Below are 140,592 nucleotides of genomic sequence, written 5' to 3' on the forward strand. Positions count from 1 at the left end.
GTTACAAAATACAAAAATTAGTTTAAAAAAAAATACATAAAAATAGTACACATCTTACATTATATTACAATTCATAAAGCAATTACACAAAGTACTTTTATATTCTAAACAATTACATTATATTACAATCCATAAAGCAATTACAATATATTCTAAGTGTGCAATTTCAGACTTCTTATGACACGTCAAAGTACAAAACCTATAAGTATGTATTATCAAGTATAACATACTAGTAGAAATCTTTGTATTGAGTTCCTGCAAAAATATTCAATGTTACCCTCAAATCACTATAAAATAAAAATTCTAAAGATGTCAGAAGAAATGAAAGGGGGAAGGCAAGAAGTATGTACATGAAATGTTCATCTAAACTCAAGAAGCATAAAACAATTTTTTTTTTCTTTTTTTTCTTTTTTTTATAAAAGGAGGGCAGAACCACCAGATTTTATTGAGCGCCCTCACTTATGACGTAGGAAAATTGTAGATACTAGAGCATTAAAGTGAAATAACATCACCACTATAAACAAAAACAATAAGTACTTTAAAATCGAAATCTCAAATAAGGAAGAACTAATTATCCGTTTTAAGTAATCCTTTTAAAAGAAAATGAAGATCTGAAAAATTATTTCAAATGCAACTACAACCATTAGCACCCATGTGTGCAAAAAATTCTACTAGAGCATTACCTTGCCTATAAACGTGTGAAATTGTAAAATCTAAACCTGCCAAAATAAAAAGGATTTCCTCCAAAAAATCTTTAAATACCAAACACCACAACGTAAGTCCGTAATCCATTGAACCACAATCATTGAGTCTAGCTCCAAGTCAACGTGCATAAGTCCTAAGTTTGCAATAATGCGTAAGCCATGTAGAAGACTCATTCCTTTAGCCAGGTTATTAGAACCATGCCCCAGATCAATCGTAAAATTAGTAATAAGATCACCATGTACATCCGGAATCACTCCTCCTGCACCAGATTTGCCTGGGTTATTCAATGTACTACCATTAACACGCAATTTTAGTCTCCCCTCCAAAGGTTTATGTCAATGCACTACCTGCACACTTTTTTCTTTTTCTTGGATTAATGAGAATGTTAAGGCTACGTAGAATAATTTCATCACTGCATAACAAAGAAGATCTAGCTTTTTAATCTTCTCACCAACCCGACCAATCCAATATTTGATGGACTACTACATCGAATCAACTGATTCCCTGATATCCTCCATGCGACTTTTACATCTTTGAAGCCACAACCGCCAAGAGATAATCAAAGGAATTAAAGCAAACAATTTACCAATTTGTGATTCTTACTTCTTTTTTTTTTTTTTTTTTTTCCTTTTGAAACCACACATTCTTAATTTTTCTCCAACTATGTCCAGGAAAAAAATTCAATCCCACTTGTAGGGCAGCTCTTTTCTAAATTTCAGTAGCAAACTCTCCCAAGGCCAAAACATGATTTTGGTCTCCATATCCTCCATACTCACAACAATCACATTTAGAGACAATGGGGATACCCACTCTTTTTAATCTATCATAACACTAAGAGCATTATGGAAAACTTTCCAAATCATCACCGAAATATTTTTTGGAAGACAAGGATGTCATACCTAATCAACCCATTGCATCTTAGGTGCTCGAATACAAGGAATATCTCAAACACTCTTAATGGAAAATGAACCATCCGAATTACCTTTCCAAACCAAAATATCATCACCTATTTTGGCTCTCCCAAGAGTACATAAAACCTTTTTTAATTTTTCAATCCCCAATAACCTTTGAATAAGGTCTATATCCCATCCATCATCCAATTTACAATCCTTTACTTTTAGAGTGAGACAATCTGAAACTTGATAGCTATCACATAAAGGACCATTTTCTAACCACGGGTCCCTCCAAAAAGAAATGTCACCATTCTTGATTCTCCACTTGGAATTTTTAAGAATGTCCAACATATAAGAGAGGATCATCTTCCAAAAGCGACTTCCACTTCCTGGCTTAATAAGAGAGATATGATTATTTTTTACATATTTAGCACGAAAAAATTGGACCAAAGAGAAGTACAGTTTATCAATTTCCATGTAAATTTTATATGGAGAGATTTTTGCACACAATGAAGATTCAGCAAACCAAGACCCCCCTCGTGACATGGAATGCTCATATTTGCCCAAGCACACCACTATTTTTTTGGCTTACCATGGGGAAAACCTGTTCATGCATTTGTGGATGGACTTGATCACTGAAATAGGGACTTGGATAATAGATAACAAATGGATCGGCACACTAGCCAGAACATGTATAATCAATAGCAATCAAGCCCCATTAGACAGAAAATGATTTTGCCAACCCCCCATGCGCTTCCTTATTCGATCCACCAAATCTTCTAAATGTATAACTTTCAAACGACCAGAGATAATAGGGGCCCCAAGATATTTAAAAGGCACATTTCCTTCACTAAAACCAGTTATATGAAGAATGCCATGTCTTTGATAGGGAGTGATATTTTTAGAGAAAATAATGGAAGACTTATCTTTGCTCACACTTTGACCCGACCAGGCCCCATAAGTTTCAAGAACTTTAGTAATACCCTGCATAGATCTCTTTCCCTTTGGAAAAAATAACAATATCATCAGTATAAAAAAGATGAGAAATAAGGGGAGTACCTCTAGGATAAAAGAAAGGGTCAATGTTGCCATCTTGAAACGCCTTCTTTAACAAACAGGAAAAATTTTCCTCCACTATAATGAAAAGATATGGAGAAATGGGGTCGCCTTATCTCAATCCACGACCACCTTATAAATCACGTGATAGCATAAAATGTATACATGGAAAAGATTAAAAACTAACAAAAAATCTCATTTACATATAATCCATGCACAAGTGATTTTATTTTCTCAATTTTCTCCTCAAAGTTATACTTCTACAAAGATGATGATCCAAATTTTCCCTCTACATAAATTCACACACAACAAGTAGTTCCTTAACTATGTAGGCAACAAATTGACAAATGAGAGTAGAGAGAAACTAAAATCTCAATGGACACTAGTATTAGTTCCTTGACTATGATGTAGGGTGCTAGTTACGATCATACTAAAATGAATAATATGCACAAGTGACACAACATACAATTTTATACTACATTTTGTAACAATTTCACATCCAAGCAAGATTGAATACAAGACTCACAATTCTATATTATACATAAACAAAAGATATTAGCCCAAAGGTCCCATATATACACACCTACAAGAAGTACAGGACAAACGAACTTGAGCAATTAAATCAGAAATCATAGACAAAAATAGAAATTAGAAGAATATTCATACTAAAAACCTAAAGATAATCGTGAAAATTTTAAACTAACGTGAGAAACTCATGAATAAGCTAAGATAAAATAAATAGCACCAATGGCAAAGAAATCTCTACTGGAGCAATGGCTAATGAAAACCGTGATGACTTGAATAATATTGACGATGATATTACTAATCAAAAACAAATATTGACAATGATATTACTAGATAAGAAAAATTAAGAAAATGAGGTAGTGAAGGAGAAAGGTTTAGGCTTTTTCTATATATTCAAGTATAAACCTTTGTGCTAGGTTACCATCATTGTGCTCATCATTTTCAAACCAGTATATAGAGAAAATGACAAAAAATAGATAGCATGATACCTAAGCATCTGCCAAATAATTTAAAACCATGTATTCAAATTGAAAAGCAATTCTCATTTGCTAAAATTTGTAAGAAATTTCAATAAAATGGCATACGTTCAACAAATCTTTCTTGGTCAATGAAGCCATTGTAGCTGGAAGTGATAAAATCAGTGGGACATAAACCCTGCACTAGAGAAAGAAAACTAAAATGTTAGATTTAGGTAAAAAACCACTCAGTAACTTTCTAGTCAAAGGAAAAAAGTAGACTAGTATGTAAAAGTCCAACACATATTTCAAACCCAATATTTTGTAGCCTAGAAGCTACCAAATCAAAAGTGAAGCGCCACCAAATAGTCTAACGGGAGTTTAGGACAACAAAGCCTACATAATAAGAACATGCTTACTAACATTTATATTTCCAAAAACCCCAGATGCAAATGTTGCCAAGCTTCGAACAGCTGAGGTAGTTGAAAGAAGACCTTGATGCATGTGTGCAGTAACAAGTTTCTCATCAAAATAAAAGGACCATCATCTATAGACAAGTGATCCATTCAATTAAGTGCGTGCACTATTAAATGAACAAACTCTTAGCCATTATCCTAGAGTTTAAGCATGTATTTGTGCATCTAATCAACAATAAATTCCAAAGCATGCTTCAGCAAAAAAATTAACAAGAACACCAATATCGTAATATGAGATTTTTGCAGATATACCACAAGATCTAGTGAATATTTATTTCCCTAAAGAAGAAATCAACAAGATCCATAAGATCTGGATATCGATATGATATTCTTGAGGAATAAATCATTTGTGAGAGAAACAGGCTGACAGAGTGAAAAGAGTGAGAGAGAGAGCTTACTGAAATGGAGACTTGGCAGAGGAGGTGGCAGAATACATTGGGTTCTGGTGGCGTAGGTAGGGCAGACTAATCATGGAGGCAGAGAGAGCGACTATAGTGCATCAGTGAGCATATGGTGTGGGGAAGGGCGAGATAAAATTTAAATGCGAAAAATAGGGTATCTGTTGGAGGGACTAAATAAGGGGGAACGGAAAGCACACTATTATGTATATCAATTTTGAACTTTTGCGACAGTTTAAGGTCGCTACAAAAGACATACTGTAATTAAAATTTTAAAAGATACAAAAGACTTCAAAGTTAGTTTTTTCCGTCCATAGTATTTGTGACGACATATTTTGGTTGCAAAATATTATTTTTAGCGACGAACATTTGCTAGTAAGCAATAGAGTGTTGGAATTGACTTTTTGCGACTAAATTAAAATTGTCGCAAAAGAATTAGCTGCAAAAAAATCATTTTTCTTGTAGTTGTTTTTGTAGCGACAAAAAAACCACAAAACTTAAAATTTCACCGTAATAAAAAAAAATGCTATTGGAATCTCCATATGGCACTATTTGCGATGAAATTTAGTGTCAGGTTTAATTTTGCAGCAAACGATATTTTTTAGCGTCAGTTATTGTGTTGACGAAAATACTTTAGATGCAAAAAGTTGTTATCTTGTAGTATGAATTTGTAGATAACTGAGTTAGCTTTCCAACACCACTAAGATCACTTTAGGTCGATAAGAGGAACAAAAGATATGATTGATTTACTTGAGATAGGTCAATCTCATCAGGTCTTACGAATTTGCAATCTTTGCACTTTTTGCTCCAATTGCAACCTAGACTCTATTCAACATATTCACAACTCAATTGGCAATAATTTTTGTCATAAGAACATAACAAAATATTATTTTTATTCTTGCAATAAACTAAAAATGATTCTAAAATGTTAATCTTATGTTTCTTAGTATGGAAAGAAGAATGTGTCATCATTTGGATGATTTTTTATGCAATCCAATGTTGGATGGCAATGAGGTGTGCTTTATAAGATCATAGATAGTCTCCTAGAGGGATGTGTGAGTGGAAATATTAACAAAGGCTATGAAGGATGGGTGGAGAAAATAGAGGAGCTTGAGAGTAAGGTAGAGGTAGGGAGATAATGATAAGGAAGGAAGGATCATGAGGAAGAAATCTTCCAAGTCTAGTTAAAGCCGGGACAACTAGCTTTCTGGGAGAGAAAAATGACTAAATATTGCAAGAATGTCGTATTTACAAATTTTAAGTATCAAGCAGACGAAAGATTTATGATTTTGTTTTTTATAGTTCTACGCAATTTTGCCCCTGCTGTAAGAGGTAAAGTAAAAAGTTTTATTTAAATAATATGATTTTGGATAAAATATACGATAGCAAGCATCATTATTCAAAAATGGCTGCTAGAGACACAAAGAGATCTCACACACGACGTCTCCCTTCTTTCTTTCTTTTTTTTTTCTTTCTCTCTCTCTCTCTCTCTCTCTCTCTTTCTCTGTCTCTCTCCCCTCTCCCCGTGCCTCTCCCCTCCTCCCCCTTTCCCTATCTCTCTCCCTCCCAAGGTAGTTCTTGACCACCATAGACGGCCAAAGGACGGTGACCGTCAATCATGCACACAGTGTGTGCCCCTTTCCCTCTCTCTTTCTCCCTCCCATGGTGGTTTTCGACCATCACAAACAACCAAAGGATGTGATCGTTGACCACGCAAGACATCAGCTTAGATCCCGGCCACCTCGGCCACCTAGCTATGGCCACGCACACAGTGTGCAAAATATGCACCAACGTGCACGACGAGTTGCTGTGAGCTCCACGCCAGTGGTGTCGCTTGGACCGCCGGTGTCTTTTCCCTCCCTAAGGTGGTCCCCAACCACCATGGCCGACACGGAGAGAGAGCACTAATGTCGGGCAAAAGGAAGGAGGAGAAAGAGAAAAATAAAATAGGGAGATGTGACACACTATCAGTGTGTGAAATCCTTTTGTAAAATTCCTTTGTGTCTATAATATTTTTCTTGTTCAAAACATAATGGATTTTTCATCAATGATCGACGAAAGCAAAAGTTTCGAGCCTTCTGTACATATAAGATGATGACAACATTCAGATAACAAGTTGTGAGAGTCAAAGAGAGACTTACAGCCTCTTTAGCAAACACGATACAACCACTAATATATTTGGTTAACGTTTGACATGATGTCCTACTCCATCTCGAGCTCGTTGTTTCAAAATTCAGAACAGATAAAATGACTAAGCTCCCACAACTTGGTAAAGAAGATAAGCCACTCCAAAGGCTGATGTTACCGCTCCAACTCCAAAGGCTAATGTTAGAAAACAATAATCAACCTCAAGTAAAGAGGTCCGATAGAATCATGAGATCACACTGACCCTCTCCTCTCACATAAACATCATTCATAAAGTACTGTTTATGTGAAAAAGGGTCTGCTTGAACCCTATGAAATTGCTTGTGACCCCCTATCATTTTGGCATCTTTGGGAAGAAAGAAAGGATAATGGGCCAATTGTAGTTGGGTTTGTATTTATATCTCACCAATATTTAACCAAAATCTAAGTCTGGCCCGAAACCTAGGTGGTACTTGTTTCAGCATTGTTCATTTTAATTTTTAATTCTTATGAATGCATTCATAATTTATACATGACATGTTTAAGAAATTTTTACAACTCAATAAAATAAGAAAAATGTATTGCCAATTTCATTTTTTCTCTCATTTTGACACTTCATATATTCTAATTTTTTTTATTTACTTAATAATTAAGGAAGTAACTATTAATATATTGATATTTTTTTTTATATTTTTTACAAATGTTTTAAAATGATTTAAAAAACTGAATAAAAAAATTTAAACTAGTTGTAAGGCTTAGCGGTACAATCTAAACGGCAGAGTAGTACCGTTAATAAAATAATATATATTTTTTTAATAAAAAAATAAAAGCTAAAAACTCAGATATATGATTGGCAGTGGCACACTTTACCCATTCTCGAAGACTTTTGGAATTCATAGTCTCCTTCATCTTTGGTCTTCGCACTAATACTATTACTTACCCATCTTGAATGGTCTTTTGTGCTTTCGGCTCACAATGCAAGCAGAAAAGAAGCAGCAGCGGCCATGGAAATTCTGCGTTCATGCAAAGGCCAAGAAGTTCCGTTTCAAAATCAAAGCAACAAGCATCTTACCCACTTGGGAGTTCCATCAGTGCTCCATTTTTCTGAAGCTTGGGAAATACCTACTCAGATTGAACTCCGAATATGGAACCCCAATTACTCCCAGGAAACAACAAACCAAATCTCTAAAATCCAAATTCCGCAGATTTCTCCAGAAAGCTAGCTTTCGAAGGTCCAAGAACCGAGCCATTGGATTCAAGGAAACGTCAGATCTCTCACACCCAGAAGAAAACACTACGAAATGGTTTGCTTATAAGGTACTGTAAAGTGAAAACAAGCATTTGGTTGGTGATTTGTAACATTTTCTGCATTTTGGAATTCTATTATTTTTTTTTAACATTTTTTTTTTTTATAAATATTTGTAGGAACTAATCTTTATGGGTCATTTGGTCGTTGGGATTCTTGCATTTCTATATCAATACCCAGATCGGAAGGGAATTATCAGTCATAGTTCTGTTATCTCGCTATACTTTGCTTTATGGTTCAAGAATTACATGAGAGGAAGAATCATCAGGAAGTTCTTAGTCCTTGTAGTGCCTGCAACAGTGGTTTGTTCATTAGTATTTGACTTGGTCAATTATTTGAGATATGATTATATTCAGATGGCGTGGAACAACGTTGTTTCCTCCAGGTTGTCCGGTGAATTTCCACGTCTTTTTCAGACATCCTAAAGGATAATTCGCAGGGGTTTAAGAACATAAATTGTCATTTTTTTTCAGGTATGTCGCAAGCTTTTTATCTGTTTTTTTTTTTTTTTTTTTAAAAGGCATATTATTAGAGAAAATCTATATACTATGTTCTAATTTTATAGCATATTTATTATTATTGAATAATCTTTTATTTGATAATATAAGAGTGTATTATATAAGAATGAAAATAATATAAGAGTGTGGTGTATAATATTATTATATATTAAGGTTTAGTTTGTATTCATAATTTATCTCAATTTATCTCAACTCATCTTATTATTATTCATTACTATTCAGCAATTTTAACACATAAATTTTATTATTATTTATAATCTATTTCATTACTATTCACAATCCATCTTAATTTATTTTCAAATCTAAACGACATCTGTAAGAGCCATTAATGGGTCGGACATATTCAAAACAATTTGGGCTTCGAAGCCCATACATTGACGTGGGTCGCGTGATCGGGCTTAAATATATATAATAGCGGTATCTCGAACTAAAAACAAGAAAGTAAAAAAACCGGGTAATGTTGAACAGTATAATTTGAAGGTTTAGATTAAGAAATAGATAAAATCTATTTTTCATTTTAGAGCTCGTTTATTTTAAAAAATGAGATGAGATTAAAATTAAAAAGTTGAATAAAATATTATTAGAATATATTTTTTAGTATTATTTTTATTTTGAGATTTGAAAAAGTTGAATTATTTAATTTATTTTATATAGAGATTTGAAAAAGTTATAATAATGAGATGAGATGAGATGAGATGAGATGTTTTCTGAAAACAAACGAGGCCTTAATTTTTATCTTTTTCTTCTCATTTTAAGATGTGATATTAAATAATAGATTTGTAAATAAAATATAATAAATAATTTTTAATCACTTAATATTATATCATAAAAAAAATAACAGAAATTAAAATGATAAATAATATTATTTTAAAAAAATATTTAAAATAAAATAAAATAAAAAATTTCAAATATAATATAAATTGTAAAGGAGAAATAAACCGGTTGTAAGGTATCATTACCCTAGATAAGGGGCGGAGGGTTGGTGGTGAGGATGGAGTTTCCTTCCACGCGTACAAGGCGCGTGAAAGAAGCTACTAAGACTAAAATACTAGTACAGCTAATTAAAATGACAAAAAAAAAAAATGTTGTTGTCAGTGGGTCCCAGAAGTGCTTGAAGATGGCCGTCGATCTGTCCGCCACGCGCGAATCTGACGGGGCAGGTTGAGAGTCAAAACCATGTCTTGATAGGTCTCTCTGACCACTCCGAAAACTTGATTTGATATGATGTGGCATTGATTAAATAATATTCATTAAAATAAAAAAGTTTGCTAAGTTTGACTGGAGAGGAAGGGGAGGTTGTCACTTTAATCAAGGCGCTCTTTGTTGAAACTCGAGGTGTCCCTTTTAATTTACCATTTTGGCCATTCTTCTCTCTCTTTCTTCTTTATTACTCATTTACTCATTCTCCAAAATGTCCTTGATTTCTCTCTCTCTCTTGAAAAATATACCATAGATTTATTTTATCTTCTTTTTTTTTTAATTTTTTTTTCTTTTCATGAGCTTCGATACTTGTATTTTAATTGGTTCGTTGCGTGTTGACGTTATTGATTACATTCTATTTGCGTTTGAATTTTAAGGGTATATTCACCAACTAATATTTTGGGGCTTTTTTTTTTTTTTTTTTTTTCAAGTTTTAAACTTATCTCTAGGCCACAATTATAGAAAAATCTATTAAGAAAGGTATGCATCGAATTTTCAAGTGATTTCTATCACTATTTTTTTTTTTTTTTGTCAGTAAATTGACGGAAATTTCTAATGTTACTTGCATGTCACGTTACGAAGAATCGTGTGAGAATGCATTCATTACAATAAGAAAAAAAATTAAAAATTAAGGAAAACAACAATTAAAAATAAAATAACAAGCATGCACTATTGAAAGTAAAAATTAAAAAAATGCATTTTAAATGAAAGAAAATAAAACCAAACCAGAAAATTTTAATAACTTGTTTTTTTTTTTAAAAAAAAAAAAAAAAAGAGCCACCCAAATAAATCTAAAATCAAAACGCTTGTATCTCAACATTCAAACATGATCAAATCTTACAAGGATTTAGGTTTTTTTTCTTTAAAAGATAATGATGTTTATGGAAAAGTCCAATACAAAAATAAATGTGTTAAAATTATATATGAAGAGATATTGCTTTAAAAAAAAAAAGAAAGGAAGAGTTCAATCTTTTAGGGTTAGTTTGAGTTGGGATGAAATGATTTTATAGGTACTTAATAAAATATTATTTTTTAATATTATTATTATTTAAAAATTTAAAAAAATAAATTATTTATTATATTTTATATAAAAATTTAAAAATATTATAATGATAATATAAAATAGGATAAGGTAATATAAATTTTTTTATCGAGCGCTTATTATTGACCGAAATTATTAAGGAAAAGGGGTCAAAAGTCAGAGCTGCACTGTTAGAAAATTCAACTTGTACTTCTAGTTGTGGTTACGGATGTCTAAAATTAAGTAGCCAAGGGCATCTCAAGTCATTTTATTGAAAACGAAGAACATAGCACTGGGGATATTGCAGGATAATGTGGAGGGTATTAACGTAAAACAAAACATTTCTGTTGTTTATAGATAATAATTAAAATCTGGGTTTCGGTAGGTTTGAGTTTGACCACTGCTCATTGGGCTCCATCCCGCTTTCGGACTCTTGCGGCTTACCTGTGAAATCTCTCTCACTTCTCGCCCTTTCTCATCTGCTTTCTTTGACTTGTTTGGGGCTTTTTCCTTCATCAAATCAAGACCACAGCTTCCAATTTCCACCATTTTTGGCGTCTCTCAATCTCGTCGGGAGGAACTTTCATTTGCTGCTATTTTCCAGGTTTTCATCTGCTTGTTCTTTTCTCTTCGGATTGGGTTTCTTTCTAAAGTTTTTGGCCTCTCAGATTTTTTTTAGAATTTTCTTTCTGGTACAAGTCTTCCCGAGGGGTTCGTGGCCGTGTTTTTGTTTTTCAATGAGGTTGTTTAAAGTTTATTGTTTGGTTTGCCTTTTGGGTGTAAATGGGTACGTCTAATTGTGACAATCTCAGTTGCAGAAAATTATCCTATAATTTGTCTGGTTTTTATTGGCTGATCGTTTTCTAGTTGTTAAATAATGGGCATATATCCTTTTGCAAAATCAAGGGGCTACCATGGTTCTGGGTTGCTTTTTGGTCAAGTTAAATGGATGCTGATTCATGGGGTTCTTTTTTTTTCTATGAAAGAAGCGTCAATGGATATAAAAAATCTAGCCTTGATCCTTTATTAGCTGCAATCTAATACTGGGTATGGTTCATTGCTAGTGTATTACTACCAAGTTGGTATTTTTTAGATAGAGATTTGGGTGCGGGACTTGGAGGGTGGTCTTTCACTCATTGATTAACATTTTAGTTGCAGAGAGGTTCATTGTATGGAAATGAATTATCAAATTATAGGTGGGATATCACCCAAGCGAATGAGGTAAAGGTGGATCATGACCCACCCAAAAGTTAGGTGTTATCGTTACATGGGGAATTGAGATTGGCACTGCCTACATGCGTTTGCCGAGTTACATCTTTGACAAGAACACTTGTGGAGAAGCATGTATGATTGCATCTGTATGAAATCTTCTATAAAGGAAGTTGGAAAGGCTCAACTATTGTACTATAATCTTACTTGTTCACGGGTCAATTTTTTTGCTTAATTTTTTTTTTTTATTTCTCGGGTTATGTTGATATGTGAACCTAATTGCATGAATTGTTAGGATGTATGACCACTTGAAATTCTTGCCAAAGGTTTCTTTCTGTTTTATCTTTTTGAAATCGATGAAGTTTTAAGACCTTACTGAGTCTTAAGGCTTCAATTGACAGACATTCTTTTCATTCTTTCTCGCAGGAAGATAGACGAACCTTTATCGTTTTCAAATATTTGTATAGTAAAATGGGGTGTTTCACGGTTTTGAAGAGTAAGAAGAAAAAATCAGAGCAGACTGTTTGCATCAACCGTGCTAATCCTAAGGATCATTCACCTACGGTGCTTCCAGAACCCCAAATCCAAACCCGGTCGCTACAGTCTGCACCCCCAAGTTTTAGGACAAGAGTGAAACCCGTTCCCCCAGTCAACAAAGTGACCAACAATAGAATACGGGCCTTATCTGCTCCATCATCTCTTGATGCTGCGGAGCAAGATGCTCTTGAATCAGTTGAATATGACGAGCAGGAAGAGTCAAGATACCAGACTGGATCAATAAAGGAACAACGATCCCCAAATCCACAACCTCTTCCTTTACCATCACCCCAGAGTGCTGCTGCGTTGAAGACTACAGGAAGCTTTAAGTCAGGAACTGGCAGCGGGCCTCTCTGTGCTTCTGGACCATTGCCACTGCCTCCTACAGGAATGTTGTACTTTTCATATGACGAAATTGCTGCTGCTTGCTACAATTTTACTTCAGACCGATGTGTTTCAGAAAGTCTTTCTTCTGTTATATATAAGGCTTCTTTTGGAGATGATGTTTCTAGTTCAAAGAAGTTCGAAGCAACTGTCACTCGCCTTCATCCATCCACTCTGGTAACACATTAATAAAATGATTTCTTTTTTATAACTAAAATTGGCATTTAATGATTATTAGAATGCCCAGGCTATTTTTTTTTATTCTCATTTTCTGGGAATCTCCCTGCCTGATGATCTCTGGCTCCTAAATGTAGATAAGTTCAACCTGTTGACGTTTTGTTTCTTTTAACACTGATGGATTTTTTTTTCACTGACCCCACAAAATTGTGTGCTTTTGTCTCTCATCACCCTTTTTAATTCTCCAGGGTAAGAAGTGAAGAAAAATCTTAATTTTGAACCCACTCTTGGAATTTGACGTTTTATAATTAAGTCTTTGTCTATAAATATAACTGTATATGTTCTTTTGGAAAACATGACTAAGAAGTTGAGAAAAATAGTAGTTTTGAAACCACTCTTGGAATTTGAAGTTTTATAATGAAGTCTTTTGAATTCAGGATATGCTTAAGTCGTCTTTGTAAAGCTATTTGGTGATAGATTCAGTTCAGGTGCGGTAAGTAGAGATTTACCCGTCTGTGAATCCTGCCATTGGATTGGATGGCAGTCAATTCTTTAAGTACACGCACTTCCTGCTCCACTATCCTTCGGTTTTATTATGAAGTGTATGGTACAGATTGTATGATTTTAAACGTGAAACCTACTCATGTGCTAGAAGTGAGGCTGAATGTGTTATGCTAGTTCACAAACTCTATGTGACGAGCGTAATGAGATACAACTTATGGCTTCACTTATGCTGCATACTTTATGAAGTTGATCAATTTGCATTGTAAATATTAGAAATGCTTGATTGCTTTGTAACACAGTCACTGTGTTGGTCTCCTTCCAGGGTTTAAAGGAATTCATAAATGAGGTAAACACAATTGCAAATTTGCATCATCCAAACCTCTGTAAATTGCTTGGTTACCATGCACGTGAAGGTTCAGAGCAAAGAATGTTAATATATGAGCGACTCTTTCATGGAAGTTTGGACCGACTACTGTATGGGAGACCAGATGGGCCTCCCATCGATTGGAATACAAGAATGAAAATTGCTCTGTGTGCTGCACAAGGTCTTACGTTCCTGCATGAAGAAGGGCCTTTCCAGGTGATCAGAACTTGTCTGCACTATCATTTTATAAATTTATTGTCAATGAAGTTGGTTGCTGCTAGGCATGCTTGTGTGTTTGCTATTCCAAAATTTTTTTTTTTTTTTCCTTCAGATAATTTAAGTATAGTCCTTGTGTGTTTACTGGAAGCTCCCCTTGTATTTACAGGCAATGTACAGTGAATTTTCAACTGCAAACATCCAGATTGACAAAGATTTTAGTGCGAAGCTTTCAGGTTACGGCTGTGTTGGCCAAATTCCTGAGATGGAGATCCCTAATAATACAGTAAGTCTTTATGTTTATTGATATTGTTCCTTTTCCAGCTTAGTTGATCTAATTTCTGTTATCTTCAAAGATCAACTTAGTGTGATAACTGATATAATATGTATTATAGAGTACTTATAAAATAAAATATGTACTATAGAGTAAATGCTACATAGTTTCGGAGTATAGACACATGGTATTCTCATCCCATTACACCTATTACAGGATGACATGTCTTTGCAAATTAGTATTTATGTAAGCAAAGTTTAATGGCATGGCATTTTCTGATTGGATGGGAATACAACGCCAATCGTAATCCCAGAGTACTACCTAATAGTTTTCCTCTATAGTCATATTCTTTTAGTTCTTAACAAATCCTCTCTTTCAGTCGTGCTTAATATTCATGGGTTGCTTAATATTCATTTCAGTCGTGCATGCAGGCAGTGGGAAACCTTTCGGTGGAGACACTGGAGAAAGGAATGCTCACTCCCAAAAGCAACGTTTGGAGTTTTGGCATTGTTCTTCTAGAGCTACTTACTGGCCGGAAGAATCTTGATAGTCACCATCCCAAGGAAGAGAGGAATTTAGTTAAATGGAGCCGGCCTTTCCTTGCTGATGACTGTCGACTATCACTGATCATGGATCCTCATTTGAAAGGCCGTTTCCCAGCCAAAGCAGCCAGGACAGTTGCTGACATTGCGCAAAGATGTCTGCAGAAGGACCCCTCAGAAAGACCCACCATGAGAACCGTTGTTAAGCATCTCAAAATCATACAGGACATGAAGTATTCCTGTCGCTTTCCTCTAAGAGAACCGGCAACCATTGCTGGAAAACAGATGTCGAGGTCACCGAGTCTAAATGGAATCATTACCCCAGCTCCGAGGTTAAGTTTCTCACCTTCACCCCCATCAAGAGCCCGACCATCTGTTTCTCCGACTAGACGACCGGCGCTGCCATTGTCTCTTCCTCCACGTGCATGTTCCTCTACACTCAGTTTGGAGGAGTTTGAGCGGATGGAAAGCCGTAAATCATCATCATCATCAACTCTTCGGAGGACCAGCGTTGAAGGTTTTTGATTGTGTATAATGTTAATTGTTAAAAAGAAATTTTGGGTGCTTTTTTTTTTTTTTTTTTCTCTTTCTTCTTTTGGTGATTCAACACAATATATACAAGATAAACATGTGGTTCTTCCACCTTTCCATCCCTTAAAAGATGATGAAAGAGAGGATGTTTTTTTGTAGATAGTGCAAGCCCGATCTGGTTTCAATTAGTTCCGTCTAATCCAGAATGCAATTTATATTTTGAGTTTGTATGTTCCTTCTTCCCCCCAGCCGCCGCAACCCCACCCCCCCCCAAAAAAAACCATTTCCTTGTTTAGTTTTATACTACAAAATCTGTACAATAGAAATGATATTTGATATTTGTAACCTTAGGATACTCAAATCTTTCACATTTTTTTTTTTAAGTATAACGATATCCACACAATATATTGTATAATATATTACATAATAATATTATAAAATAAAAATATTTTTGTAAAATTATGTAATTTTTATAAGATGTTTTATGAAAATATTCATTATTTAAAATATAGTTGTATAAAATATTGTAAAAAATAATGTGTAAATTATTATTTTTTAAATAAGGGAATATGATCCACGAAAAATAATTTTTTTAATAATGAATACTGCATTTTTTTCGAAATGAGTGGAAAAACTTTGTCGGACATTTCTCATTAACGCTTACGTGGGGAGAGACGCATGTTAAATTGAAATTCATCGGTCAAATTAAGACGCATGTTAAAATTTGAAAAGAAAAAAGTAACGTTGAAAAGAGTAATGGATACATTGGATGGGTGCCGACTGCCGACGATCCCTTCTTGTCGCGGTCGGCCTCAGCCAACGAGCAGTCTTTGGTGATCCTTACAAGTGATCGTCCCCCCCTTCGGTTTGGATTAATTTTGAAGGGTCGGTCAGGTTGGTAATGATTAAAAGTTTCAAATTCCAGATTTCCATAAAAGAAATGTGTGAAGAGAAGAAAAGAAAGACAAACAAAAATGAAACCAAAAACACAAAAAAGACAAGTTTTCTTCTTTTTTTTGTCTCGAGAGTCTGAGAATCTTATATCTCGTCAATGCATCTGATCAAAATTTATTTGGAAAGAAATAATGCGCTAATATTACAAATGATATGTTAAACAAAATAATAAATATAGACCCTCTGAGGTGGAAAAGTAAACTTTAATGAAAAGAAAAAATCTAATTATAAGCAGATTTGTACACCAATATATTCACCAATGTTGAGGTGGAAAGATAAACTTTAATGAAACGGTCTCTTTTTTTTTTTCTTTCTTTTTTTTGATTAACATCTAACAAAATATTCCACATCAACATTAATACACAGTTTGGTCCACCAATCCGTTTGTACGAAGAAGAGCTCATGAAATAAAGAAACGTATTGCAAACTGGAGGAGGAAGACTAGTAAATTATGAGTATACAACAGACGAGCACCCAAAAAATTCTTTTCGAAGTCGAAAAAAAAAAAGAGAGGAACTTCAAGAGTGGGAATCATTTTGGCTTTGATCTGCTCCACAGTACTCTTCACTCCCACCTTCTCGCTCTGGAACAGCAGAAACAAGACAGCATTCCTCATTAACTTGTCCCACATTCTCATTGGCGGCTGGCGGCAGGACATGTGATGCTGAACTTGCCTGTTCCTCAGCGATCAAGCTTGTGAGACCATTTTGCTTCAGATATGTCTCCAATGGACGACTTGCTACTTGAAGAAGACTCATCATGCTCACCCGCTTTGATCCCGCTAGCAGCTCCTCTTCTCTCTTGGGATGGCAATTCAAGTCTAATTGTCCCTTCCCAGTTTCAGCCAATTTGCTTTGGCTCTTGGATTCTAGCTCATTTCCTGACCTACCTTCATTCTCTGAAGGATCAAGGTGTGATGATGCATGCCTAGAGTTGCTGTCTACTTCTGCTTCATCCCTACAGATCCATGCCTGTTGATTTCTCTGTGAAATCTCTGCTTCCCGCTCTAATTGACGCTTTTTCTTGCGCATCGTTAGGGTTTTAAAGCGGCGTTTAACTGTCATGCACACAGTGCATGTGCATGTAGGCTTGTGCTTACCCTTCCCGCTAGGTGGCTGGATGCACACAATGCAGGAGCAACCAGGGCGATGTCTGGGGTGCTTAGTTGTGGTAGCAACTGTAGTGCCAGGGTCACCCATGTTGTCTCCTAGAATTGCAGCATTTGCCAACGCATCCAGACCAGAAGATTCATGGCCCCGGTTTGGCCTATGGCTTGTTACAATTCTTCTTTTCTTGAATTCTATGAAACAGCAAGGTATAATAAGTTCAAAGGTATTTTAAAATTTATTGAGATAGAATATGCTCTACACACTGTAATATGAATATATTAACGTAACAACGTTTGAGCAGGTAATGATTATGTACTTTACATGTATGTCCTGACATACATAGATCATCAGATTAAAAGATGAAACCAATGAAAAAATGACTGCACATGCCATGCATGCAAACATCAATGGTAGATATTCCTATCCTCCAAATTCCAAGCCCTAGCACAACCATGCATCTGTATTCAGTACTTGAAAGAGTTTCTCTTTTGAAGTCCAAAAATTGAACCTTGCCCTTTGTGTACTGGCACAAGCATAAATTATACCAAATGAGTGAGCAAGATCCATTCGAGGTTGGGCAAATTTAGGGAATAATGAGGCCATTAACCATTTACGCTCTTTTTTATTTTATGGACCAGATGAAGTGATACGCTGCTAGAATATGTGAGATGATGAACCTTGCAGGAGACGGACACCCTTAGATGAAGTAAAACATTAAATATACAGAAAACCCACTTTTTTCTCAGTGGACAAGTCGGCAGTGATTATCGAAATTTTATAAATATATGAAGGGGCACAGAATCTTGGCATCATACCCTTATTCAGTCTAAGAAGATTTTCCAGTTCCTTGGGGCTCAATTCATCTGGTGCAGAACATGAACACCTGAGGACAGAACATGGCAGAACATAAAATTTATTGATCAAAAGTTGTCTTGATTAAAAAAAGAACCTAGATAGAAAAACAGTACATGCTTTGATCCCATGCATTTTCTGCACATGTCCAGTTAGGAGGAAGAAGTATTTCAACTGGCAATCTTCGCCATTTGAAGCAACTATCACACTGAGCCCATTGCTCTTGTCCCCTGAAGATCAAGCTTATCAATTCAAGATTAGATGGATTTATCCAACCACAGCCCTTAGGAGGAGTTATACGTAGTTTCAAACAAGTTGCAAGGAAAAGGAACAGGTTGCCCTTCATTTCTACACCTCATTGGAAAGCGTAATTGGTAACATAACATTTAGTAATTACGTAACCCTTACCCAGTTGAACGGGCAACAAAAATACTTCTCTTTCCAAAAACCGGAGGTTCCTGTAGGACAGAAATAAATAACATATTAGACATTACTCCCATAGATTAATGACCAGGGTAATAACTAGAACTTCTTGAAGTTCTAGATCATTGTATAGGGCTGAGGTAGATGCTGTGATTTTGCCCTTTTCATCATTTTTTAACCGTGTTGAAGACAGCCAAAATATTAGATTTGTCCAACACATATTGTTATCATTATCTTATTTCTTTTATTATCTATGCTCCTTCTGGCACCCAGGTTCTGAAGAATATATGTTTAAATATATAAAGTGTCCATATCTATGCAAATCAGAGACCAAAGCTGATTCACGAATTTTCTTTTACAAAAACTAGAGATTAAAACTTGAATAAAAAGAAAAGGAGAAATTTTCAATAGAATTAAAAAATGAGGCAAGATTAGCAACAATAATAAATTACAATGTGAAACTACTCACATCATACTCTTCAAATTCGTGGTCCTCAATCATGACAATGCTTGGCTTAAGTGCTGGAGGTGGATAGAGTAAATCCTGTGCCTCTTCCCACGTAAGTTTAAGCTCCAGTGCATCTTGACTATCAATGAGCAACCTCTTACTTTTGGACCCAATATTTCGTGCCCTTTTCCTCTCTGGAGTAACGACTGCAGGCAGCAGCAAGCCTTCATGCTTCTCAGACTTGAGCCAACTTACATCACCAGTAGCTGAACTGAAGTGTTTTGATACAGCATTGAAGTGGGGATCTGTGCTTCCCTTAAGTGACTGAAGAAGGCCAGAGAAACCACTTATTATAGGTAGGTTCTCAAAAACACCCGAAAACGAAGTTTCACTTGAATGAGCGCCATTTGGAATGGCAGATGGATAGGTGTCCTGCTTATTGGCAACTATATTAGTATGATGTTTTTGAGTTTGCTAACTGGAAAACTGAAGGTGGCTCATTACCTGCATTGCAATTGAATTTGAAGCCTTCCGGAACCCCATAATAAGCTTTCCTCCAGGATCCATACGACTAAAAGTTACTGCAGCAAAATGAGATAAAACCGCATAAAATGATACTCAATATGCCTTCACATACCAAAGAATACTAGCAATTAAAAATTAAAATCTACATAGTACAGCAGAGGCAGAGCTACTAAGGGGCTTGGGGGAAGGTCCCCCCCCCCCCCCCCCCCCCAAAAAAAAAAAAAAAAAAAAAAAAACCAGAAAACGCCCCTGTAGTACAAGTAATAAGTTAGCAAGGAGGCAGGTATGAATCAGACTCTAATGCAAAAGCAAATGATTGAATATACTATCAAGCATTGGGAATCAACATTACAATAGTTGTTCCATTGGAGAAAAAGAAATAAGCCAGACTTTAGTTTTACTTGTTTAAGCAAACCAGTACAGAAAGGTGGCAGCTGTCTTAGCTGCCATGGTTTGTGTCCTGTATGCGGAGTGGAGCCGGAAACCTTAAGAGTACCTGTTCCTTAGATGTAATTTTTTGTCAAAGTAATGTGACGAGAGTCTCCATGACCACTGGATATTAAAGAGTTTTCCCAGTTAACTATAACAGAATGGATCAACAAAATATTGCAACCTCATGCTGAGCTGGTGGTAGAATTAGACAACGAACATGATTTCCTTCCATGTGCCATCATCATCATGGATACCGTGTGTAGTATAACAGGAACGAAGGGGTTCATAAAGGAAAAGAACCGAGTACTTTGGAGATGGAAGGTTCAGCAAGAAAGACCCTGTCGGAGAAAAGCTCAGCACGCATGGGAAGAATAGAGAACAACTGAAGCTCAATGTAAACCTCCTCCAATAGGGTTCCGAAAAAAAAAATTGATGCTGCTGTTAAATGTGATTTCTCAGTGGCTGCTGCTATATGCTGCTGCTATATGTGGACACAAAGGATTTGTTCATTACAGTGTTGCAGAAACTAGAGGTGGAAGCCCAGGAAATTCAACTAGAAGGGAACGCCTAAAAGGAAATCAATGCAATTAATGAAGGAAAGTTCCAAGATAACTGGAGAATAGAGGCAGAGGTTGGGGACATAAGAAATATAATTCAGTCAAAGAATGGTTGGAAGGTGAATTGGATCCCGCAGGAAGCAAACGTAAGAGCTCATAACATCGCACAATGGGTGGCTAGGAATCTGTTTTTGGAAGACTCAATGTATCTAATATTCCTAGCCATTTGGTAGGGGAAAAGGTGCTCTTAGATCCCCCATAATATGCAAGGTTCTTCATCAATAAAATAATGTTATCTTATTTAGAAAAAAAAAAAAAAAAAAAGAGTAAGCAATGCCATGAAGAATGGGGGAGGGCTATCCTGTTGGTGCCATGTGCTCAAGGAGCATCCAAAATGGATCCCCCAAATCAAAAGAAGCATGGAGGACCTAGTCAAAATACTAAAGCAGTACCTATTACCTGATAAAGCTTAATTGATACACGTCTTGGAAGCACATATGCAAGTAGCAAGTAGCAAGTAATAGAGGCACGGTAATGATCAATGAATGATAAAGACATACATAGTTTTACCAGATTGCATTGCATGGTTTACTAAATAGTTACATACTCTGATTTAAGTCATGCAGCCATTGAGGATACCTGTATCTCCAGCTTGCAGCTGCATTGACTGTATGCAAGGTGTAACCCCCTCCAAAACATACATTCTGCTGTTATTATTAGGCCAAAATCTGAACTGAAACACCCATTCTTTGCCCTTCACATCTTGAATCCTCAGAGGAAGACCCTCTGGTTGAGAGATAGGAGGAAAATATGCCTGCAACATGGTTGGAAAGAAACCTTTTAAGTAATGATAACTATGGAAACAAGGATCATTAACCATTTACAGGCTAGGATAATTCCCCAGAAAACTTACTTCAGCACATGCTTTTGGGAGAACCAAACGACCAATTCGACCTGCATCACTGGCACTCAGCATCTTTTCAAACAATGGCACGATAGTGGAATTCGAGCTTGAAGATATCATAATTAAGGAAATTGTCATCTGACACTGAATAATCATGAATATTAAAACATACATAGCATTCAGTGTGAGGTTCCAGAGAGGAAAAGAGTAAATACTTTCAAATGTAAAAACGACGGAGTATGGATACTCTCCAGATATTTGCTGTAACTCATGGTCTGTAATCCTTGGCCAATAACGAGGAAGTAACTGGTTCCTTCCCCGTCCTTCAGCAGGTGGCCTTGCAACACGTATTTGAGAAACCAAGCCGGCATTTGCTTCCAAGCCACTGGCAAGATCCGACCTTGGGGGTTTTGGCAAAAGATGGCGAGACCTGGGCCCCTGTAGGAATGGAGAGGATGTCTTGCTATTTTCCCTTTCATCAACAACAGCATTAGGAAGATTTGAATTTCTTGAAGGAGAAGGTGCTCCCAAAGACATGCTCAAGTTTGTCTGTGGCAGTGTGTCACATGCATCTTTTGTTCCTATATTTGCTTTATACATGTCTGGTTTGGTAGTGTTAGACAATCCATTGCATGCCCGACTAAAATTTGAGAAACACGTGCTTCCAATCTCTCCAGAAGAAGGAAAAACTTCCTCCAGTTTCAATTTCCCAAACGATCCATTTGTGTCAGCATTCTGAGATTGAAGCAAGTGCCTAAGCCCATTACACTCTGTATTGTTCCCCAACTGGGTAAGCTTCATTTTGTCAATACCACTTCGATCCAGTTGGTTGTCCACAGAAGTGGAACACATTTGATTGATGTTATCAACTTGAGATATTCCAAATCCATTAGGCTTTTCATTGCTCGAAATCTGCAAATATGTTTCATATAATTAACTCAGAATTACAAAACATTACTCTTTGTTAATCTAATATATGCAAGGACAACTGACTCACAAGTGTCACAAATTCATTCTGTAAAAGCAGTAGCATGTTGACCAGAAAGAATTTACTTCCCTTTACAATTGTTTAGTGATCTATCTAATTATCTGTTTGTCATCACTATAACTGAAGGATGCACTACAGATGGCAGGAACCAATTTACACCCAAGGAAAGGTGGGTCGTAAGTGAAGACTGTCTGAATGAACCCTTTCTTGAATAGGGTATGCCAAACCTCACATATTAATTACATTACATATTGATATTGATGTTTAGAAATGAGCTCTGAAGCATTCATATGAATTTCTACAAAGCCAATAAATTATGCTTTTTAATGCTGAAATTATTATAAGCTACAACTACATATACCAGATCATTATATCAAAAAATGCAATCCTTCATAAAAGTATATGCGGCTATTGTTCTAATAGCAAAGATTAATAAATATGTACGTAAATTGATCTTACAGGGGCGATTCCTGACTTCTTAGCACAGTTTACACAGCTAACACCACCACAATCAAGCAGCTCAAGCAGAGAATTGGAAACAATGCATCCACAGTGGAGAAGCTGCTGAAACCAGGAGTAATTTAATTTGCAAGTAAAACATAGCAGTATATATGGGGCTTAAAGAATACAAATTATTTAAAAACTGTTGGTTTCTGGTTTACCTTTCCACATGAAGCGCACTCCCTCCAACCAGATTCCTTTGAGTGAAACACATCACAAAAAACTGATTGCTCATATGCAGACCTAGAAGTCCATCATTCATTAAGTGGATACTAATTTGTTCAACTATATTCAATATATTCACAAATGAAAATATAAATCCATACATGGGTGTGTGTATTAAATATATAGATAGATAGCATGCAATGAATACAAATGAATGATGTTGTGCACAAATTGTCAAACCCAAGCCCTAGATCTTAGGGCTCGGGCTGAGTTTTGGATTTTGGCCCAAAGGCCCATGCATTTTCTGAGTTTTGTCAAGGGCTGCCAGGCTATTCCCAGCAGCCCAAATATTTTTCTGTCAACCATTAAGCCCAAGAACACTGACTGCAGCCTCATAAAATCCTAGATTCCAAATTGTATTGGACCGTGTTGCCCAGCAGAATAGAAAACCCTCCTGTTCATGATTTTCATAAGCTACCAAAAGGGAGAACCACATCCATTTTAGCTCTACTGTGCCACCACTGCCTCCTGCTGCTGAACAAGGATTCGCCATGTCAAACCAGCAGCAGCAAACCAAAATCCAGACATTGCGACTCTAGGTAATCACAGCCTCAAAAGCACTCTCCTTTCTTCCTCAAGAATATTAGTTTGGCTCCCTACAGCCCCCTATTTCAGGCTGCCTGAGAAGTTGGAAAATACACCACCGCATTCCATAATTAGCCACTGACAACTACTCTAGCATCAAAAGATCCCGGATCCTCTTCCTTGCTAACCAGTGCCTCCCAAGACCTTGAAGGTGAGGAATCGCATAACTTGTAGTAGCACCAAAAATCAAGGTTGCCACCAGCAACTTAGACAGACCTAGAACCCTATTCCCTATCTATTATTGCACGTAAAAGGATTAGAAACTTGCACTTGAGGCCCCTATACATGCTAATGTAGCAGAACACACAAAACACCAGCTGTCATGACCTTGGCAGCATCACAGCAACTCCTGATATGATTATTGGACTTCTTCTGGTACTTTAGTGCAGAAAGGTTTTAATATATATCTCTGTTCAGTTAATTGCTGGTGCACTTCGAAATTAACAGCTTAAGGGGACTCATTTTTCATTCAAGAGGTTTGTCAGCATGCTTTTAAGTTGAGAAGAGGTCCAGATCTTCGCATCTGGATGCACACTTCAGATGGCTGGTTCTCAACCCTTTCTGCCGGGATTTTACAAGGAGAAAGAGGCCCTGTCTCAACCTTGTTTTCCCAACTTTGGAATCCTGTTTTACCCACTAAAGTGGCTGTTTTTCCTCCAGAAATTTTCGCACAACGGAATTGCAGTAGATGAAATGGTACAAAAATGTGGTGTTAACTTGGTGTCTAAATGTAGTTGTCGCACTATTGGTCTCTCAGAAAGTATTAATCATGTGTTTCATGAATGCTCTTTGATTGCAGAGGTCAGGGCATATTTATCTGCTTCATTTAATTTCCCCTATACTTCTCTTAATAGATGGATCGAAAAATCTTCTCTACGGTGGTCTTATTTTACTGGCAATGATTAATTTTGTCAAATTGCTTCAATGGTTTTAGCACTTATCTATTGGGAGATTTGGCTTGCACGAAATCTGTCGAGATTTGAAGGTTTAATCAGGTCTAAGGACTATAGGTTTCTCAGAAAGTATGGATCATGTTTTTCATGTATGCTCTATGATTACAGAGGTCTGGGCATATTTCTCTGCTTTGTTTGGTTTCCCCTATACTTCTCTTAATAGTTGGAAGGAAAAATCTGCTCTATGGTTGTCTTAGTTTACTGGCAATGGTCAATTTTGTCAATTTTCCTGACTGGTTCCATCACTTATCTATTGGGAGATTTGGCTTGCACGAAATTTGTCAAGATTTAAAAGTTTAATCAGGTCTAAGGACTACATCATTAAGAAAGTTGTTAAATTGCAGCAGGAGCTAAAATTCTTACTTTAGCCTCAAAGATTGGTCTCAAGATTGTATGCTGAAATTCCTAATATTCTGTTTCTTCCCATTCTAGCAGTAAAGATTAGAAGGCCTTTTTTGATCAAGCAGCTGCCAGTCCCTGCTGATTCTCTTGAACTAAAGATTGACGGGGCATCTAAAGATAATCTGGGCCCCACTGGTTGTGGAGTAGTCCTGAGGTCTTCATCATGTTTAGTTAAATTGATTTTCATGTTTTTTGAGTGTTGGAACTAACATTCTTGCTGAACTGCTCTAAAGTTTGGTTTGCTTACTTGTTACCAACTCAACATTCTCAAGTTAAATGTGGAAACGTATTCTCTTATCACTGTAAATTGGGTGAAACACGGTACTAGGCCCCCTTGGAGATACTTTAGCCTTTGGGAAGACATCCTACTTCTTTTTTACTCTATGGATGTCACCATCCAGTATGGAGAGGGTAATGGCTTAGCAGATGAATTAGCAAATTATGGTGCAGCTGGTAATGATATTTTCAATCAATTTCTCACTTCCCCAAGCAGCTTATGGGACTCTATACTTTAGACAAAGCTGGAATTCCCAGCTTTTGTCACTAGTTTTTCATTTTATGTCTACATATAGGAGTATAGTTTACGTCTAGGAATATAGTCTTTTACAAGACTTTGGTTTTTGACTTTTTGTAATTGCCAAAGTCTTCTAATTGCACATAGTATTCCTCTGCTGAAAGTAAAGGTTGATTAATAAAATTTGGGGTCTTGTACTGTTTCCAGAAAAAGCATAACAGCAACTCCAGACAACTAGTAAAGCGTGATCTTCTCAAAATAGACACGTCTAGATTTAAGGAACACGCATAAATCACATGTACATCACCCACACACAGCCTGTAGCATCTTTTAAGTATAGTTCCCTGACTCAATAGCCAGATTTTCTCAAAGTCAAAATTTCAATATAATTACACAATAAGCATGAACAAACATATATCAAACCATGATTTTTGCATATTTGACTTTTTGGACTCTATTTAGGTTACTATCATATGGTATTCATAGCAAAAAGAAAACACACAGAGAGAGAGAGAGAGAGAACCATGTGCATACCCAAAACATGGCATGCATAATTCTTTGAAAATTTTGTCAAAATGTGATCAAAGCTTAAAAAGGGGTTACTGTTAACAACCCCAATTGACCCTAGAGGACCATTTTTCATCATGTAGGCACTAAAAGCTCATAAATTTTGTAATGCATAAAAGGACCCCATAATGGCCAAACAGCCACTGTTTTGTGAAATTGCATGCACCTTTTACATGCCAAAGACATGAAAACATGTGCATACATCTATGCATAGCATGTAGTGGAGTCTAGGAATAAAAATGCATGTATAAAGTCAGAATTTCAGCATATGATTGTACAATGCTCAGTGATCTGTTTACGAGTGCATGCATTTACACATTCAAACAGCACGTGAGATGACCCAAAGCATTCACTTACGAATCATGAAAACGTTACGAACTCATCCACAGCTGTGATGCCATGCATGATAAAATAGATGGCATATTGCATAATACAGCTACTGCCATCCACTGAACAGCATCACATTCAATTTAACATGAAATTGTCAAAGCATGTCCTACTCAAAATACCTTGCTGGAAATTCCAGCAAGGGTAACCCTCAAAAGAAACTGTCAAATGGCCTGTTAGAAACAAAGTTATGACCTTACAAACATGCCACCGGCCCACCAGCCTACAACTTTTAGATTAAGGTGTGCTGAGATAGAAATTGGTACTATGATGTATGCGATGTCTTTTTAGATGTTGTTGACGTGACTGTTGTGCTTTATGTACGTAACCATGATCACATTCTTCTTGCCAAACATGTAAAAAGAATGTTCTTTTTCAAAGTTATATGGTATGTACATGCTAATCAAACACATCATGTATAGCCTATTCCTTGTTAACTATGTTACAAGCACCCATATTTATGAGAATTGTGAATGTGAAAGAGCTTTTATGTATGCTTCCATTATACCATGATGTATATATTTTTTATCAGCACTGGGGTCCAAGGACAGTGTCCCGACTAATCCTGAAGTGCACAGGCCCTCGACAAGAAGTTTCTCACAAGTGCATCTCGGGTAATTCAAGGAATCCCCCAGTCCGATGGCCCCTAGAAATTGTTTGCACCCAAGAGGATTCGAACCTTAGACCTGGAGGAAGAATACCACCAAGCAAGGTCTTTACCACTTTAGGCAACCCCTAGGGTACCATGATGTATATATTTTTATTAGCAATTAAAAATGAAAGAAAAGGAAGGAAAAGAAATGATGGGGTAAGGTAAGGTAAGGTAAGGTAAGGAATAAGTTTATGGCACTAGAGGTGAGGTGAGGGGCAGATTTCAACTCCAGGAATGGCTCACTGGTAGTGCACCCAGTGATGTCCATTCCATAGAATGACTAGGTTCTTGCCTGTTAGTTCCAAGAAGAGCCAAAATCACAAAGATCGCTAACCAGTGTAGACGTGGTAAAGATGTGCCCGCCAATGAGGTTTAAAAAGGAAATGTATGAATGAATACATGTATACATGAAATGAAATCTTTATACTATGAATGTGATTTACAAATAAAATGCTATTTTATTATATTGTTCATTGTATGAAGAAGTTGCTTAGTGCGTATTCGATTCAGTTTTATTTTTGTATTTATCATCTCAGGTAATGATCATGAATAAGATCAGGATGAAACTGCAGATAAGACATGACTCAGGAAGAAATGGCTCCGGGAGAAAAGGCGGACACTTAGATCATTTATAGAGATTTCGGTTGATGTTTTATATGTGATCATGTGATTTAGCACAAGATTTAGAAAACTTTTAATAAGTGCTATATATAACTCTTTTTTTTAATAAAGTTTGATTTGTTTTTGCTTATGGGATCCTTATTCCTAGCACTAAAAACGATTTTTAGATATTACTAACGTTCCCGACCTTGGAGGGGTGTTACACAAATTTCTCCGACGAAAGAAGGAAAAAATAAAGCCACATTCCACGCGACACCAAAAATAGAAAGGAAACAAAACTCTGAAAATAGGAAATATATGGATTATCTAAAATCAAAAAGACCTCCTAATCAAGGCAGCGGCCGTACAACTATATACGAGATTGGATATGTAGATTACCCGCACTTATCACAGAGGCTAGCGAATTCGCCGGATCGCAGAGCCCACCCTTTCCCCCATTCGGTCGACGTGGAGGCCCCGCACAGTAAATTCATGCAAGTCTTTGACGCCATTCCCGAAGTCGATTCTGTCAATTCCACGATATCAAACCGAATCGGTAAAAAAGATTTTTTCAAAAAAAATCCCTAAATACTCCCTTTCCAAGATTTAACCAATACATCTGGTAAATTACGAGAAGATAAAAAATATTGAAAAAGAGCTGGCCTTAATTTACTATATATATGTTCATCACCATACCGAAACTACTTCACTCTCATATATGATTTACACAAAGGAAACGGAACGTCTTCTCAATTCTGAAACGAAGTTCTCTCTTCCGCTTAGTCGCCGAGCTATCGAGCTCTGATCAGGATAGTTTGTGGTAATCGAGTCGGAGAAGTCGACAGATCAGGGGGTGGCAGCTTAAGATTCCAGAGAGCGGAGAGTTGAAAGGGCGGTCGAGGAGGGCTTTGAGGGGGAGTAGGAGGAGGCGTGTGCATGCAGAGCAAAGCGCACAAAATGCATGCACGATGATGAGACTTGAAGGCACGGCCAACTCCATCTCTCTCTCTCTCTCTCTCTCCCTCTCTCTCTCAACCCATTTCGCTTTCCCACACTTACCCCTTCCCCTTTTTTTATTTTTTATTTTAAAAAAAAAACCGAGTTCAAATATAATTTGAGAGAACGAGGAAAATAAAATGGAAAGAAAAGAATGACTCGCTGTTGTAGGCATAATTCAAACACTCGCTTTGTATTGGCGTTTAATTACTGAATAATACCGAGATTGACCTTGGAAGCAACACGAAGAGCTAAGCGACAGCGAGTGTTCTTGTTTTGTGTTACAGCGAGGGGAGCGTGGCATATAGGGCGGCAGAACAACAGCGTAAAATGCGCCACCAGACGCTTTTTCGGGTTTTTAATTAATTAATTAATTAAATCCAACCCGATCGGATAAATTTGGAAGTGAGGGAGGCAGGCATGCAATTAAGAATTAAGAGAAACTAGGAGTGTGAATTTACTGAAACGTCCCATCCTCGATTAGATTAGATTTGATTTGGATCGTCCAGAACTTGGAGTGTTGGCGGGCGGATGGTCATCGTCATTCCCGAGTCCACTCCCCGTCCTTCACCGTCCAACCCAATTCTTTCTAAGTGTGTCTGTCGGCCTCTAGTGTGTCAACTACTCTCTCATGTTACCGTTGATTAATCTCTCTCTCTCTCATATATATTTGTACGAAGGTGATGTCATTTATACGTGTGTATATATATATATATGTATATATATGTAAGTAGGTGATGATGTGGCCAAAATTACGTGTGAGTTTAAATAAAAATGTAAAAATGTCAAATTATATATCATAGTTAGATTGAGGTGTATTACGATAAGATTTTTTGTAACATTTCAATATGACATGGATAAAAAAAAAAAATTAAAAACAAGAGCAATATTACATATCATTATAGTTTGTAAACAGTAAAATAAAAATTAAATTATTTATTATATTTTGTATAAAAATTTAAAAAAGCTGTTTTAGAATTTAAAAAAATTAAATTATTTGTTATATTTTATGTATAAATTTAAAAATATTATAATAATGAAATGAGATAAGTTGAGATGAGTTAAAATAAATTTTGAATATAAACGAGATAATCAAAAAATTGTAATATCGTGTTTATATCACTCTAAATTATTAAAATGTTTGGAGAAAAACATCGTAAGAAATTTTAATCGATAATAATATTAGGTGATTGATATAGTATTATTAAGGGTGATAATAGATACTTAAAAAAAAGTGATATATAGATCACTATTATTAAGCTTAACAACGTATATTTAACCCATTTAATTGATTTTGATTTTTATATTTTTGAATAATTCTATGATAAATTCATTATTTGTCTCAATATTAAGAATTTGGATGACATCTGTAGGAAGAGTTGAAAATGTTGCGGTTTGGTGAAAAAAAGATATATTTTACATTCTAAAGACATTATAATTATTTTTAGCACATATGATAATTAATAAGGTGAAGTCATGGCCGGCAAATTTGAGCTACATTGGTCATTTCAATAGCTCCACTTACTTGCACATGCATAGATTACACATCATCCATCGTCTTTATGCATATCATATTTCGGTGGTAATATGTAAGACAATCCGTTAACTTAATATGAATACGATACGATAATAATAGATTTGAATTTAATCTTAACGGTTCGGATAAAAATGGATTGACCCGTTAAGATGTTATTGCTTAACGGGTCAACCCGTTATGACTCGTTAAGAAAGTTAAAATTACATTAATACCCTTATACCTAAAAACTAAAAAAAAAACACCTTAGCACTAAAGACTCATGCCGCACTCTCAGTCACTCGACTCACTCCCTCACATTCATCTTCATTCCTCACTTGCAAAAGGCTACCCTCTTCTTCTCAACCATGTATCGCCGCTCAACTGCTAGCTTCTCTCCAGATCTCCAGCAACAAGGTAAGTTAACATCTCAAAACCCTAACACTTGAATCTCGATCTTTGGTATTGGCATATTGCTTTGATTTAATTTGGTGGATGATGATGATTTGAGATTTATTATCATTATTTATTCTTCAAGCTCTCTCTCTAAAGATTTTCACAGTTTCAGCTCTTCCTTTTCTTGGAGGCAGACGACATCATGGATCTCCTTCTTGATGATCCACATTGCCTTTGATCTCTAACTATTGTGACCCTTTCTTGGTTCTCCTACAATCTCCTGCCGTGGCGACCCATAGAAAGAATCTTTCTTGGTTCTAACATTTCTTGGATTTCCTATCGTGGCGATCCAACATTTTTCTTGATTCTCTTGCTATTTCTTTGATCTTAGATCTCCGTATCTAACGTCTTTCTTGTTTTTCTTTTCCTACCATTTCTTGGATTTTTTACCGAACGAATGCCGATGACTTTTTTTTACCATTATACAAGGTAACTTTATGAAGCATCTACTTCGATAAAGTTTCTTCCATCTTTAAAAATAAAATTCTTACTCAATTTCAAAAAGGTCCAAAAAAGCACAAATTCAAAGAAACATAGGGCCCCATTGTATATAATATTTTAGCATACTTAAGATATCGGCATCTTCTTTCTCTTTTTAACAAAATTATATGGCCTGTGACCATTCATTTTTCTTAATTTGGCTTATTTTCTTCTTTTTGCTCATTAAGCTTTTGGCAAAATGGACCTAGGGCATATAGAAATGCTCCCCTTGAAATTCTTTCATTTTGGAAAGGAAATGAATTTTGTTATTCTGATCTTCTTTGTATGGCTCATGACATTTTGAATATTCATGTTTCTACAGTTGCATCTGAATCAACCTTTGGTGTAGGTGGGTGTATCATCGGTCAATTTAGGAGTGCACTAAAACTAAATATTGTTGAAGTATTAATTTGCACAAGAGATTGGTTATATGGCGAGCAAAGTAACGTTAATTTTGTTTTATTAAATAATGTACTATAATGCTTTTCAATACAATAATTTTATTTACTTACACTGTTTTTTAAAATAGAAATACAATAAATGAAGTTAGAGGAGCTAATTGAAGATGCTATAGAGTTGGATATCAACAAGACCAATGAGGACGCTTCAATTCCTCCTATAAATCAATCAAAAGTTTAATTGTGTTTATTATTATTCGAATTGTAACTTTAATGTTATTACAATATATTTATGGTTGTCTTGTTTATTGTAAGTTTGGACTTATGTTTAATATTTGGTATTGTTGGGATTTTATTTTTGGTATTTGGTATTATTGGGACTTAAGTTTGGACTTTGTTATATTGGTTGGTTGTATTCAATGTATTGTGTCTTTATTAATAGGAACTATATTCAATGGAATAGAGCTTGTTCTACTAGCAGATGGCCTTTTCTTTTTGAAGGATATTGGATTGTTATATTGGTTTTAATTTTATTAGATGTTAACAGATGAATAATAGTAATGATTTTTCTAGTAGTAGTTAGTTTTATGTTTTTGGATGATATTATGATTTTAATTTTAATGTGAAATTATGTGAATTAAGTTAATATAAAACGGGTTGAAACAGGTCATTTCAACCCATTAACATATAACGGATTGAAATGGGTCATGTCGTGTTGATCTATTTTTTATTAATTAATAACGAGTCATAAGGCGTTGTGTCGTGTCAACCCGTTATGTTAATGAGTTGTGTTAGAGTTTGAGATCGTGACACGTTAAGCTTAATGAGTCGTGTTCGTGTTGACCCATATAGTATAATATTTATACTTTGACACAAATATGAACATAACCCGTCAACATAATTTGCCACCCCTAATTCCCATTTCATCCTAATCATTTCCTTCTATCGTAATATGCTACAAAGTACGGATATTCTTAACCAAATTTTATAAAAATAAATTTATAAATTGAGGTGATCTATAAAATATATTTTACATTAAAAAAAATTACAATATGGCATATATACGATTATCACATCAAGTTATATTAGTTTGTAAGATTTTTTATAGAGTTATTATATTTTTAAATCGGTGTATAGAGTATATCATTCACATTACTTAAATAGTAAGATTTGGTTTGTAAGATTTAAATTTAAAAATTTATCTTCTAAGTCAAATTATATTAAATAAATACTTTTCTAAGTGCACTCTACACACCGACTGGATAAAAGAATTTTTATTTTTTGTATACCAAACATTTATCATTAATGTATACCTTCGAAAAATTCATTGTCCAATTTAAGTATACTCCAACCGAAAATTATTATGACTTTGATTTGAATATTCACATGCAAATGGAGGATATGTCTAGTTCGTATCATGTCTTGTGGATATGAAGGACCATTTTTTTCTTTATATGTTATTCCCAATAGATCATTTGAAATAATAAAAAAGAATTGTAGATCGAATATACATTAATCTTTATTTTATTTTAAATAAAAATGTAACTCACGAAAATTAATTATCGTGCTGTCGTGGGTAAATACTATTATTTTCTTTTTTGTAGGGCACTTATAATTTACGCCAAAATGGCAATCGTCATCAACAAATGCCATGTGGCGCTAATTATTTTAACAAATAATAATGCTATGTGGTCCATGGGAATATATAAGTTTGGTCCATTTTTCACTTTTCAGTAATGTGCTGATCGATTGATGTAATTTAAAGTCCATGCTATGAAGCAAATCACTCGAAAGGATTGTGTGAAGTATTGCCACGTTGGTAAAAACTAAAAATAAAAATAAAAATTAAATAGTGTTAATGTCGAAAAAACGCACAATAGGCCGGAATGAGAGAAAGAGTCATTTTCAGCCTGCTATGAAGATTCGGGCCTTGATTGGTGTGGTGTGCAGTCCCCGGTGATGGTCTGGTGCAGCTTTACAGTGTATGTGCATACATTCTTGCAGTGAATGGAAATAAATGTAGGAAAAATAAAAGATACGGAGATACATAGATTTACGTGGTTCGGCATAATGTCTACGTCCATGGATCATTTGGAGGAAGAATCCACTATAATATGATTATTTTATAGTCTCACATGGTCTTCCATCCACGTTGTATAATGAAAATCGAAGATCTATCTTTTGGTAGAGATCTTCTCTCTAGAGCTCTTGTCGCTAGGTTGAAGAAGCTGAAAGATGAGTCGAAATAGCCGTCCAGAAGAAGTCTCAATCCCCCCTCTGAAGTCATTTGATCATTCCCTTTATCCTTTGCTCCTTTCCTTTTTTACATCACATTTTCTCTCATTTATGTCTCATCTCCTTTTTTTTTTTTTTTTCCCTTGACACCCTTTTACTTCCTCGGCCTTTTGTTTCCTCCTTTCATCTCTCTTTCTTTCTCATGACGAGACCCCCAACCTTGGGTTGGACTTGAAAAACTACTTTGGGCTTGAGATATTTTATCACCTCCAAACAAAAAATAAGATCTTTTAGAAAAGAAAAAATTTTGATAGAGACAACCATTTAATCATTCACATGAACAGCTAAATTCACATGAACAATATTTTAATGGTTCATGTGAAAGCTCCATGTAGACGACTCAGCATTTTTAATATTTTTTTAAAGAAAATTGATATTTACAGTTATACAGTACGCAAGCGTCGTATACTCTTTTTTAAAAAAATAAATAAATATAGGACCCACATGAAGAAAAAAAAATTAATTTTTTTATTTGTAAACTATACTTTTTTTTAAAATAAGTGTACGATAATTGCACAATCAATAATTATATATAGTATTACTCATTTTTACAATAGAATTAATTTGACTTGAGTGATGATCTTTTTAGTTCGAAAATATTGTTTGCATGTCAAAGTGAAGAATCAATTCCTAAGCCTGAATTTATCTAGGGAGATTCAAGTTTGTACCTACTTGGTGATTGATGGAGGCACTCGAGACCTATGAAGTTCAATGTCCACAAATTAAGTAGATTAAGTTCTTTTATAATTTTATAATTCAAATATACTCAAAATTTTAGATAAACAGAAATATAAATGGCGATGTTAAATATTGCCGGTTGGATCCCAACATTAAATACGTTGCTATATATCTCTCTCTAAATTATGGCTAGATAACTAAAGAAGTTATGGAGATTATTTTAAAAACTTAAGTAGTATCCACTCTCACTAGAGTCTCTCTTCACTAGACAGTGAATATCCACTTCACTATGAAGTTTTCCCTCAGTTTTTCTCTTTGAAATCTCAACAAAGATACTAAACATTAGCATGTAGGAAATTTATTAGAATCAAAGTTGAAATTGATATCACAAACCCATTGAAACAAGGTTTTACATTATCAAGAGTTTTCAACTTTGACACATGGGTCTCTTTCAAATACGAGAGGCTATCAGATTCTTGCTATGCATGTGGAAGACTAGGGCATTCATAGATTTTCTGCACCTACCTCAAGTTTCCTCCCACTGACCTCCCTTTCAGACCCTGGTTACGAGCGGAATACATAAATCCAGCCCTCTCTCAAATAATACCTCAAGCAACACATAGTCAACAAATCCAAATAATCAACACCACTCCACACTTCCAACTAACGGAGACCCAATCGCAAAGTTCAAAAGGGAAAGAACTAATGGTTGATAACAGACAAGAGAAGTGGACTATAAATTTCTCCGTGCCAAATACAAAGGAACTCACCAGCGGGGAAAACACGAGTTGTACCGAAATGATTATCAGGAATTTTTCCTTAGTCTGGCAATCAGAATCCTCTCACTTTTCCCTTGCTCTAGTAGCTTTCTCGGTGTTCTGCAAGCAAAATCCCCTGTTCCACTACAGTTCCTCAGCCATATTCAACTCAGCAGCACATATCGCACTAACTTAGATCCGTCCTGAAATAAATTACTTCATCTACTGGAGCTCAATATGCATGACCCGATAAGACTGAAACGGCGCAACAATTGGAATTTATATCTCAAAACTCAGTATGGAAATCTTCCCCTGGAGATCATAGTGGCGGCAAATGCAGTTTGTTGTGCTTGGTTACAAAGCTCAACATGAAAAACATAAAGCCTCGCAGAACAAGGCCCTTCTTGGTGAGCCCAACTCTATGCTCCCTAATCTCATTAGGCATGGTTCTTTTTTTTACTAACAAACAAGTCCAACTTACTTCCACCCCAAGGCCAAGTAGCTCAAGTTTATCAAGCCCACAAAACCCATAAAAAAAGGACTTCACTGACACTAGACTCACTCACAGTGCTCACTTAGCCCCACCCAATATAGACCGACACTCATAAAGACCATGTACCCCTACATCTTCTGATGAAATTCAACCCAGGAAGAAGAAGCCCCAACAAAATCAGACAGACGAAATGCACATCACAGCTACAACAGTAGCCCTAAATCAAAATTCAAAAGACTCGATGCTGGCCCTGACTATGCTTGAGATGCAGTCAGGATCAATGGGAAAGAAAAAATAAATTAAAAGGGCTTGCTCGTTCATCTCCATACCATAAGCCACTACCACCACCATCTGGAAAATCCAAAAAAGCTAAAGAGGCAAGCTCGAAAATGTCTCACCCAGCTAAATGAAGATAATGGCATGGGATTGCAGAGGACTCGCCTGACCCAAGGTAATTAGAAATTTAAGGGTCAATATTAGGAAATATAACCCGGACATTATCTTTTTGTTGGAAATTATGGTGCTAGTAAAATGCATTTTATCTATTATGAATAGTTTATGTTTCCACCATTTTGTTAGCTGTCCAGCCTCAGAAAGAAAAGGGGGCTTATTACTTTTGTGGCGTTTGGGTGTTGAAGCAAAACATGTACATCTTAATATGAATGCAATTTTAGTTTTAATTTATCCAGACCCTCCATATCATCCTTGGTTGATTACATATGTCTACGCACCAACTCAACGAAAATTTAAAGCAAACTTTTGGAACCACTTGGATTCAATGTATCAAGCATTTATGGGAGCTTGGGTTTGTATCGGAGATTTTAACAACCTCCTCAACCAATCTGAGAAATTCGGCGGGCGTCCGATTTCTTCATCATCAGGTGGAGGACTTAAAACTCTAATGAAAAACCATAGACTTATTGACATTGGTTTCACAGGTCTTTATTTCACATGGTCAAACAACAGACATGGTAATGCACTTATAAGAGAAAGATTGGATTGTGGGATCTCAAATAAAGCATGGAGATTGCTTTTCCTAGACGCAGCACTACATCATATGGCATATTTGGCCTCAGACCACCATCTGCTTCTATTGCACACAACAACAACTCAACAAAGAGCGTCCTCCTTCAAATTTGAAGAATTTTGGATTCACGAACCGCTCGTTCAAATTATAATCAAAGAAGCATGGAGCAAACAATTCAACGGTTCCCCGGCCTACATATTGTGCAAAAAATTCAAGTCCACAAAAAAAGCTCTTAGACTGTGGAATAGAGTTCATTTTGAAAAAAATTGGGCCAATATTCAGAATATAGAAAGGGAACTCCTCGAAGTACAAAGTAGCCCCTCAACTTTTTGAAACCAAGAAAGAGAGAAATACCTTCAATTTAATCTTCAGGAACAAATTAAGAATGAAGAAATTTTATGGCATTAAAAATCCAGAATCACATGGTTGACATCCTCGAACCTCAACACAAAATTATTTAATCTATCAATAACAATCTAAAGGAGAAGCAACGCGATAGACTCCATCAAATCGCGACCAGGTAATTGGACAATGGACTATTATTGAATCTTCTTTTATTAATAATTTTCGGTCTATATACATCTCCACAAAACCACAAATCTTGGGGTTACTAGAAAATCTGTTTGAAAGGCAAGTCACATATCAAAAAAATGAGTTGCTTAGTTCTACACATAGTGAAGAAGAAATTTTTGGCACACTAAAACAAATCTCAAACTAGAAAGCGCTAGGTCCGGATGGTATGATGACACTATTCTATAGACATTACTAGAGCACCATAAAAAAAGAAATCATATAAGCAGTACAAATTGTTTTCCAGAATGGGAAGTTCTTGAGACAAATGAATCACATAAACATAGCCCTCATCCCCAAAATGTCAAATCTAAGCTCTCCAAACCATTATCATCCTATCAATCTAACAAATATCATTTACAAAATAATCACCAAAATATTGGCTAACCGCTTCAAATCTCCTTTGTCCAATATTATCTCCCCTCTCCAAACGACTTTTGTTCCTAGACGTAACATCAAAGAGAACATAATGATAGCTCATGAACTATTTCATTACCTCAAAATAAAATCAGGGAAAAGAGTTCTAGTGGTTATAAAACTTGATATGGAAAAAAAAAAATCTGATTTTGTTGAGTGAGATTTTCTATTTACGGTGATACAAGTCTTGGGATATAGCCAAAAGTGGATTAGTATGATAAAAGAATGTATTACAACAGAAACCTTCTCAATTCTTATAAATGGCTCACCCAAAGGTTTCTTCAAAGCACAAAAGGGACTTAGACAAGGAGACCCCATCTCACATTTCCTCTTTATACTGAACACGGAGGTGTTATCAAGACTAGTAATCAAATATGAAATCCAAGAAAATTTTGAAGGTATCAAACTAAGATGGGAATAGTCCACCAATATCGCACCTCCTATTTGCAGACGATACTATCATATTTGGGAAAGCTAGTGAAAGAAATGCTCAACCTATTTTTGAAAGCTTGGAGAAATACCAGCTTTGGTCGAGACAAAAAATAATTCAAAACAAGTCTTCCATTTCCATCACAAGAAACACCAATGCAGCAACCAAAACTTCAATCTCCCAGTTATTGACATACAATTCCTCATCCTCAAGAATGAAATATCCAGGCTTCCTTACTTCTTTCAATAGAACAAAAAGAAAGAACTATCATGAGTTACTAGAAAAGTGGGGAAAAACTAGAGGGTTGGAAGTTGAAGCTACTCTCGCAAGCAGGTGGAACCATGCTAATTAGAACAGTGGCGATCGCAATTCCATCTTATCAAATGCAATCTTTCTTATTGTTGAAATTGGTATGCAAGACTCTAGATAACAGCTTCAAAAGTTTCTAGTGGGGCTTTTCGAAAGATGATTAAAAAAAAAATTTGACTTTGAAATCTTGAAAATCCACATGCCAACCAAAGAAATTTGGAGGCCTTGGTAATAGAAAATATGAATCTAGCACTTCTAGCGAAGACCGGATGAGAAATTAGCAAGGAAAATTCTAGCTTGTGGCACTCTATTCTCTTAGCAAAATATCTAAAATCCACCAACTTTTGGAATGCAACCCCAAAATCATCATACTCATGGCTATGGAAAGGGATCCTCAAAATGAGAGATCTACTCACAAAAGGCATATGCTACCAAATAAACAATGGATTATCGGTCAATGTATGGTCAAGACCATGGATTCCTACAATGGAAAATTTCACACCAAAACCGATTCAACAAATGAACCAGGTACATTGCCTTTTGAAAGTCTCTGATATGATCACATAAAATCCCCGATCTTGAGATATTCCAAAAATTAAAAATTTCTTTGAACAAGAGAGCATCACCAAAATCCAAAAAAGTCCCCTTCTGTGAGTAACTTGAGACAAGACCAACTGATATGGTCCCCAAACCACGATGGGGAATTTTCAATCAAAACAACTTATCATGCAGTGGCAGGCAATTCTGGCAACACTCAGCAAAGCTTCCTAATGTCTATTTTTAAAGATCTATGTAGATTGAAAATCCATGGTCATCACAAGCTGCTTCTCTAGAAAATATTATGGAACATCATTCCCACCAGAAAACGATTGAGCATTGTTGCTCCTCAACTCCGCTCAGAAAATTGCCCATTGTGTAATGAAACTAAAGAACTGCACTCCATCTCTTCATAGAATGCCCCGTCACTTGGATCTTATGTTAGCAAAGCATTTGGCTTCTAAATCTCGCAACACTATCGATAAACTCTATATCAAGCTGGATACAAATGGTTCTCAACCTAGGAAAGGAGTTAGGACTAAATGACTTAGAAAAGCATCCTTTCCAACTATTTGAAGTAATCATATTGGATTTCATCTGGAGACAAATGATTGAAATAATCCACAATCACACAATTCTCTCTCTTAAGAAAGCAAAAGACCAACTGGACGAGGCATATCGAACTTATAGATACACATGGGAAGAAAAACAAAATAGTCAAAGGAAAGTCTGGAAACCTCCCCCACAGAACCAATGGAGCTTCTCCTTCAATGCAACAGTCAGAGAATCATTCTCAGCAACCTTCGTTGTATGTCGTGATCACAACAGAAAGACACTGGAAATATGGACCTCAAAAATCCAATCTACAATTCCAATACTGGTTGAAGCTTCAGCAGCTCTTTTGGAGTCATAGTTAGTTACACATCTCCAAAAAAACCAAGTAATATTGGAGGGGGATGCACAAACTGTTATAACAGCTATCGAAAGCACATATTTAACCCCAAGTTGGCAAATCACTCCAATTATAGATGAGATTCAGCAAAATTTTCAACAATATAAGGATTGGAAAATTTTCAAAATTCATTGAACCCAAAATCAACATGCACATTCAATAGTGCAATGGATAGTAACCAACTTAGCTTTTGGTTGTATATCTTTAAAAAATCTTCCTAGATATATTTTGTATATTGATAATAGAAAAGATTTATCCTGAAACTGTTTGTAATATGCTTTTTAATATTAAGCATGAGTGATTAGAAGAAGTAGGAGCTATGGATGATTGAAGATTCGGTTGGTAGAAATTAATGCTCCGACCCCACAAATATTTTTCCTTCCCACGTTTAAGTTCTAGTGCTATTATATATATATATATATATATATATATATATATATATATATATTAGTCTTGTCTTGTAACTATTTCTAGGTGTTCTCTCTCGACCTAAACTCATGCTTAGACTATTAGACATGCATACTCCTTGAATAACAGCCATACCAGACGTACGTCCTGAAAATGTCCAACCCACTCACCAAAATGAGCCACATCAAGCCTACACACCTTGGCAATCATTTGAATTGCTTGCAAGTTGCTTTCATGAGAATTTACTTCTCTTCCCAGATATTCTACTCTCACTTGCTCTACCTACAGACCAATGTAATAGCCTTTATAGTTTATCCCCAGGCCTCCATAAATTCATCCCAAAGCCATGCTCTAGCTTTGCAGAAACCACCTGCAGTTGGAATAAAGGCATTAAAAATTCACGCCTTTCTTACCATCTCGATCTACACGTTTTGTTAGGAAACTGAATCTTCTTCTTTAGTCATTAAGGAAACGAGAGATTTACATAAAAACTCTATTTTTTATAAGAAAAATTCTAAATATAAGCTTCATATCCTGTTCATTTACTTAAAAATATATCATTTGACTTTTTTATTCACATAATGAAAATGTTTCCAAACATATTTGTAAGTAAAATAAAATAAAATAAAATAAAATGATATGTTTTTAAATGGGTGTGCAGGGTGTGAGGCTTATGGATAGCATGGGTCATCGAGAATAGTTGCTTATATATACACCCTCTTTCAGATGGAGTATACAACTCGGAAAAAGCTACTTTGTCCACTTTATTTGACCGCTAGTTAAAAAATTTTTTTATTTTTTATTTTTTACTTAGTGATTAAAGAAGTGATTTTAAGTGTATTGATTTTTTTTTTTATTTTTTAAAAATATGAAAAGGAAAAAAAAAAAAAAACTTTACGCTGGGCCAGCGGTCAACATGGCGGCGGCATAGTAGCCGCACCCATACAACTCAAGTAAACCCATCCTGCGTAATAAAACCTGAATTTGTTGAATGCCAAGAGGCTTTGTACATACATCAACCATTGCAGATTTCTTGGCACAAAAGAGTGTAGCTTAGCTGTCATGAAGAAGACAAAGAACTTGAAAAATAACCAAGTAACATTACAAACGGTAGAGGGCATTGATCTACTCTCTACCTCTGTTGATGATCGAGAAACATTAGCTTGTTTCTTGGAACTCAATGATACAAGTGAGTCACCAAGAAGGATACAAAACTCAGTAATAGAAAAACAAGTTTGAAAACAGCTATAGGCCGATCTGAATCTGAATACCCTGTCCTGTAGTAGCTTTATAGTACCTCCAAACTCGATGTGCTGCACTTTAGTGAGGCTGCCGAGGTTGAAACAGGACAAAACCATCGTGATGCATCCCCTCCATGCACTAAACAGAAAGATCAATAGGATTTGTAGCAACGATATCAAACTTGTTAGAATTAGGAAAGGATATTATATACGTGTTTCAGATTAGCAAATAAGATCAAAATTGAAAACCTTTATTTTTTGGTACACGTTTACAAAGCAAAAAAAAAAAAAAAAAAAAGTCTAGGAAAAGACCAATGAACTAAATGATAGTGCCAAAGGTGAAAAGGGATCTTTGATTACGGAAGAACTAACTGATGATTTGAAATTTGAGAAGATAGCTTGAGAAGTTGATTGAGTAGGCTGAACATGAGATTGCTGCGAAAAATAATAGAGGCCTCCTTGCTCTTTAGCCATTCCAATGGTCCTCCAATCTAGAGATCTAATCAATTTACAAACTGAAATTAATTAAGTTGAAAGTGAAACTAGGAAGACATGGGACATGAGCAGTTTAATTAAATTAGAGAATCAGAAAGATTATAAACAGTTCTAATTTCTCTATTATGAAGTTTTACAGATGTGGGAATAATAAGTTTTATGGAAATTAAACCCTACGGTATGATCAGTAGAAGGAAAACTAGGCCATGAATGATTTTTACGACTAAAGACAACGAATTTTTGAAATGTCTGACAGATTTTAGAAACTGTGATGTTATGGGTCTCCTTCACTTGGAATCCCAAAACCTATACTTTTTTTTCTTTTATTGGGGCGAATCTGGAACAGTGCTTGAAGATGTGGGTGGGGTGCATCGTGCTGCATATTAATTGCTTCTTCCATTGATGAGGGACACATAATCCATGCAGATCCTTGAAGATACACGTACGTGTGAGATAATCTAAAGAATTCAGGATTTTCCGGTGAACTCATTGTAGGATTTTTTTTCTTTTTCAAAATCATTTTTTATGGATGACTCCTTCCTGATGTTCTTGGAAAGAGGAGTACTATAATAGCAAATGGATTATTACTTAAAAATAATTTTTTAAATTGACGTAATTTTATGTGAAGATTTATCAAATCTATTTTATAATAAAAATAATTTTACAATCTAATAAATCATATCAAAATATATTAATTTATAAAATTATTTTTATATAATCACTCTTAGAATATTTCTCTAACTCTATGTTAAAAGTCACACTCGCGTCGTAACAAGCGCATAGGTGACGTTATGGTGGCGTCAAGAAAGACCGTCTAAACCAATCTAATGTTTCGCCTCAACAGGGTGCTCAGCTGGACTCTTGTGCCAACAAATAACTCGCCGAGGGAAGAACGCAGGCCAGTTCCGTGAAAATCTCCTTATCTAAGAGAAAGCTAGGGACTCGTCTGAGTCTTGGCCCTCTACCAAAGTACTAACTTTTGGGGAGAATAACTCTTCCCAGTCCCCGCTCTTCAGACAATTCTCGTTTTCTTTCCCTTTTCTCCTTTCTCTTCAAACAGTGCCAACCAACCATGGCGGGAATGGCAACCTTCAATCTCCCTTCGGCATCTTCCATCTTCTTCCGTGCATCACCATCATCATCACTAACTGCTACGCTTTCGCGCTCATTCAAGCCGTCAATTCTCCCAATGCGTGGTCTTTCTGGAAAGCCCTTTCGTCCCAGATTTCCAAGTAACAGCTTATCGATTCTCGTTCTTATATTAGTCCTTTCATTTTGTGTTCCACGTTTGTTATAACAGTTTTGGGCATTGTGGGTGTTTTTGTGTATTTCTCTTTGCAGAGATTTATGCATTTTCCAGTAACGATATCAAAGTGGGTAGCAACATTGAAGTAGACGGCGCTCCTTGGAAAGTTCTCGGTTTGAATATAATCTTTTCTTTCTTCAGTTTTTGCTTCTATTTCTCATTTGTTTTTGGTTTTCTATATTTGTTTGGTTGTTTCGAGACAAAGAATGTTAATTATATCTGACTATATTGTGTGGATATAATGTCTAAAGCGTGAAAGATAGTCCACAACTATATTGTGTCCTTCCATTGGTTTCAATTTCGAAGTAATAATACATTGGGCGTGTATTATGTATTCATAAACGAACTTATCTTCTGGGAGTATACTTGTGTATCTTCAATTTTCTTTTCTCCCTAATGCTAGTTCAGCTGCCAATGCATGCCACGGAATCGGATTTTAAAATGTAAAATGGTCAGTTTTGGTAACGCTCAAAATATGTTTACTTCAATATTGGCCATTATGTCCTTGGTGTCTAATTCTAACCATTTTTTTCTAGGCGGAATGTTCTTATAATTCAGGGAGACTATCTGTTTACACTACTGTTTTGCATCTTATACCTATACTGCCCATTGGCCTTCTTCAGAGTTTCTCCATGTAAAACCTGGAAAAGGAGCAGCATTTGTGAGGACGAAGATGCGTAATTATTTATCAGGAAACACAGTTGAGAAAACTTTTCGGTCAGGAGTTACGGTAAAGCCTTTCATACTACAGGCAGATTTATCGTTAAGTTCCGTGTCCTTATATTTTTAAGGTTCAATATAGTTTGCAAGGGCTAACATTTAAATAGGTTGCATGTCATTAGGACCCACAATTGTTTGTTTCCGAAGAGCGTTTATGCTCATCAGCAAACTGAAAATTATCATTTTCCACTGGGATTCTTTTGTATTTTTCCTTTGCATCTTAGCTTTCTGATTCTGTTGCATAAGATAGACTATGGAAAGGTTAGAGCTGCTCTTCAGCTTTTTTTTCAGATATGAATTCCATGCACATGTTTTAGAGAAACTTTGTAAAAGTGCATAATTCTAATTTTATAAAACATAGAAATTAGGTGTTGGTTCATAAGATTATTTGGTAAGTTTTAAGTTGATTTAATAGTTCTGTTTATCCTTCAGTTCTATACTCTCAGCTTACAGCTGGTGTGTGGTTACTATACTGTGAAATTCACTAGTATAAAAGGGTTAGAACATTCATTTCAGATGGATGTGAAATGGATGTGACACAAGCTATGTATGACATGGCTATTTGGGGGTCCTTATTTTTGTTGTTGGCTCTGTCTGCATGTTTCTAAACAACCACGTCCCAAAGACTACTTCGAAATGTCAATAATACAAGAAAACATTTTAAGATTGCCTTTGAATTTGAAAAGATGATCTCCTCTAAGTATTTTGAACCCCCAGTACTTGTGCTTGTGATGAAGAATGATTAATTCATTGATTTTCAAAGTGATGGGTAGTGGCTTCTTTTTCTGTCTTGTATGTTGCCTTCTAAGTGAGGCCAGAGGTGAGATCATTATCATTCATAATATGCAATATGAAATATCTTAAATTACATTGTATCAAGTATCAAATATAGCTCTCTATCTCATTCTGATGCATGGATGGATTTTCTTTTCCTGTTGTAACGGCTATCAGAACATATAGTTCGGATAATGATGCTTTTATATTTCTATATCGGGCAATGTCTATTCTGCCCTCTCTCTCTCTCTCTCTCTCTCTCATGTATAACTGTTTCCCCAGATTGATGAGGCAGACATATTCAAAGAAACAAAGCAATTCACATACAAAGATGGCTCCCAGTTTGTCTTCATGGACCTGGTATTGCTTAGTATGCTTAGCTTCCTGTTAGAAAGAAAGAAAGAAAATAAAATCTTCTTTTAAAATGCATTTCAAGAAGTAAGTCTTCTTTTTTTGTGAAGACTAATTTAACCATCTATTTGGACAGTTGGGATCAGTTCTTGTTTCGAAGAAGCTTATGTTTTGTATTAAGTTAACAAGTCCTGCATTGAATGACTCATTTTGTAGTTTTCCTATCTCAGTTTCTCAGTCTTTTGTTTTCACAGAATACATATGAAGAAATTCGTCTTAATGCATCAGATGTCGGGGATAAGATGAAGTATCTGAAAGAGGGAATGGACTGCATTATGCTATTTTGGAATGGAAAAGTATTTTTCCTAATCTGTTAACCTTTCCAACATCTTTTCATCTCTTTGTTCCTGAGTCTTTCACTTGCAAAAGAGCAGGACATTTTTCCCATAGCAGTGCCTAAGAGGCTGCTCTGTAAACATTAGGAAGGGGCAAAGTTTGCATAGATGATTCTATTCTTGGAGGAGCAGTCCATTATGAATTACATTATTTAAGCACCATCTGATGAAACTGAGCAGTGCTCATTTTTAGTGCGCTGAGGTTTGCTAGTTAGATGCATATGCTATCTTATGTGCCAATGTCACCACTCGATGTTTATTGTTATTGTCAGTGTTATTATTTTCAGTTAGAAATCTACCGGTTTGGTCTTGCAGGTTATTGATTTTGAAGTGCCCATCACAGTTCAGTTGACTGTGGTTGATGTAGATCCTGGACTTAAAGGTGACACAGCTCAAGGTAATGTCATTTGCGTTCTTTTGCAATTTCAAAGACAAAATTCATAATGTAGTAGATGTATATTCCACTTTGTTACAAAAATTAAAAATAAAAAATTCAATTCAGTTTGTCGAGACAAAATACAGTGCAGGCAGGTTCATCATTTTATTGTGTTAAAATTGCCTACCCTTTCCGAGTGTGATTTCTATGTCATGTATGGTTGTGCCTAAGGGCATATCAGTTGGACTATAGTCTTCTTTTTGGTCAATCGCAACCTCTTTCCAAACCTTACAAGTTTTTACAAAGCAAAGGAGTTTTTGATGTAGATGATATCTGTACAGATGGGTCTTAATATAATTTTTTTTAACAGGTAGATGGGTTTTAATATAATTGATGAGAATAATGTGAGGAAAAGAATCTGTAGGGAAGTTCTTTCCCATAATCTGGTTATTTAGTTTTAGAGCTGGACTCCATTTCCACAAGCCCCTTTGTGGGGATTGCGTAGGTGAATTGATCAGGGCATTCATTCTTCACAAGCTTGTCAGACAATACCAGAGAAGCCCCCTCCTTATCATTTTGATTTGGATCTGCCTTCTCCTTTTTCCTGATGAACAACTCATCATCAACATAAACAGTGAGTCAGTTTTGAGGCTTCTTTCTCGGGGCGTTTTTTGTTTTTTTGCCCTTAACCTCGACTTGATGGTCATTACTTAAAAAATTGAGGTCTTTGTACTTACAAGTTGGGGAAGAGTAGATAACAAAATAATCCCCATGACTAAATATAAACCATGTTGAATGTGCATCTAAATGGCTTCTGTAGGTTTCAATAATGTTACACTGAATGAATGTTTTTTGTTGATGAGACATTTGGAATCTCCTTCATACTTCATTACAATTTTGGTAAAGAAATACAAAAAGTCTGTTTTCGGTTTGCCCTTTGTGTTTTCAACTTTAATATTTTTTAGGTAATATCAGGACACCAATTGTGATGTGGTTCGCCTATGCTCCCATGTTTTCTTTTGGGGAATTACACTTTGCATCTCAAACCACCACTATTTTATAACATGCATCATAAACTGTCAAAAAACAGGTCAATCGTCAGTTGGTAATTAAGGGTATAACTTGAAAAAATGGTGGTAGTTTGTTTTGCACTCATGTTGACTCTCTTTTCTCTTTTCCTTTCTATTTTTCATTTATTTTCTCTGGCTAACCGTTTGAGAAATGAAATCTTGTTTGGCAGGTGGATCTAAGCCAGCGACTCTTGACACTGGTGCTGTTGTGAATGTTCCATTGTTTGTAAATATAGGTGATGAAATACTGGTGGATACAAGAACAGGTCAATACATGAGCCGTGCATAATCTCTACTCCTCAGAAGGTTTCCTGTCATCAGGCATATACATTTAGTTTTTTCTTTTCTTTTCTTTTGGTTTTATTTCTTACTATTCTGCGAGAGTTTTATACTTTCATTTGCGGCACTTAGCATGGTGAATGGCTATGAATGTTAAATTGAAATATCTTTTTGTCTTAGAAGAGAGATATTATTAGTAATTCAAATGGACTAGTATCTCTATATAGTAAAGTTTCAGGTAACATTTTGATTGGCCTTCTCGCCAGTGCATGGTATTTATATAATCTAACATTTTTGCAATCCTTCAATGGCTGGAAGTTGAGTAGATGCAGAGTATCTTCTAGCAGGTCTTTTCTTTTCATCATCTTCTGCATAAGTTCATAACCCTCTCAGGAGGGTATTCATCATCCTCTCATGCACTTCGAAATCATCTCCCGCCATCTCCTTACAAATTTTAGAGAGGAACTGAACTCAAATTCAAATTTACAGATATCATCTACTCAAACCTCGGTAACATTTTGATTTTATTTGTCTTATATCCTATCATTTTATATTAAATCGTGTATTTGTATCATGAAGCTCTATGAGAAGAGGAGTTACACAGTTGTACAAATTTGAAAATTTTATAAATTGAGAATTTAATATACGGTTTGATTTATCTTTAACCAAACCTTTGGAATATCGTATCTCACATGGTATTAGAGAATTCCACGTGCTCTTACTTTGTTGGTCTTATGGCCTCAACTGAATTCAAATTTGTTCTCAGGCTGTTACTCTCGTTCCATTGAATCATTCAGTACTTCCGCAATTTTCCTAATGAGTGTAGGAGGGGCCAACTGGAGTTGGCCTCCCTATCTAGGCATGACTACAGTAACACCTTACCCGTTGAGAACCGTACAAGTGTGGTCTATACGGTAGTCGGCAGGAAGCTGTAGGTATTTCTTGAAGTTGGGATTAAGCATAACTTAGACTCTAATCCTACTAAGGTGTTGGATTTGTGAAGCTTAGTTTGTCGGTGTGTTGGCCCGATTTGATGACTCGACTCGAAAAATATGCATTATGGTTTTTTGGAAAATTTTTTGACATTGTTTGCGACTCGAGAAGCACCTAGTGAAAAGTTTACTTGATGTTCACGCGATAGGTGGCTCAAGTGAAGGTCAAACAAAGAGTTCATTCAACAGGTGGCTCGAGCGAAGGTCAGATAGAAAGTTCACTCGATAGGTAGCGCAAGTGAATTTCGGATAGAGAGTTCGCTCAAGGAGTAGTGTCAAGTGAATGAATTTGTGCACATACAACCAAATTCTCGCTTTTCATTACTTACCATAAATATCGTTACATAACCATTTGCTTGTGTATATCCAATATTATGTTATAAACTTTAATAGACTTTATTTATAATTTACGTAGCCAAAACAAAAATAAGAAAAACTTGTAAAATAAGTATAAATGTGAACCAGAATATAGCCGCTCAGATATATAGCTCTAGGCCCGGAGTGATCTGCTGAAAGCTTTCCATGACCGGGGACTTCTTGGATCTGGTACTTGGACCTCCCTCCTTCCACCACGACTCTTTCTACCAAGAATAGGCTTGAGAAACTTCTTCAGGACCTTGTGGAAAGCCGACCCACGACGCCCTCGTTGCGCCTGCCTCACCGGTGGTGGTGGAGTAGCCGGGCCCTGACCAACCAGTGGTGCATGGAACCGAGTCACACTTGGCTCTGAAAAGCTCCTCCCCAGTATGGCTTGGTTCAGCTGCACCTCAAAAGACAGTCTTTCAAACCGGTCCAACAGCGTGCTCTGCTCATCTCCAAACTTCCTAAGAACTACTTCTATATGGTCCATTGCTTCCGATTTCTTCTGAGCCATTTTCACTGCCTCGAATGTCTTCTTTTTTCAGTTTTGGGTTGGAAACATGATTTGAGCTGAGTTTGAGAAGTCCAAGCTGGCGATAATTAAGGTACGAGATGAGGAGTCTCTATCCAAGCAAAGTATCAACATATGGCCACCACCTGCAACTGCAAGGAAATTGAAAAGACTGTCAAACTCAAAAGTGTGGTTCCTACTTCCCTAGTCACCCAATTTTCCCGCAAACTCAAAAATTGCAATAACAAAAGGGAAGACGGGTTTCACGGGTCATGGCAATGGGCCGGCAGGAAATAAATGCGCCTCCTTTGCATAATTAAATCATACAAATTAGAATTCCATTCCAACCCCAATGCTGCAGATCATTGTTGAAGCCGGAGCCATTAAACTTTAAAGAAGTGGTAAAGGGTTAAGATCAATGACACTTTATTCTTCTTTATTGTAGGAAATAGATTGTGTTGCCTTCTCCTCTCTTTTTTGATGCTCTTGCTCTCCTTTAAGAGGGCTTATTTTGGACGAAAGTTGCATAGAGAAAGCATCAAGTTTTATTCGGCTTTTTTTGTCATGAGCTAGCTAGCTTGTTATCCGATTATAGAATAATGGATGCCTTTCATTTACTTTTGGACAGAGGTTTAATGATAGTAAGCTGATTAAATTAAATGGATAGTAGCTTGGTGGTGTATTGAGTTCTGCTTAGAATACTACATCTTCTGTTCACGCATTACTAAGCCGCACACAAGATTTAATTTAAGATTTACATGAAAAAAAAAAAATCATATTTTTAATAATAAATTTTATTTTTTTTTTTAAAAAATGAGCGAGACTTATTCATCATATAATTAAATTTAAGATTCGTTTAAACACATAGATGAGATATATAAAACGCCAGCGTGTCTTTTCTTCAACTCATCTACATATACGATCAGTGTTTGGCCTCAGTTTGTGAGTCCTGCTCATTGCCTTAGAATTATGGCTGAAAATCTAACATGAAAAAATGAGTTTTCCGTACTTTATATTATTATCTAAAGTTTTTAGATAAAAATCATAAAAAGAGAAATAACATGTCATTTGTTAATAATAATAATAATAGTAAGGTCCGGACCGGACCGGACCGGAGACTTCCGTCTCTTGCAGGATCGGACTTTGATAGTCATAGCGTCAAACCCGTGCGAATTCCATCCTCTCAAGCATCAAAATCCAAAACCCTATTCATTTTCTGGTTCGATATTATCTCCCACGGAAACAAAACCCTAGAACCCGGATTCCCTTTGGCCCTTTTGGCTTATATGTTCACTGCACGAAAATTTCCCCTTCCGATGCGTGTTCTCTTTTAGCTTTTAGATACCTATCTTTATCTTGTTTTCTAAAAAGATTATCGGAAAAATTCATTTCCTTTCCGTGATTAATTTTGGATTTAATTCTTGGGAGGTGGGGGGTTTGCCTGAGCCGAAGTGTTTTTCCTGATCCGGAAAAGCCGGTCGAAATTGTGTTGTAAATGGGCAAAAATGCGTTTCTGGCAGTTTTTTTCTTGTTTATGATTGTTCCCGATGTTTGCGATGCTTCCTTACTCTCGAAGTTCAGAAAGCTGGTCGGTGCGGTGCCTAAGGATTCTAGCATCCCAGTAAGTAAATTCTGCATCTTTTTTTATTGCTTTGTTATTGGGGTTACAAACTTGCTTATAGTTAAGAAACGGGTTCTCTTTTTAAGAGTTCCCCGTCGCCGAGTCCAGTTCCTTCTAACAATAAATCGAGTACTAAGCCAGCCGATGGGTCAACGAACAACGAACCGGAGCCTCCGGTACCAAAAAAGTCAACCCAGGTGGATTCCATGGGTGGAACAACACAAAAGAAGAAGGATGAGCAGAAGACCAATGATTCGCTAGTGCCGAGCACTGACAAGTGTATAGAGCCGGTGGATGTGACATGCAACGACCGTGGGAGCATGACTGCCTGCATAAAAAACTATCAACGCGGTAAATCAATACATAGCTCTTTGTCATATAATCAATTGTGTTGTTTTGAATTTTGATTACAGAAAAAGCGTATTTGAACAGTGGCACTTTATTAGCATATATGTTATGTATTGAAACTGAAAATGCATTCTTGGATGTCATGTCGTTGCACAAAATACTAATACAGATTTGATTATGAATGTGTTATGAAGACTAGTACTGTTAAAAAAATTATTGGTTCCACTAAAGATTTATATTAAAAGGCAGAATAGAATTTGCTTTAAATCGTATAGTTCAACTCAGCAATGCCCTAATCACCAGTACAACTGGCCGGAGCCTGTTATAAATTTGTTTTTTTCTCTATTTCTTCCAATGATTCTTTCAAATATAGAGATTGACATGGGCTACAAGAGGCTCAAGAGAAAGCAAGTTTAAAAATTGAAGAAATCTGCAGAGGTTTGCCTACTTGATTTATGAAAGATAATGAGAATGGGTTACTAACAAAAGAAAGGTGCTACTTAGCCCTACATCAGTAGAAGTAAGTGACTGAGTTAGCCTAGCCTAGCCTAGCCTACTATTGTATTGTATAGTAGAGTATAGTAGAGTATAGTAGGTGAGCTGTTTAGTAAAAGGGAGGGGAGATTTTTTTTTTACTTGTCAAAAAAAAAAAAAAAAAAAGGGAGGGGAGATTTTCTCCTTATCTGGGGGTTCACTTCATTCATTATGTACTAAAAAGTGTAAGGCTGATTAGTGAGGTCTTAAAACTTCATACAATGAATGATCAGCCATTCCATTTGTCTATAATTCATGGAAACCTTTTATAATTCCATTTGTCTTAGGGCGAAAATGGAAACCTTTTGTAACTTCATAGAATTAAGCCTATAAACCGTTCATCCAGCCTATAATTCCATTTGTCGCCTTTTCAATAAAATTCATATTTACCGATAAAAAAAAAATAATTCCATTTGTCTGAGGGGAAAAAAGGTTTCCATGTCTATAATTTTGGGAGTTGTCATGTACAAAGACTTGTTGATCATTGGCTCTACATCATTTGTTAAAATGAAATCTTCTGCTACTGTATTTATTTGGCTACAGCTCAGTTAAAGAAATCTACTGCTCAGTTTTATGTGCTGTTTATTGATACTGCTGTATGTTGATTGATACTATTCCATCTCACATAATTGTTGTCGAGTTTAAATTTACTCCCTTTTACATGTGGCAGGGTCCAAAGAATTGCTTGTTCTAGTCCTCAATGGAGGGGGGAGTGCTTTGAAAGTGAATCTTACAGTGGAAAGCAATAGTACGATGCTGGATATACCCAAACACCATACTGAAAGGGTATGGATCATTACCTGACAGTCTTATTTTTCTGCTTTATTACGCTAGGAGCTAGGAGAACGTCAATATGCTCTCTGATCTTCTTGGAAATGTAATGGCAATCTTATCTTTATGCGTAAGATTGCTATTGAAAGGTCATATTGGGCTGTAGGCCTTATCCATTGGAAATATTTCTTCTCCTCTCCTTTCCTTGAAAATTCAAAATAATGCTTTTTTGCTCGAGGAATATACTTGTTCAGGTAATAATATATGGCTAGAAGAACCATATCCTCATATTTTGAGGGTTTTACCTTAATTTCTGTCTAAGATCTGGAGAAGGTAGATGGGGTCTGCGTTACATGGCTCCAGGGTTTAAACGGGTAAAAGACATGTTGCGTTTGCATGGTCTCCGGGATTTCTCATCTTAAAAAAGATCTGGCGAAGGGAGATGGAAAAGTCAGGATGAATAGGGAATAGTTTTCTTTGGCAATTTCTGGCTAAGATTTGAGATGAAAAATCCTTCTCTTGTTTGGCCAGCTGAGTTAATAATTCGACAATATTAACCTCAGGTTAAAAGGCTTGTGGAGTACAACTGAGGTCCATGGGCCATAGGAGGTAGGGCTATGGAAGAATATTAGGAGAGGTTTTTTTTTTTTTTTTTTTTTTTTTTTTTTTTTTTTTTTTTTTTTTTGTACCGAAAAGCCGGTAGCCACACAGTAGTGACCCCGTCCCAAGTTTATTAAAAAAAAATTCTCACTTATGGCGTAGGAAAACCGTGGTTACAAGCCAAGCATCTAGGAGAGCACTCCTCCCAAATACCAAAACCAACACAAAACAAAACAAAGATCTAAATAGTAAAGCAAAAATTCTAAACAAGCCTATTTGACGAACACCGAAGGATAAATAATATTAGGAGAGGTTGGGGGAAGTTTTATAACCATATCAGATCTGAGGTGGGAGGTGGATCGGGTTTAAATTTTGGCATGATCTGTTGTGTGGAGAAAGGATCCTTGTAGAAGTCTTACTGGAGGTGTATTAAGGGCTTGTTGGGGGTTGCATTAGGGGTCGTAAAAAGTGCTTAAATAGCCTCAAAAACTCCTTAATGATAAAATTAAGTTGTTTGGTCGTTACATATTAAAGTACTTTTTAATATCAAAAAGGCTAAAAAGTACGTTTTAGGCTTTTCCTCAAACGTGCTTTTCAAATAATGCAGAACGTAGTTCCAATTTTAAAGAAGACTGTCAATGGATAAAAATATCCATATAACTTCAAGATAATTACAGTTTTGCCCTTTGATCTTATTATTGGTACAACATTAACTCAAATGACCTTTTATGTCATTTTTACCTCAAAAAGCATTTTATTATATTGTTTCTAAACAAATATAATATATTTGAAAGTATTTTAAATATATGGTTACCAAACAATAAATAACTTTTTAATAGTAGAGCTTATTACTTAAGTTCTGCAACTAAAAGCCCTAAAGCTAAAAGTTTTATTACCCACCACAATCCCAACCATGCATTAAGAATTCTTCAGTGTCCGACAACTTGGAGATGTTGAGTAATGCCATTCAGTGGAATGTTAGCTTCATCAGAGCAGCGTAAGACTAGGAGGTTGATGTCTTTAGGGCGTTCTTTAATTTTCGATACTCCACTAGGTTGAGAAGAGGAGGCAGGGACAAGGCATTTTGAACTCTGTTCAAGCGAATACTTTTTAGTGTCCGTTCTTGAGGGGGTATGGATGGCTATTTTTCTGGGAGCAAACTGTAATTGATTGGTGTTGCATGTATAGTGGGGAGTCCGTTGATCATCTATTGTTTCGTTGCGATATTGCCAGTGCTCTATGGAATGACTTCTTCAGGCAGGTTGGATTTGTTTGGGTCATGCCTAGAAGTATTGAGGAGTTTTTTATTCTTGAGAAGACTAGGTAGCAGCCACTAATACAGCAGCATGGAAAATGGTCCCTATTTGCCTCATTTGGTGTAGGTGGAACGGGAGAACTTTATCAAGAACTTCTTTATCAACACTCTATTCCTTTGGACCGTATCTATAGATTTTAATGGACTGAACTTGAATAAATTTTTAGTATCCTTTTCATCTTCTAGATTGGTGTCTCCCTTGTATATCCCTTGTGTACTTGGATTGCGCCTTTCGCATTTATCAATAAAGAATTATTACTCACAGAAAGGCTTGTTATTGAATTCTAGATCTTGCTGCTATATGGCCAATCCTATTTTAATTCAATTTACGGGAAAATACATTTGACTTTTTGTGAGCAGCCTTGCCTCATTCATGGGCTTGTTTAATGTTTGTTTTGCAGACCAATATTTCGTTAACCGATGACAAAAGCTCCAAACTCATATTAAATGCTGGAAATGGTGTTTGTGAGCTTCCTGTGGGCCCTCCTGTAGGAGCAAACTTTTATGTGCGTCTCCCTTCATTTCACAAGCTGGTGACACCAGTCAATGGTGCATACTTCTTGATCCTTACAGTGCTTGTCTTTGGAGGGACATGGGCGTGCTGCAAGCTTAGGAAGAGGAGGCATCCCGGTGGAGTCCCATATCAAGAGCTTGAAATGGGTCTGCCGGAATCTGTTTCAGCTACAAATGTGGAAACAGCAGAAGGTTGGGATCAGGGTTGGGATGATGACTGGGATGAAAATAATGCAGTGAAGTCCCAAGGACTTGTAGGAAGCATTTCTGCAAATGGCCTTACTTCTAGATCTTCAAACAGAGATGGATGGGAAAATGACTGGAATGACTAGTTATTTTGACAGAAAATTGTGGCGGCGGAAAGAGAAATTTTTGCTAAAAGGTAGGAGAAGTAGCAGAGGATGTACGAGAAATTAAAAAAAATAATAAAAAATCAATGTAGAACAAATAGGATCATGAAAAAACGAGTACAAAACTTTCCCACGCTTGTGTTATTTTTGAATCAAAAGTCGGGCTTTCTTGATCCTTTCATGTTATGGTTGAGGTCTGTATTGTTTTAGGATTTTGAAGCACGGAAGGTAAAAAGTATTTACCTTCTTTCTGTACCTTATCTCTACTCATCTTTAATTATATTTTTTTGGAAAGACTGAAGAGGTGGAGAATGGAGTTTAAGGGCATGTGCTTCCTATAATATAGATGAGATACCCTACCCGTAGCAAATGGCTGCTATGCCAAAGATGCAGTAGCTAGCTCCGTTGCAAGCCTTGTACAGTTAAGAGAAGACCCGTTTTTTTTTTTTTTTTTGAAGTTGATCTGTCCACTCTTACAATATCATTCATGCCTTTTATTATTATTATTATTATTATTTTGGTTAGAAGCTCCTATGATTTGGTGTTACATCACACGGGATGTGTCCTAAAACTCATATTTAGTGTGTGCACTCATTGGATTCAAGATTCACACGATTTTGGAATCACAGCATTAATATTTTCGCATGTTATATGCTTATCTTATTTTCATTCTATTAATATGTTATTATGACATTAAATCTAACTCTTGAATCAATTCTGAATTTTTCAATAAAAGAAATTCAAAAGTTAATGAACAATGCAACATTGGAATAAGATATGGATGTAATATATAAACATATCTTCTTCGATCATATGGTATAAAATGTTGTTCTTCTTCATCGTAACAGATGCCTTACCGGCGGTGTTTTCTTTTGCGGCTACTACATATTGTTCTTGCTTGAAATGGCAAACCCTTTTTGTTCCTCCAAAGTGATTTAAGATATAATAATGCTAGATACAGTCATGGGTTGCATAAATGTCGCATGTCGGGCACTCATTTTAAAAAATAGTAAAATTTATTATTAAAAAATTAATTTTTTTATATAGATTTTATATTTATTTACTTTTTCAAAATGTATATATATGCAATCATTACCACTTAAATGATTACTTGCTAGGTTTTAAACAGTGGCGCAAACCAGTCTTACCAGATCAATATCGGATCTTTAGGCATTTCGTAGTCAATTAGTCTCATCTTTTAATTCTTAAGCTTCTTACACGTTGTCCTTGAATAGTGAATAATAATAATACTACAAATATTATTCAAAGAAACGATGGTATTAATGGGTTGAAGTCTTAGCGATTTATGATGGTGTGGGACATAGTGATTTACCTTCCCCTGTTTCACACTATTGAAACTTGATGCTTAATCCCTTCCAAATGTTTGTAAAACATCACTATAAATCAACAACTACCACGACTTACATTCTATCTGTTTTAGTGATATCTTTTCTTTCTTTTCTTTCTTTTCTTTCCAGCAGGTAGGCATGATCAATCAAGAAGATGAAAAAGTTCCCCCATATTTTCCACTGGTCTTTTCCCCCATCACCACCTCCAAAACCAAGATCCCAAACCCATTCGCATCACATTTCTCAGTGATTATCACTATCCCACATGCAAATTCAGGAGCCATGTACCAAGAGCACTCTGAATTTTGCTGTTGAAGAGACAATGGTCCAACATTGGCAACACCCTCGCCAGGCCAAAATCTCCTACTTTTGGCTCACTAGAGCTGTCTATCAGATCATTTATTGATTTTAGATTGTAGTAATTGATTTTCATTTGATCCAATGGGCCAAACCTTTTGTCATACCAAAAACAATGTTGAAACTCTGTCGCCAAGAGAGGCAATTTCCGTTCAGCCCATCATGGAGATGTGATGAGCTGTTGAATCTGTCTTTCAAGTGCAGAAGCTTTCAAAGTAGTACAGAGATGAGTTCCAAGATTGAATTCACAGGGATAATGTGGTTTATGTAAGTATTAGATTTCATCATTAGTGACAAAGCAAGTTAGCAAGTTAGAAGTTGGATGGTTGAGAATAAGAATTTTTGGGTTGATTTAATAATCTGTTTTCCATTTCTTAAAGAAAGACTTGAAAGAAAAAGCAACACAATTAGAAATGGACAGATTCACAATACTCTAAAGAAATACTGTGCAGAGTGTTAACTAACAATCTAAGAGACAATAACTCAAACACCTAAGCTTCGAGTTTCACCCTTTCACGGACTGTTGTTGAATAATGCTCAACTCCCTCTTTTCTCAACCACTAATCCATTCATAGTGATCATGATTGGAAGATATAACAATTCAAAAGCAATTTACAGTTTATCCAAAACTTCCTATTGGTTTGCAGAGCAAGTTTAGATAATAAAAAAATCTATTGGAATCTTATATCAGGTTCAAGCATTGGTTGTGCCTTGCGTCAAACAGATCAAGATCAAGAAGAAAGAACTCCAAACTTTTCCAAATATAACATACAACGCAACTCAATAAGTTTATAAAATATAAATCAATGGAAAAATGAGAAATCAAACTCAATCTGTTTCTGGGTTACTCCCCAAAACTTAGGCTTAGAAATTTAGCCTAACATCTTTGCATTAAAACTCTTTCTAAACATCGTAGAATCTAGGAAATAGAATGAGAAACAAAAGAATGAAAAAGATGCTTCTATTGCCTAGCTTCTTGCTTGCTCTCCCCAAGATAACTTTTCTTTTTCAGGATCCTCCCTAGCGTCCCGTCCCTTTTTCCTCTTATGTACAGCACCTCCCCGCTGTCCTAACAGATTTCTCTCCCTCTTTTCTCCAATCTAGAACCTTCCCCCTTTACAAATGCACATTGACTCGGCAAAAATACCAAATTCAGTTAGAATTTTTTTCTTCCATAAATGCCCTGCAACATATAAGTGCAAATGCTCATTATTTTAAGGGCAAAGATGGAACTTTAGACTTGATGGCTTAGCAATATGAATGTCATGGTTATTCCTAGTACCACCAACTGCAATTTTCATATTTTTACGTGCAAAGTGTTGGCAGCAATCAATTTGGCTCCAATACTAAAATCTAATGCATAATTAAGTGCTCAACTATTTTTTGATGGAATAATTTACTCACATAAACTACTTAATTACGCATTTTTGACACTTTATCAAGATGCTTATACAAATTCCCGATCTCATGGTCGACTAGTTGAACTAGTTGGGTATAGGAGTCTTGTGTATTCTCAATCGACAATTGTTATTGTTTTAAATGTGTTTCACCGCCAACTAATCTCGACTGCTAACCTAGGACAAGAAAAGATGGTGGCCCAATGTGCCTAGTATACATCCGATGCCTAAGTTAGAAATATTTACGTATTGCCTTGCAATGAAGGATCAAAAAGTTACCTTGGATTGCTAATGCTGACTCATTATATAGACGTGTATTATTGCTAATAAAGATAGTTCAATTCTTTTCTCAAATCTCAGGAATTCAATCATCAAACTCCCTGGATTTACTTTAAGAAGGAAATGATAAACATATCGAGGCCAAATATCTCGTCATTTCCTTATGAGTAGATATTTTTGATTGACGACCGCTACCATATTAATCCCATTAGGCAGTGCGATCTCATGGTAGCGAGCATATGGAACGCCTGTGACCTTTTAACTCGTTGGGATTCCTTTATAGGCCTTACTCGATATAGTTGGGTCCATCTGGTGAAGAAAAAAAGAGCCTCTCCAGCTATTATTCCTTGTTGTGGGAAAAGTGTCGGTTGCCTGGTTGGAATGTCTAACCCTTGAGCTTGTAGCTCATCATTTCATCATTTCGTACCCTAGTAGGGATGTCTTGAGGTAATCTCAATCGCGACTAATATTTTTAAGGTATTTTCATCAAATACTCTATTCGTTCTCTTATTGAGCTCGAGTGAGACTTTCATTTTTCCTTGCTTATTGGTTATGAGTGATGGTCTTTATGTGGGATTAGTCAAAGAAAGGTCTTTTGATATTTAGTAGGAGCATAATCCGAGCTATGTCTCGCTAAGGAATGAATCTAAGCAAGGTCTAGGGTGCCTCGTCGGGGAAGTAGCCAGTGCAAGGTCTTTGGTATCCTGTCGAGGTACTAGCTTGACAAGGTCTTTGGTGCTTTTCGAGCTACTAGACCGACAAGATCTTTAGTGCCTTGCTAGGGTACTAACCAAAGTAAGGTCTATAGTGTCTTATTGGGGTACTAGCTGGGGTACTAGCCAGAGCAAGATCTGTGCTGCCTTATTGGGGTGTTAGCTTGAACAATGTGATATGTTCAAAAAAAAAAAAAAAAAAAACAAGAAGGAAGTTTCAACGTGTATGGAAGATTTACAAGTGATGAACCCAAATTTGTTGAAGATGAGGGCATATCGAATACAAAAGATTGTAGATTAGCCAGGATAGAACTCTCTCCCAATCCAATAGAAAATAAGAGAAGAATCTCTAGATGGCACCAAACAATTATATGCAAATTTTTGTATGACCAAACTGGTGAGGAGCTCTTGCAAAATAAGGACATAGTTACCGAGCCCTTAGGTCCCGGATGAACCTATTAACTACTTTTCTTTAAGAGCGCTCTCTTTTAATAAAATTCTTATAAATAGGATATAAAATATTTCTACTTACAAATTTAAGAGAGGGAGAGTGTGTGTGTGTGTGTGTGTGATACCTGGGGTGAGTGGGGGCGATGGCGAGAGGGAGAGAGTCCGAGAGACCAGCGACGGGATGAGAGACCAACAATAGCGATAGAGACAGAGAGGAAAGAGTGGGAGACCAGTGCGGGGGTGGGGATCTTTTAAAACAAAACTTAATTTGAAAGGATATTGTTTTCATAATTTTTTTTAATATATATATATATATATATATATATATATTCATAGAGATTGAGTTCCTTTATCAAGATGTTAGTTGGGTGAGGTTGGATTCTGAGTTCAATTCTTCAATTACCAAAAAAAAAAAAAAAAATGGCAACTCATTGGTAAGAGTAGTAATAGTAATATTAAGTAATGTAGTTATTTTCCATGTTTGGTTTTAAAAGTAAATTCAGATATGTGTTGATCACCAGCTGAATGAATTCAAGGCTGTGAAATAATGTCCTAGCTACTTGAGGTGCCTTGCTTTCCCATTCTTTCAGGTCTTTTGCTTCTTTTCTAATGCTTGCATCTATACCTTTCTTTCTTTGCCCCTTGGCTTCCATTCTCATTCCAACATTCTTTCCCCCCCACCATTCATTATTTATTGAATCAAAAGCACAGCAATTAATTAAGATATAAAATTAATTCGTGATTTTTAAATCATTTAATGACATTTTATAGGCGATTAAATGAATAATAAATAACTCAAAATCTTCAAAATTTCTAACTGTTTATTCGGGTCCACAGAGAATAATGCACGACTGGTCTATCGGATTATAACCCACCACTTTACAAGATTCAGTGGGCCCCGGACAGCATCAAATTTTAATTGATTACGTGTCATCAAAGCATCGCAAGGCATGCTTAGATGGACGCGCATCACACCCTTTGGCGTATTTTAGACCCAACCTTTTACAAAACAAAGAACAGTAAAAAAAAAATAATAATAAAGGGACACTCACCTTCTTTCGTCTGCTTCGCCTCTCTCTGTTCCTCTCGCTCTCAAAAATACTATAAGATGAATGTGACGTTGAAGTCCCTTTCGGCCTTAAACCCTAACCCTAGCTACGTCTCGTTTCCGTCCAAGATGTCGACGTTGGTGCCGTCTCTAAGGTTCGATCCCCTCCTCAGGCCTCGCTTCTGCAGGTTCTCTGTTATGCCGAAAGCTGTTTCTCCCAAGCTACTTGGGGCTCGTTTTCTCTCTCTTGAGCGACGGAACTCCTGGAAACCTCCGGTTCTAACTTACGCAGCCTCTCACGAGGAGTCGGTAGGAGCAATTTTTTGAATTTCATTTGATATTTTCTTTGTTTGCAAATAAAAATTCTCATTTTCTTCAGATGTTTGAGTTTGGTATTTGATGATGAATTGGTAAATTGAGTTATGTCCGTTCCGTTCAACTATGAATACGTATTTCGTGGTGCCGATATTTGGCCATTCTGATGAGAGCCATTGTCTGGAGAATGGAGATTTGACTTTTTCGTGATAGTTATGTTTGAATAAGAGTAGCATACACCTGGGTTGTTATAGATATTAGTGCATTTAAGTGCTGTGTGTTTAGGTTTATACGAGGCACGATTCCATTCTAAATACAATACCATTCTATTTTGCTATGATACACTAATGACGGTGACAAATATGACAAAGTGACGTAAGGTTTAAGTCCTCTTGGGTGCAAAAAATCTCTAGGGGCCATTGGACTGAAGGATTTTTTCCTTGAATTAACCGAGGTGCACTTGCGGGAAACTCCTTGCCGAGGGCCTGTGCACCCTAGGGATTAGTCGGGACGTTGTTCCGGACATCCAGTGCCAATAAAAAAAAAATATGACAATGGGATATGCCATCTCAGTTTGCTTCTTGAGCTGGAAAGGGATCAAAAGCTGTTAAGTTTGGATGGGCTTTTAGTTTACTATTAATAATATCTTATTTGATAAACAAATTGTGAAGTAGGTAATATTTTGTGGTTTATTTTAAGGTGTGTCTTCAAGTATGGCTCGTGCTATCTTTGTTTTGCACAATCATGCTCTTAGGTGGATTATATACATGGTTTAATCATGCTTTTTCTATTATGAGAGTGGCGTCGTGATAGTTTTTTTCCCTCTACAGAACAATATAGATATTGAAGTAGAGAAGGATAAGGAAGATATCAAATTGGATGCCGAAGGCTCACAAGAAGCTTGGGAGCAAGTTCTAGATTCTTTCAAAGAACAAGCCTTGAAGATGCAAAGCATTTCCCAAGAAGCATACGAGGTATACTCCAAGAAAGCAGTTATCATCCTAAAAGAAACTTCAGAACAGTTAAAAATACAGGCAGAAAAGGCAAAGCACGATTTGAGTGTGGTAGCAAAGGAAATTAGTGAAGAAGGTAAAGTATATCTCACCTCAGCTGCAGAGAATTCCCCTGAACCGGTGAAGGAGATTGTGGAGACATATACTTCCTCAACTGATGATCTGAACGAAATTTCAAGAGTCCATGACTTCCACGTTGGGATACCATATGGTATGTACAATGTATGGTTTAAGTTGTATGCAAAAGCTTTCAATGTGCAGGTTTTTCATGACAATGCATTTTGAGTGATTACTCAGTTGAATCAGCATGGGAATAGATGCAGCTTGTGTGAAAAGAATGGCACCAAAGATGCATATGCCAGTGCAAATTTTTATGATGTCATATGGTTTCGTTGAAATGAAAATTAAGCAGACAATGATATCAAATAATATCTAGTACTTTTCTTCCTTTCAATCTTTGTAATGGTGCTGCTAATACTTTTCAGGTCTGATCCTTTCTCTTGGTGGCTTTCTTTCCTTCATGCTGACGGGAAGCATTGGTGCCATTAGGTTTGGTGTTATACTAGGTGGTACTCTTTTGTCTTTAAGCATTTTAAGCTTGAAATCGTATGGAAAAGGAGAAGCATTTCCTCTGGCCTTGAAAGGTCAAGCAGGTCAGGATCTTTATTTTTATCTGTATAATTGCATTTTTTTTAAAGTAATTTTTATCTGTATAATACATTAAGGGCATGCAAATTTACCTTTGATAAACTTTTTCACTACATGCTCTTTCCCACAATAGTTTTTCTGTTTATCTTATCAGTTTCAATTATTAGAATATAGTCAACGTGTCTTGGAACGCTTTGTTAACTTGGCTCTTAGGTGTTTGCACCTGTAGACACCTTTCCATGTTATAAATACCGCATTCCTTTTAGGTATTTTTTCAGAACATGAAAAGCATGGCTAAAAAATTATAAATATTGTGGGTTTACCACTAACCGACCTTTGTGGCTGGATTTACTGCTCTGGTGAGCTTGGAAATTTGAGCTGACAGTTAGATCATAGATGTGCTGTAATCGAAGGTGCTGATGGTAGATGCTTTTTTCACCTAGATAGCCTTCTCAGGGAAAATTTTCACTATGAACAACCTAAGGAAATGTCACATCATTGGGACAGACCACCTTATACCCCATTGTGTGTCGGTACATTGTTGAATGACATTTTCATTTGAGGTGGGTTGGTTTAGTTTATGCCAAAACGATAGTAGATCTCTTTGCCAATTGGAGAGGATTACATTGCAATGCAAAAATTGCAGCAATGTGAAAAATGGTCCCTATTTTTCTAGTGTGGTGTATTTAGAGAAAAAGGAAATATAAACATATTGAGGATCATGAGAGGACGTTGGAGGAGCTTAAAACTGTATTTTTTAATACTTTGTTCTTTTGTGTAGCTTCCATAGATTGTAGTGAATTGAGTTTTTATGATTTCCTTCTCTTTTCCTATTTGTAATTAGGTGTTCCTCTTATACACTACCTGTGTGCTTAGGCTATGTCTTTTGTGTTTTTAACAGAATCTTCGATTACCTATAAAAATAATATTTTTTGACGCCTAAATGGATATTAGTTTAATTTTTAAATTAATGTGATCTTCAATCTCAAGATATTTCTCATTTCTGTATTGACCTCATATCTTAATTTATTTCCTATTCATCTCTGGCCCCTCTCCCATAGAGATTCTTGGTTGATGGTTCCGTTCCTGGCATGGGGATAGCCCCTACTACCCATCACACCCTGAGCACAATTATGTCACTTGTGATACATATGGAATATAATTCAATTCGGTCCAGATGTTTAGATTTTTGTTGTTTGACTTCAGATGTTCAATTTATCCATTTTGTTTTGTAGTTTGAACTTGTAAAAGAAGCTGAAATTTCATCTTGTTTGCTGTTTACTTTCTTGTTTTAGTTTGCACTCTATGTTATACTTTTTCTCAATTGATTTCTAAATGGGATGTTGGACCTGCAGCAATAGCAAGTATAATATCTTTACGGGAGATACTCACGCTGTCTCGGGTAACATATTCTTCTTTTGTGATGCTTGTCAAATGAATGACCTTTTCAACTTCTAATGACTGCCGTTTCTGATTATCCCGTTTGCAGGCTCCATCATTTCTGAGTTATTTTACAACCTTCATCAGGTTCTTATTATTCTCATGACTTATGTTTTCTATTTGATTCTTATAGAAAAGATGTTTTCTATTTGATTGTCTCTCCTTTGGAATAAAAACCAGTCTTTGGTGGACAACATACATCCCAACTTCCGTTTGTTCTTAACTATTTTGATAAAAAAGAAGTTTCTTATTTTCATCAAAAAATAAATTACGGTGATTTGTGTTGTCTAAAGTTCAACTCAAACGTTATCAGAACTCGAAGTGACTTTATGATGCTGATAGACTCATTATTCTGCATTGTGATGCAGCTGAATGACAAAATGAGAATCCTTGTCTGGCTAACACATGCTTTCTCCTCTTGGGTGAAAGCTAGACTTTGGATTGCTTACCAGCAATTTCCAACTAATTTCCCATTTGGGAAGCTGAAGAAAGAATCTCGGGTTAGAGAATGACTAGAGCTGTCATGCTTTCAGTAGAATAATGGCGCAAGATGCTGTGAGTCCTAGAAATAATCTGTGTGGCTGACCCCAAGTAGAAAACAAAAGGCTACATGCTTGAATTATCTAGTACATCTATCAAGAATAAAACGAAATCTTGTGCCAACTATTTGGTGCCCCATTTAGCCCTTTTGTCGTTTTACTTGGTTTTGTTTAACTAATCAAGTCCTTTTTGGAGAATTCCTAATATTGTTTTGAAGTGTCTGGGGTGAGATAAACAAGTAACAAGTCCCTTTGGAGAATTCCTAATCTTGCTTTGGAGTGTTGTCATCTGCCTCCAGAAGCCATTCTGTGGTAGTTGATGATTATACTCTGGTCACTTCAAAGCCACTCTCTGGGAGCTTCACTGTCTTCTTCCTCATGCCTCTCTCTCTCTCTCTCTCTCTCTCTCTCTCTCTCTCTCACACACACACACACACAGAGACACAGACACGGGAACATGCCCCAGCAGATGCCTTATGTGAGATAGCTTAAATTAATTATCTATTCTCAGATGAACTGTGGATGGTTCTGCATGATCGTCACTTATGATTTATTTATTTAGGTCTTATAAAAGCGTAGCTGATTGTGATATTTACTTCTTTTTGGCCGAGTAAAGATTGTTAGATGATTGCTTTTTTCTGTGCAGCGGTGCGGTGGTAGCATTCTATGTTTATAGGATCCTTCTGAATCGTAAAAGGAAGAGAGGCTCAAACTTGGAAAACCAAACAGAAAATTAGTTCGATTGTGCAAGGTTAGTTGTATTTTTACATTGTGCAGTCTCTATGTTTCATTTGTCACACTAATACTCGAAGAAGTTAAAGAGCTGGATAAAATACCAGGATTAAATTCTGACGTCAAGCATTTTACTCAGAACATTTGTTTCTTTTGTTTGGTAAGTGAACATATGTTTCCTGTTTGGAGCAAAAGCAAATTTAACCTTTAAATATGGTCCAGGGCGAAAGTTTCACTAGACTACGGTAGCTTTCTGAGGACAAAAATTATAGATTTCAGGGGCATTATTGTCCAATGGCTTTGGAGAATGCTTCGAGCGACAAAAGAGAGCTCCCTCAAATATGTTTTGTGCTTGTGTATTTTTATGAATTAATTAGGAATAATAATATAGATGTTACTATGATGTGGCATACGCGCTCTCTTTGTTTTGGGAGATGCTTGAAGGCAGTGATTTTTTTTATCTCCATCTTTTCCATGGGTGACCTCATCTGTGTTCATTATGGTCATGCCGAATTCTTTGCTAATGGTGGATCCTCTTAGATCGTTTGATCAAATTCTTCTCTTTTCTTTTTCATCAACTTATGAGCACGATGGAGTATATGTATTTCTATTAAATAAATCACAGTTCACATCTCTATCAAATATCACGTTAATCATGTTGAAAACTTTTAAATATTATACCAGTAAGCCTCTGCTATTTTCCTTCAAGTTTTGGATGAGATCTTGAATATCGCCCTAGATATATTTTTTCACAATATTATACAATTGGAAACACAGAATGGCCCATTTGCCCAGTTCACAAGCTCACTTCCACTTTAATAAGATCATTGTTAAGTTGTTCGGTTCCATCAATTAAGGAAGATGAAAGTAGAAGTATTCAAGACTCAAGAGTGTGAACCCCTTCCCTGGCCATGGGTGGGGAGTATTTATACCTGGTTGGATTGGTCCTCGCAGTGAGGATAGCGGGTGTGTCGTTTCATACGGGATCGGGATTCGGGTGTTCCTGCCACTTGCCTACCACGCTACAGACCAGTCAAACTTGATTATGGCGGTCTCTGACAACTCAGGAGGCACGTTGTGACGTACTTTTGACACCCTAGGAGGCATGTTGTGACATATTGAGCCTCGAGATGCATTAAATGCAGCGTGGCTCCTCTTCGTTCCATTAATGCGGCCTGGTTTCGGTTAGGCACGTCCACCTCTCTTACCAGTCTGGGTGTCGAGATTTAGGGTCAGGGAATGTCTCTGATTGTTCTACCAATGAGGAATTCTATGCATCATTTACTATTTACTTTCACTCTATAGTTTTTTTTTTTTTTCATAAGATGTGGGATAATAAATAGTGGCTAATGAGAAGAATTTTTCTCTACCAACAACGGGTCTCAACTTGAATTTTGAGCAAAGGACCCAAAAAGATGGAGGAAAAACACTCACCGAATCTAATTGCCAAAAATGAAAAGACAGACCATTACCAACACAAATATACTTGGTTTCCTTGATTGGGAGAACAATTTCTAATTTCTATAATATATGTGCATCCATTAGGTTACAGATCTACAGTGATAAGTAGTAAGAACACGAGGACAAACTTGCTACTTGAAGAGAAACAGAAAAACCCTGTTGAGTTGGAAACATTACCATCCCCCAATACTCAATCCAATGTGGGGGGAATGTAAGTATCAACTTCAAGAGTTGGTGATTGTCATTTTCACATCATCTCAGTTGCACCTTTCAACATCTCTCTACCAACTTTCAGACATTGCCACGGGACATGTGATTACGTACCTCTCCTTGATTGTCCAATGGCATGTACTGCGCCATGATTGCTCGTATTTCAGAATCCATGTATCTCTGCAACAGGTAATTTACACAGAAAATTTGAATTACTACAAAAGGTAGGCGCATTGATAAATTGAATCCTATGATCCAAATTAGATCCATCATGATTGATTACCGACCAAAACTCATTCAAATGCTTTGCATTTTTGGGCCTTTTTTGGGTCTATGCTATGTTTTTTAGCATATTCAACTCATCCACCCATCTATTGCACAAATTGTCCACCAACTCTTAAGGCTGGCCACCTATACCAAGTCCACCTGTTAAATCTCTCTCTCTTGTTGGAAGTTTTCCTTCCCTCTGCTTTCTTCTCTTTACCCTTTCTTTAATTCCTTCTCTTCATTTCAAGAAATATTACCCAATCTAAGTGTCTCGCAATTAAAAAATATCCCAGCATCTTATCATTCTCGCTTTCAATTAATTTTTAATATTTGACCTAAAAACCTCTGGATTCTTCTTCAGAATCAGAAGATAAGCTGAATTACCATCAGTTTCAGTATTTCTTGAACCATATAGAATTGACTTCAACGAGTGATATATGCATACATTTTACTCCATTCTGAATCAAGGTCCACTCACATGATTGTTTTAATGTATCCATGATTTATGCAATATCAGACATACCCGGATCCTGTACTTGTAAACTGCATACCCCCGAACCCAGCAGCAGCCAAGCCGAGAATAACAACCCAAACAAAGCTCCAGCTGACTGTTGTATCATCTTTACCTGGATTTTCCCAACAGATAAGTTAGCAGAGGAAAACAATTGGCATATTGCAACGGGAAATTAGTATTCAAGTGTTCATTAACAAATGACAATCAAATTGTAGGACTGAAAATAAAAGATTGCAGAATACTCTTCTTGTATATCAGATGAAACTCAAACACAGCCAAATCAAAATAAACAACCGTTTCAAATGAAAATTAACAAAAAATTTTTACCATGGTTCCTAGATGCAAATCTTGTAGTTTGGTAAATGTCAATCAAAGATTCAATCTTGTGGGTAGTGAACATAAGATGAAATTCAGCCGCCAAGTGTATCTCCTCCCAAAAACAAAATAAGACACTTTGAGGATACTTACTTATACATAAGTCATGTTCTTGCATGTACAACAAGCCACCGCCACAGCTGCACTCATAACTGCCCCATGTATTCTTGCATTTGCACTCTGGGCATTGGCAGGCCAGCTTCTCTTTGCACTCATCAACATCTGGCGCAAGGAAACAGCACAGAAGCATGTGCAGTGAGTCAGGTTTAAAAAAATAAATAAATCCTAGTTGGTAACAGTTAATTGAAAAAGAACAAAGCATGTGCAAGCTTATGACAAGGCTCAAGGCAACTATCCCTTTCCCCCGCCCCTCAAAAGAACAACCGTGGGCTTCTGAAGTGCTAATTGAAACCTAAAAAACTAAAGCATCCTAACTCCGCTTTGCATGTAAGCTCTAATCATAAATATTCTTCACAAAGTATATTCCGTAATCTTAGTGTTGTAACAATGAACAAGTCCAAGTCCTCAGGTTAAGATGAAAATCCTTTGACAATGGACCAGAGGAGCCTCAACTCTAATTGAGGTTTCAATTCACAACTTCATCAGTTTTACTATGTATATGATGCCCCATTTTATTAATGGGAGAGACCAAGGTTAACCATACCTTCGCAGGCATTGACTCCATCACCCTTGAATCCTGGTGGACACTTGCAACCTTTGGAGTCATCATCCTATTTACTCGGTGTTTCCCATTAGATCAGAAACAAGAAGACAGGATAATGTGAAATTTGTGCGTCATTAATTGACTTAAAGCTGGAAAACTCACAACACAAGCAGAGTAAGTCATGCCATCCTGGGATTTCTTCCAACAACCTCCATTATTAATTTCACAACGTAAAGCTCCTGAAGCTGTTAAACCAAGCACAATCATGTCATAAATAGAAATGAAACAGATGAATCAAAACAAACGTAGCAGTTTTCTCATAAATTGAAACCACCTAATTAGAGTCAACACCACATGTCTAAAGACCACACCAGGCGCAACCCATTAATCTCTAGATATTTCCACCTAATTAGAGCTACATATGATTTATAACCCTACCGACCCCACCAATGCCAAAGGGGGAAAACCCCCCAATACGACTTTTATCAGGGAGCTAATTCTGTTCTAGTTTAAGAGTTCCGTTATTACCAGCACAGTCCTGGCCAATTTTTCTTTTCATCTTCAAATTTTTTAGTGTTAGAACATGTGAGGCCACAGAAACAAAAGAATTGATTTCCAGAAATGCAATGTCAGGGATGAGCACAGAGAAAACTTATAGACGGGCTGGTGAGTATGCTTTTAAGTATAAGCCTCAAACGAATGAGCCAACAAAAAAGGGGCATGTTTGCATACAAAAGTATTACTTCAAGAAGACCCGGTAACAAACAAGTTATTATGCCTGCTTATATCAAGCTCCTAGTTCCCAAGTCCAATTGTCATAGAGACTTGAATTATAGCTACTCAAACCTGGCTGCATCACTCACAATAGCTTTCCTTGCAGATTACGTTAATTTGGTATATCAGTTCTTCTTGAAACCAAACTAGCACTACATGAGGGGAAGAATTTTACCTTCACAATGAGTATAACCATCTCCAACAAACTTCACATCTTGCACAACAGGGCATTCACATACTCTTCCCCTGAAAGTGTCCTGCAAGAATAGTGAGAATCAAATAAGAACCTAGGAACAAGTGAACTCAACGAAATTAGAAGTTCTCCAAAAATTCCCCACAAAAATAGCACCAGTAATGTTGAGACAATGAAAATACCTTGCATGCAGTTATGTTGGCACCCTTGTCCTGCCAGCAGCCACCATTGTTGTTCAAACACTCATTTGTTTCTATCTCTGCAAGGAACAATTTATAGACAATAAATAACATATTGTCAAAAGTCTGTTTCAACAAATCAGTTGAAAATTGGGATCACAGATTAAGAACATCATCTTCAAAGATTTCCAAACCAATCTATAAAAGAAGGCCAGCTCACAAATGTAGCTGATCTGTTTTTCTATATAAAATGCCAGTTCAAGGGGCCATGTACTTTCAAGAATAGCTGTACCGAAAAAATGTTGGGGAAATAAAATACTTCATAGACATTCTGATAGATTTTATCAAGCTCATCCGAAGCTGAACTAAAACTGTTTCAGAAAAAGTCAAGCCGGTTCACTTGTTTTGCTTTTCTTCTGGTGGGTTGTTTGTAAGAAGGTAATAAACACACACACAGAGAGAAGGGAAGATGAAGACCTCCACTTAAACAAATGGCAGGCTCTGTGGTCTCTTCAAAACCTGCACAGATGGCCTTGAGAACTGCTACTTTGTCCAACTTACCTGAAAGCATTGTTAACATCAAAATAAAAGGAATTAAATGAAAAGGTAAACAAAATAAAAACTATTATGCAGCTAAACACCTAACAGGATCCGTATAGAGCTTCCTCAAACCTCTATACTGTCTGTTATTTATAACAAGAGTTGGCAATATAGTAACATCTCCACGAGAACCCTTGCCAATCTGAAAACCAGAATTGTGAATAGGCAAGATGAGCAAAAGCCTAGCATGGAAACAAAGAGAGATACAGACAAGAAGTGAATGTCTGTCATAAGAGTTCACCTGTGCATCCTGTTCAGCTTTAAGAACTGGGTTGTCCACATCTGCAGTAGGGTCTCCAACGCATTTTTCTATCTCCTTGAGATCAACGCCTGTTAAAGCACATCACAGGAAACATGTTGATAACATTAGGTTTCAGTCTTTAGATATGGAACATAAGCTTGCTCTCATCAGCCAGCACCTAGTACATTACATGAACATCCAAAAACAAAGACTCCATGTAAAAGTAAATGTGTTTAAATCAATTGAGTTCAGACATCGACAGAAGTTCAAGAAATTAGCCAAAATAGATAATGCCACGGCTAAAACAAAGACCAACAAATTGTAGCTAATTTAAATTTAAAATGGAAGGAAAGAAGTAAATAGTTGTTGGCTAATTTAAATTTAAAGCACAAGGATAGACCAAAACAATGGGCAACAATAAAATTAACCACTGGAATGATGGTAATTTAGTGAATAAGCCAATTCAGGGAGTGGCACATATATCACGCATTCAAGAGGATGTCACAGAAAACAATCCACCTTGATTAAGATGGCTAGGAGCAGAAATAAACCCTGAACCAAAAATCTGGCAAAATTTGGCAAATTTCGGAGATAAATCCAAAATTTATATAGAAAGACTGCAGTGAAGTAACTAATATGCAAGGCAAAATTAACACGTACAACAATCTTCTTGTTAGATATTTGAAATTTACAGCTTATGCATAGAACGCGAAGGAAACATGCATTGATATATCGAAACACAAGCATCCATATGAAATCTTGAACCTACCAAGCGTTTGAATAACTTGATTTGAGCATTCTTCAGTGTACTTCTTCTCTTTCATTGGGCAACGGATTGCAAAATCTGCCACATAGTCCCACCAAAGCCATGGCTTTCCACTTTCATTTGCCACCTTAAAGAAGCAAACTTGGCGTAGATTTTGAACCACAACATCCTTGCCATCATAGCCTCTTCTAAAATCCTGTTCAGGATCTGGAGCACAGTACCTCCCATGATTGATGCACTGAGACTTACACCGTTCACTCAAAATAAAAGCTTCTGGGCAATACCAAGTTATATAGTGCGGGGTGAATTGAGTGTACCCTTTCTTCTCAAGTATTTGAGCTGCTCCTTTAAAGTTCTTGGCAAAGTCGATCTGGCTATCACACTTTGGCCCACATTCATCATTGCTATTTGTCCAAAACTCATACTCAACCCGCTCATCAGGATGTGGAAGAGTCTCGGACCAATCAAGATTTATGTTAACCATCTCTCTGTTAGATAGAACTTTCTTGATGCTATCCCCCAAAGATTTGCTGATAAGAGCTGAAGGAATGGTGATGTTCTGTAGATAATCAGCATCGGCATTCTCCTCTTCAGGAGTGTCCATGGTAATTAATGGTTCAATCCTGTCATCTGCAACCAGAATAGCAGCTGCTCCACCATTCTGTGCGTTCCAGGCCTTCAAGGTGAAGTAACAATCTGCCCGCACATCAAAGTTAAAGCTGAAAACTTTCAAAAGAAGGAAAAAAATCCAAAAATCATGTAAGCGGCCTTCAACTTATGTCCTAATAAAACACTAAATGATGGATGACTAGTTATACAGTTAATCCAAAAGGCAGAAGCAAAACTTTGCGCCTGGGCTTCAATCAAATAAACGGGAAGCACCGAAATCCATGAAAAAATTCCTTCATAGAATCTTAATGAAGAGAAACTAAGCTCCAGTTATCAATTGTATATATTTACAAGGTAACCCCGTCGGTGACGAGAGTATACAATGCATCGAGTCATTGACACCATCTGCTATGTGCTATAAATAGCATAATTACAATCATATAAATCGATTTTAGAATATCCACGTCGTTAATTTAACAACATCGAATCGGATTCATAAGCTATCGCCAAAAAATGAAACTTTAACAAGCCATAATCTTCATTCAGGCTAACTCATAATTGGAAGGAAAACCAAAAAGATAAATATTGGGGAAAAAATAGCCTTAAAGTGTATAATCAACTAAAAGAAAGTTCTTTAAAAAAAAAACAAACAAGAAACCTGACCTCCTCTATCGACAAGAAGAAAGGTGGGTAGGCCTCCGGGCTTCGACTTGAAAGAGATATCTACGTCATCGAAGCTCTTGCATGCCTTTTGATTGGCTTTGGGGTACGTCACAATGCCAAGCATAGTTCCTCCATACTGAGGAACCCCAAAATTTCCTATTGCACATTCATATACACCTTTCAACGAGCTCGGTGAAGACACTCTCAAGCTGTTCTTCTCTACCACAAACCTTGCCACACAAAACCCACATAGCATAAACCAAAAACACAGCAAAAGCCCGAGCCTTTCCCCCATATTTTCTCTGAGTCTCCCTAAACCAATCCACAAAAAGACCAATTTACTACGTTTTACTCAAAAAGACCCAACAAAATTAGAACTCGGTTTAAAGTATATTAAACCAAATCTGATAATTAAAAGCTCTTTTTGTTTCTAATAAAATATGGATGTTTTTGAAAACCCAGATCCGAATGAACTTTTTGCAGTGAAAGTTGTCTGGGTCTTGAGCTGAAACTACAGAGAAACGTACAAAGGGGTTATTTCCTGCGTGATGATGAGTAAGTATCCCAAGGAGGAAAAATCAGAACGAAGGTCGGAGTTGAAAGCCGTGTCGGTTACGCTCAACAGTAAATTCAATCTCTCCACTTTTGATATAACTTCCATGTTGATTTATATAGGAATAAGAAAGTAGCTAATGACCCGTTTTCTGAAATGTGAAAAATGTTGCGAGAGATTACCGCCATTAATAAAGGGTCTCTCAGTCTGGATTTATTCTTATTTGTGTTGGCCTTTTTACGATGCTTTTATCAATTTTTACAAGATATACTAATAATGAAAGATAAGTATTTGATTGGAGGAGAACGAGGAACCCCACGTCGGAGAGAAAATCGATACGTATTTGCATGCAACCCAGGTGTCGAGGAAACTCGTGACTTCTACCTACATGCTACAGGTTCAACTGCAGAGTTTTTATTTTTTTATTCCTTTTGTAGAAAAATGCTATTTACATTTTTAAATAATTTTTTATTTTTTTAATATTTTTTTTAAAATTACTTCGGATATTTTAATTTTTTTTAATAATAAAGAAAGTGAATTTTTAGTGAAATTGCTATTTTTTTTAATGATTAATGATGTTAAAAGAAATTTAAAAAAATTCTCAAATACACTAGAGAGCACGCCTAACTAGGGCTTTACAGGAACCAGCCGGACGACCGTCTTCGACGTGGACCAGCTGCCGGATTCAAGAACTGGCCGAAACTAATGAAGAACCGGTCGGCGGGCAAGAGGATTTGAAAAAAAACCGACTCCTTGTCCCTTTTTCTATGTTATACCGTATGGGGCCTAACGGACCCGCTGGGCAGCCCCTAACATTGTCCCTTTTTCTATATTGGGCGAGCGAGTATAGGCGTAACTGAGAGGGAGCTCAAGCTAATAAGGCCACCCCTTCCTATCTCGATTCCTTGCATGTCTTGAGTATGAACTAAGAAAACAGATGATCTTATCATTAAAAAAAAGACAATTACGGAGTAATCAGAAAAAATTCAAGAGATCCATAAGTTGAGCAATTATAATTTAATTCCTTGAGAAAGTAAAATTAATGTAAAATAAAAAAATGTTATATTCCTGAGTTGACAAAATATAAATAAATATTTCGGAACGTGATTTGTTTGGAGATGGGAGATGCTATAAATCGACTAAATTATATATATATATATATATATATATATATATTGTAGCTGATATTACACGAAAAGCTATACATACATATCGCGTGCAATTTAGAACTATATATCTCATTGCCAAAAGAGAAGATGTGGTCGCGGGGAGGGCAGGGCAGGGCATCTCTGATTCGCATACATATATATATATATATATATATGCATGCATGCATGCATGTATTAGGATAAAAGAATTTACAAAACGTGAACATGCTGACAACTCTATGGAACAGGGCATAAAATACTGAATTGCTACCATTTTATGGAAGAGGAAAATGAAATTGCTGAATTGCTAATTGAAACCTAAACTCTACTGACTTACTTTGCTTTCTATGCAACTTCAAACCATAAAAATATTCTTCACAAAGTACATCATTTCCGTTATAATTATGTAGTGCTGTAACTATGTAACAAGTCTAGTCTGAATCTTTGCATTTCCTTCTCTCATTTATAACTCCTTTCAGCATACATCGCGGTTTATACATCGAGATTTACAGATTTCTAGAAGAACCCCCCCTTCACAGGGGCAGCAACATGTCTATTCTCGTTTATCTTCCTCGAGATCTTCTCCAAGCCCATACACAAGGTCCGTCGCACTGGACCCTTTCCTTTCCTTCCTTTCCAGCTTAGCCACCATATCTCCACCCACCTTCATCCCTCCCGTTGTCAACGATATACCCTCCTCCTCAAAATCGTCTCCTGTCTCCTCTAAGTATGCATATCTACAAGTCCGACAACAAACAGAGTAAATATATAATGTTATTGAGAACTTCTAGACATAAGCCTCACACCCTGCACACCCATTTAAAAATGTTATTTTACTTTTTTATCCATGCAATGAAAATGTTCCAGACATATTTGTAAGTAAAATAGGATAAAAATGTAAAATGACATATTTTAAGTGGGTGTGTAAGGTGTGAGGCTTATGGGTAGCACTGTTCAATGTCATTACTTTCTATTAAAACTTCCAAACACAAGCAAAACAAAGATACCAATATGCTTGCGACCATTTGTACTCTACAAACCGCCCACCAAAAAAATGAAAAAGGAAAATGTATAAACAAATAAGGCTTTGGAATGATGGGGCAAAAGAATGATATGAGAGAACTCCCATTTTGTATGTTACTAAAATAAAGTCAATTGCTACAAGGCCAAGGCCTATTTGAGTGGATGGCTAAGCTTTAAAATGCTATCTACAAAAGGAAGGCATTCTTATTGTTTCTGAAACTAATATGTTGAAGACACATGGAGAAAAAAGTGGCATGATCAGTAATGCCCCCCACCAATTTGTTCTCCCCATGTATTTTTCCCGTGTACAAATCATTGCTCAAATTATAATTTTTCTTACTTTTGCTTTGACTTTGATTTGTTTAAATTTAAAATATATATTATTTTATTATGTACTTGTAAAATGGTTGTCTATGTATCACTTCTCTAGCACTTAGAGCTGTCCAGAAGAATTTTTGGATCAGCATTAAATACTTAATAAATATTATAAAGCCTATTTCATATGTCAATCTATCTCCTACTTTAAACTTAAAAGTTTATACAGAAACTTCAAGGATCTACATCCCAATCAATTAATCCTGAACACATTCAAATCCTATCTAAACCATTAGAGGTACAGTTAACCATCACCAACCAAGAATTAAGAATAAGTGCAGCAAGCAGAAGACATCAAAGTAAGGTCAAGTGACAATGTCAACGCAAGTACCTAGTTGGGTTTTGTGAAGGAGCCCAAAGAACACATATTACCACCAAGAGAGAGTATGCAAGTAGACTCCAGAACGCTGGAATGATCCAGGCAATTTGCCACAGCTCACTCAATGGGTCCGTTGCATTGAAGTAGAGCTAAGTCAACACAAGTCAAATGAGTTCTAGTTGATACTTAAATTAAGATACTTATAAATAGTCCACTAAACTTCATCTAATGTTGCACCTCATGGAATTGCAAATGTTTGGTCAACAGAAGTCCTATTACCTCAAAGCCTATCCACGCGATAGAGAGAATAACAAACACTGCAAGAGAATTGGTAAATTTGCGGAAAAGCTCCAGTTTAGCCATGTTTCTCCTCATCTGCATCCACAACAAACAACAAGGAGAACAAGAATATTTTATATCAAAGACAGTCCCAATATAAAGGCAAATGTTCAGTAATTTTAGGTGGAGAACTTATCCTATTGCTAAGAGTACAAAAATGGTTACATTAATAATCATTGTATTTGCATATTCTTCAATTTCATTGGTGAAACCTGCATATTTAATTAGGGAGAAGCCACGTCCATAGAACCATATATACATCCATCCATAAAAAATAAAATAAACATCATTGCACCAACAAATTTTACATTATAACATGTTACTGAATTAGATAATCTATTACCATCATATGTACATATAATAGACCTGTAAATGAATACCTGCATTCATACTGAAGCAGTGATACGGTGGAAAGAGGAACAGAGAAAACAAAAAGATTACCTGAAGTTTCTCTAAAGTTCTTGCTAATGACGAAAAAATCCACAGAATAAAGCAGGAATCCAGGAAAGCAACGGGCAGAACCAAAAATAACTTTGTATTCCCAGAAAAATCATTAATGTTCCCCAAATGTTCAACTAGCTCAAGTGCCTCAGTAGCAATGAAATATATTATGCCAAGAATAAGTACTTTTGAGGATATACCACCAAGTGTCGGCTTCACAACACTATAGCCCATTGAAACCACCAAAAGAAGAAGGCGAGACACAGTTTTCTTGACAGAGCTAAAAGTTACAGCCCACAAAGTAATCGCCATCGGTCGGCTTCCAGTTGAATTGAAGTTGGCATATTCAAAGTACCAGACAGCCATTTCACACATTCCAAGAGCAATTACAGCTGTAATGTGGTAGTGCAACTGTGTGATATCCTTCCATAACTGAACAAACCTTATAAACCAGATTAGGCCAAGTGCAAGGTAAGCTAAAGACATAAAACCATAGAATGTCATCAAAGGAGCCATCTTCCCAGGCAAATAACCATCTGGGTTTCTCCACACAGTCCTTCCTTTGATTCTTGTGCCCTTGAGTAATGGATCACAGGACATAAAATAGAGGTAGTACATTCCAGTACTACTTATTTCAACTTCAGTATTCTTCATTGTAACTTCTTCCCTGTTTCCTTCAAAGGAGGTTTGGATGCGTCTAGGCCACTCGGGATTGTCCACATTTTTTTGTATAATAACCTCTCCTAATTTGCAGGATCCAGAGTCTGCAAGACTCGGGTTGCAGCATATCACATTAGACTTCAGGAAAGAACCTCCGATCCTTTCCCTGTCTTTTACCTCAAGTATGATAGCTTCCACCAACCCAGTGTTCTGATGCATCTCATTCTGCTTACTAGCAGACTCTTTTGTCCTCACAAAAGTGACCGTTTCAAACCTGAGAGTCCACAGTGAGAGTGGCAATCCTCAATAAATACATACCCAAGCATTACAAGGTTCGGTACATATACATGGATCTCAAAATTGAGAACCCATATTCAAGTAGTTAGCATTAATAAATTCCTCAGAGACAAGATAACATGAAATCTATGAGCATAAGTTTGTACCCACAAGGATTAAAAGAAATTGTTTCAAAAGAAAATACCATTTTGGAGTTTTATCAATAATTTACTTAAGTAGGCGGAGGTCCAGTATTTTCTGAATCATATACAGAAATATTCTTGTTTGGGTGAGAAAGATTTGGACAAAAATACTTAACAAATCAGAAGATGCAATGCTGTACTACTAGTCTACTACAATAGAATGGTTTTTTCAACGACATGAAAACTCACCAAGGCAGGATTTTGGGCCAAACCTTGGAGAGTAAACCCGCTACACGACCCCACGGGTCAGAAACTATCCTTCCAATCTGGTAATAAAAAATTTTCATTAAAGCTTAAGAAATTAAACTAGAATTCAATTTCCTGGGCTCCTAGAACAAGAAAGGCACTCTTACGATCGATTCCAAATGTCAATACAAGAAACAGAAAAGTCATGTTCCATATCCAAAAATAAAGTTCCTCGGTGGGAAGTTCTAGTAAGATTTAAGTTAATAGTTCAAGCCAGAATTATCATCTTTACATTCAATTAACTTAAACAAACCCTCGCGATTAGGCACAGAAGTAAGAGAAGACATACAGAAGCAGAAATGATTAAAATATTTGGTGAAGTAAAAAGGGAAAGTAAGAACGAAACCTGATAAAGGACTTGCCCTTAAGGGATTTGTTGTCTAGGGAAGTGGACGAATTGTGATCCTTAGAAGCGTAAAGCCCTTCACTGCCGCCATGGAAGAAGGAGGCGTTTGATTGAGGAATAAACGCCTCGTTTCTGTACTCGTGGATTGAAGCACTCACTGGAAATACGATTGAGCTGCATACGCACATTAACCTAATTAGAAACCCTAGCCCCATACCTCTCTTTCCCTCTCTCTCTCTCTCTCTCTCTCTGTGGTTCTGTCTCCCTCTAAAGCGGATTGGCAGAGGAAGGGACTAGTCGCTAGGGTGCGACTTCGGGCAGAGGAACCAACTAAATTAGGAGTCAGGACCATGAAAGTGACGTGGCGGAATAGGACTATTGATTTTCGCGGCATTAACACGATGTCGTTTCGTTGACTGGCATTACTCATGTAATGACTGGCATCGCATCTATAAAGAAAAGAATACATTCCATATCACGGTTTAACTTCCAAGGTTAAACAAGTACATTTGCACACCTGTCTGTCTGAGATGCTCTTTCAAGCCATATAATAATAATTTTTGTACCTTACATCATCTTTTTTACCATCGCTAATGAGCCCCTTTGATTGATACATATATATAGATAATCTCCTCAAGCTCACTGTAAAATATTGCTTTGATGCTAAGTTGTTAAAGCTTCAAATCAAAATAGAGCAACTATGGCAAGAAACATATGAATAGAGCTATGTTTCGCAATCGGTTAGAAAATTTTATTAAAGTTCATGCCTTCTCTTCAACTATAGTCACTTCATTGAAGTCTACACATTCTCTTTGATTGTAGCCTTTGTAATCCATCGTTCTTTGTATCTCTCATACTCAATATCCTAGATTCCCTTCTTTTTCTTGAAGCCCATTTCGTGCACTTAGGCAATTTAACTAATTCTCAAGTTTGATTCTTGCTAAAAGATTCAATCTCTCCAACAAAGGCAAAATAAAACAATCAAATAGAAATTGGAATAAAGTAAGTGACAAAAGCAAGCTGCTCATGAGTTTTACTATTTTGAGAGTACATAGATTAGAAAGAAAGATGCATGGATCAGGTCATAATTTACACAATGAAACTAGAGAACAAAAATCAAAGAACAATGATGATAAGGGAATATATATAGATTTAGATTTTCCTGAATTTCTATTCAAATTCTAATGCCTAGAATGGAAAAAGATAAACATACAATTAAGTAGGTTCTCCAGCATTTATGATTGTCTGGATGAGTTTACTAAATACTTAATAAATGTTATGTGAACAATTTTGTATATTTACCTCTCTCTCACTCTAAATCTTAGAATTTGGCTAAGACATCTTAATTCAATACATTCATTCTATATAAATATATATATATACTGATTGATTGACGAGAAGATATCATATATATTTGTATACACAAAATAAGAATGATAATTACAGTCGCAAAAATAATAACAAGGGAATTTTCTTCTCCTCTCTGCCCTTATGGCAAGCCTATAAGAGATTTCTGGGGAGTGAGTGAGAGAGCCCGACCAAGGCCCAACGACCCTCCTCTGAGAGGAGTCTATGGCTCTTTACAGAACACTCGGTCCATAAGCAAGACTCACTCATGAAACAACCTACGAGTGGAAAAGGTAGGCGATAAAGGGCAGATGAGACTCGCCACCTTGATACCCTCCGTTGACATCCAACCCTCGGGAACCTGCGCAGACAGGTGGGCAGGAGATATGAAGAAATCTTGATCTCCTGACAACAGGCATAGAGAGGGTTGACGAGGAACGTCAGCAGGGTAAAGTGAGTCAGAGAGTTATGTCGCAATAATGGCGTAACTCTCCGAACTCTACGCCGCATTAATGACGTCGTCCCAGGAGCCACGTCGCATTAAAATATTTTAACTAAGTGAACAGTTGAATTGACACGAACTCCCTAAGGCTATGTATGGGTTGTCCCCACCCAAAAATCTAGTATAAAAGCCAACCTCCAAGTACAAAGAATTCTCTTTGATCCCTCTAAGCTCTTGCATAAATTACTAAGGAGATACAGACTTAAGCATTGAAGATTTCCCAGCCTCTACCAAGACCCCCCGCTATCTGTGTTTTCTTTAGCATGCCGGTGAAAGACCCAAGACTCAAATTGCTAGAATCTGATTCAAAAGTGTACGAAACACGATGTTAACAAATTTGTTAAGTGATTTTGATTAGAGTAGTTAGAAATAAGTTTAAAAGACATTATAGATTTTTTGAAATGGGTCAACAAATTTGTAAGAACCTATTCATACTATTAATGAAAGAGAGCCCCTCTAGACTAGTGCATTTATAGGATTTACACCATCCAATAAGAAGATGACACATATTCAGCCTAGACAAATTACAGCAGGAGTAATACATCAAAACAATCTCCCTCTCTTTTACTCAAGAGCAGTGTTACTCTGCCGCTCAAAGTGCACTGCTCCATCTTACCGCTAGTTTAAAATTTTCTTTTTATTTTTCTTCAATTTTTTTATTTATATTTTTTTAACATTTTAAAATATTTTTAAAAAATATAAAAAAAATATCAATACATTAATAGTCACTTTCTTAACTATTAAGTAAAAAAAAAATTAAAAAAATAAAATATATAAAGTGTAAAAATGAGAGAGTAAATGAAGTAAACAAAGTAACATTTTTCTTTACTCAGTCCTCTCTCTCTCTCTCTCTCCGAAATGTCAAAACCCAGGATTTTACTTTTTGCAAAAATCTCATTTGATACCTTCGTTCCTACAGCGTCTAACTTCCAACCAAAAATTGAATGATTTAATATAAACAAAAGCTCCTGAAAGTTTGAATGACTCCGTATTGATACTGTTACTATTAGAGAATATCTTCAAACCGGCCCGGCTGTCCAACCCCAAATAACAGCCCTCCAATAATAATCTTTCACATAAGTCCTTCAATATACATATCCTGCACCCATCCTACAGAAGATTAAAAATGCCACAAAAAGCTTCCATAAGTCCCGTGCCCTCATCGTCTTCCATACTGACCAGACAAACCCAGATCAGAAAACAACTTCTTTTCGGTGCCCCCTTCGTCTTCCACCCTGACCAAACCCAGAGAATATATTGCCCCTTTTGTCTTCCACCTTTACCAAAACAAGCGACGGACTGATCTCGCGACCCCCAAGCACGGAAGCACCCATCCCAAACCTAGGGTATCACGGGAATGTGGTGCATTAAAACCAAAGAAATATCAACGTGGTCCATGCATTCTAGTGAGTGGGAGAAGAATGCACGCGTCCTACAGAACCAAAGTCTTCTGAGAGAGAGAAGAAGAAAATTAAACAACGAAACCCACTTTTTCTTTGCACCTTAAACAACACCTCCTCTCACTCGGCCAAGGTTTTTGCATCTGTCCCAATGGGAAAGGGAACGGGGAGCTTCGGAAAGAGGAGGAATAAGACCCACACCCTCTGCGTGAGGTGTGGCCGCCGCAGCTTCCATCTCCAGAAGAGTTGTTGCGCTGCCTGTGCCTACCCTGCCGCTCGTAAGAGAAAATATAACTAGAGTGTGAAGGCGATCCGACAGAAGACTACTGGAACTGGAAGAATGAGGTAACTCCACCTTGTTCCTCGAAGATTCAAGAGCGGCTTCAGAGAGGGTACTCAAGCAGCACCAAGGAAGAAGGGAACGGCTGCTACTGCTTAAGCCATTACCAGAGAGTGAAGTGCTCGTAATTTGGATGCCGGATTATAGTTTGATTAGATGCGCTTTTTTGTGTTGGGACTGGTTTGATAAAAGCAATATTTGATAGGTGTTATAACTTTTTTTATGATTGAGCTGCTCTGATTTTGATTAAAATATATATATATATATATATATATATATATATATATATATATATATTGCTATACTTGTTTTTCCTTTTTTAATTGTTGTCATTGATTATGCCTATCAAGTCTTTAGTGGGGGGCGACAGAGCAAGTCGGGGGAATGGGAGATGAAGGAAAAGCTTCAGGAGTGTAATCAGATGAAAAAGAGTCTATTTTACTTTTTATGAAGTACCCTGCGTGTCTTACCGTAATTAGAGGTTGTTTATCCCATAAGACCAGCCGGTCTATTCCGAAGAGGAACTTTTACTATTATTAGAATTCTTGGCAAGGTTGGTAAGTTTCGTCCCTCTTTTATCATTAAAGAGAATAGCACCAATCTGCATGGGTTGAAGCATTTGCAAGAGCATCAGTACTAGTGGTTTTTAGGTATTGGAACTAGTTATTGTTGCTAGTGTTTCAATGTTGTTTTGCCATCTTTGTGCCATTCTTTGATTTGTTCATTTGGTTTTTGGACATGGTGGTCTCAATTTTACTGGCCACCAAAAATTTAAGAGAGAGAATGGCGATGGAAGGGAAGCACCATGATCCAAATTCAAACAACACTGACCCTAACTCCATTGAAAATCTCGAAACATCTTAAAGATTGCCGAATGTTAATGGGGAGGATGAATTGGTTTGACGTCTCTAGAAAGTTTTTGTGACATCGATATATAGAAGTGTCAATCCTATGCTTCCCGGTATATAATGAAAATAATAGAAGACTAGTGATTGTGAGCCATTGGATGGTGTAAACATCCCAAAGACACCACGCTTGTTTTTAAGATTTTCTCTTAATGAAATTATAAAAAATAAAAATTCTATTCAGCAACTCTACACTACATATCTATTAAGAAAAAAGATAAAAATAATATTAGGTGTGTAATGTATAGCTGCTAAATAGAATAACTCTGTAGAAAAAGTTAGGATCTACTGTAGCAGTAGTGCTTATGGGTCATGATGCCGACTGATAGGGTGGAGTGACTAACCCTCCACTTACCTGTAAGTAGGTACGTGCGCGCTTCAGTTTCAAGCAATCTTGAATGACCCCTTTTTAAATTATTAGGCGTAACAGACCTTTTTTTTTTTTTTTTCTTTCTGCGATATTATAAAAAGGAGAGAAGAAGAAGAAGAAGAAGAATCATCTTCAAACTGTCTTTCTTTAATAAATAAACAATGATCAGATAATGCCATGAATCGTGTTATATGAACCAAATAGGCCGCCGTGATCGGTGGGCATTTAATTCTTTTTATCTCGAGACGTTCTTTAGTACTCATTCATGCATCCTGCATCGATGATCAATATATATATATATATATAACCTTATTACAGGCCAGGCCTTGAAGTTTATATTTAATGATGATAATCACTATTCATTAACAGCATGATCAGTACCACTTGTCTCTTCTCTCAAAAACTTCCCATGCATGTCAAGCTAGCTAGCGGAGATGCATGCCAACCTTTAGGCGTGGCTGGTCTGATATTACAAAGAAGTTGAATAAAACTTGAGTGGGAGGGGAAATGGCATGCATTACAAAGATCAATGAATTAGGCCAATAAAACACAAGGACCATGCACTACTGTACGTGCTTCTGCCAGCTTAGTTAATATATATATAAGCTAATTAGACAGATAATGATCAAGAATGTTCTTGCTCTCAAGAATTATATATTAAATGGACTCATGAAAGGATGCCACTTAGACCCTTTGCTGATTCATCCACTGATCATCATGTATGGTACTGAAAAATTATTAATTTGTTATTGTTGCGTAATGGGGAGGCATATAATTATGCCATTGTTGAGTAACTCCATTTCCATTACCATGCATAACTAGTTAGTGGATGTGGATGGGCCATTTGAACCTACTTTTTTCTGAGTTGTCCACTCTGCGATTTCCACAAAAGAACCCTAGCTAGCCTACGTACGTACCCCATTAATATAAAACAAAAACAAATTAAATGCATCGATCGATCCCCTCGTCAGACAAATTACCATGGGCATGAGGCATGCATGCCAGAATAACAAAAGCATCACTACTCCATCGGGAGGATATATTTCCTTACAAATAGGCTTCTTTGGCTACCAAAACATGATGCCTCTTCATTGAAATTAGGATGGGAGTGGTGGTTTATTTGGACACCATATTGGTTCCCTTGAGCCTTTTTTTTACGTTGGGTTACCATGCCTATCTCTGGCACAGCTTCAAAAACAAGCCCTGTAATACCACCATCGGAATCAATACATTAACAAGGAGAGCATGGTTTCAAGACATAAAACAGGTAATTAAGCCATGTGCGTGCTTGCATATGTATGTATGTATGTATCCGCTTTCATATTATCCCTTATAATTAATTACAGTCTCTGCGAGGAGTAGTATATGCATGATTCGCTTGCGCTAATCAGTCTTAGCCATGCATGCATGCGCGCAGGGTGACGACAAGAAGAGTATGCTGGCTGTCCAAAGTTTAAGAAACGCTCTAATGGCGACCACGCTCACTGCTTCAATAGCCATTCTTGTTAACCTGGCACTGGCAGCTCTGGCCAACAATGCCTTCAACGCAAGCCACCTCCTCAACAACCCTACTTTCGGATCCCAATCTGGTAGGATTCTTGTCGTCAAATTTGGGTCGGCATCGCTCCTTTTGTTGGTTAGCTTCTTATGCAGCTCTATGTCCATTGGATATCTGATCGATGCAAATATCTTGATAAATGCTTGTGGGGAATTCTCATCTCCTGGACACACACAAACCATATTCGAGCGGGGGTTCATGTTGGCTCTCATCGGTAACCGGGTGCTCTGCATTACCTTTCCTTTGATGTTATGGTTGCTTGGTCCGGAGCTAGTGGCTTTGTCCTCAGTGGCATTGATTTGGGGGCTTTATGAACTCGATTTTTCAGGAAAATTAACAAATTAGGCGTCAATTAAGCAAAGTCGCCGTCAACACTTGTATGCATGATTGTAAAACGACCTTCTAAATTATGAACTGTTATGATGCAAATAAGAAAAGCTAACCTCATTGAAAGAGAGAAGATCATAGAATGGAAAAGCTACTCTGTATTAATTCATGCGTATCGATCTGGCAAATTAAGAATGTAAGAGTCCGGGCAGCCGGACAAATCGATTAATGCAGATCAAGAGTATATAATATACAGTTGTCAAGCTCTGGAGATCAGTCTAATTTCACTTTATTCTTGTTTCTGATCACTCTTTCTTCTTGTTTTAATTTTCACGTGCCGTTAAAATTATAACCCGGACCCTTGCTAACTGAGTAAAGTAACTGGTAATTCCGTGCAATGAGGCTGTTGGATTTGTGATAGGCCCTTGGAATTAAAGATGTATCAAGCAATAATTGCATCGTTATTTATAATGAGCCTAGCTTATAAGCTACAATCTGATGAGCATGCAGACGATGCATGTAGTAGTTGGTAGGGTCGTTAAAGCCATTCGTTTTTATGAACGGACTGGCTTAAAATAAGTTTGATCGAACAACCTAGCTACCCCGGCTCATTTCCTTGCTCCTTGTTCACCTACGGCCTCCTCTTTCTCTCCAGCATTTGATAATTACAGCTTATCTCCTTAATGTAGCTTGCTACTGGTTCGCATGCTAGCTAGCTCGAACAAGTCATGAAGGGGCCGGTAATTCAATGGCTGGTGGGAGAGAGGTCTGGCTAGATCTGGGGCATCTAATTCCTACACAAATTGTGCTTCTAATTGCCGATAAAGCCGAGTCCGCTGGTCCATTATTATATTTGGTCTAAACCGTTGTCATGAGTATACATCACATCCTGGTATATCGTTGGACCTAACCCAGCGATCGGCGTTTTGCATGGTTGTTCAAACTTCAAGCCCCCACTCTCATCACAACTCATCTTATCTCATTTCATTTTCAAACATCACTTAAATACAAATACTTTTAAATTAATCATTACAATTTTTTCAAATTTTTAAATAAAAAACAATTGACTTTTTCAAATTTCAAACTAAAAATTATCTTTACAAAATTATATTCTAACAATATTTTAACTTAATAATATTTTTTATTTAACTTTTTTTTCCCTCATTTCCTAAAACTCTTAGTTTCTTAGACGAAAATATCTTTAATTTTTCGGATAAACATAACCACGAACTCTCATTTTCTTCTACTTTAAATATTCATAAGACCCCACACACTACAAGGATTGGCACCTTTACCAGCGATTCGCTCTTACTGGGAAAACCCAAACAATCGCTGCTAAACACCTTTTTCAGCGATTTATAACTCGCTGCAAGTTTGCCGGTATTAAAGCCCCACTTTAGATCTACTCTAACGAAACCCAAAAATCATCGGCAAACATTGCCTTATTACTGGCGAATACAATTCGCCGCAATATCACCTTAAATCGCCGCAAAATCAAGATACGATTCAGTTGTTAAACGCTGAGAAAGACTAATTCCAGCGATTAATTTATGTCGCTAAAAGAGAGAAAATCGCCGGCATTAATATTTCCCAATGATGTCTTCAAATCGCTGTAATATAATTAACGGTATTGAAATAATAGTTGCGGCAATTAAAATTCGCCGGCCATGACTTATACCAGTGATTTTAACATCGCTACTAATAAATAAATAACGGCAATTATAAAATCGCCGAGAATTAGCCTTTCGTTTTCCAAATTATTTAGCGGCGATCATAATATCGATGGGAAAATCGCCATTAATTAGCGTTTCATGGAAAAATTATTTAACTGCGATTAAAAGCGCCGCTATTGTTAAATTTCCAGCGATTTTCATATCGCTGCTACTGAGTTATTGCTTTGGGGAACTCAGTTATAGCGATTTTAAGATCGTCGTAATTATCTAGCGGCGATTTTAAAATTGCTGGTAATGGGGTTTTAGCAGCGATTTTAATATCGCCGGTATTGGACAATCACGTTTTTAATTTACATCCTGGCGAAAAATTTATCGCCACTAAAGACCTTAAATTCACCGAAAAAATTGAATATATTCAAATCAATGAGACTATGCAAGACTTATATATTCTAATATAGCAGCGATATATTTAATATTGCTCCTAACTAAGAAAACTAGAAATTAACTTTTATGATATTATAAAATTAGAAAAATATGAAGTTAGTAGTATAATAAATCTGAAACAGTTTTTAAACTCCATCAATTTGTCACTTATATGAGCTAGGCCTACCTGAAGTTGGCGGCCTATTTTTCCTTTTAGCGATTTAATATACGAAATTCATTCTGGCATAATATACTTGAGTTGGTTTTTCCTCTTTACCAAATTAATAAAAGTACTCAAAGTCTAGTTCATTTTCCTACAGGATTTTAACTGCCTTCTCTTTGTTTTTTTTTTTTAATGCTTTTGTTGGTTAAATTTTGTTTGGTTTTGGATCTGAAACGAGACTATGATGATGTATTTTCTATCTTTGTTGTGCGGTGTAGAAGAAAAATTTCCTCTCGGGGTCTCTATTCCTTGCCTCTGATCGTGTATTATTGGCTTCTTGTTGCAAGCTTCTGGTTATGATATGTCGTGGGTATAATATCTCGGCTTCATCTTGTCTTTTTTTTTTTTGGTTATATTTTGCTTGATTTTGCATTTGAATCATCAGTCTCATGTTTTGTTTTCTATATTGGTTGTGAGGTCTAGAAGAAAAAGTTCCTCTCGGGGTCTCTATTCCTTGCCTCCCGTCGTGTATTCTTGACTTCTTGTTTCAAGTTTCTGCTTGTGATCTGTCGTGGGTATGATATCTCAGCTTCATCTTGTCTTCTTTTTTCTTTTTACATTTTGTTGGTTATATTTTGTTTGATTTTGCATCTGAATCATCAGTCTCATGCTCTATTTTCTATGTTGGTTGTGAGATCTAGAAGAGAATGTCTATCTCGGGGTGTCTGTTTTGGGGCTCTTGTCATCTGTGTTTGGGTATTCACGATCATTTCTTCCTATCTTCTGTTGTGGGTATGGTCTCTTGGCTGGATCTTCTCTAGGTTGTTTGATATGGTTTTGTCAGTTAGTTTTTTGTTTGGTTTTGGGTCTGAAACGTCAGTGTCATGGCTTGTTTTCTTCATGGTTTATTTCACTTGCTGGTTGATTTATTTTCTTGCTTGTTATTCTCTTGTATGAGTGAGTAACGATTGGCACTTTATATTGTAACTAAAATGATGTCCACCAGTCTTCTTTCCTTTCAAATTATTGACTTTTAATACAAGGGTGCAATGTATTTATATTTGTCTTTTCCGTACTATTCTTGCGGTATATCTTCTATGGAAGGCTGATAAAAAGTTTACTTTAGTGGATTTATAAAATCATTCTTTGTTGGCATCCAAGTTTGTTTCATCACTTCTTTCTTTGTGGTTAGTGTGCATTTCTGTACTGTTATAAAATTTTGATTTGGATGTTTAGAATTGATATTTAAAGTTTTTAAATATGTTTTATGTTCATAAGCAAGGTTGACAAATTGTCTGTTACTATTTGATGGTCGATTTAGAATGCTAGATGCAGGGTCTATTGGCTTCGCTGTACTTGTATTGGATTTTCTCATTTTGACTGTTTCTGTTATGCACTATAAAGGGTTAGGCCGAACCTCATACTGATGAAGCATTCTGTTAGTGATGGCATACTTTATTTTCTAATTTTGATGAGCCTTGCTGGTCAAGGAGATGCAATTTGTACGCCTTGAATTTATACATGTAGTTTCAAACTAAAGGTTGTAGAAAAGTGATTTTTTAATGCAGCATAGAATGAGTTGAAAGCACTATAGTTAGTACTTTGTCTGGAGATTCATGTGCTACCTAGGATTTTGTATGCCAGATTGTGAGGATTTCTATCTTTGTGGATTTATTTTCATCTTTTATATTCTTTGTGTTTTTGTTTTAAAGAATTTCATGCCAAGAGTTCCAGAAATTGATAGGTGGATTTGTAGTTCTAAAGATGGCATCAATGAGTAGCTAGACCAAAATTGGGATTTTTTTACATAATGATATTAATAAAGTTAGTCTTATTTTTTGAGCTATCTATAATTGGTTTTCAAAGTTGAGTCCACATTGTTTCGGGCTTTGGGAGAAAGGTGTTCTTTCTTGGTTCATTGTTTGGCAGTGTGATCTTGAGCTCGAGAAGTCTTGATATGATGTTTCTAGATGAGATCAAATAGTTAAGATTTACTTTGAGGGTCTTACAAAACATTTGCGTGTTATATGTTGCTCTTAAGATTAAAACTATAATTTATATTCTATGTGTTGCTTTTTTTACTAGACTTATATCAAGCTATAATCTGTTTTGATATATTTCTCTTTTACTTAGTACACAAATAGAATGTAATTATTATATATTTTCACTCACATTTTGCTTATTGGTAAAAAATAATTATTTTCACATTATTTTTTTCTCAAGGCACGTTACTCCAATACTAGTAACCTAAAAGCATCGCTTCCCTAGCTAGTTCATATCATCAAGAAGCCCATCGACAATGAATATCATCCTATACATGTATCTGATCTGCATATCCACCGGGATAGAAAGTAGTTCTCGCTACATGCTTGATCTCTTACTTTTCTTCAACATGGATGGGCCGGCGTGTCAAATCTTCATTCCTATTTCTCACCAAGCAGTACTGCAGATAAAGGTCTACAACTACCAATCCAATTTAATTTATACTGATGTTGTCGGATATATATCATTAACAGATCGAATTCCTTCCTTGTCTTGTGAATCGTAACCTACTCTCAAAATAATTAGCGGTGTAATCGGTCCGATCCGATTTGAGAGAGATCATAGATCAAAAATTTAAATCCATCATTTTTATAAGACCGAATCGTTAACTAACTATAGATACATAATTACATGAGTTCTAGTACTGCAGAGTACGTAGATAAATCAAATTAGTCTGGAAATTAACCACTTTCTAAGAAAAATACTTACGATAGAATTATCATACGTACCCCACCCCCAAATGATCTATTATTTGTTAAACACAACTAACAAACAAACTAGAGGCCGTTTACTTGTTTCACGTGTCGGGGAATATGTTCGAAATTCAAGGCATAGAATTTCCACACACACGAAGTTCTACAGCTCACGCGCGTTCACATTTCATCGTCCACACTTATTGGCCATAACATCACAATCACCTTTTTATATAGTGAGCGCTAGCCTTTAAGATAGACTGACGAGATTGAAGCTGCGGGCCCATCGATGATCAGGACTGTCCTGTATATGTTGGTGATATTCACTGAACCTAGCCACATTCTTTATGCATTACTCGAATTTCAACAAATTAATTAATAGAAAATAGTGTGAAGCCATCTTTATCTACCATTAGCTAGGATTTCAGGTAGCCGGTGTGACCCAAAGCATCAAGCTGCTGGGCATGAACTGATCATGTCATGCGCGCGTTTCCAGTGATCATCTCACCAACCTTAACTCCCAACTCCTTGGGGACTTACGTTGTCTTTCAAGGAAATTGAGCAATCATGAGTATCACGATCATTAAATAATACATCAACTGAATTATTTCTGGTTTTAACTGAAAAAAGAAAAGGATAGTATAGCCGCAGCATAAGTCGACAAGTTATATCGATCTTGGATTAATCTAGTCAAATAGTTTCCTGTTTAGAAACTCTCTGGTCTTATCTACCCTAGCTTTGAGTATACAGAAAATCATTGGATTCTAGTATGAATTTTTATGCTAGCTTAAAAATAAATAAATAAATGAGATCAAGAAGAGTAAATACGTTGGCCTTGAAAAATACATACAAGAAATATTTTGTTACATTCAGAAAAGGCTATCCGTACGTATAATAAATATTACTACCCAAACGAACGCACCCATCGGAGTCTGTTGACTACCCAAAACGCATACTCCGATGTTGCGTTTTTGGCTAGTCCGAGTATGCGTTTAAGGTAGTCAAACACATTTGCTTTTTCTAATATATATATAAATATGCGCTAGTGAGGAGCTACGCGCAAGACACGTATGCCCTTGCACATAGCACCTGAAGCTCAGATATGTAGAGGAAGAAATTAAAAAAAAAAAATAGTAAATAGCTTTAAAGATTATTAAAAGAATAGTAAATAATAAATATCACTATTTTTGAAGATTTCGTCCAAATTTCACCTAATCCTAATTTTTTTTTTCTTTTTTCTCTCTTTTTCTTTTTTCTCCTTGGACTCCGACCCTCATCATTTTCTCCAACATCTCTCCCTCCCTCCCTTCCTCCCTTACCGAAAGCTTGAAGACAAAAATTATGCCGAACCCTTCCACAGCATCACTTAGTTCCCAATGAAGAACAACCGAAAGCTTGTAGAAAATCGAAGAAAACAACCTCTAATTTCAACATAGTCGATGAAAATGACAACCATTGCGACTGGGTCTAAGGATGTCTTAGATCTACACATATTACCAATAGTTTTTCAATTTGGTTTGTTTTGGTTTACATCGATATATCAGTGTAAATGGGTATGATATATGTAGTAAGTTTATACAAATTTTAAGAGATATTTTTTGAATCTACGTTGTTTCTTTGAGATCTAAACATATTTCTGTCTGGAGTCCTCAAAACGAATTTTTTTCTGATTTCCTTTCATCTCTCCCTCTCTTTGTGTCGGTTTCTTTGTTAGAAATTTTCTTTGTGAATCCTTAGAAATTTGAAGAGATTTGTTTAGTACAAATCCGAGTGCTATTTTTTGTAATAGTATGAGAAAAATTAGTTTGGTATTTTTTGTAATGGTTTTTTTGTACAAATGCGACTGGGTATGATGTTCACCCACCACGCAAGAAAATCTGAGGAATATCTTATTTTGTTGTTTAGATCTACACGTATTACCTATAGTTTTTTAATTTGGTTTGTTTTTGTGTACATCGGTATAATTGTTTTACTCAACTTATAAAAATTTTAACATCTTACATATTGTGTTTGGGTTTGGTTTGTGTTTGAATTTGTTTTACTCATATCCATCCTCTGTTGGTTGCCATTGGATTGTGTATATGGGTATGATTTTTTTTTTTTTTTTTTTGTGAATCTTTAAAAATTTCAATAGATTGTGTTTAGCTTTTGTTTTGTACAAATTTGTGATTTTGTGATTGGTAATGAAGACTATGATTTTGTGATGATTTACGGCGAGCTTGTGTTGTGCTTAAGTTGTTGTGACGAAGATAATTGTTGTGAAGTTATACAAGAGACATAAGTAGAAGAAGTATCAAACAAAACTACTGGGCTTCGATGTTAGTATTTGGTGGTTTCTCGATAGGGCGCCCACAAAGGCAAAATAGAGAGTGAAGGAGGAGAGTAGAGGAAAGAGAATAAAGACAAAAGAAAAAAGACTGAAGTTTGGTTTGTATTCGCAAGTCATCTCAACTCATCTCATTACTATTTATTATTATTTATCAATTTTAACTCATAAATATCACAACAATTCATAATTCATCTTATTATTATTCACAATTTATCTCAATTTATCTCAACTTATTTTCGAATCCAAACGATACCTGAAAGAGTAAAAGAGATAAAACAGGACTCGGTTCTCATCTTTTTGTAGGAACAACCGGTGCTTCCACATTCTATCATGATATTTATATCCTCGCAGAAACGGACATAAAAGGATAAAGTAATAGGACAAAAAAAACAACACACGAAACAAATATGGAAGGACAATAAAATTATTGTTTATTACTGTTCATACGGGATAGCTTCTTATATAATAGAGATAGATATATAGAACTTGCAAGGAAAACACACCAATCAAAAGTTAAAAGAAAAAACATCATCGTCAAAGTCAACTGGTGGCACCATAACCCCAGAAATCACATCCCCATTATCGGACTCTGATAAGACGGACATGTGGCCGAATGGCTCCAAATCCGGAGTCCGATCAGGGGATAGGAGATAATCGGAAGATGATGATTGGTTGTGGTTGTGGGTGTGGGTGATGATATCATCGCTGCTCATGGCGGGCTTCTCTTCCTTGCGCTCCTGCTTTATTGATGAGAAGGATGAGATCAAAAAGTGACTGTCTTGCTTGTTTGAGATGGTGTTGTCAAAACTCAGCAGAATGGAAGAGTCAGTAGTAGTACTGGGATCAGAAGGATCTTGCAGGATCAATTCAGGAGCCTTCAGGAAAGTTCTGCATGAGTGTTGCCCAATATATGTGGTTCGGTACTTTTGGGGTTCCTCTTGGATTCTTTGCACATGCTTGGTTGCTTGGCATCCCTGATCAAATTTGTGAGTACACCTGTAGTAGTGCCTGCCATATATAATTAAAGTCACAAAATTAAAAAAAAAAAAAACTTTATGTTGGGGGATAAATTTGAAAAAGAAAGCAAGGGATTGATCTATTAATTACTTTTTCCTTTTGTTTGGTTTTTGGTCGAATTAAAGCAAGATATAAAATATATATATATATATATTATTTTATGATATAATATTAAATGATAAATTTATAATTAAAATATAATAAATAATTTTTAATCATCTAATATCATGTCATAAGAAAATGATAAAAATTTAAATGATGAATAGCATTGCTTGGAAAAAAAAAAAAAAGATTTTTCTTTTGTTTTTGTTCTTAATTTGTTCAACAATGAAATAATTAATACCTTGGAAATTTGGCGTTAAGGATCACTTTTTGTCCGTATTTTCTCCATGCATGGCCGTCATCCACCAGAGTGGCAGTGTCTTTTGTCCACGTCTGGGTATTCTTCCTGCGGGTAGTAATCAAATCGCGTTTAAAATCGTTACCAAATTCTGGAATCGACCCCTTTGAACACTTGAGCGTACGAAAATATCAACTACTAGCTACTTGCTAAGTTTTCATATATATAATCATGGTAGCTCAAAAAAAAAAACAAATACAAAATGATTAATACGAATGTTACCTTCTCTTATAACATCCTCTCCGATCCTTGAGGGTGGAGATACTCCTGCAACTCCCTTCGGAAGATTCCGACTTGGTGCCGTGGGTTTTAGTCGGAATCGGAGACATTAACTCATGATCGGGGTCGTCGGAATTCAATATCATGAGACTGTTCTGGAATGAATTAAGGATTTTGAGGAGAAGATCTTTGGCCGGGGGGAGAGTGGACTCATCATCTCCAAGCGAGTTACTGAGAAGAGAGCGTAGCTGAGTCGCCAATTGACGGCCTTCAATTAGCTGGTCAATGGCTCTTTTGGGTTTGGAGGGCAAGTTTTCAGGCCAACAGCACTCCATCTTCGTCTGATATCTATCTCAGAAAGACTCTTGACTGAGAGAGAGAGAGAGAGAACCGGGGAGAGAAAAGAGCAGTGAGTGTATGTTATTGGGGGCTTCCAAATTTCTAACAGAGGGAAAAGTATCTTTTTATGTGGAAAAATAGGCCATCCACATGCGAGGAAGTTCATAGGAACCTATGTGGGAAAATTCCACACCTTCAAAGGTCTGAGTTTACAAACCCCACTCGCATTAAATCTTGTTGATCACACTCTTCACTTCTAGCAGACATTTGTTTGCCACGTAGGCGATGCTTTGAAGCGTGAAGTACAGAGCGCGTGGATAACGTAGTTTGGAAACTTTACAAATGTGAAACAGACGTAAGAGTGTTATGTCATGGTGCTGGCGTCACCATGCTGGTTGCCACATGGGTAGCCTTAAAGTTATAAATAAATTTGGTGCAACATTTTGTAATCATAATGAGAGAAATTAATGAATGATTCGAATAGACATGAACGTTATATTTAAAAAATAATAATAATAGACTATGTCTTCTATCTTTATCCAAAATACTCTCATATTTACTATTTTATCCTTGTTGAGATCGGTATCAATGTTTCAAATGCATTTTGAAGGAACATATACAATTATATACCACATATACTTCTAAATAGATATGAATTTTACAATCGTGTAATTTTTAAAAAAAAAAATTAATTAAATATGAGATTTATATGAATAAAAATTAATTTTTTAATAATAAATTATATTATTTTTTGAAATAATTACGCGATGTTTATGTACTGTATAACTATATGTAGCATTAATCACTCATAAATTTTAACTTGTTTATTTTTAGAAAACATCTCATCTCATCTTATCTAATCATTACAACTTTCTTAACTTTTAATACAAAATAAAATAAACAATTCAACTTTTTTAAATTTTAAAATAAAAATAATATTAAAAAAATATATTCTAACAATATTTTATTCAACTTTTAAATTTTAATCTCAGCTCATCTCATCTCATCTCTAAAAATAAACGAGCCTAAAAGACTCTTGACATATCTAAGATTATAATATTTTGTGCTCTCTTCCTTTATCCTCATAGTTCTTGAAAATAAAAAAAAAATAAAAATTATGTTATTGACTTTCAATTCTAATCTTATTTTTATAAAATAATAAATTTAATAACTGATTAATAATATTACATCAAAAAAAAAAAAAAAAAAAGACAAAAGCGGGGTAGCTGCAACTTTGAGGTCCTCGTGGTTCCAGGATTGGATAAGTATTTAGCGGGGACAGGGAAATGATACTGTGTGGAAAAAGTAGATTAATCACCCTACCTTGTTCCTCGATTCACGGGCCTACCTACCAGTATCTCTCCCCTCTCTCTCCTTCATTTATACCTTGTGCAACTCTTAATACCAATCTTTAAATACAGCCCTTTTTTTTTTTATGACAATCAGCCTTGTTTCTTTTGATTTTATGGACAACACGATTAATTTCTTATATTTTTTTAATCATCTAAATATATAGTTGATCTTTTTTTGTTGATTAAATAGGTATTCCTACACGTTATACTTTTAGTTTGGCCTGATTGTATTAATTTTTGGTAGTTCACAAATATTACATGTGGTTATATTAATGCAAAGAAGTTCTACTCACCTGCCTCATTCCCACATAAATCACATAAAACTGGTGATATGGTTTTTTTTTATTAATTAAACGCGCATCTTAGACATTTAGAGAGAACCTAAATAGTAAATACCTAAATCTGATGTGGTTGGTGGCTTTCGACTTTTTTTTTCCTCCCTCATCCCCCCTTCTTCCTCTGCCAGCCTCTTCATGTCTGCCATCGTCTGGAACAATCGACGAGAACCTAGCCACAATCGGCTGTCAGCCTCTTCACATAGGTTTTTTTTTCTGTTTTTCTTATGCCTTATAATCTCTTTCTTAAGTCATGAAACCTCTTTCTTATGCCTTGTTTTTCTATTTTTCATTCAACTCACACAAGAATTCAGCTCACGTCCATGGTTGAAGACGAATGATGGTTACAGGCCTCTAAATCAGTGCTTGTTGTTCAATTTATCAAATGAGATCTGCAACTGGGTACTCGCGGAAGAGAGCAAGATCTGAGGTGGGAGAAGATGAAACGTCCATCACGGGGGAGAGGGATTCAGATTCAGAGGGAGGGAAAGTTGACGAACGGGAAGAGAAGGATTTGGTGAGATTCAGAGGGAGGGAGAGGCACACGAGAGAGTTGTTTTAGTGGAACGGACTCGAGTTAGATCAGGTTTGCCTAATCAGCCTTCGTGGGGCGTGTGATCTGCAAACCGAATTAGAAGTATATTTTCTCATTGAAGCTAATCTCACCTAGGATCCATGCCGAAGATGGGTCCCAAAATTTTTTTTTTAATTTTTTTACTTAGTGATTACGAAATTTTTTTTAATGATATTGTGAGTTTTTTTTTTTTTTAAATTAAGATATGAAAAAATGAATAAAAAAATTAAAGAAAAATAAAAAGACCAAATGATCTTGTTGGGAGCCATTGTGTAGCACGGTTCATTTCACAATCATGTTTTAAAATGAGGAATATTATTGTAAAATGACATATAAAGAAACACTATTTTACAAAAATACTCTCATTTTACATCATGTGTTGTGAAGAGTATTGTGAAAAGTGTTGTATGTATATCATTACTCTAAAAAAATAGAGGTTAAAAGAATCTAACAACGCTATGCATGATGATAATTAGAAGCATTAATGAACTATGAAGACAAGTAAGACTTATCTATAAGGGTTAATTACTCTTTGTTCCCTTAAACTTTCACTCAATTTATAATGTGTCTCCGAAACTAATAATTGCATTAAAGTGGACTCTCAAACTTTCAAAACTTCCAAATCCCCCCTTCTATCTATCAGCATCGTTAAATCTAACAAAATTCACTACACGTACTACTCATGTACATACATTCACTATAAAGATGTAATTTTCATCTAATTTCTTATCATTGACCGTATAAAATATAAAATAATATACGTTATCAATTAATAATAAATAATAAATCATTAAATAATTTTTTTGTTATTAATTTATATATGGTTAATGAATATCAAATAATTTCATTGTGTATATATATTATTCATATTTACTTGGAACTTAGGTATAAAATAATTTTATATATGGTTAATGATTAATGATTTATTATTAATTGATAGCATATATTATTTTATATTTTATATGGTCAATGATAATAAATTAGATGAAAATTACATATTTGTAGTGAATTTTCGTTAGATTTGATTCTGTTAGTAGACGGAATGGGGGAATTGGAAAGTTTTGAAAGTTCGAGGGTCCTCTTTGATACAATTATTAGTTTCGGAGGTACATTGTGAATTGAGTGAAAGTTCAAGAAGGCAAAATGTAATTAACCCTGTCTATAATTTACATTGAAGAGGATAAAATATCATAGTCTCAATCCATCAAATGGCCACCACTAGAAGACAACTTAAGGAGAAATGAAGGGGAGACAGAGGGAATGAAGGAAAAGAAGCTGTCGGAAGGAACGAAATGAAGAGATAGAAAGGAAAGGAAAAATGAGAGTGGAGCAAAGAACAGAGGTCAGACACACAAGGGACAAGGCTGCCACTCCTCACCACTACTGAGGGGCACGCGAAAAGAGAGATCATATGAGATAAAAGGGGAGTGCCAGACGACTGCGGGGGCTTTTTCGACTTCTTCTACAGCTCCTTCAACCTCGCAACGAGGGTTCCAATAAGAATATCTCCTCCAGCAAAGAGATCTCTGATTTCTATTATATAGTGAGAAACGAGATATTTTGAGAGACTGTAAAATACTCATATTATAGTGAATTTATCTTCCAACCGACTCATAGATGTAGACCCAGTGTCAAACTATGTAAATCTACGTGTCTCATTTTTTAATTTATTTTTCCTATATTTATTTTCTATTCACCGTCATAGATGTACGTATAGATGCCGTACAACCACACCAGACAGCTGTCGGGGGCTCCAAGCCATACCAATTGTGGGCCAATTGAGTCTCAAAACACCATTGTGGGCTAAAAATGACTTTTTCTACCTTTCCAACCTGTTGTATAATTTTTAGACATTAACATAAATAGTGCATGACTGATCTCAAGCATCGGTTAAACGATAATACAGTTTGTCAAAGTTCATGAATCAATTATTCGAGAATATTATGATAATGTGGCGTGATTAGAGAAAGAATAAAGGGAAAAACGCTTGGAAATGCCTATTCGACTTGCGAAATATGAAGGAGAGGTTTTTAGGCACCATTTGTATATTGAAATGGTATCATCTTATTTAAATGTATATATTTTTCAATTTTAAATATTTGATTTTTTATATTTAATTATTATCTAATCATTATAATTTTTCAAACTTTTAAACAAAATATAAAAAATAATTTAATGTTTTCAAATCATAAAATAAAAATTATATTCTAACAATATTTTAATTTTATAATATTTTTATTTAATTTTTTTTCTCTCTTTTCTAAAATTTCATAAAATATGATTATAAACTCAAATCATTTCATTATTATTTATAAATCTATATTTTATTATTATTTATAAATTTTTTATCTTATTTCATCTCAAAATTTAAACGATAATAATGAAAAACCTCAAGTTCAATAGAAGAATTTGGATGTATGTGATTAATTTTTTCAGAGAAAAGGCAATGAATTTAGAGAGGGCTGTTATGCAAATCATTATTTCCTTCTCTCTTTTTTCTCCCTTTTGGAGGGAGGAGGTCATGTATATATTAAACTGATCAGTACGATAGAAACTATATCTTAATAAGAATGTTGAGGCGGGTGATCGGTATGAGCAAAAGAACGAGCTTACACTGGTGACGTAACATTTAAGGTACGTTGGAATATTAAATCAAACTCAATTCATTTTAATTTATTATTATAATTTTTTTAAATTTTAATATAAAATATAATAAATAATTTAATTTTTTTAAATTTTAAAATAATAATAATATTAAAAAAATAATATTTTATCATCTCAATTTAATTCAATTCAATTTAAGATAAAAATACAGTTTTAATAAGATTTTAGGAGATTCGGCTTAAAAAAAAAAAAAAAAAATTTAGTGTGAACGGAATCCCGAGGCGCGTAGGAAAAAAAAAAAATCCCGGTCTGAACAGAAGAACGTTGACAACCGTGTGAAAGTTGACAAAACCTTTATTTGATATAGATTAATGATGATCCTTTGATACCATTTGATTGTTTTGAAATGGCAGCTATAGATCAATTCCAGCGAAGAGGTGGGTGGTTTCAGGTTTGCATTCATGAACCCTGCAGCCAACCAGTACATGCACACTTTATATTTAGAGAAAATTATTTGAAATCATAAATTGTGTAATTATAGGTAATTATTTTTAAAAAAATAATAAAACACGATATTTATAAAAAAAATTAATTTTTAATAAAACGTGAATAATACTAAATAATTAGCCACATGATATCTAGATAGCTAGGACTTTTAGCTTTAATATTTAAAATTAATCTGATGATCCCCATGCCACTTGGTACCGAGGGAAAAGGTCGATGGAATCATGAATGCATAGGTTAAGGAGGTACTGTTAGATGTAACATCATCTTTATATAATTAATTCCTGGCGATCGATCACACGTTATAAATTAAGCAAAAGCAAAGGTAAAATTACTATTAGAGGCTTCTATACATATGGGCTTTAGGAACGATCGAGACGAGTAGGGACAAATATTGTACGTGGAGTAGTATGGGCACGCACAAGTACTACAAAGAGCCACCCACCAAATTAATATAGGTTACGGCCGGCGGCAGCCATATTCGCGACGTTGTTGGTACAAATTAAATTGTACATCTTCTTGCCGGCGGCGTTACATGCATGCAATATATATAAAACGATGGATCGAGCACTAGCTAATACGTAGGTAGCAGATCATCTATATACTTATAAAAATGGGGAGACTAATTTTGCCCAATTTTCGTGTTATATAAAATTCTACATAAATTTGCATTTTGGGCATGAGTGTCTTTCTTGATCAAAAGGCGTTCACACTGGTCACGTGATCGATCGATGTACAACCACATGCAATTATTTGACCATGGTGAGCAAAAATCAGAATTATTAAATTAAAAAAATTTATTTATACTAATGTATATATTTGACATGTACATTTAATGTGCATCCTAACATTGTACTTTTGTTAACTCTCGGAACAAGGGCTTTTCCTTTTCAGCTTGGACTTATTTATTTTCAGAGATGAGATAAAATTTTTTTAAATATATGTGAATAATATTGAAATATGTTGAATATATATGAGATAAGATAAAATTGTGTTTGTTTATAAAGATGAGATGAGATTAGTTTGATTTTTTTAAAGTATTTATGGTTGTGGGACCCACTTGGTTTTTTTTTTTTTTTTTTTTTTTTTCCCCTAACATTTCGGTTTTCCGTTTACCACTCGCTTTTTTTTTCTTTTTTTTTTTCCCTAACATTTCGGCGTTATCCGTTTACCACTTGCATTTTTTTTTTTTCTTTTCTTTTTCCTAGCAATTCGGCGTTTTCAGTTTGCCACTTGCCCTTTTTTTTTTTTCCCTTACTTTTTCTGTATACAGTACAGTTGATGAATAGTAATAAAATAATGAGAGATAAAATAAGATAAGATAAAAAATGAGTGTTTATATCTGACTGTATAAAATTTAGAAAAGTTTTCAAAGTTTTGTGTTTGATCTCTCAAAACAAACGAGAGGCCCCATAGTCTTAATTCTAAAATTGGGCCTCAATCATGTGAATATATCCTAAAAACTTAGTTAGGCCTGTAAGAGCAAACCCGAACCAGCGACTAATGTTTCGAATGTGTTGTTACCATTTAATACGGTTTTTTCCAGATTGGGCCTTTGTCGAGTAGGTTGGGCTCCATATCCAGATTCATCTGTCATTGTTTGTAGGAGACGTTGGAGATTATTCCTCTTCTATTGATGGTTCAGGCTGTCAATCTCTTTAATAGATGAATATTTTATTATTATTATTTATTTACTATTCTTTTTAAATTTGATTTTTTTTTTTTAAATTTTTTTTTATTTTAATTAATAATTAAAAAAGTAAGTATTAGTGAGTAACCCTGGTCCCTAGATAATAGGAAGACTGACGTTGGAGATTGATGGTCTCGATGGTTTTGAGGTTGATTTCTAGGATTACTCCATTTATCATTTGACATGAGTTGGGAAGTGAACAGGTGTACGTACGTACGTTTTGTTCAGTTAGCTAGCATCGAATGTTGAGCTTCCCATTATTATCCTTTTTGTTCTGGATAGTGCTGCAGTTATTGCTGAGTTTTTTCGTTCGTATCTCTCGTTGTACGTGGTAAGTTATGTTGTTTAAAATCGTTTTATTAAAAAAATAAAAATAAAAATAAAAAGAAAAGAAAGTTTCATCTCCCGCCCACCTCCGCTCCCCTTCCCTCCTCATTTTGTGTTTAGAAGTGAAAATTCTAAATTCGATGTTCATCCTCTGAGTTAGACGTCCGATCTCGACCGTATTTTAAAACCCAAAAAGCTAGCCACTTTCTTTCCGTTGCTGTCTTCCTGCTCTCCTCCGTCCAACTTCCAATTCGTGAGGTACATTTCTTAATTTTTTTTCGTCGTTTGAGATTTGTGATTGACTGAGAGGACATTCAGCCATGACCTTCACCTTTAGTACTCTTAGCTAATTAGTATTAGTGTTCTGTGATATTGGGATAAGCTCTGGTTTTTTTTGAATGAAAAACCTATGATGCATGTGATAATAGAGCACGATGGAGTTGGTTTATTCATACTTAAAACCTATGAATTGGAACTTTAAATTTTTTTTTTTTTTTTTAGCTGTAAAACTAAAAATTTGTAGATCCAAAAATATCCGAAAATAAATTTATCCATTAACTAAAAAGAGCTATGAAGGAAATCATTCACACCCAAGGGGTGAAATTATTTCAACATACCGATTATCACATTACTTTACATATAAAGGAAAGCATGAGCTGTCGTTGATTTCCAACACACACCAGTAAATTATAAAATGGAGAATTTAATTTTCTTATGTTGGGAGGGAGATGGATAGCCATCAGCTAGCTGTTCATGTATTGAACTATTAAGGCCAACTACTCGATATCCAGTTATCAAGGCCAATGACACCATTAAGCTGAACTTGGAAGCCAACAAAATTGTATCTTTTCATCAAGTTTGATGTTGGGAATGTTGTCATGGTGACTGATGGAAGAAACAGGGGTCATGTTGGAATAATTAAGAATAAGGAGAAGCAAAATGGAAGTTTTGAAACAATTCACATATAGGATGCCGTTGATCATGAGTTCACTTTTGCTTGAAGGCCAACCTATCACTGTTGCTTGATCAGTATTGTTTATCAATTATAGTTTTAGAGCATTACCTAGGTGGAGTTCACTTTTGCTAGTTGATCATACTTTCATGAGGTCATGCCTGGGATTCATGTTTTTGCTTTAATTTTGCAGTACCGGGTTTTGAGTTGCAATACTTGATGTTCTGTTCTGACATGTTTATGTGAATTTGAGATTAAAAAAAAAAAAAAAAAAAAGCAAGGTAAAAGCCAGGAATGTCTTTGATTTTTTGTTCTGACATGTCTAGTTGCAATACCTTGAGTTGCAATACCTTCCAAGAGTGTATAGTGTACATGTTCAGGAATGCTAAAAGCCTAAAAGCAATGTAAAAAGCCTAAACGCAACGTAAAAAGTCATTGTTTTTCTCATATGCTCCTGAAAGAACTCATTCTTGCAGCAAATGTTTTTTTGAATTAAAGTCCCATTTTAATTTTTGTGTAGTGTTACTTTTTCAGTACTAGTGCATTGATGCTCAAGTCAAGTTTTACAATATGCGTATTAATGTTTAAAACTGAATTCTTGGAAGCCAAACTTGATAAATATAACTGTTAATTATACATTTGAGAGTAATACAATATCTACCAATGTTATTTTACAAACTAGAACAAGACATCTAACTTCACATTGTATGAGTATTTTTTACATGAAATACTTGTCCTATAATTTCAACTAGATAGACAACCACATGAATAGCCTATTTCATAAAAAAAACCAGATTACAAATATATCATGAAAATATTGCAATATTTCCTTGTATTATTCTCTTCTATTGAGAACCCATAGCTGCACTATTGATCTTGTTCTTATTTTCCAACCATAGCTAGCTATTGATGAAATATTCTCAATGCATGACAACTTAATTTGTACCCGTTACAAACATGCTTCTTAACTTCTTGAGACCCTTATCATTTATGGTTGTTTTTTATTTTACAATCCAATGGGGTGTCAACTTCTTATTCTTGTTTTAGTTGTTATTAATTGTTATTAATAACAACTAAAACAAGAAATATGAGAGAGATGAACATGAGAGTCTTATTCTGTTACAGTATAAGGAACATGATGAGAAATAAATTCTTTTACATTTGCTGAAATGTGGTGGGACCATGTCCCACTGTCTGTTTCCCAAGATGTTTGGCTTGATTAGAACAATTTGTAATGCTTTGATGCGTTTAATGACATTGATGTTTTCCTATAAATATATATATATATATATATATATATATGTAATGTATCAGTATTAATAATTTAGAGTATAAAGTGAAACAAGTATTTCCAGTAGTGTGGAAAAAGAGAGCAAAAAAAAATAAAAAATAAAAAAAAATGAAATCAAAGTAGGGAAAAGGAAAGACAAGAAGGTTTTCATAAAACACAAATTATATATATATATGTATATATGTATACATATATACATATATATTTTTTGAAACCAGTACTTGTATATATATATATATATACAACTCACTAAATCCTTCTTCACACACACGCACACGCACATGTGTATATGTATATATATATATTATGAAACCAGTACTTGTATATATATACAAAACTCACTAAACCCTTCTTCCACACACACGCACATGTATATGTATATATATATATATATATATATATATATATAATTGGTTCAATGAATCGAACCAAGTTGATTCCAACTGATTCATGCCAAGACGGTGAGTTGTAAACTATATACAAAAATTGGATAGACTACTTTCAACTTTTTATAAATAGATTGTACTTTAGAATCAGATTTTTTCTCTGTAAATTTGTAACTCCTAGAAGACCAGTACTTGTTTTCTTTTATGGTTTATATAAGAAGTTGCTTTCTGACACTATATCTTTTTATATCATTGTAGGCAATTCAAACGGATGTACAATGGATGCCAACACAGATTGTACTTCAGCTCATGAGTGTGATGAGGTTGTTGAGGATACAAACATTGAATGTGATGAAACTATTGAACAACTTATGGTTGGAATGAACTTTTCATCTATAGAAGAAGTTTGGTCTTACTATAAGAAGTATGGTAAGCAGAAGGGCTTTGGAGTATGTAAAAGGAATTCTAGACAAGATGATGATGGGAATGTCAAATGGATTTGCTTGGCATGTGTGCGAGGAGGCACATCAAAGAGTAAGGTTGCCAATAATGAAACCAAGACAAACGAAGAAGATAGGATGTATGGCTACGATTAACGCGGTACTGAATGATGAAGGTGGATATACCCTATCTAAAGTGATCTTGGATCACACACATGTTTGTAGTCCGAAAAAGGCAAGGCATTTCAGATGCTTTAAGAAGGTTGATGCTCGTGTGGCGAAGAGACTTGAAATAAATGATGAGGCAGGAATAAGATTGTCAAAAAATTTCAAGGCTGTGGTTGTTGAGGTGGGGGGTACGAGAATGTGCCATTTGGGAAAATGAGTGTCGAAACTACATTGACAAAGCTAGACAACTTCGTCTCAGGGTTGGGGGTTCTACAGCTTTATGTAACTATTTCCAAGATATGCAAAAAAGAAATCCAGATTTTTTTTTTATAAGATAGACGTTGACAATGACATGCGATTAATAAATGTGTTTTGGGCAGATGCCCGTAATAGAGCTGCGTATGAATCATTCGGGGATGTCATTGTCTTTGACACAATATATTTGACTAATGTGTATAAAATGCCTTCTGCACCGTTTGTGGGTGTGAACCATCATGTTCAGTCAATTTTATTGGGGTGTTGATTGATATCTAATGAGGACTCTCATACATTCGAGTGATTGTTTGAGTCATGGTTGAAGTGTATGAATGACCAACCACCAAATGCAATCATCACAGACCAAGATAAGGCCATGAAAATTACAATTTCGAGGGTGTTTCCAATGTCTAGACATCGCTTCTGCTTGTGACATATAATGAAAAAACTTCCTGAAAAGTTTGGATCACATTATCGATATGAGGAAATCAAGAGTACTCTGCATAGGTGCATTTATAACTCTTTCAGTGAGCTTGAATTCGAATCACAGTGGAATGATATGCTCGATACCTATGATCTGCATGAGAATGCATGGTTGGTATCACTATATATTGATCGTCGTTTTTGGGTGCCGACGTACGTTAGAGACACATTTTGGACAGGTATGTCAACTACACAGCGGAGTGAAGGTATAAATGTATTTTTTGATGACTACGTTAACTCTAAAACAACTTTGAAACAATTTGTTGAGCAGTACGATTTAGCCCTTATGAGGAAGGTAGAGAATGAAGTAATTGCTGACTTTAATTCATTTAACACGGAGATTTCGTGCATCACTCACTATCCTGTTGAGAAACAATTTCAAAAAGCATATACAATTGCTAAATTTAAAGAAGTACAAGAGGAATTGCGAACATTTCTTTATTTGACCACTTCATTATTGGGATGTGAGGGTGGTAGAAGTACATTCGAAGTTGCCGATGAGATTCAAGTTGGTGATGACTTGTTAAAGCGTGCAACCTTCACTGTCAAAATTGATGAAGATTCCCTTGATATTAAATGCAATTGTAAGTTGTTTGAGTTTAGGGACATATTATACAGGCACACTCTTCGTATCTTGACTCAGCTAGGTAAGCATGTAGTACCATCGAAATACATCTTAGATCGGTGGAGGAAGGATGTAAAGCGAAAATACACTTTCGTGAAAAGTAGTTACGACACTAGTAGCATTGATGATGCCCGAAGGTACGATAAGATCCAGAATTGCTTTTATGAACTGTGTTCCAATGCTTCAAAGTCCGAGAGAAGTTGTGTGAAATTGATTAATCAGATAGAACAGTTGAAGGTACAGTACCCTGGTATCACTGATCCAGTTACTTCCACGGGGGGCACGACAGTTGATCCAGATACTTCCATAGGGGGCACGACAGTTGATCCAGCTACATCCATGGGAGGCACGACAGGTAGAGTTCTTAGTCCGTTGGTAGTTTGGAATAAGGGAAGACCACCGTCTAAGAGAAAAGTGCACCCTGCGAAGAAGAGTCTTAAAAAATCTAGTACGAGAAGACGATTACACCATGACGAAGTTGAGGTTCATTTTTTGTTTTATAGTGTATATAAAACATTATATTTTTGTTATAATGATAAATTATTATCTTCATTCCAATGAACAACGGAGTAGTCATGCTCCAGATGAATGCACTGTCAGCGGCACACAACATGAGACTCCTCAAACTCGGGTACTTTTTTTCTTTCACAATTCCTAGATTTGTAATGAATATAAACAAGTTAAAAACAATGTACTTTTCATATAGGATCAACAAAGTTAAGTTTGGACACATGCGTTGGATTTTTTTGCAACTCCTTCGACTGCTATGAATTATTCTGACATTGGATGGACTGCTCCTCCCTCACAGGTAATTCAAAGAACATTATGATGTAGAAATTATTAACATGGTTCATTTAATAATTTTATGCCACTCACAGTACACGCCTCATCAAGTATATGTGCCGAATTTATTTGGTATTAGACATACTGCTCCTCCCTCACAGGTAATTAAAACTACATTATGATGAACACATTTTTTAACACTGTTCATTTAACAATTTTATGCTATGACCAGTACATGCCTCATCAAATATACACTATGGATTTTTTTGGTATTAGACAGACTGCTCCTCCTTCACAAGTAATTCACACTACGGATTATATTATTTTGATATTATTTTTTTAAAAGTGTATTGCAACATTTTTTGCAACAACTAGTCAAGTATACACTTGTGACTTTTTGTGACTTTAGGCGCAATTGAGAGGATTGCATGTCTCGGAAGAGGATAATGATGCGAGAAATTAGTCATACATAATGCAGATGTGGTGATTGGAAGATGCTATGCTTCTGGAAGATATCATACAGTTTTTGTATATTTTGTAATATAATAGAAGATTTTTGATTCCTCTATATTTTGTATATTTTGGGAGGGACCAATGGTATATTTTGTATATTTTGGGATGAACTAATGGTATATTTTGTATATTTTGGGAGGGAGCAATTGTATATTTGCTCATAAATTTTGTAATGAAGGCACAGTTTTCTGGTTGATTAATGAATGGAGAGACAATATGGTGTAATTCTGGTTGATTAATGATCAGTGTCTTATTTTGGTTTCTTTTTATTAATTTTGAAATGAGTTTCAGGAAGAAAATTTAGAAGTGCAAAATTTGTACAATAAGTAACCAACCAAGCAAAGTAACCATTTGCACATTCAATTTTATGCATCCTTCACTTTGTACTATTACAAAAATTAACCAACCAACCAACCAAGCAGAGTCATATATTACATCTACGTACCAACCAACAAATTCTTTTTTAGAGTTTTCCAAAAAGCATGCCTAAACAAATTACCCATGACATTGAAATTGCTACAACTACACTAAACCTCTCAAACTTTCGATTGCGCCTTTCAGTCTCTATTTTTAATCGATGTCGAGTTGTTTGGATATCATTGCAAGTTGTATCTTTTGAATTTCGGTTCTTAAACGGCTGATTCTCTTCTCGCCATATGGTGGTATTTCGGGGTCATACCAACAAAAAAACCTGCAAGAATGCCCAGCCTGCAAAATCAACCAACATATATTACCTTACAATAGTTACCCAATTGATTTTCCAAAAATAGATAAAAGCTGCAAGTAAAGATGCAAGTAAAATAGATTTTCTCTCACAAACATTTAAAAATAACTTCTTAGCAAACAATTAAATAACATACCTCAAATTTTTGAGAACTGAAAAATCGGCGACCCTCATTACCTTCCGTATGCGCAGTTCGTCGACATGCTTTAATGCCACATATTGGGTATTCATTTTGACAAGAGGTTCTTGAGCGGGACATATTGCTTGTGCTACTACGTGCTTCAGACATTGTGTCAATATTAGCAACCTCTATTTCTAAACTACCAAACGATTGATTAGTGGCCTCATATAAATTTAAGAACCAACAAAGTATTAAACATATGGGTATTGATTTAACAGTGGAAGTAAATAGGGACCAGAACATATACATGAACCAACCATCTGCTCTTACCAAACTTACTCTTACATACCATCTGACCATTTTTCAAAGTCTTAAAAATTTGGAACATGAGTGGTTAAGGCCACATCCTAGTCACACAAAGACACTCTCATAAAAGAAGAGTCCAACATTGAAAAGAAAAGTCCAAGATTGCAACTCCATATTATTTTTCATTCTCAATAATTAAAGAAATATACAGCCATTTCTTTTTGTTTTGCTGGGCAAATAACTATAAAATTAGACAATTTTACCCACTTCCCATTAGTGTAGGCCACCCATGTCTCCTCTCGCACCAGCTTAAAATTACCTCCAAATTTGTCCAAAACCAGGGATAGTCATATAAACCCGTAAACAAAAGACATATCAGCCTCCCATCTCCAAACTCTGGGTTTCCTTCCCTTCTAGACCGTCTTCTGCTCTCTTCAACCTCTACTTTTTTCTCTTACTTGTGTTCCAAAATTTTTGTAAATCAGAAGGAATACAATAATCCAAACACATTCCATGTATATTCCCAAAACCAACTAAGAATTTCCAAAAGCCAATTCAACCATCTCTTCCACTCTCATAGACATTGAACCTAGCTTTTGCGCTTTCTCTTTTTCTCTTTTTACATGTTAAAGCATATGAAGTTTATTTTGTTTTTTGGAGAGTGCTGAAAACCCAATCGACAATTAATCAATTTAACCAAATTTATACTAGGCAGATAGCTAACAATTAAACAAAATTAACCAAGTTATGCAGAGCATATTGCTAACAATATTACAACCAAATATTGGAAGAGCAACTAAAAACTAAATTTACAACCAATATTTCAAAGCATTTCAAATATTGGAAGAAAATTTCAGAAATTTTTTTTCATAAGTAAAAAAAAAAAAATTCTTGTTTATTGTTAGCAGACCTAGAATGTCCTTACCGGGACATTGACGTGAAAATGGTGAGTCAACGGAAGCTTGAAGCGGAGGCGACGAAATTGCTTCGACGGAAGGGTGGGTTTCTCGAACTAGGATGAAGGCTTGGCTTGAAGGAGAGGCGACGGGAAGGGTGAGTTTCTCGAAATGGGTTTCTCGAGAAGGGTTTCTGGATTTCTCGGGATGGATTTCTCGGGATGGATTTCTCGGAAGGTTGAAGACAAAATGGTGGGCGCTGGTTGGGTTTCTCAGAAGGTTGAAGATGAAATGGTGGGTGCAGGTTGGGTTCAATCTCGAAGAAGGAAGGTTGTTTGTGAAATGGTGGGTGCGAGATGGATTCAATCTCGAAGAAGGAAGGTTGAAGATGAAATGGTAGGTGCGGGATGGGTTGAAGACGAAATGCGGGATGGGTTGAAGATGAAATGAAGGAAGGTTGAAGATGAAATGCGGGATGGGTTGAAGACAAAATGAGTAGAAATCGTTTGGATTGAAGCGTGTTTAGATTTTAATTTTAAAACACTTACAACGTGGCATTCCACGTCAAGCGGGAAGAGGAAACGAGAAGGGGGAGCAGGGTGATAGCATTTTCTTTTTGTTTTTCACTTGAACTATTTGACGTGCATGGTAGTTATTAGTATTGTGCATTTGGATATAATTATATTATATATTAATTAATAGGATAGATTGAGATCCAACAAGAAAGATTCATTTCAACTTGTGATAAGCCGCCGCTTGCTTCACGCATATAGCATCATCATATATATATATATATATATCTTATCTTATCTTATCATATATATAATAAGCGCCAATAAGCAGGCAGGTGTCGTCCATTTTTTTTCCGATTTTATCCTCCATTTTTAATTCACTTCCCACTCTGTCCCTCATATCTGTTGGCTGTGTCTTCCTGATTTCTTCTTGTCTTCTTGTTTTCCCACCCCGTCCATTACCAAATCGTTTTCTTGTCTTTTTCTCCAGAGCCTTCCTTCCTTCAGCTTTCAAGATCTTTTTCTTGTCTTCTTCTCAATAGTCTTCTATCCTTCAACTTCTCGAAATCTCATTCTTTCCTTCTGAATCTCCTTCTTTCCTGTGATTCTTAATTTTTTTTTTTGTTTTCCACCGCTCTTATTAGATTCTTTTTTTCCCCCACCGCCTTCACCACTTGCCGCTTGGTATAAGAGTGATTTTCATCTTCTTTGGTTACGGTCTATGTTTCGTGGTTTGGGGTTTGTCTTGTCTTCTTACCGAGAGCTTTTTCTTGTCTTTTTGTCAATAGCCTTCGATCATTTAGGTTCTCGAAATCTCATTCTTTCTCCACTTCCTGTGATTTTGGTTTTTTTTTTCGTTTTTGTTTTCCACCGCTCTTATCAGATTCTGAATTTTTTTTCCCACCGCTTGCCGCTTGGTATAAGAGTGGTAATTCCTGATTTCTCTCATTTTTACTCTCGGTAGCTCCCAACGACGCCACTCCTTGCCTCCATTCGCAGCTATTTCACCTCCATCGACCCTCTGTTCAGACACCACCAAATACCAACACCGAAGCCCAGCCATGCCCAAACACCAAAAACCATCACCATCGAACCACCAGATCTGTCAAGATCTACAAAGAGAGCTACCAAGACACCCAAATCCGTCATGAGACCCACCACGCACAGAGGATATTCACCCACAAGAGCCCTCGTTTGCCTCGAACATGCCCACACCATGGCTGATTCTTCCACCATAGTCTGGCTTCAGTGCGCCATCCAATTTAACAGTGAAGGTTTCATCTCTCTCTCTCTCTCTCTCTCTCTCTCTCTCTCTCTCTCTCTCTCCGCATGAATGTAGTGGAATTCATTCACTCATGAGACCTCTAATTCACTTCATTTAAGGACTTAAATAAAAAGATCCTCTGCTTTAGTACTAAGATAAAATTAAAGCCAACAAATTTTGAATTCTTAAACAAAGCATTTAACTCTTGCCAATTCTTTGTGCAAAAGGTCATATAAACCACTCGATTTTCTGGAAGAATCTGTCACCCATTAAAGTAAGTCTACTTATCATTATTGTTTTCCTCTTCATTTGGTTTCTTGTGTGAGCGATTGATTATTCAGTTTCATTCGATATCGTTTTGTGGGTCCCTAATCACATTTCTGAAACTGTTATGACAAGAACTACATGGAGTCGCCAAAGCCTACCCTGAGCTTAGCCATTGACACACAGTATGGTTCTCTCGACGCATTGATGCAGAAAGTCAATGTAGAAGGTGCTGCTTTGCAAGGCTCTAGATAGGTTGTAAGTTTTCGAAAACTTTTTTTAGCTATTCTTTAAGTTATATCAGATTATGAATATATTGGATGGATCTTAGAAATCAATTAATGGGGAACTATATAATTAATTGAATGCTGGACAGTGGCTTGCTCTGGATAAAGAGCGGAAACAACTCTCAGTTGAAACCACTGCAGACCAGAAATGGTCATCAGAGCTATGTTGTTTAAGGCTTGGTTTGGGTAGTGAGAATACCTGATAAGTGTTGAGAATGTTTATGAATAGTAGTGAAAAAGTAATGAAAAAGTAATAATAAAATATTGAATAGTAGTAAAAAGTAGGTGAAAAGTAATGAATAGTAGAAAAGTAGGTGAAAAGTAATAATAAAGTAAAGAATAACTACTCAAACACACCTTAAGTCATTGTTTAAAGAATATAGATGCATGTTATGTGCATGAGTAGTTTGATGCTACTTGCAGTTGAGACTTTAAGCACATTTTTGCTACTGAGTGCGTGTTTATGTGAAAATGATAATTCAATGGTGAATATCGAATCATTTTAGGTGGTAGAAAATCTGGATGAAAAAATGAGAAATATTTGTTAGTAAGCGTAGTGTACTCTCAGCTTTTCAATGATTCCAAGGTGCATTAGATATTCTATTTCTTGTTTTTTAGATTTTATGAGTGACTGAAATTATGTTTGTTGACATAAAACTTTACAGGATCCACTTGTAACTAGAGGATCAGTTTTGGTCCCGCTGATTGGATTAGATGTTTGGGAGCATGCATACTACCTGCAAGTGAATTTACTGCTGCTGCTATTATTTCAAAGATGTTGATAGTCTGAATTTGGCTATTTCACATTGCATAACTTCAACATATTGGATTAGAGTAGAATCTTATGAAACTTTCTTATATGAACTAACTCACATCGATAAATGTGATTGTGGATGACAAAATTTAAAATGAAGAGTAGCAATGTTGAATTGTTTAGGGTTTCAGATGTTGTTTTCTTTCTTCTTGCTATGTAGCAATGATGATAAATGCTTCTGCTCACCTCTCAGTATGAGGATTGCTTCTTTGAGTATATTGAGCATCTATCTGGGCTGTTTCGAGGGCAGAATATAGAATGATCCGCAGGTCTCTTGCATGATTTTGCCATTTCATTGTAACTTGAAATCAGAAATAATTATCCTCATTCTTACTTAAAACAGAATTTTTTTTCCTTGATGCAGTACCGTGATGTGAAATCCAATTATCTGAAGAACATATGGAAGGTTATTAACTGGAAATATGCAAGCGAAATTTATGAGAAAGAGTGTCCTCGAGACAACAATAAGCTCTTAGTACTGTGGTTAGGCTTTTAATTGAATGCTATGTCTGGCCAGGTATATATGTATACTATTATTAATACTAGCATCTTTGCACAGTTTGTGATGAAGTTTTGTCTTTTGGTTATCTTTCCTTGTATCAGACACTATGCATGTGATAAGATTAGATTTCTTATGGTGCGCTTGCTTTTGATATTCATGTACAGGTTTAGATAGCCCTTATCAATGATTATTTGATCTTACTGCATGTAAAAATGTCAAACTTCAAATTCTTTTAGACATTCCACCTTTTGAATCCTAATCTGGCCAGCTTGATTTGGAAGGTAGAAAGTTTTGTGCTCTGTTTTGCCACTATTCTGACCAATTTCTCTAAATATTCCTCCAAACTATCTCAAATTATAAAGTGGAACAATCTGGTGTGAATATACTGAAATGTTTGGTACTTTAAAGCAAATTTTACGTCTAATAATTTGGTAGAAGTTACTAGCCATATTACTAAAAATACTTGTTCAGAGGTTTGGAAAATAAATTTTAGGAACATTATATTTGCAAATTGGTGTTGAGGATATATTCTCAACTCTACTGACATAGGAATATTTGATTCATCAGAGAATTCTTATTTATTGCGACTATCTAACTACCCTGAAGAGCATAAAAAGATCTTAAGGAAATAAAAATTTAAAGAGATGAATTTAAATGTTGTACAGTATTGTATTCCCTCTATTTTTAACTTTTGTGAATATTTAGGTCTATTTCAATATTTTTGTATAAATATGTAATTGTTTGTACATTTTTTTTTCTCTTTTGGCATTTGTTAATGATTTCTTGTTAATCATTTATTAAGATGTCTAATTTTGAAAATATTTTTTTTGTTTTGGCACCATTTACCTATGAATTATATAATTATTATTAACTTTAAATCAATTTTAAAATTTAAAAGTATGTTATATATATATATATATATGTGTGTGTGTGTGTTTGAAGTATGAATTTAAGGCAAATGAGCTCTAGCTGATAGCACCCCTTTCTCCATAAGAATGCTTCTCTCTTCAGGTTTTTTTTTTTCAATGTTGGTTTTTTTTCATCTATTTCATTGAAGCTGATTTTATTTTTGCTTGTCTGATGTGCATCTTCTGATTTTCAAATTTGTGGTGTTCAATTTGTGTTATGGACTGCGGTATAGATTCTTTTGGTTGTGTAATTTGCAGATTTGTGAAAAAATAGATCTTTATTTTTTTTTTTTGGGAATGTTCAATGTTTTGGTTGTCTTGTTTTACAAATTTGTTTGATTTGGATCTATGTGTTGGCTTGTTTGCATCTATTATAGCACCTTTTGGAGGCTTCTTTGCCAGTGGTTTCAAAAGAGCCTTTAAAATCAATGTCTGCCTTTATACTTTCTAAATTTATGCGATTCAATAAAGCTTCGAAGATGTTGTCACACACCATTTGCTATATGTCCCCCTTTTCCTGCAGGATTTTGGTGATAGTATACGTGGACATGATGGAATTACAGATAGAATTAACTTCCAGGTATGCTTTGATGAGGTTTGGATCCAGCAAATTCCTATGAACTACTTAATTGTAGTATATTTTAGATAACTACTAATTATAAGATTTTTTTTATAAGTACTAATTATAAGATTTTTTATTTTGGCTTCTCATAATTTTTCTTGTTATACTCCTAGTTTATGTAAATTTTTTTACTCAAGATAAACTTGATTACCATCCCCAATGCATGTGTGATATTCATAATTGTCATTTTTGGCAGGAAATCATGATGCCTTGTTTGTTTAATTGTTGTTTGTAAGTTGTAACCATAAATTATGTTTTACTCTTAAAAACTTCTATTGAAAACCAAAAAAGAGATGTGAAATATGAGTTTCCCAGGATGAGCTTGACACTTTCTACATAAAAATGCTACACGAATAGGTGGAAGGCTAGGTAGATAGAATACTTTAAAAGCTAGAAGGAGAGCATATTTGATAACCCAGTGACAACATTGGTGAAGAATATACTGAAGTTGATTAAGATTTCATCTATATGCCTGTAATGGATTTGAAATTCAAAGTTTATATATGAATTTCTCAGTTGCATTTCGACCATGGCACTTTTCAAATTCAGGTAGGAGACATTGATTACTTGCTTCAACAAAGAGAGAAATAACTTAGATTACAAGTTTAACCCTGAATGCTGAAAGTTTCACTCAAACTTTGTTGAGTTTTGCTTGATAACCATGATACCTTGTTTATAAATTGTAGACTCGAACCATAAGTCTATATTGATTCATCAATTAAATAAAATTCAGCCATCATGCATTTGTTGTGCAACAAAGCCTCTCAGTTGATACAATCTTGAACTAGGTACTACGTTTACATGCTTGTGCATAAAAATTTACCTATCCATTTAGATAGCATGAATCAATATGTATGAATATGTAAGCTGATATGAAAATATTTTTTAGATATTGATGAACCTCACTTTCAAGGAGCAGCAAGCTCTATACATAAAGCTTGGGGAGATCTTGCAGGAGAGGCTTGTGGGAAAGTCTTAGATATGCATGACCCATGTCTTTTTTGGTGTCCTCTTTCTCCCCTGCATGTTAAATGCATGGTGGCATGAGGACAAAAGAGAAATGATTATATTTGTATATGGTGCCATACTTTTCCCTCCATTCTCTTTGAATTTTTCATGTAAACTCTTTGCTGAATTTGTTGATGGGCCGGGAGGTTGTTAACAAAAAGAAGTAGGGGAAATGGAAAAGTTAATCTTTACCTTCATTTTCCTCAAAGGTGTTTATTCTTTCTGAAAAGAAAATTAGAGAAAAAGGAGAAAAAGAAAAGGCTCCAGTTAAATTTAAAGAAAAGGCTCCATTTAATTTGGTATAGGATCTATGGTTTGGCTAAAAATGGATGATTTACACGGCAAAATATGAGCGGCTTCGAAGTTAAGCCATTTAAATAAAATTTAAAGGCAACTTCCAATGTGTACTTTTACATCTGTTTTTTCTGTACTCTGAACTATCGGCTATTTGGTTTGTTTGTTGTTTTTTTAAGGAATTGGGACTGTGATCCTGTTTTTTGGGTTTGGTCTCTGAAATATATATATATATATGACTTTGAGTTTTTTTTGCATGTTATGATGTTCCGGTCCTTTTTTTTTTTTTTGTTATCTGTAGTTAATTTGATTTGTTAGTTTGTTTCTTGCAAGGAATTTGGACTTTTTGGTTTGAAGTCTATGCTGCTTTGAGATTTGTATATGTCTATTCATAGTTCAGAATTCAAGATTTTATTTTACTTTTTTAGCTTTTTACTTTGTTTACTCCAATGTTTGGTCGCTGAGAAAAATAGAGGAAAATGGAAAAAGGTAATATCAGTAATGAAAGTGTGGTGTGACTTTGTGTTTTGAACTTAAGTGCCTGTGAGGTATTTGACTGTTGCGTTCCATCCTACTAACTGAGTGCCAAATATTATGCAGTTTACATACATATGTGCATGTTCACACCTTATAAAACACATCATGATTTACTCAGTTCATTCCTTGATGTAGAGATGGGGAAGGAGTACGTATCAAATGGTTCATCAGATTCAAGTATCATGCTATCATACCAAATGGATGTGTTTGGCCTGTAGGAGCACTATAATTTTGTGATCCCAATTTGATTGAATAGATATGTTTTGAATTATGAGTATAAAATTAGTTGAAGAGGTACTGCATGTGTTGCTGGATCATAATGACCTTCCTATCATAAAATGATTGTTTTAATTTAAAATACATAATTTTTTATTAAACTTAAAAGTGCTCGTTGGACTTTCTTATTAGTTACTCTTTGAGATTGATTTTTCCTCCCTGAATGGAATTCTATATCATACGTAGAGAATGATAGTGTGTTTACTAGATGGAATGACTAGAGAGATTCACTAACCAATCATTATCCAAAGATACTTGCTAAGATTTGCTTTATTTCGTAAACTTGTATCAAAGTTTTTTTGGATGTATATATATAAATATATATATATATATATATTTTACTATGGTTGATGCATATATTACTTTATTTGAGATGTATAGTTGAGATATATGATTAGCTAATTTTATTTTGGCATCTATATTATTTTATTATTAGGTTATTTTCTCTCATTTTTCTCTCAATTATTAGGTTATTTTCTTTCTTTCTTATTACATGTTTTTACAAGAAATTTCTATTTTTAAGAATGTTTTCCATGTTTTTGCAATTGGGCACACGTGTATGCCCTTACTAGTATATATATACACACTAATTATATATACATGTATGCTTGAGAAAAAAAAAATATATTCTATTATAATAAGTAGTTATCTAATTGTGAATAATAATTTTTGTTATTTTTTCATTAAGTCCGTTAAGTCCTGTTTTACTAAAAGACTCTTAAAACTCTTGACCATATGACGTATAGCTTCCTTATAAAATTTAATGAAGTATCATATTTTATCAAAGGTCTTTAAGACTATTGACCATTTGACGTGTAGCTCCCTTGTAAAATTTAATTAAAGATCATGTTTTATCAAAATACCCTTAATAGCCTTGCGGCGCACATGAATTGACGTATCTTTTTTATGTCCTTTTTGTTCTGACAGTGTACTCATTTTCCTTTATTTTTGTTTCAATTCTTTTAAAACAAAAAATTAATAATATTTTATTATTATATAGAGAATAAATAGATAATCTAATATGGATGCAGACCAATGCTTATACTTTACTGAAATTTAGAGACTTTTTTTAATCTTGATTTTTTATCTTTATTTAACTATGTGTTTTCTTTTCCCAGACAAATAAACTACTGGTTTTTTCATTTTTTTATTTAAATCATTATGTCAGGTGTACCCCGAGGCTAACGCACCCAGGTCTATTCCCTAGTGTGTGTGTGTATATAATATAAACAGAATTGCAAAGTTTATATATATTTAAATCGGGTGAGAAATCCAAGTCATGAATTGAAGATTATATATTTTTTTAAGGACAAACTCCAATTTTATTGATTGTCCTCACTTCTAGCAAATTGTGGTTATAACTGGATACCTGGAAGTTATATATCATCTGTAATTCTAAACCCAGATATCAAAATGAACTACAGGAATATAAGGGAAAACCGCTAACCTTCATCCAGTAGGAATACCCAACAAATCAAAACACAAAAGTGTGTGCTAACAAGACCTGCAATCAAATCAAGATAAGATAAAGCATAAATTATACAACAAAATATAACACAAAAATGTTATCGATACCGTATAACTTGTAAACCTGCCTGATCCATTCGAATAATTCCCATAATGTCTTTTGGAAGGTTGTCTTTGGTATTTAATACATACTCTGTACCTCTTGTGTCTAGTTTAGTTAATTTGTCAGTAACATAGTTTCTTTCCCTAAAAAAATGATAAAGACATACCACGATCGAACGAGCCGTCAATCTAGAAGATTGTATTTAATACAATAAGAGAAAACTATTTTTTATTTTATTTTAAAGTTTTGTTTGAGTATATAACTCTTTTAAGATATTTTCAGATTATTTTATTATTATTCACAAAAAACTAACTATTATTTTATTAGTAGGAAAACACTACTTTGTCCACTTAGTTTGACCGCTGGTTATTTTTTTTTCCTCAGTGATTAAAGAAGTAATTTTAAGTGTATTGGTGTATTTTTTTATTTTTAAAAAATATTTAAATGTATTAAAAAATGTGAAAAAAAATGCCTGGACAGTACACCCGGCCATAAAGGTGGGGCGGCATAGTAGCCTCACCCTTATTAGTATTATTATTCACAGCCTAATTAAAAATTATGATATTCTTAGCCTCAACTTATTTTTTTCAATTATATAAAATAATAAGTAACTTTTCATGAAACAAGAAAGAACCAAGATAATGTAATAAGGTTTAAATTGGATCTCTGCCTTCTATCTAAAAACACTCCAATCTTGAATTTAGCTTGAGGGGGTGGTAACCTCGCTCCTCCCCCCTCACCTCCCTCTTGACCTTTTTTTTTTTCCTCTCTTTTGTCAAGTTTGTGTTTTGTTTTTATTTTTGTGTATTTTTTTAGGTCTAAAATGGAGGAACACTGATCTGGGATTCTGATCCCTGTTCAGCACGCACCCCATCCCATTGTGGAAAATGGTTGTTGGAGCACACTGATTTGGAACTAACCCACGACGTTCATTTGGCCCGAGCAGAGAAATGGCAAAAAGGCATTGTTTCATGTTTTGTTTAGAATCCGCCCCCGCGAGATCACCCTCCCACTCACTCACCCAGAATCTCTCTCTCTCTCTCTCTCTGGCTCCCTCGCTCGCAGTCGTCACGCTCTTTGTGTCTTGCTCTGTCGCTCGCCATCACTGCAGCCTTCCGTGACTCCGTCTTCATCTCCGTTGCCGAAGGTAAGAAATCTTCAATCTACTATAATTTTTTGTGAAATTTCTTTTATGGAATGGAGATTGGAGGAATGATGAGGTTTAATCGAAGATGGAGGATAAATTTTGTGAATTGTGTGCTGTGGAGACTTAATTGTGCATGTGGTTCACTGGTTTGAATGGTTGATGAACAATGTGTACAGTGTGTTCGTGTGTGAATCTCTTATCTCTCCGTGAATGTGATTGGTTTATTTTTTCATTTTTTTTGAAATACCCTAAAATAATTTAAGGGTTTCATTCTTGAAACCCCTAAATTATTTTAGGGTTTCAGATTGAGGGGGATTTTGAGGATTTACATTAATGTGGGATAAGATCTAATTTTTAATTGGGAAATTATTTTTTTTTCACAACTTTTATAACCCATTTTAATTGGATATTTAATTTTTTTTACAACTTTTAGTCTTTTATAACCCATTTTAATTGGGTAATTGGGTATTTCATTTCTTTTACAGCTTTTATAACCCATTTTAATTGGGTAATGATATTTTTTTTACAACTTTTATAATCCATTTTAATTGGGTATTTCATTTTTTTTACAACTTTTATAACCCATTTTAATTGGGTAATTGGGTATTTCATGTTTGTTTGTTTTTTTTTAATGTTTGATGTTTGATTATTGATGTTTGATCTTCCAACTTTTAATATATATGTTAATGCTTGGATGTTAATTGTTTGGCATGTTGCTATGTTTGCTTTAATTTCAGATTTTTTATTTGCTTGAGTTAATGGATATGCTAGCAGATTCTAGTGCGAGCTCTCATTCCCATGCTCAGGGTACCCCTACCCTTACACCTACCCCTACCCCTGGCCCAACACCTACCCCTACGACACCTTACCCCGCCCCCAAGCCCAACAAGAAACCTGCTTCTGTAGTGTGGGCTTATTTCACCAAACTAGAAGGTAGTGACCCCAATAACCCCTAAGCCAAGTGTAACCATTGTGGAAAAATCTATGGATACCACTATAGGAAACATGGCACCTCACAATTAAAGGTGTACTTAGAAGAGCAATATAAAAAAAATCTAATATTAAGATCATTACAAGAAAAGAGCCAATCTAGGCTAGAAATTGGACTTAAAAAAATGGCGGATGGGACTAGTGGGGTGCAACTTTGAGGGAGTATACTAAGTATGATCCCGATGAGTGTAGAAGACACCTAACTTATATGGTCATCATGGACGAGCTATTTTTTCAAGTTGTTGATGGGAAAGGGTTCTAAGCGTTTGCTCACTACTTGAAACCAAGGTTTAATATTCATTTTCGCCACACAGTGGTAAAAGATGTAAAAAAATATTTTTACACTGAAAAAGATAAGTTGAGGGGTGAAATGGCCGGTCAATTTGTTTGCTTTACCACTGATATTTGGGCATCAGTTCAAAATTTTAATTATAATTCTTTAACTGTATATTTTGTTGATTGTAATTGGACATTACATAAAAAAATTATAAAATTTTGTCAAATCACCGATTATAAGGGTGAGACAATTGGAAAGGCCTTAGAGGCCGCAATAAAGGAGTGGAGGTTGACCCTAGTTCTTACAGTCACAGTTGATAATGTCTCGTCTAATGATGTCTCATTGGGACGTCTAAAGACTTATCTTAGAGAGACAAATAAGACAATCTTGGGTGGTGAGTGTCTGCGTGTGAGATGTGCCGCATATATTTTGAATCTTATTGTTACTGAAGGTTTGAGGGATCTTCATGACTTGATTGCTCGGGTCAGGACTGCTGTGAGATGGGTGAGATATTCTCCTTCGAGGCTGAAAAAATTCAAGATTGCTTCAAGGTTTGCAGGCCTAACATCCAAGAAGGGTCTTTGTACTGATATGCCTACACGATGGAACTCAACATTTTTGATGTTGGAGGCGGCTCAAGAATATAGGTTGGTGTTTGCACTATTGGGTGATGAAGACATCCAATATGTTAAATATTTTGATGATCACGGGGGATTGGGGAAACCTGTAGATGATGATTGAGAGATTGTATCTATTTTTGTGGAGTTTTTGAGACTTTTTTATGAGGTCACTACGACAATATTTGGAACTTTGTACCCTACATCCTATCAATTTTGTCAGCAAATATGTAGAATAAAAGAAGAATTAACATGGTCGTGGGTGGTCACTATAGGCTGCGGGAGATGACATTGGTTATGAGGTCAAAGTACGACAAGTATTGGAGAGATTTTACTGGGACTAATATTTTGTTATATGTAGATGTCGTCCTTGACCCGAGGTTTAAGGTGGCTTGCATTGTATTTGGATTGGGTCTCGCGTACGGGCAAGCATGGGCGGAGCTTATTGCAGCAAGGGTTTGAGAAACCCTTAGTAGATTATTTGATGAGTTTACTGTCTTGCAGGGTGGTAATATTGCTGCACCTACACCTACTTCCCACTGGTTCAAGAAGTTGATAATGAGAAAAAAACGTAGATTGGACTGGGGTGAGAGGTTTGAGCAGACTCCCTTAATGCGGAGTTATGTAGAGGCTCAGTCAGAGATAGACAGATACTTAACAGCGGAGGTAATACCATTTTCACGAGACTTTGATATATTAAGTTGGTAGAAGGTGAATGCTGTGAAGTATCCCATCCTTGGAGAGATAGCCCGCAGTCTTTTGGCCATCCCTGTTAGCACCGTAGCCTCGGAGTCGGCTTTTAGCATCGGAGGACGTGTACTAGATTCATTTCAGAGTTCATTAGCTCATATTACTGTGAAGGCTTTGATTTGCACGCAGAATTGGATCAAGGAAACTCCAATTCATGTTCCAGATGTGCTTAAGTATGAAGAGGCCGACGTCGTGGAGGAGAGTGGTGATCAGTTTGGATCTAGTATTTATTTTAATTTCATTTTCTAATTCTTATTAATTAATTTATTTTCATTTAATTGATATTCATTAATTTCATTTCAAATTTTATTGTTATAGTAATACATGAGACGGCATCTACTGCTACCTCCGATGCATTATGACTTTGTATTGGACCCACCATTGCCATGGTTTGTACAATTTGTCCTTTATTTGTTTTTGTATTTATAATTTTATATTATATTTTAGTATCTAATTATTTTACTTGTATGTTTTTTAGCTTTTATATTCTCAATATACACATGTTGAATCCTAATGACCGATCTATGTTCATCTGTCTCATCTTCATCTCAAATTCCAATTGCTCAATCGCAATCTCATCTTGGTTAGTACTTTTAATATTTTGTTTTTTAATTTTTTAATTTTTGTTTTATTTTATAACTTTATAATTCTAATTTATTTTATTTTTAACTTATTAATATTTCAGGTTTTATAACCTATTAATGTTTATGATCTTGATTTTCAATCTTATAACAGTCGACACAACTCACCACTTAGTGAACTCACCGCCACAGCGCCATCCCAAATTGATTAAATTGAAAATTTATTAGTTATAATTGTTATTTTACAATTAAGTGTAATGTTTCTACAATAGTTAATAGTACAATTTGTAATATTTAATATTTTTAGAGGAGTTTGTAATATAGTAATACTTTAAGTTTATTAGTTCTCTTAGAGTCTTAATTTGTATAATTGTAAATTTTAATTTGTAATAGTTTAGTGCCCACTGCCTTAGTGATGATTATTACTTAATTGGTTAATAGTTGAAATTTAGTATATAGTTAATAGTTCTATATATATATATTTTCAACTTTTAAATATATTTATTATTTTAGTTAAATTCTAGGTCCAAAGTGGCCCATAAAAGGATTATGGGTCCAAAAATAGATTCTGGACCATTTAGAGACCAGAAAAATGTAGGGGGTAGACGGATGGGCAGGGGCAGGATACGGTGGAAATTTTGACACCCCTGCTCATGAGGGGGCGGGGGCGGGGGAGGGGTGACCCTGCCCTGTAGGGGTTGGTTTACGGGGCGGGTAGCAACCATATAATAAAAAGAAATAGTCCATAGCAATAGAGTATCGTTCCTCGTTTGGGAGGAATCGGAGAAATAGTAATCCTCCTCTTGGAGAGGATGAAAATAGTACTTCTTCTCTTTAGAAGATGGAGCATTTAGTTCTGTTTTTACAGAGCGTTCATTTCTGTTAGGAGAGAGTTTTTAGAAGTTAAGACAATGCCCGTCACAAAGAAATTTATGTGTGGGGGCCCAGAGCAAATGCATTAGTTTGACTTGTAGTCTGAGTTTTTTTCTGTATTAATAAGTTATAATTGTAACTTCAATTTATTAAATAAAATGAAGTCTATTTCTATAAATTAAAAAAAAATACCCAAGATAATTCATGTCGGCGCATGAACAGAGCAAGAAGGTGATGACCGGTGGCCGCAAGGAACCAAAATCCTAAAGGCACAAGGCATATTCCTACGCCTAAATTAGCGTTCTTCTGTTTGACAACTTGCCTTTTCAACCAATGCACCTCGCCACGTGTTACTTCCAATATTCGACCATCAATTTGCAGCATATAAGCGGCGAAGCGTAGGCATTTCTTTCGTTTAAAACCACAAGGAAAACGCACCAAAAAAGGGAAACCCCATCTCTACAGTCCTGCCCTCCGCCCCTCTCCGCTGCAACCTTCCAGGTACTTTCGATTCTCTTCCTCTTCCCTTCTTTTCTTTTTTTCAATTTTATTGTTCACGATACAGGTTTTATTTTTTATTGATCTGTGATATGATTTCGAAAGGTGAGGAAACTAAGTAATGTTGAACAAATCTGATTATGCGTTGAATGTTTCGACGTTGTCTTTTTGCACCTATTATGTCGGGGTTTGATTTGCGTGGACCCTTTTTTATTCGTCGCGTTCTGTATCAACCTAGGGCTCCAATCCTGCTGCGATTTATTTACGGTTTCATTTTGATTTTGCATCTCGATATTGTTTGGTTATCAACCTCCAACTCGTTTTCGTATGCCGGTTTTGTATGTTTCGTTTAAGTAATTACCATATTTCTTTATTTTTTATGTGGATGATTTATTTGAGTACGAAAGATTAATTTGTTTTCTCACTTGTACGGGCTCGCCTTCCTTCGTTTCTATATTATCTTTTTCTGGTTCGACTTAATTTTGGAAATTGTTGTTCGGTACGATAATTATCAATGGTGAAAAGGTTGAAAAGTGTAATTCTAATGTGTGATTGAAAGGTTTGCTCATGACTGAAGCCAATTGAGACCACACCTAATCCATTGCTTTGCTTCCCACAATCCATCTCGTTTTGTGTGGTTACTGTCTGTTGCACTTCTTTATTGATTGGGTTATCAGAGGGTTTGCTTGTATTATAAAGTTTTGATCTGACCCAAAATAAATTTTAAGTTCTTTAATTTTATTGGCTGTTAAAAGTTATCAAAAAAATTTATGGGTTTGATAAGTGGATTTATACTTCTGATCACAAATTCTTACATTGTTTTCCTCGGAGTGCAGATTTGACTACTTGATCTTCATGAATTCAAGAATTACTGAGACATCAGTGGTTTCCTGTAAATCGGGAAACAAGAACATCCTTTTCTTCTGGATTCTGTTTTGCTTGCTGCCAAAATTTTTGGGAACTCCTTTTGCATTCAGGAACTACCTGTTAATCAAGGCTATTGATAGGCGCTCTTCTGCAGTGCGAATCTTAAGGACTTCTGGACAGATCAATCTGTAGTGGCTAGTGATTTCGGCATCTGTTCTTCTCATCCCTCCTCATACTTGTTAACATGGTGTCATCTCAATTACCTGGTTTTACCAAGACCCGCATTTGCAAACCATTGCAAACACAATTACTTTTTCCTGTGAACCCCACAGATGCTGCAGTTACGGATCATGTTGAGCTGGATTTCTCTGATGTGTTTGGTCCTCTACCAATTCAGTCTTCAATGGAAACAAATTGCTGTGATTCTGGTAACTCCATTTCTGCAGAAGATGCGAATGAGCTAATTTATGATGATCCGGTTGTCATTTACAGCCGATCACATTCTCTAGTTGGCCCTTCTTGTATCAGTCAATCATTGAAGCTCAGCAAGCTCACCATACACGAGTCAGAGGATTTGGTGCAACTAGCAGAGTGTGTCGAAGGAGAAACGATTAAAGTTCAGAAACCTGCCATTGATGATGGAAAAATTGAGAAATGTTTTAAAGATGTTGATGGAAATTTCATGAAGGTTGAGAGTGTAGGCATTGATGATTTTGAGATCTTGAAGGTTGTTGGGCAGGGTGCATTTGCAAAAGTATATCAGGTGAGGAAAAAGGGTAGTTTAGAAATATATGCAATGAAGGTCATGCGGAAGGACAAGATTGTGGAGAAGAATCATGCAGAATACATGAAAGCTGAGAGGGATATTTTGACAAATGTAGATCATCCCTTCATTGTCCAGCTCAGATACTCATTCCAAGTAATTTCTACATGTTTTAAATATTTTGAAGTTTTACACTTATAATATATATTGGAGCTTGACAGTTCCAGAAGCCTCAGTTTTGCTTCTGCTATTGCTTTATATCTGAGCATCCCATCAGTATACAGCATTGCTATCTTAAAATTTTACTTCTGACATGATTGTGTTTACTCAAAGATTTAGTGGAACAACTTATTTGAATCTGAATGAGGGTAGTTGGCTGCATGCTTTATGATGAGAGTGTTGACTTGAGTTTTTCTGCCATGCAGACAAAATATAGATTATATCTTGTGCTGGATTTTGTAAATGGGGGTCACCTTTTCTTTCAGCTCTATCACCATGGCCTTTTCAGGTACCCCTGATTTCAATATTGTAGACTATTCAAGAGCGTAGCTGTGTAGGATGACTCAGGCCAATAGTCTTAAATGTTATTCTATTTTATTTTTGCAGGGAAGATCTTGCCCGCTTATATGCTGCTGAGATTGTATCTGCGGTTTCTCACCTCCATGCAAATGGAATAATGCATAGAGATCTTAAACCTGAAAATATTCTACTGGATGCAGATGGCCATGTACTCTCTCTCTCTGTTTGTGTGCTCATCTCTCTCTGTTTGTGTGCTCTTCCATCTGTGCCTTTTGTGCGCGAGAACATGCTAATTGTCCTCTCATCAACAAAGAAATATCTAGCTGACCTTTACCCATTTATCAATTAGGCAATGTTGACTGATTTTGGACTGGCAAAGAAATTTGACGAAAATACGAGGTCTAACTCCGTGTGCGGAACTTTAGAATACATGTCACCTGAAATTGTTCTTGGAAAGGGGCATGATAAGGCAGCAGACTGGTGGAGCGTGGGAGTCCTATTATTTGAGATGCTAACTGGCAAGGTTAGAGTTCTACTTGCATTTATTTGTTCTGGTTGGTGTTTTTTCTATTAACAGTCTTTTGTCATTTAGATGCTGGAGTCGATTTTTAGATTATTTGTCACTAGATGTCTTACAGTATTTTACACCCTTCAGAGTTTTTGTGGGTTGAAGGTGAAGATTAGTGTTGACTGTCTCATATAGTGTGTTCTTTTTTTTTTTTTTTTTCTTTTTTTTTTTTTTTTTTTTTTTGGGGGGGGGGGGGGGGGGGGGGGGGGGGGGGGGGGTTCATTTCTTGCAAAACTTTCTTAGAATGATAATTGATTGTTGTCTTCTTTGAAGTGGTACTTTCTATCGTGTGTATTTCAGAAAGTTATACCATGAGAATGCTTATCAGTTTTGATAATTTTCTACAATGCTCGTAATAGTAGTTTTGTTCATAGTCATATGTGCATTAGTTGTATAGATGTATGAATACAAATCTGACATGTCTCAATATGGTCAAGACTTTGCAACTTAGAACAAAGATTTATAATAGGGATATATCAAGTTTGTGGTACCAGACAGTTACAGTGTTTTGTTCTGCTTTCTGCTTGTACAGCCTCCTTTTACTGGGAACCGTGAGAAAATTCAGCAAAAGATAGTAAAGGAAAAGATCAAGCTACCGGCATTTTTGACAAGTGATGCACATTCTCTGTTAAAAGGGGTAAATCTTTTTAGTCTTGATAGACATGCTTTTTAGTCTCCATTAATTGAATTCTTCATTCTTGTACTGGGTTTTTGAGCCTTCTAAAGTTGATGATTGATTTTAGGTCTGTTTAATTAGCATTGTATTTCTGGTTATTTTTTGAAATTTTTCTGCATTTGTCAATACGGAAATTACCTTCTAGATTTGAGAAAATCTTGTCAATTATTTCAAGTATTACAATGAATGAACAAAATGCTATTAGCTCTGAACAAGGTTGATCTTTATCTGATTCTTGTGCCTCGTTGCAACACAGATCTGAGTATGTTAATTCTTCTATTGCAGCTGCTACAGAAAGAAGCAAGCAAGCGCCTTGGTTGTGGACCTACTGGGAGCGAGGAAATTAAGCGCCATAAGTGGTTCAAGGCAATCAATTGGAAGAAACTGGAGACCCGACAAATCCAGCCAAGTTTTCGTCCCGAAGTTGCCGGGAAGCACTGCATAGCTAACTTTGAGAAGCGCTGGACGGACATGCCAGTTGTGGATTCACCAGCTGCTAGTCCAAATGCTGGTGGAAACCCTTTCACGGGCTTCAGTTATGTGAGGCCTGCAGCTTCTTTTCTTCAGAAGGATAGCTCCACCTTCCACTAGATGCTGCCGGGGATTTCCTTCTTTTGGGTGCCGACACACGCGTCATTTGTTCTACATGGAATTCTTACTTGTGCTCTTTTGGATTGGGAAACCTTATATGGTCTGCAATTACTTCTTCTGTATCACTGAAGCTAGTATGCTAAACAATTGGTCCGCTATTTTCTTTGGTTAATTTTGAAGTTGAACTGTGAGGCTCTGTTTATTTATACTCTGGAAATGGTTCGCTGCTGAACACAAATATATATATATATATATATATATTATATATATATATATATTATATGATGAGTGTGGAATCTGGATCAACCAATCTTAATTATGTTTGGGGGCTTTGACTTTTTTTTTTACCGTACAATTGATGTTGAACACATTGGTTTTCTTGTAAATATAAAATCCTATGCGCGAATTAAATAGAAGGGAAGAGAAATACATGGCCTTTCAATGAAACAAAATAGCAGATCCACTTATTCTATATCCTGGTGCTGCCATTTATTTGGTTTTTCGTCTTTATATTATCTATGGACTTATTTTCCATTAATGGTATTATAATTTAAGGTGTTTTTTCTTGTGAATTATTTTTTAGTTTGATTTCTAGAGAATTTTTTATTTTATGGTGTTTATTAGTTAGTTTTTTTTATTAAAAGATTTTAAATTTGGTACCATATTCTTTAAAAATATGAAGGTTTTTAACCAAATCATATCGATCTATGATTTACAAGAAATTCATAAGGTTTTTATTAAAAGATCTTGTGAATTACTTTTTTTTTTCTCCCCTGCCCAATACTCCCGGATGGCATTAATGCCACGTCGCGAATTATCAGCCTCTGCTGACACTAATATTAGATATTCTCTCGTGAAAGGAGTCCAGACATGGCTTCTTTGCTTTGTCCAACTCCGAGTGCTCTTCAACATAATCCTAGGAGTTTCTGCTTCTCTCCTTTGAAGCTGACTTCTCCAACAAATCTCTGTATCTTCACGAACCGTTTCAAATATAACCGGCTAAGGTGTAATGTATTCATTGAAAACGTCCAAGAAGATTTCTTGGAGAATGCTCTTCACCTGGATCAGTTTCCCGTTTTACAATATGGGTTTTGGCAATTTCAGAGAGTTTCCGGGGAACTTTCCGAGATGCAAAAGTGGGGGTTCCTGGTATTTGCTGGGCTGACTTGGATTTATTTAACTTCAAGGCCTGGTATTCTCCTCGGTGCCATTGATACATACCTTCTGGCTCCTCTGCAACTGGGTTTGGACAGTTTGAGTGGAAAGAGGAACTTGAACACTTCGGATTTTGTGATAGGTCAAAAACTTGGAGAAGGGAACTTTGGTATTGTTTATTCTGGTGCCATTGTTCCCAAGAATGTGGCTGCAGAAAACAAGGTACAGAATAGACGAAGAAGAAATGCGACGGAATTGGATGAGAGGGTGAAGGAGAAAGTCATTCTAAAAAAGGTATCTCTGCGATGGTTCATGGTTTTATATTGTTCTTTGGTTCGATTTGGACTCGGATGTTGTCAAGACCGGTTGATATGTATTTAAGTTCTTTCTTATGTCCCTTGGTGAAATGAAGGTCGTTTGTGTTTTTGTTTTGGCTTAAAATCTACCAATTAGGAGCCTCAAACATATTGCATTGCGGTTAAACATGTTATTCAGTAAAATCATCTCCAAAGTCCCTTGTCTCAGCTTTGTACTCTTGCCCTTGCTATTGAACTTGGTAAAATTTCGAACTAGGCTTTCCCTTGTTACTGAATTCCAGAATCCACCTTCTATAATCCTTTGCCTGATCTATAAAATTGTAAATTTGGTTCTCTGTTGGTGGGAATGTGCAGGTGAAGACTGGAATCCAAGGGGGTAAAGAATGCGGTGACTTTGAGGAGTGGTTCAACTACAGACTGTCTAGAGCGGCCCCTGAATCATGCGCTGAGTTCCTTGGAAGTTTTGTTGCCAACGAAACAAATTCTCAATTCACAAAGGGAGGAAAATGGCTTGTTTGGAAATTCGAGGTGCAGTTTTTAGAGATCAAACACATGCATTGCATGACAATTAGGACTCACTGAATGCTATGAGTATGTGATACTGAATGCATGGAGGATAAGTATCCTTGAGTTATGCCCTTAACGCAGCATGTTGGTTTATTTATTTATTATTTCCTTTGAATCTTTGTGGGATCACTTGATGAAAGGCTTCTTTATATCACATGCTTGCATATTTTCTACAGTTAAGTTCTTATAGGGATGCACAACTATACCCGGTGGATTAATTTTTAGGGATATCCATGTGACAGGGTGATCGCAATCTTGCTGATTACATGAAAGATCGCAACTTCCCTTTAAACTTAGAATCTGTCATGTTTGGGCGGGTCTTGCAAGGAGTGGACTCTGTTAAACGAGATGCTTTGATCATCAAGCAAATAATGCGCCAAATCATTACCTCACTGAAGAAAATACATAACACAGGCATCGTTCATCGTGATATAAAGCCTGCCAACTTGGTGGTGACGAAACGGGGACAGATCAAGCTCATAGATTTCGGGGCAGCCACAGATCTTCGGATTGGCAAGAACTACGTACCCAAACTTAGCCTGCTTGATCCTGATTATTGCCCCCCTGAACTATACGTACTCCCGGAGGAAACACCAAGTCCTCCTCCGGAGCCCATTGCAGCGTTCCTTTCTCCAATCCTCTGGCAGGTAACAAGATTTCTTTATTGATCAGTAAACAAATTTTATTATTGATGAGACGGGCAGGTTACAAAAGATTTCTACCTTTTCTTTTTGGTGTTTTCCTGGGAAGGAACACTTCAAATATTTGTTTTTAACGTGGTATAAGGGAAAGCAAATTAAACAACGGACTTCTGGGCTTGCACATGATAATCATCTGATACCTTGAATTTATATGACTTTCAGTATTCAGACCATAATCTGATTTGTGAAAAGCCTTATGAGCTTTCTTTAACACTGCAGAGCATATCTCCATTTAAAGCATGGGTTAAGTTATTTTGTTCCCCGAAGTACTAAGTGATGTTTGGAAATCTTGTTGCAGCTAAACAGTCCTGATCTCTTTGATATGTATTCCGCTGGGATTGTACTCATGCAAATGGCAATACCAACCTTAAGATCTACATCAAGCTTAAAGAATTTCAATTCAGAACTAAAAACAGTTGGGTATGACTTAAATAAATGGAGGGAATACACGCGGTTGAGGCCTGACTTTACAATTCTTGATCTCGACTTGGGTAGAGGGTGGGATCTGGCCACAAAGCTTATATCACAGAGAGGTTTTCTCAGAAGGGGACGTATCTCTGCTGCTGCTGCTCTGACGCATCCTTATTTTCTGCTGGGTGGTGACCAGGCAGTTGCTGTTCTTTCAAAGTTTAGCTTAAATAGGAAATGAATTGCTTGGTGATGTAAGTAAATATTTTCCCCCCTGGCATCCTTCCATTTTCTGAAACTTTCTTGTTAATGCCATTAAATTTGATAGGACAATGCATGAACCTCCCTACTTGATTGCTAAAAGACTTGGAGGACCCATTAAAACATGATTTCTAGGACTTTAACCTATTGATTTTTGGCAGTTTAGGACACTCATGTGCTCAAGAGTCATGCCAACCTGCATACAAAACTTGGTTGGAGTGTTGTTTGTTTTTGGTCTACAAACTTATCTATAGTTGTTTTTTCCACTTTTTAGTGTTCTTATAAATATGTATGCTAAATACATTAGTTTACATAAAAAAAAAAAACAAGTATATAGTTGTCTATGTGTAGATCTCTCAAAGTTTTTGTTTGACTCCTGAGTCGAAATATAACTCGTCTGTGTCACAATCTGTAGTAAAAAAAAGAAAAAAAAGAAAACCATGACCAGAAAATGAGTTTCAAACTGTAATTTGATCATTCCTTCATTTCGTTGGTCCTGTTTGAATGATCCCCAAGTGATTAAGTTGCTTGTTTTATCCCTCGAAGGCCAATCTTGTATTCCTGCTAAACATTTCAAGCTGTTTTAAACATAATTTTCTTGCTCACTTCATGGCAGGGAGGTGTTGTATTCTCTTTGATGCAGTGGCAGAAGTTGAAGCCACACTGTCGATGGCTAATTATTACTGCATTTTTGGCATAAGGTGACTGGAGTACATGCAAACATACTTGGATATTTGATGCAATCACGACTAAAATAGTAATTCAGAGTTTTGTTTGGCAACTTTTTACAACATATCAGAGAAGGTTTAACTTTTCTCTCCTTTTTCAGTTATTCCGAAGATTAAAAATTCCATTCCCATTTGGCAAAATATAATTGTTGCACTTTATATACTTTATTAGCACCATTAGTGCGATGGATAACTTAACTGAAGGAGAATTTGAGATGTGTGCTCGTGCCACAACCAAATGATCTGTGATCAGAACCAACAATCAGATTAATACAAGTATCATATTTGTATCTTTAATTGTATCTTTTTCCTGTAACATACATGCAGTAGCAGAAGGTGCCCCAGCTCTTCATTTGATCATGATATTTCTTTCCTTTCTTCGTACAACATTAACAGATGTTATTATTATTATTATTATTATTATTATTTAATTTCAATCCTGAAATGGGCTCCTGTCGATGCCCCGTTCTTTTGTCATTTGGATTGGAACAGCTACAACCCAGTTCATCTACTACTATAGGGATAAAAACAACTTGGATTATGCACCTAGGGTTGAGCATCGACTTAGTTGGAGTTGGATTCTCCTAAATCCGACTCCGACTCCGACTTTGTTGGAGTTCAAATCCGAACTCTAACTCCGACTTGTGTAGGCTCCGATTCAAGTCGGAGTGGAGTCGGATTTAGGTTTTCAGTTTTGGACTTTTTTTAGCTTCATATTTAGTCCATTTTAAAAAAGAGTTTTTGTGGCCTTTCAAATTTTAATTTTTTCAAAAGTTTTAAAATTAAAACTAAATCATTCAATGCTAATTTACTTCTATATTAATATCTAACTTATTTTTATACTAGACTTATACTATAATGTCTAATTACATGTTATCATTCTATAGTATTACATATTATTTTTTGTATCTAATTACATGTTATAATACCAATGTCTAACACGTTTCTAGCTTAACTATATACTAGACTTTTTAGTGTCTAATTACATGTTATTATACTTTAGTAAACTAGTATATGTGTTATTAATTTATTATATTAGACTTATTTAAATACTGGCGGCTAATTTATTTCTATATTTTATTATGCTTGGTACTAATATTATGATATTTACATATACTAAACTATCATTAGTCTATTTATATTGTAGTATAAATATATTAGTTTATAATAATTAGCTCATACTAGTATATTATTGAATTTAACTATATAAGTTGTAGTTATATAACTATATAACTATACTAGTATATATGATAAATATATAGATAAAATCATATTTTTATAACATATGTACAATATCGAAGTCGGAGTTGGAGTCGCGGGGCAAAGTCAGAGTCGGAGCATAAAGTCGAAGTCGGATTGTATCAGAGTCAGAGTCGGTCCAATGACACCTCCGACTCCGCCTCCACCTCCAACTGAAAAATTAAAAAAAAAAATCCGACTCTGACTTCATTTTGTCCTAGTCGGAGTGGAGCCAAATTCGGAGTCCGATTTTTAAATTTTTACTCAGCTTTATTTACACCAAAAAAGAGAATATTGATCGGACTGAACACAATAATACAATTATGGTATTTATCAGCCAAATATATAGTAGCTAGAAGTGTATTTGAGATATGTTTTTGCTGGTATTGACCCTGATTTGGTTGTTTAAGTGGATTTTCGAAGGATACCAAAAACTGAACCACCAAGACCAAGTGGTCATGATGATAGTTAAATCTTATGTTAGTCTCGATATATCCAAAGTTTGGCAGTTAAGGCAAGAAAGCAAACCTGCATACTTTTAGTAACCTTAGATACTAAATTTTGATTGGCGTCCACCAAGGGCAACCGCAGGCATAAACAAGGAGTGGGGGGAGGGAGGGTTCTTAATACTCAAATCAATATTCTTGTAATTGTTTATTTAAAAAGTTGGGTATCAACATAATAAATCTGTTATCTTCTCCCTAAGACTATTCATCCAGGTTTCGGACCGGGTATCCGGATATACTCGGCCCAGAACCCGGATTTCAAACCCGGGTTAAAACTCGAGAACCCTGATGAATCCGGATTTTTAAAATCCGAAAATCCGGGTTTCGGGGTGTGTGTGTGTGTTTTTTTTTTTTTTACAAAAGTCTGTTATTAATTTTTTGTGAAAAAAAAAAGGTAATGTTGAAAAGCATAATGTTTTTATTTTATTTTATCTAAAAGCCTATATTTCTGTTAAAAAGCATAATACTAATTGATCATTGTCCATAATAATAAAAATGTATCAAAATGGAAAACTAATTTTTATGTAAAAAATAACTAAAGTTATAAACTAATTACCATTTTAACTAAATGCATGCAAAAGAAAATTATACAATATTCATCATGTAAAATGCATGCAACACACAATTCGATTCACTACATATTACATTATTTTATATTTATACATTACATTATAAAACACAAAAATTACAAAATTACAATATATGAATTATACAATCAGTCGCATGGTCTTCCATCATCAACTTTTATTCTAGTATTCCAACTCATTCGGACCCGGCCATTCCTTTTATGTTCATGTTTATAAGTTTTACAGATCGTCATGGTAGAGGAATGTCTGATCCAAAGCAGGCTTCTTGTTGCAACCCCAATGGCATTTCCAAGAGCAACGGGAGTTGAAGATCCCGAGCCTTGAGGAATGAAGGGATATGATGTCTGATGTTGACGGAGATTTTGACAAAACAATTGCATATCCATCATCCATGTTTTCCGTCCCTTCAGGGAAAAGCTGCCACAGAAGACTCCCGGCACCACTTCCTCCCTTCTTTGTAGAGTCCAATTGGATCTTGTAAACTGTGTTGAGAAGGGTGTTCCGGAATGACAAGTTGTAGCCAGGGTCCTTTGAAGATACCCCAAATTCAGCAAACACAACAGGCATCCCGAGATGTCTCTCAGCATCTTCTATGTGAGCGTCCATCCACGACTTCGTGAATTGCAGATGGGCATTAGTTATTGATTGTGAAATCCTATTTCAACGATATTTGTATTACTGGATCAGAAGTTATCATAATCATGTCTATCTATAATAAGCAGAAAGATCAATGAGTGTAAACAAGCTGGAAAGCTCGCGCATTGACAATATAGTCACAAAGCATACATCTTCGTAAAATTTTCATATTTGAAGAGCAAAGTTTTGGGGAAGTGAGTAGGGTGACTCACCAAGAGTCTGCATAAATGTGAACTGAAGCGAAATCAACACCAAGAACCTGATGGTTCCTAATGAAATCAGTTCCCACTTGTTGGGCGTATGTATTTGGGTTTAACTGAACCCTGTCAGGTGTTGAGGGACCATAAAATCCTTCCAAGCCAATCTCCACCAAGTGTTTTGGATCCATGCTCTTCACATAGACTGCCATTTCTTGTATCCATGACTAGAAAACAACGGAATTTCACTTGAACAATAGATCAGGGAATCATGAAGAGAATCTTTCCTCGATCGAAGGCAATTAAACAAGAATTAGAAAAAAAAAAAAAAAAAAACAAGTTGTGAAAACAAACCTGCAGTTTATTTCCAGTGGGATCAGAGGTGCATCGAGGTTCGTTCATCAGCTCCCATGCAAAGATAGTGGGGTCGTCCTTGTAAGTTATGTTTGTGAGTGTATTGACCCTATTAAGAACCGTCTATATACATCGACAAAGCATTAACATAGATAAACACAATTAGATTAAATCTGAAAATGTAAAAGAGATAAATGTGCAAATCCCAAGAACAGAGAGCTACTTTTATTAGCAAAGCACGTCTATGATCAAATTAATGTTCAGTTTTCAAGTTTGATATGATACAAGTTCGATTTAACAGTCAAATTAAAGATGATTATATATATATATATAATCATATATATATATATATATATAATATAATAGTAGCGAGCAATTACTAGCCTTAACATGCGCCTTGTAGTAGCTCCTGAGAGTTGGATCAGAGAAGAAGTCATCTCCGGATGTTACATTGAGGCCAGCAGCTTTTCCCCATTTCACATATTGTGCTTTGCCTCCATACGCATCCCAGTTGTTAGTTAACGATAGTATGAGCCGGATCTTGTATTTCTTTGCTTCACTCACCACAAAATCCAAGGCCTGCAGGATGTCACTCGAAAAATGGAAATGCAGATCTATGAACATCGAAACGCTGCATGCTAATGATATTCAATGCTATTGCAGATTCTTAAAAAAATAAAGTTGATGTTATTTAGCCAAAAAAAGAAAGAAAAAAGTAGAGTTCACAAGCACGCACGAGACCCCGGAAACAGTACAGTACTACTTGAGAGTAGGTACCTTGAAAACTTCCTCGTCGTAAACTGAAGGAGATTTCTGGAGAGCTCGCCATTGTCCATCATTAAATGCCCATGTCCTGCAAACTGTTAGACCCACTGAAGATGCTTGTTTAAACAAATCCGTGACCTTTCCCCTGGTGGACTGATCCGCAGCAAATACCATCAACCAATACGTGTTGAATCCATTTAAATAGAAAGGTTGGTCGTTAACCACAAATTGGTTCCCTTTCTTTCCCACCATTTGCCATGCATCATCTTCCATGCTACCCAGCTCATTAATCCTGAAAACATGCATGCATATATCAAACACATGCACATGCACACTGTGCATATTTACACGTAAATGTGTACATGATCCAAGAAATGTATATGTATATATGTTTCCTGTGTGTGGCATGCATCTTTACATCTGTACAAAAACAAAATTATAACAAAAACTAGAAAAATAAGAAAACTCTTCAACAGGTTATACGAACCCATAACTTCTGCTATGGTCATATGCTAAATGATTTTCAGTGCCCTCCACCATGGTATCCATTACTTGCTCCTCTAAATCTCCAGTGGCACCTGCAAATATGGTGGAACTTGAACTAATTTGAATAACAATCATAAAAGTGGCCATCCCAAAGATAACGTGCAACAAATTCTTTTTCATGAGAGTATCCATGGTGATCGTGAGCTACGAAATTAGCATACTTTTGCCTATTTCATGGACCACACATTTATATGTATCGATGTATGATTAGGTTTGTTCTTTGAAAGTGACGAGGAACAGAAGGGAAGTGCCCAAGAAGTGATCGAATTTCTAGCTTTGAAGCCAAGACAATTCCCTTTCCTCAACTTGCTAGCTATTCAAATTTACTCTCAGCTATGGCCTACGGACATGATCAATTGAAGGGTAGGAGTAAAGTTGCATATACATTACTCCTAAGATACGTTAATTTTAGTGATCAGCAATATTGAACTGCATGCATAGTGTGCAATGCACCCTTGGATTTTCAAATGTTCAAATTATAAAAAAAACATATATAAATGGTAAAGAACTGCAAGCAACCGGCCAACTAATTAAGATAAGAACAGGTATATATGAACTTAATCTCAGGTAGGTGTCCCCTTAACTTGATCGGGTCTGTATATATATAAATGCAGGCAAGAAAGAAAGAAAGATGCATGCATATTGTTCATGTGTATCTGTTTCTACTAGAAGCTGATGAAAAAGAGAGAGGAGGTATAAGCAAGAGGAAGCTGGGGGCCGGGAGGCATCTCAGAGCTAGCTGATCAAAGAAAATGGAATTAAGGTTGGTCGTCATGTTTTCTGATCATCTGCACAGGTAATCAGTACGTAGTAATGTATATTTGTGCATAGTCCCGATCGAAGATCAGTCATTAATAGTACTGATATTTGATCTGCAACCATGCACAACACCTTTTTGAATGTCGAGTAGTACGAATTAATATGAAAACAGAATGCTAGCAGCTTTCTCCTAATTAAGTAGGACGATCCACACACACATATACGTATAATATATATGAGATCAAAGAAGCAAGCATGCAAAACTTACTCTCAACCATGATGATTGAGTTTATAGCATTGGCTTCTTGAAGCAAAGAGGTAACGTGGCTAAGAAATTATTGATAAAGATCTCGGATTTGACAAAAATCAATGCCACCAATGTCTTTGCCTTGTGACAGTGAGACTATATTGTCACGAGCCTAAGCCATATATATAATGGCAAGTTTAGGCATATTAATGTAATTATTCACAAATAGAGTAATTACGATCGATTTTACGAGATATTGTCAGAACTGACATATCCATTAACTAAAGAACTTGCAAGAGAATTGATGTAGGACATCAAAGGGATGGGTTTAAAGCCAAAACAATAAAATCACCAATAATGGAAACTCAACTCAACTTTTGAATATATCATGACTTGAGTTCAATGAGCAAAGTACATTATATGTTCGTGGTTTGCAAGCACTGTGATATTAAATTAGTTTTTCAAATTAATTTACCATCCCAAGGTTTTAAGTGCTTGGTACTGTAATAAAAATGAGAGGCTGAGCAATAACTCTTAATAGACTTATAACATGTTTATGTTAAAGTATTTAGTTACAGGACATATTCGATAAGTCTACCTATATGAGTGTCGGGAGTGGTGCCGCCTCCTATGCGAATTAGGCTTTGTCACTAGAGCGCTCATGAAACCAGGATATAGACATAAGACCAATCCACGTGTCAGTTTTTATGAAATACCCAAAGAGAAAAAAATTTATATGTGAGATATATCAGTCTAATCGTATAGAATCGCTAGTTCAAAGCATGTCTATTATGCCATTCTGGTTAGTTTTGATGTATTTTCACTATATAAAAGTTCAAGTCCAAAAGATACCTTCATTTATATATAAGTTTTTCTATTCTAATCTGGATATATTTTGATAATGGTGGAGGATTGTTGGAAATATTTTCAAAATAATATATATTATATTTATTATTAATAATATGTTGGAATTTATTTTTGGAAGTTATGAATTATTTTGGATAGAGAGAGATTAAGGAAAGTTTAAAAGCAATAGCTTATGGTTATAATACTTTGGGTCTACAAGTCATTACCTGACTTAGTGGTATTGAGTCTCTGAATTTATCCCATGGGACTGGGTTCGAGTCATGCCTCCCACAAAGGAGAGGTTTTTTGTTGATTTATGTAGAGTGTACGTATAGGCCACATGGCTCATGTGTTGTAACGCGTCAAGGGGCACAAATGCACGAGAAAAATATAATTTCCAGATTGCACCAGTTGGTATTTAAACTTGGGCAAACCGTTTGGAGAGGGAACCAACACCACCATTAG

The 140,592-nt window shown here is 35.7% G+C and overlaps 14 protein-coding genes, 2 long non-coding RNA genes and 2 pseudogenes across 27 annotated transcripts; 11 read left to right on the top strand and 7 right to left on the bottom strand.

Moving 5' to 3' along the window:
- The first annotated feature begins 7,497 nt into the window (after positions 1–7,497).
- On the top strand, positions 7,498–8,432 carry LOC121264148. The gene is made up of 2 exons (XM_041167224.1): positions 7,498–7,949; positions 8,058–8,432. Exons 1-2 carry the CDS (start codon positions 7,608–7,610, stop codon positions 8,361–8,363), a joined length of 648 nt encoding a protein of 215 aa, XP_041023158.1. The 5' UTR covers positions 7,498–7,607; the 3' UTR covers positions 8,364–8,432.
- A 2,626-nt stretch (positions 8,433–11,058) lies between these two features.
- LOC121265320 (probable serine/threonine-protein kinase PBL1) lies at positions 11,059–15,641 on the top strand. 5 transcript variants are annotated; one of them, XM_041168901.1, is made up of 5 exons: positions 11,059–11,281; positions 12,313–12,984; positions 13,811–14,068; positions 14,238–14,354; positions 14,762–15,641. In XM_041168901.1, the coding sequence occupies exons 2-5, from the start codon at positions 12,358–12,360 to the stop codon at positions 15,407–15,409; spliced, it is 1,650 nt and encodes a 549-aa protein (XP_041024835.1). In that variant the 5' UTR covers positions 11,059–11,281; positions 12,313–12,357; the 3' UTR covers positions 15,410–15,641. The 5 variants fall into 5 exon arrangements, with proteins under 5 accessions (XP_041024835.1, XP_041024839.1, XP_041024836.1 ...); XM_041168905.1 differs by having other exon boundaries at positions 14,774–15,641; XM_041168902.1 differs by lacking the exon at positions 11,059–11,281 and adding an exon at positions 11,288–11,419.
- Positions 15,642–16,723: 1,082 nt separating this feature from the next.
- LOC121264897 (B3 domain-containing transcription repressor VAL2) lies at positions 16,724–29,058 on the bottom strand. 4 transcript variants are annotated; one of them, XM_041168247.1, is made up of 13 exons: positions 28,690–29,058; positions 28,393–28,519; positions 23,270–23,351; positions 23,067–23,168; positions 21,867–22,531; positions 21,629–21,725; positions 21,355–21,529; positions 19,706–19,782; positions 19,223–19,633; positions 18,739–18,788; positions 18,447–18,572; positions 18,294–18,361; positions 16,724–17,669 (listed from the first exon to the last, which is right to left on the bottom strand). In XM_041168247.1, exons 2-13 carry the CDS (start codon positions 28,503–28,505, stop codon positions 16,888–16,890), a joined length of 2,748 nt encoding a protein of 915 aa, XP_041024181.1. In that variant the 5' UTR covers positions 28,506–28,519; positions 28,690–29,058; the 3' UTR covers positions 16,724–16,887. The 4 variants fall into 4 exon arrangements, with proteins under 4 accessions (XP_041024181.1, XP_041024180.1, XP_041024183.1 ...); XM_041168246.1 differs by having other exon boundaries at positions 23,067–23,171; XM_041168249.1 differs by having other exon boundaries at positions 18,447–18,560; positions 28,690–29,057.
- Positions 29,059–43,315: 14,257 nt separating this feature from the next.
- Positions 43,316–47,961, top strand: LOC121264835 (elongation factor P). The gene is made up of 7 exons (XM_041168140.1): positions 43,316–43,678; positions 43,788–43,865; positions 44,376–44,482; positions 45,529–45,606; positions 45,852–45,953; positions 46,308–46,389; positions 47,609–47,961. The coding sequence occupies exons 1-7, from the start codon at positions 43,519–43,521 to the stop codon at positions 47,725–47,727; spliced, it is 726 nt and encodes a 241-aa protein (XP_041024074.1). The 5' UTR covers positions 43,316–43,518; the 3' UTR covers positions 47,728–47,961.
- Positions 47,962–49,007: 1,046 nt separating this feature from the next.
- On the bottom strand, positions 49,008–50,124 carry LOC121264837. Its single transcript, XM_041168141.1, has 2 exons — positions 49,848–50,124; positions 49,008–49,732 (listed from the first exon to the last, which is right to left on the bottom strand). The coding sequence occupies exon 2, from the start codon at positions 49,581–49,583 to the stop codon at positions 49,200–49,202; it is 384 nt and encodes a 127-aa protein (XP_041024075.1). The 5' UTR covers positions 49,584–49,732; positions 49,848–50,124; the 3' UTR covers positions 49,008–49,199.
- A 511-nt stretch (positions 50,125–50,635) lies between these two features.
- LOC121264834 lies at positions 50,636–55,956 on the top strand. Of its 2 annotated transcripts, none has more exons than XM_041168138.1 (4): positions 50,636–51,201; positions 51,288–51,552; positions 52,754–52,869; positions 55,171–55,956. In XM_041168138.1, exons 1-4 carry the CDS (start codon positions 51,076–51,078, stop codon positions 55,612–55,614), a joined length of 951 nt encoding a protein of 316 aa, XP_041024072.1. In that variant the 5' UTR covers positions 50,636–51,075; the 3' UTR covers positions 55,615–55,956. The 2 variants fall into 2 exon arrangements, with proteins under 2 accessions (XP_041024072.1, XP_041024073.1); XM_041168139.1 differs by having other exon boundaries at positions 50,639–51,201; positions 51,343–51,552.
- A 5,258-nt stretch (positions 55,957–61,214) lies between these two features.
- LOC121264493 (protein FATTY ACID EXPORT 3, chloroplastic) lies at positions 61,215–66,376 on the top strand. Its single transcript, XM_041167686.1, has 7 exons — positions 61,215–61,534; positions 62,371–62,764; positions 63,039–63,206; positions 64,557–64,603; positions 64,691–64,728; positions 65,827–65,931; positions 66,135–66,376. Exons 1-6 carry the CDS (start codon positions 61,286–61,288, stop codon positions 65,915–65,917), a joined length of 987 nt encoding a protein of 328 aa, XP_041023620.1. The 5' UTR covers positions 61,215–61,285; the 3' UTR covers positions 65,918–65,931; positions 66,135–66,376.
- Positions 66,377–67,411: 1,035 nt separating this feature from the next.
- On the bottom strand, positions 67,412–74,196 carry LOC121264492 (vacuolar-sorting receptor 1-like). Its single transcript, XM_041167685.1, is given in 13 exon segments — positions 67,412–67,763; positions 68,374–68,403; positions 68,406–68,476; positions 68,833–68,961; positions 69,404–69,470; positions 69,566–69,648; positions 70,353–70,434; positions 70,553–70,629; positions 71,027–71,110; positions 71,222–71,291; positions 71,391–71,479; positions 72,160–72,852; positions 73,429–74,196. Coding segments are annotated over 13 exon segments (1,869 nt in total). The 5' UTR covers positions 73,724–74,196; the 3' UTR covers positions 67,412–67,664.
- A 1,352-nt stretch (positions 74,197–75,548) lies between these two features.
- Positions 75,549–79,675, bottom strand: LOC121265050 (transmembrane protein 87B). 2 transcript variants are annotated; one of them, XM_041168498.1, is made up of 5 exons: positions 79,358–79,675; positions 77,627–78,560; positions 77,126–77,221; positions 76,859–76,995; positions 75,549–75,866 (listed from the first exon to the last, which is right to left on the bottom strand). In XM_041168498.1, exons 1-5 carry the CDS (start codon positions 79,570–79,572, stop codon positions 75,683–75,685), a joined length of 1,566 nt encoding a protein of 521 aa, XP_041024432.1. In that variant the 5' UTR covers positions 79,573–79,675; the 3' UTR covers positions 75,549–75,682. The 2 variants fall into 2 exon arrangements, with proteins under 2 accessions (XP_041024432.1, XP_041024433.1); XM_041168499.1 differs by lacking the exon at positions 79,358–79,675 and adding an exon at positions 78,955–79,327.
- A 3,022-nt stretch (positions 79,676–82,697) lies between these two features.
- Positions 82,698–83,167, top strand: LOC121264080 (annotated as a pseudogene).
- Positions 83,168–85,176: 2,009 nt separating this feature from the next.
- Positions 85,177–86,369, top strand: LOC121264074. The gene is made up of 2 exons (XM_041167122.1): positions 85,177–85,488; positions 85,639–86,369. The coding sequence occupies exons 1-2, from the start codon at positions 85,324–85,326 to the stop codon at positions 86,122–86,124; spliced, it is 651 nt and encodes a 216-aa protein (XP_041023056.1). The 5' UTR covers positions 85,177–85,323; the 3' UTR covers positions 86,125–86,369.
- A 2,188-nt stretch (positions 86,370–88,557) lies between these two features.
- Positions 88,558–89,069, bottom strand: LOC121264075. Its single transcript, XR_005940449.1, has 2 exons — positions 88,984–89,069; positions 88,558–88,785 (listed from the first exon to the last, which is right to left on the bottom strand). It is a non-coding gene; the product is annotated as an uncharacterized LOC121264075 (long non-coding RNA).
- A 2,874-nt stretch (positions 89,070–91,943) lies between these two features.
- LOC121266297 (WRKY DNA-binding transcription factor 70-like) lies at positions 91,944–95,529 on the bottom strand. Its single transcript, XM_041170078.1, has 4 exons — positions 95,069–95,529; positions 94,790–94,894; positions 93,910–94,437; positions 91,944–92,075 (listed from the first exon to the last, which is right to left on the bottom strand). Exons 1-3 carry the CDS (start codon positions 95,398–95,400, stop codon positions 93,936–93,938), a joined length of 939 nt encoding a protein of 312 aa, XP_041026012.1. The 5' UTR covers positions 95,401–95,529; the 3' UTR covers positions 91,944–92,075; positions 93,910–93,935.
- Positions 95,530–112,461: 16,932 nt separating this feature from the next.
- Positions 112,462–114,370, top strand: LOC121265936 (annotated as a pseudogene).
- A 1,221-nt stretch (positions 114,371–115,591) lies between these two features.
- LOC121264060 lies at positions 115,592–117,715 on the top strand. Its single transcript, XR_005940448.1, has 3 exons — positions 115,592–115,714; positions 115,808–115,864; positions 117,542–117,715. It is a non-coding gene; the product is annotated as an uncharacterized LOC121264060 (long non-coding RNA).
- Positions 117,716–125,172: 7,457 nt separating this feature from the next.
- On the top strand, positions 125,173–129,608 carry LOC121265236 (serine/threonine-protein kinase AtPK2/AtPK19-like). Its single transcript, XM_041168784.1, has 7 exons — positions 125,173–125,327; positions 126,161–127,110; positions 127,380–127,462; positions 127,561–127,681; positions 127,823–127,996; positions 128,574–128,678; positions 129,003–129,608. Exons 2-7 carry the CDS (start codon positions 126,436–126,438, stop codon positions 129,306–129,308), a joined length of 1,464 nt encoding a protein of 487 aa, XP_041024718.1. The 5' UTR covers positions 125,173–125,327; positions 126,161–126,435; the 3' UTR covers positions 129,309–129,608.
- A 542-nt stretch (positions 129,609–130,150) lies between these two features.
- On the top strand, positions 130,151–133,922 carry LOC121265586 (serine/threonine-protein kinase STN8, chloroplastic). 2 transcript variants are annotated; one of them, XM_041169267.1, is made up of 5 exons: positions 130,151–130,757; positions 131,135–131,308; positions 131,590–131,994; positions 132,347–132,710; positions 133,334–133,922. In XM_041169267.1, the coding sequence occupies exons 1-4, from the start codon at positions 130,179–130,181 to the stop codon at positions 132,695–132,697; spliced, it is 1,509 nt and encodes a 502-aa protein (XP_041025201.1). In that variant the 5' UTR covers positions 130,151–130,178; the 3' UTR covers positions 132,698–132,710; positions 133,334–133,922. The 2 variants fall into 2 exon arrangements, with proteins under 2 accessions (XP_041025201.1, XP_041025202.1); XM_041169268.1 differs by having other exon boundaries at positions 133,361–133,922.
- Positions 133,923–135,807: 1,885 nt separating this feature from the next.
- Positions 135,808–138,446, bottom strand: LOC121266554 (mannan endo-1,4-beta-mannosidase 6-like). 2 transcript variants are annotated; one of them, XM_041170420.1, is made up of 6 exons: positions 138,223–138,446; positions 137,742–138,021; positions 137,349–137,543; positions 136,965–137,087; positions 136,626–136,837; positions 135,808–136,432 (listed from the first exon to the last, which is right to left on the bottom strand). In XM_041170420.1, exons 1-6 carry the CDS (start codon positions 138,405–138,407, stop codon positions 135,997–135,999), a joined length of 1,431 nt encoding a protein of 476 aa, XP_041026354.1. In that variant the 5' UTR covers positions 138,408–138,446; the 3' UTR covers positions 135,808–135,996. The 2 variants fall into 2 exon arrangements, with proteins under 2 accessions (XP_041026354.1, XP_041026353.1); XM_041170419.1 differs by having other exon boundaries at positions 135,810–136,432; positions 138,217–138,445.
- Between the last annotated feature and the right edge of the window lie 2,146 nt (positions 138,447–140,592).

The sequence above is a fragment of the Juglans microcarpa x Juglans regia genome, chromosome 5D (assembly GCF_004785595.1).
Source record: "Juglans microcarpa x Juglans regia isolate MS1-56 chromosome 5D, Jm3101_v1.0, whole genome shotgun sequence".
Taxonomy (NCBI): Eukaryota; Viridiplantae; Streptophyta; class Magnoliopsida; order Fagales; family Juglandaceae; genus Juglans; species Juglans microcarpa x Juglans regia.

What these genes read in the sequence shown, in the direction of transcription:
- LOC121265050 (XM_041168498.1), bottom strand. Translation starts at nt 79,572, where the DNA reads ATGGGGCTAGGGTTTCTAATTAGGTTAATGTGCGTATGCAGCTCAATC. An exon ending in AAGGGCAAGTCCTTTATCAG is followed by an intron (nt 78,561 to 79,357) that starts GTTTCGTTCTTA and finishes GTGGACTCTCAG; the next exon opens with GTTTGAAACGGTCACTTTTG. An exon ending in CCTTCACAAAACCCAACTAG is followed by an intron (nt 75,867 to 76,858) that starts GTACTTGCGTTG and finishes TCGGACTTGTAG; the next exon opens with ATATGCATACTTAGAGGAGA.
- LOC121266554 (XM_041170419.1), bottom strand. Translation starts at nt 138,407, where the DNA reads ATGGATACTCTCATGAAAAAGAATTTGTTGCACGTTATCTTTGGGATG. An exon ending in CCACTGGAAATAAACTGCAG is followed by an intron (nt 136,838 to 136,964) that starts GTTTGTTTTCAC and finishes GTTGTTTTCTAG; the next exon opens with TCATGGATACAAGAAATGGC. An exon ending in CACATTTATGCAGACTCTTG is followed by an intron (nt 136,433 to 136,625) that starts GTGAGTCACCCT and finishes TCGTTGAAATAG; the next exon opens with GATTTCACAATCAATAACTA.
- LOC121264148 (XM_041167224.1), top strand. Translation starts at nt 7,608, where the DNA reads ATGCAAGCAGAAAAGAAGCAGCAGCGGCCATGGAAATTCTGCGTTCAT. An exon ending in CGAAATGGTTTGCTTATAAG is followed by an intron (nt 7,950 to 8,057) that starts GTACTGTAAAGT and finishes AAATATTTGTAG; the next exon opens with GAACTAATCTTTATGGGTCA.
- LOC121264897 (XM_041168246.1), bottom strand. Translation starts at nt 28,505, where the DNA reads ATGGCGTCAAAGACTTGCATGAATTTACTGTGCGGGGCCTCCACGTCG. An exon ending in AGCCTCTGTGATAAGTGCGG is followed by an intron (nt 23,352 to 28,392) that starts GTAATCTACATA and finishes ATGGACTTCTAG; the next exon opens with GTCTGCATATGAGCAATCAG. An exon ending in AGTGCGCTTCATGTGGAAAG is followed by an intron (nt 23,172 to 23,269) that starts GTAAACCAGAAA and finishes TCCTGGTTTCAG; the next exon opens with CAGCTTCTCCACTGTGGATG.
- LOC121264837 (XM_041168141.1), bottom strand. Translation starts at nt 49,583, where the DNA reads ATGGCTCAGAAGAAATCGGAAGCAATGGACCATATAGAAGTAGTTCTT.
- LOC121265320 (XM_041168901.1), top strand. Translation starts at nt 12,358, where the DNA reads ATGGGGTGTTTCACGGTTTTGAAGAGTAAGAAGAAAAAATCAGAGCAG. An exon ending in GCCTTCATCCATCCACTCTG is followed by an intron (nt 12,985 to 13,810) that starts GTAACACATTAA and finishes GTCTCCTTCCAG; the next exon opens with GGTTTAAAGGAATTCATAAA. An exon ending in TGGAGATCCCTAATAATACA is followed by an intron (nt 14,355 to 14,761) that starts GTAAGTCTTTAT and finishes TATTCATTTCAG; the next exon opens with TCGTGCATGCAGGCAGTGGG.
- LOC121264835 (XM_041168140.1), top strand. Translation starts at nt 43,519, where the DNA reads ATGGCGGGAATGGCAACCTTCAATCTCCCTTCGGCATCTTCCATCTTC. An exon ending in CTTTCGTCCCAGATTTCCAA is followed by an intron (nt 43,679 to 43,787) that starts GTAACAGCTTAT and finishes TTCTCTTTGCAG; the next exon opens with AGATTTATGCATTTTCCAGT. An exon ending in CGCTCCTTGGAAAGTTCTCG is followed by an intron (nt 43,866 to 44,375) that starts GTTTGAATATAA and finishes GGCCTTCTTCAG; the next exon opens with AGTTTCTCCATGTAAAACCT.
- LOC121264834 (XM_041168138.1), top strand. Translation starts at nt 51,076, where the DNA reads ATGGGCAAAAATGCGTTTCTGGCAGTTTTTTTCTTGTTTATGATTGTT. An exon ending in CTAAGGATTCTAGCATCCCA is followed by an intron (nt 51,202 to 51,287) that starts GTAAGTAAATTC and finishes TCTCTTTTTAAG; the next exon opens with AGTTCCCCGTCGCCGAGTCC. An exon ending in CATAAAAAACTATCAACGCG is followed by an intron (nt 51,553 to 52,753) that starts GTAAATCAATAC and finishes TACATGTGGCAG; the next exon opens with GGTCCAAAGAATTGCTTGTT.
- LOC121265586 (XM_041169267.1), top strand. Translation starts at nt 130,179, where the DNA reads ATGGCTTCTTTGCTTTGTCCAACTCCGAGTGCTCTTCAACATAATCCT. An exon ending in AGAAAGTCATTCTAAAAAAG is followed by an intron (nt 130,758 to 131,134) that starts GTATCTCTGCGA and finishes GGGAATGTGCAG; the next exon opens with GTGAAGACTGGAATCCAAGG. An exon ending in GGCTTGTTTGGAAATTCGAG is followed by an intron (nt 131,309 to 131,589) that starts GTGCAGTTTTTA and finishes TCCATGTGACAG; the next exon opens with GGTGATCGCAATCTTGCTGA.
- LOC121265236 (XM_041168784.1), top strand. Translation starts at nt 126,436, where the DNA reads ATGGTGTCATCTCAATTACCTGGTTTTACCAAGACCCGCATTTGCAAA. An exon ending in TATCACCATGGCCTTTTCAG is followed by an intron (nt 127,463 to 127,560) that starts GTACCCCTGATT and finishes TTATTTTTGCAG; the next exon opens with GGAAGATCTTGCCCGCTTAT. An exon ending in TACTGGATGCAGATGGCCAT is followed by an intron (nt 127,682 to 127,822) that starts GTACTCTCTCTC and finishes TTTATCAATTAG; the next exon opens with GCAATGTTGACTGATTTTGG.
- LOC121266297 (XM_041170078.1), bottom strand. Translation starts at nt 95,400, where the DNA reads ATGGAGTGCTGTTGGCCTGAAAACTTGCCCTCCAAACCCAAAAGAGCC. An exon ending in AGAGGATGTTATAAGAGAAG is followed by an intron (nt 94,895 to 95,068) that starts GTAACATTCGTA and finishes TACTACCCGCAG; the next exon opens with GAAGAATACCCAGACGTGGA. An exon ending in CTTAACGCCAAATTTCCAAG is followed by an intron (nt 94,438 to 94,789) that starts GTATTAATTATT and finishes TATATATGGCAG; the next exon opens with GCACTACTACAGGTGTACTC.
- LOC121264074 (XM_041167122.1), top strand. Translation starts at nt 85,324, where the DNA reads ATGGGAGTGGTGGTTTATTTGGACACCATATTGGTTCCCTTGAGCCTT. An exon ending in GGTTTCAAGACATAAAACAG is followed by an intron (nt 85,489 to 85,638) that starts GTAATTAAGCCA and finishes GCATGCGCGCAG; the next exon opens with GGTGACGACAAGAAGAGTAT.
- LOC121264493 (XM_041167686.1), top strand. Translation starts at nt 61,286, where the DNA reads ATGAATGTGACGTTGAAGTCCCTTTCGGCCTTAAACCCTAACCCTAGC. An exon ending in CAGCCTCTCACGAGGAGTCG is followed by an intron (nt 61,535 to 62,370) that starts GTAGGAGCAATT and finishes TTCCCTCTACAG; the next exon opens with AACAATATAGATATTGAAGT. An exon ending in CCACGTTGGGATACCATATG is followed by an intron (nt 62,765 to 63,038) that starts GTATGTACAATG and finishes AATACTTTTCAG; the next exon opens with GTCTGATCCTTTCTCTTGGT.